The sequence below is a fragment of the Oncorhynchus clarkii genome, chromosome 6 (assembly GCF_045791955.1).
Source record: "Oncorhynchus clarkii lewisi isolate Uvic-CL-2024 chromosome 6, UVic_Ocla_1.0, whole genome shotgun sequence".
Taxonomy (NCBI): Eukaryota; Metazoa; Chordata; class Actinopteri; order Salmoniformes; family Salmonidae; genus Oncorhynchus; species Oncorhynchus clarkii.
Window position 1 is genome coordinate 23456885 of NC_092152.1, and position 116200 is coordinate 23573084.

The window sequence follows — 116200 nt, forward strand, 5'->3', positions numbered from 1 at the left end:
GAAGACCAGGTTCGAAAGCTTGGGGAAGAGCTGAGAGGAGTGAGAGAGCTGTACCAAGCAGAGCAGAATAGAACACGGAACAGCCAAGAAGAGGTTCTACAACTCCATAATCAGGTACTACTGCACACAGAGCTTGATCATCACTGTTGTTCTCCAACAAGATCACTTCAACACAGCTTTGTTATTCAAGCTAGACACAGATGAAATTTCTTACTCACGAGGTTGACAATGTGTCTGATGAGTGTCTCCTATGTCATTCCTCCCCTGTCCTGAAGATGGCGATGCTCTCTGTGGAGATGTGCTCTGTACAGGAGGAGAGTGAGCGTATAAGGGCCATGTCAGAAGCACGAGACCCCAGTGAACAGCTCCAAAGTGCTATACGAGACCGAGATGACGCTATTTCCAAGTAAGACCATAAAACATAGCACATTTTTGGGGCACAACTACATTGTATGTTTATCCTGTATGTAATAGGCTAGCATATAACAACAATGAATGGTTTTACAGTCATCTCCCGAATAAGCAGGCCAATCATAAGCTCTCATTCAGCATAATGAGAGCATAGAAACTAGAGAGGTGTTGTCTGTCTCTAAGCTGTGTGTCTGTCTGCCTAACAGGAAGAAAGCGGTGGAGATGGAGCTGGCCAAGTGTAAGATAGATATCATGTCTCTGAACAGCCAGCTCCTGGATGCCATCCAGCAGAAGCTGAACCTATCACAGCAGCTGGAGGCCTGGCAGGTGGGTCAGAGGTCAGGGATCATGAGGGGGCACACTAGACCACTCATAGTATGAGTTATTTCATTTGAATTTTTGGATTATTTAAAACACAATTCAGCCACACATGTGGATACACTGTATTTAAAATAATGGAGGATAACACAATAAAGTTGAACAACTTATTTCCATTGTAGTCCGCTGACTTATTTCCATTTTAGTCCGCTGACTTATTTCCATTGTTGTCCGCTGACTTATTTCCATTGTTGTCCGCTAACTTATTTCCATGGTTGTCCGCTGACTTATTTCCATGGTTGTCCGCTGACTTATTTCCATGGTTGTCCGCTGACTTATTTCCATGGTTGTCCGCTGACTTATTTCCATTGTTGTCCGCTGACTTATTTCCATTGTAGTCCGCTGACTTATTTCCATTGTTGTCCGCTGACTTATTTCCATTGTTGTCCGCTAACTTATTTCCATGGTTGTCCGCTGATTTATTTCCATGGTTGTCCGCTGATTTATTTCCATTGTTGTCCGCTGACTTATTTCCATTGTTGTCCTCTGGTTGTTACTGAATGGACTGTCAAACTGAATGGACTGTCAAACTGAATAGACTGTCAAACTGATAGATAAAGTAACAGATACCATATGAATGTGTATCTGACAGCTCATATGTGTACGAATGACAAAACGTATGAATGATTACGTTCACACAGCAATTACCATTCTTAATGTGTACTGTGTTTATTCATTAAATACGAGTATACTAGTGGACTGAAATTTACAGTTGTAGGTTTAGGTGAAAATGTGTATATGGTGATCTTTTCCCCACCACATCCTGTCCTCTCCTCTAACTTTCCACTTTCCAAAGCGTGTGTATGTGTTAACATGTACGATACTGTACGTACCCTGAGTTGCCAAATTACACGAGTGTCTGAAGTACTAATTCACTCCTCAATGAGTTTCAATCTTGGGTTTTCATTGAACATACAGCAAACAATTTAGCAAGTTGGGCTAGTAGCTAGCTAACTAAATTGAGGACTCAGTATATGACTTTCCCTTCCCTCCCTCCCTCACCCGTAACTAGCAGCTCTTTCCTCTCTCTTTCCCTGGCTGCAGTTTGCCTCCTCAGGGCTCTTTACTGTGTGGCTCTTGTGGTTTCTGATCTAGTGGCCTTTCTCAGCTTCCGTACCACCCTTTCTCCCCTGTGGTACCCCCCCCTTCTGCATTAGAGGTGAGGTGTGCCATCTCACTCTGGTTCTGTCCTGTGCGACTCTTCCATGCCACGCTGAGCCATTCCATGCCATGGCCTGCTGACTCAACAGAAATGCGCTCACCCATTCTAAGCCATTTGATCACCCAAAAATACCCACTTCCAAAACCACCCACTTCCATGCCAATCTGTCATCCTCCTGCCTCCTGTTTCTCTTCTCTAAAACCCCCTGTTCTCTTTAACATCCCCTCACATTAATTTTACCTATCTATCACTACTGTGCTCACCCTCTCTCTCTCTGCCACTCATTCATTCTGTCTTTCTCTCTCTTAGGATGATATGCACAGTATGATTGATCAACAGCTTATGGAAAAGCACCAGGAGGAGTGGAGGGTGACCCCCTACACCCTCGCTGGGCCCTCTGGGGGTCGCGGGGGCCCCTCCGGCCAGTCCTCCAGACGAGCCAGTCGTCTCTCCGATGGAGACAAGAGGCTCTTTTCCTTCTTCAAAAAGAACTGAGTGCCTCTGGACTGGCCCAAGTGAACACGAGAGAAAAGAACAAGAAAAAGAGATGGAGAAAGAGTAAAGGTAAAGCCAAAGACAAAGGGTAGGCTAAAGAGGTTCAGAGGTCATTTGCACTTTATCTGTCCCATCACGCCCTTCCTTACAGACCCTTGAATGAGTAGCACTGTATGACACCCCCAGAGGCCTTGGCTACAGTCCCATAAACACCCATTGGGCTTACATGAACAGGGTTACATATATTACCTCCAAAGAGGTCAGTTCCCCAGTAGTGCCTCCCAGCATCTTTACCCCACTGCCAAAACTCCAGACTGGGACTGTATGCATACAGTAGGGCTGACTCCTGTGTGCTGTCACAGGCCAAGGAGTCTGGGGAGAGGGTGTTCAATATGGGACTCACCAAGGCCTTGGAGTGGAGGGATTGGGACGGTGGGGCAGGGATCTGGGTACGGGCGAGAAGGAGAAGGACCAGCCTCTGGGTGGGAAGCAGCATTGTTACAGCTAACCCAGACATGTTCTCAGGTTTATTCATGTGTTCAGGGATTTACAAAGAGGCCTTATTCCCAATCAATACAGTCTAATAGGTGGATTTCATTCAGTTGGTATGCACTTCACAATTATGATCATGCCAATGCATTGGTTAATATAGTTAAAGGTAGCTCTAACACAACACACCAAAATCACAGAACTTTTGCATTCACAAAAATAAGACAGAAGTGTAAATGTCCAGATCAAGCCACAGTAAATCATATCACTTGTCTTTATGTATATCGATCATAAGTTTACCTCAGATCATACTTAATACTGACTGAGCAACCACGGCATGACAAAGTGACACTTACATTTACCAAGCACTGAATGTATCGAAACCAGTCAAAGTGAGTATGGGTCTATCTCAGGTCCATGGACATTTCTACACAGGCCTCTTGTCAGTCTCTGACATCTAAATGAACCTCTAGGCAGCTGTCGTTAGTTGCAGCCTCTATCCAGGTGGACTTCTACAGTTAGAATGTCACGTTTAGCATACATTTGACATACAGAAAGTGATAAGAAAACTGTATTTTCAAACATTGTCTGTACAATGGCCATGTATCTTCCTCCTAGCTGACCAAATCCTCACAACTGTTTACATTAGTCTAGGTTGAGAAAGGGGAAGTCAAAACGGTCTCTCAATACGTCTGCAGTGCCTAACTTTGGCAAGTCAAAGGCATCTATATTGTGCTATAGTTAACTGTCAAATGACCATTCATTGTAACACAAAGTAACCTACTCAGTCAGCTACCACCAATCGAGTTCCACAGGAAAACCTATTGACAGGGCCTACAGAGTGCTTTAGTTATAGTATCACAGTAATATAGACAGTCTACTGCCATTCCCATTGCTTCAAAGCTTATGATAGTGGACACTTTATTTCCTAGCTTTTGGGCTTCCATTCAGGCCAGTCAAACAGAATCTGTGACTCCATATTTGTAGAGGGTGTGTAGATACATGTGATGCAGCTGAAGCCTCATGGCGCGAGACTGGCACGGTCCTCTGACCTCTGTGTGTGTATTGGACGTCATATCTCAAGCACCTGAGCAAACCTATGCAGATGTCTTCTCGCCATCTCAATTGGTTAGGTTGTTGATTAGGGTAAACCCAAAGAATGGTTATTTTTAAAGAGTTGAGAGTAGGTTGGGATGAAATCAATAGATTTATAAAGGCATACAATAAAATTGTACTCTTTCTTTTTAGAATGATACTTTGTCCCTATAGTTTTGTTTTGTGTTTTGAGTGTTTACATACAAATGGGGATCTCTGTGGAAAGGGAGAGGAGGGGTGAAGATTGGAGATTCTAAGTTCTTCATGTGACTGTTCAGTTCTGTCCAAGCAATAAGTCATTCTAACTTTCACGCAAATCACAGAATGTTGTCGAAGATAGAGTTATGCTCTTGTATCACGAGTTAGGATTCTGTGAGTCAGTCGACCAATGTTTGGATCAAGTGTTCACCAGCAAGCCTACAAAAACAACGTCATTACCAGTTTGCTTCTAACAGGGGTTCTGGGTAGTACTGACATTTTCTACAAAGTAGGATTTGCTTCCATAGCCTTCACTCCAGCCCACAGTTACACTCTTAGATAAAAGGGTTCCAAAATGGTTCTTCAGCTGTCCCCATAGGAGAACCCTTTTGGTTCCAGGTAAGACCCTTTTGGGTTCCATGTTGAACCATTTTCAGAGGGTTTGACATGGAACCCAACAGGGTTCTACAAAGGGTTCACCTATGGGGACAGCCAATAACCCTTTACGATTCTTGATATAACCTTTTTTTCCTAAGAGTGTAAAGGAACGAGTTCTGCCTATTTGTCTGTAGTCTAAGCAGCTGTGTTGTTGTATTGATCTGAGGGAATGGTTAAGGGGGTCTAACACCAGTAGCCGGTCAGCTTGGAAAGGCACTAACTGGCGACATTATTATATTGGGCAGGAAGCCAACCACACTGCAGCCTCAGAACGGAGTGATAAGAAGTATATTCTGCAGGCCAAGCTAGAGGTTGGTTGAACATGGAAGGAGCATTTACCTATATTACGAACGGGATCAAACAACACTTACCATGACCAGAATGTTAGTTCTCATATCCTTGTCTTCTTCTTGAACTCAGCCTCATGGCCTGTTGGCACCAGGTGTTCCTGGACATGGCCTCTGGTCTACAAGTTTGGCCATTCTGTTCATTCAGGGGGTTGGGGTGGTCGGTTCAAGAGCTCTGGCCTGTAATTTACATCCATGCATTTGTTTATTCAGTTTAATGTTGTGTACTCTTCATGTATATGTTATGTCCAAAATTACTGTCAATTGTATTGTTTCCATTTTCCATTTGAAAACTATTTTTAAAGCCTGTCTCCTGTCCTCAATTTTATTACCCGTTAACCATCCTGATGTTGAAGGAAGAGATGTTCTCATGCGTGTGTGTGTGTGTGTGTGTGTGTGTGTGTGTGTGTGTGTGTGTGTGTGTGTGTGTGTGTGTGTGTGCATGTTTAGGGAAAAGCAGACATTCCATGGTGTGTCATCTGCTTGTCTTTATGGGCCCTGTTCTTTGGAATTTGACTTGGTCTCAGTGTGTGTGTGTCTTTTTACAATCACCAATGGCAAACATTGTTTTGGGTTGCCTGGAACCTTCGAAGTAGGTAATTGACCATGAATTTGGGCAATTTGTGGAAGGTCTTGGAAAACATTATTTTGCATCAGCACCCCCATTTCCCCCCTGACTCACCACTATAGACATAGGGTAACAAACATAGCTTCATGTCAACCTCATTAGTGGACAATCATCAAGAATTACATTTGTGCAATTTATCCTTCATAAATGAATGTGTTACTGAACTTAACCAGGTCTCTCTCTCCTGACACATTCAATATGTTCCTGTAATGGTAAGGGACCATCTTCCCTGCCCCAGTCAATTGAATATGGATAATGCACACTGTCATGACACTGAAAGGGAATATCCCAGAACACAAGTGAACTTAGTATCAATGACATTCAGTTTGAAATGTTAAGTGAGAATGAACAAAAGATAAATAACATAAAGCTAGATGACTTGACACAGGTTACACATGTGTAAGTGTGGATGTACACTACAGTTCAAAAGTTTGGGGTCACTTAGAAATGTCCTTGTTTTTTAAAGAAAAGCTAATTTTTTTGTCCATTAAAATAACATCAAATTGATCAGAAATACAGTGTAGACATTGTTAATGTTGTAAATGACTATTGTAGCTGGAAACGGCTGATTTTAATGGAATATCTACATAGGCGTACAGAGGCCCATCATCAGCAACCATCACTCCTGTGTTCCAACGGCAAGTTGTGTTAGCTAATCCAAGTTTATCATTTTAAAAGGCTAATTGATCATTAGAAAACCCTTTTGCAATTACGTTAGCACAGAAGAAAACTGTTGTCCTGATCCGCAAAACACCAGTCTCAACGTCAATAGTGAAGAGGTGACTATGGGATGCTGGCCTTCTAGGCAGAGTTGCAAAGAAAAAGCCATATCTCAGACTGGCCAATAAAAATAAAAGATTAAGATGGGCGAAAGAACACAGACACTGGACAGAGGAACTCTGCCTAGAAGGCCAACATCTCAGAGTCGCCTCTTCACTGTTGATGTTGAGACTGGTGTTTTGCGACTACTATTTAATGAAGCTGCCAGTTGAGGACTTGTGAGGCGTCTGCTTCTCAAACTAGACACTCTAATGTACTTGTCCTCTTGCTCAGTTGTGCCACCGGGTCCTCCCACTCCTCTTTCTATTCTGGTTTGAACCAGTTTGCGCTGTTCTGTGAAGGCAGTAGTACACAGCGTTGTACGAGATCTTCAGTTTCTTGGCAATTTCTCGCATGGAATAGCCTTCATTTCTCAGAACAAGAATAGACTGATGAGTTTCAGAAGAAAGTTATTTGTTTCTGGCCATTATGAGCCAGTAATTGAACCCACAAATGCTTACGCTCCAGATACTCAACTAGTCTAAAGAAGGCCAGTTTTATTGCTTCTTTAATCTGAACAACAGTTTTCAGCTTTGCTAACATAATTGCAGAAGTGTTTTCTAATGATCGGTTAGCCTTTTAAAATGCTAAACTTGGATTAGCTAACACAACGTGCCATTGGAACACAGGAGTGATGGTTGCTGATAATTGGCCTGTGTACACCTATGTAGATATTCCATTAAAATCAGCCGTTTTCAGCTACAATAGTCATTTACAACATTAACAATGTCTACACTGTATTTCTGATCAATTTGATGTTATTCTAATGGACAAAAACAAGGAAATGTCCAAGTGACCCCAAACTTTTGAACAGTAGTGTATACAGTGGGGCAAAAAATGATTTAGTCAGCCACCAATTGTGAAAGTTCTCCCACTTAAAAAGATGAGAGAGGCCTGTAATTTTCATCATAGGTACACTTCAACTATGACAGAATCCACAGAATGACTAAATCCAGAAAATAACATTGTAGGATTTTTTATGAATTTATTTGCAAATTATGGTGGAAAATAAGTATTTGGTCACCTACAAACAAGCAAGATTTCTGGCTCTCAAAGACCTGTAACTTCTTCTTTAAGAGGCTCCTCTGTCCTCCACTCGTTACCTGTATTAATGGCACCTGTTTGAACTTCTTATCAGTATAAAAGACACCTGCCCACAACCTCAAACAGTCACACTCCAAATTCCACTATGGCCAAGACCAAAGAGCTGTCAAAGGACACCAGAAACAAAATTGTAGACCTGCACCAGGCTGGGAAGACTGAATCTGCAATAGGTAAGCAGCTTGGTTGAAGAAATCAACTGTGGGAGCAATTATTAGGAAATGGAAGACATACAAGACCACTGATAATCTCCCTCGATCTGGGGCTGCACGCAAGATCTCACCCCGTGGGGTCAAAATGATCACAAGATCGGTGAGCAAAAATCCCAGAACCACACGGGGGGACCTAGTGAATGACCTGCAGAGAGCTGGGACCAAAGTAACAAAGCCTACCATCAGTAACACACTACGCCGCCAGGGACTCAAATCCTGCAGTGCCAGACGTGTCCCGCTGCTTAATCCAGTACATGTCCAGGCCCGTCTGAAGTTTGCTAGAGAGCATTTGGATGATCCAGAAGAAGATTGGGAGAATGTCATATGGTCAGATGAAACCAAAATAGAACTTTTTGGTAAAAACTCAACTCGTCGTGTTTGGAGGACAAAGAATGCTGAGTTGCATCCAAAGAACACCATACCTACTGTGAAGCATGGGGGTGGAAACATCATGCTTTGGGGCTGTTTTTCTGCAAAGGGACCAGGACGACTGATCCGTGTAAAGGAAAGAATGAATGGGGCCATGTTTCGTGAGATTTTGAGTGAAAACCTCCTTCCATCAGCAAGGGCATTGAAGATGAAACGTGGCTGGGTCTTTCAGCATGACAATGATCCCAAACACACCGCCCGGGCAACAAAGGAGTGGCTTCGTAAGAAGCATTTCAAGGTCCTGGAGTGGCCTAGCCAGTCTCCAGATCTCAACCCCATAGAAAATCTTTGGAGGGAGTTGAAAGTCCGTGTTGCCCAGCAACAGCCCCAAAACATCACTGCTCTAGAGGAGATCTGCATGGAGGAATGGGCCAAAATACCATCAACAGTGTGTGAAAACCTTGTGAAGACTTACAGAAAACATTTGACCTCTGTCATTGCCAACAAAGGGTATATAACAAAGTATTGAGATAAACTTTTGTTATTGATCAAATACTTATTTTCCACCATAGTTTGCAAATAAATTCATTAAAAATCCTACAATGTGATTTTCTGGATTTTTTTTTTCATTTTGTCTGTCATAGTTGTGGTGTACCTATGGTGAAAATTACAGGCCTCTCTCATCTTTTTTAAGTGGGAGAACTTGCACAATTGGTGGCTGACTAAATACTTTTTTTGCCCCACTGTATGTATTACACATTATGAATATGCATACTCATTCAAATATTGTACATATGACATGACAAACTTAATTTTTACTATATTGATGACACTTTCATAACGAGGTACATAATATTTATGATGAAAGAAATGTGTAAGAGTATGGTTTTATATTCATAGCAAATTACTATTTTTAGTAATGGGGAAAAAATATCCAAATATTGTAAATGAGAAGTGATTTTTCTAGCAATTTTCCAAGGGAAAGTGTACCCAATGAATGTGATTCTATATGTGGAGGCCACTGTGAAAAAATAAAATGGGGACAGAAATAAAGAAACTGTCTTGGTAGTGTTCTTACTTTGGATCCACTCCATATATTGAGAAAAAGCCCTTGCCTTCTATGGACAAAACTCCATTTATCAGGCCACTTACAGTCAAAGTAAATGAATGCTCTACACTGTGAGTTCATATAGTTTCATTGTGGTCAACAACAAAGAAGAAAACAACAGCTTTATAGAAGATATTTAAGTTGCACAATTCCTACATAGTTTTATTAACAAAAAGCAAGAAGACAGAAGCCCAACAAGAATCAAGAGCAAGCTTCAAATAATTGACAAGAGAGATCAGTCATTGTGTCAAATATTTATTATTTTAAAACGTTTATTGATTAAATTCATGAAGGGAACTGAATAGTACATCTCTTTCTCCAGTGTACAGCAAACCACAGCTGATAAGTGTGTTTCAACCATAGCACACAAGGCATGTCAATACATGCACAATTGTGTGTGCGAATGTGTGTATGTTCTGTATATTGAATATAAAACACACAACTATATTTATATACACATAATGAATAGAAGTCTGGAATTTGATCCCATTTCTCCACTGCTTGGCTTGCATCACCCAGAGCTCAGGTTGTGGCACTGTCATGTTCCCCACCTCAATGGTTGTCTGGTTAGGGTCACATAGAGATTTCCCAAACCCACATCATGGCCACCTCAGCCTACACCAGTTACCCTCAAGCAGAGGGAGAGGTATTCAGGGCCCGATGTGTGTAGGAAAGTGCTACGGTCAAGGTTCTCATTGCTCCATTACTAATGCTCCCCCATAGCAGACCCTCAGGAAGGAAACAGTCTCTCACTGCCAGCCTGCCACTCACTCACAGTCAAGCAGAACACTGGATATTAAGACTTTGGTTAAACAGATAACCAGATAGTCACAAGTCCTAGATAGAAACATGACGAAACCACCAGGCATACACGTGTTAATAGTTCAGAACATTTTGCAAGCTCCTTGATAGCTTATGAATACTAAAATGCATGTCAGATACCTTATACATACCCCTTCAAACAGTGTTAAGTGCTGAACACACACATACACACAAGGCTAACCAGTCAGCTATGGATCAGGATCACTGCACCGACTACAATAAACCTCCCATTTCTTGTCAACACCATCCTCTTGGCACAAACCAAATGCACCCTGCACTGATAGATGTTATAATTAAAATGCACCACAAGTGGTGGAAGCTAAGGGAGTTGAATCCATAGCTGTGAGAGGTGCTGATATGAGGTGTTTGGAGCATGGGAGTAGAGGCCAGAGGCTGGAGAGTGGTTAGAGAGTGGTTCCTGGGCTCTCTCCCTGAGGGCTACCTGGGCCCCTACAGACCCTAACCCCAAATTACTACACCCAGTGGGTCTCTATGGCAACAGTCCAATAAGGGGAGACACAGAGTTTCTAACTATTTCATTCACAACATATTGGCAGTATCATTGTTTTAAAAAAGTGGAAGATTTTTTTCTTCTTTTAAAAACAAACTTAGCGCACAATAAGACTGCAGTGAGTGGTGATGGCAGAGCATTGCGTCCCAGCCAGGGCCATGGGAGTGGTTCACTGCTCTGAAAATCTCTCTAGAAACCGGTCGTTGGCTAGAGATTAAGGGGAAGAGGAGAAAAAGCTTGGCAAAAAAAGAGAACCAAAGATAAGATAGAAGTCACCAGTTCTGTCCATTGGATTAGTTGCTAAAGGTTGCCTATCAATCATCATCCTCATGATATTTTCCCATCAAGTCCAAAAACAAACCAGAAGTTCATAATGGGTTGGGATGAGCCATACAGGTGTCTGAAAAGTCAAAATAAAAAATGTACGAAGGTTGTGAACCCCTTCCCCAGTAAAGATGTTTTACTTAGTCCCCCATTCCAACAACAGACCCCACCCCTCACCCCCAAAAAACAAAGAAAATCATCCCCCAAAAAAGTGAGTCCTCCACTTCGGGTGCACAGTTTCACTTGACTCAATGTCCCGTGTGAAGTGGAATGAGAAGGACAAAATAGATACCGATGTAAGAATATATGCATATAGAAATCTGAGCATTATGGCCATCACTTGTCTGCTTGCAGATCCTTCAAGGAGGATCACTGTTAAATAGTGCTCATCTGCTGAATTCCAAATAAAACTTCTGACTTCTAATAAAATCTGTACATTTATTTTTTTTCTTCATGATTTTTGTCCGAAGGGGACTTTTTTCCCATTGTATATTTATTAAATCTATCTGGTCTTAATTTAGATGCTTGGAGTCCCATCCCGTGTGTGTTCTCTGGAGCAGACGCTGCTGGACTTTGTGAGTGGGTTTGAGTTCGCTAGCAGCACTTTTTCTTTCGTTTACTGTTCTTGGTGAGTTTGACCACGTCATTCTGTTGCTGCTGCTGCTGCTTGGCCTGCACCTCCTTCTTGGCTCTCAGCACTAGCTCTGTGATGCAGTTAAACATCTATGGGGAAAACACAAAAACAACATGGTGAACGCCATCAACTACAGTTAAACTTCTGTGGGGAAATCACAAAACAACACAATATGGTAAACAATCAACTACGTTGTTTTGGATGAGAGATTGTTATATATTTCCTCCAATGAAGCAACAACAACCTCACCTTCAAGCCTGTGTTCCATGAACAATTCTACCCACTGAACTTTCCATTACTAATATTACAGGGTCCCTGGCCAATGACTTACCTCTTCCACATTGATGTTCTCTTTTGCACTCGTCTCAAAGAGGTTGATGCTCATCTGCTCTGCAAACTTCTGTGCGTCAGTCGTCTCCACCACCTTTGAGTTGGGATCGTCGTTCTTGTTTCCCACTAAGGCAGAATAGGAATAGAAAGACCTTTTTAGCGTTCTGCTCAACTGCATGTAGGATCCGTTCAAATCTGTTGCATTTTTTCCAGATTCCTCAGTTTCGTTTTCCGGGTTTCAGATTATTTTACGTTTTTCACTCTCAAAATTACACTTTTTTTAATAGTTAAAACAAAATTGTATGTTCTGTGTTCATGTCGATGCAATAATTGATAGACACCGCACACAGACAGGGGCGTTCCTATTCTGTTGCTTCATTATTTTCATGTCTTATGAGAAATTTGTGCAAATTAATAAATGTTCTAATTAGTTAACAGCATTCAATAAAAGTTAAACGATTTTTTTATATTGTTGAATTCCATTTTGATGTCTGGATTCCGCGATTCCGTCCACTGCAAGGATTTCATACGGCCTTAAGCAAGGGTCCCTGCTGCAAAAACACTGCACTGAGTAAAGGTATTTGAAACAGGTGGACTGGACTCACCTAATATTCGACACACGTCATCACAGTTCTGGTTGATTTCATGTAGCCATCGTTTCACATTGACAAAGGATTCGGCACTTGTGACATCATATACCACTATGACCCCATGTGTTCCTCTGTAGTATCTGGAGACAGAGACAGAAAGAGAGAGCAGTGAGCATGTTGACCTCAAGTCCAATAGGGGGAGCCTAACTTAAGAGAACAGAGTCACACTATTACACAAACACACATTGGCAATTTCAATCAATCCCAACTGATGTTAACAAAGCAAAGAGTATGATTGAAGACAAATGAGCCCAGGACTGCAGAAGCTCACAATTAAGATGCAATGCTTCTTTATGATCCAATAGACTTAGATCTTTTCCAATAAATGGCACAATACAGACAATTTATTTCCTTTTGTCATTCCTATAACAGCCAAAATGAACTGAAAGCGTATAACATATACACTGACTCCACATGCTGCTCAGAGTTCAATAATCCATATTAATTATAGTGTTCCTGAAAGGATGAGAGCAAGAAGGAGTCTCTCTGAGGCAGGGTGGGGCAACGGTCAGCAGGAAGCCAGGGATAATGCTCACCACAGTTTTCCTTTGAAGACGAAAGAGTCCAGTGGACTATGACAAAGACTGATGTACAGGTAATTGCCAAAATAAAGGAAACACTTTTTTATTTAACCGTTATTTTACCAGGTAAGTTGACTGAGAACACATTCTCATTTACAGCAACGACCTGGGGAATAGTTACAGGGGAAAGGAGATGGATGAATGAGCCAATTGTAAGCTGGGGATGATTAGGTGGCCATGATGTTTTGAAGCTTCAAGTTTCTCGGCGTACACATCATACAGACAGTGGGGTGAAGAAGGCACTACAGCGCCTCTTCAACCTCAGGAGTCTAAAGAAATTTGGCTTAACACCTAAAACGCTCAAACTTTTACAGATGCACAATTGAGAGCATCCTGTCGGGCTGTATCACCGCCTGGTACTGCAACTGCATAACTCTCCAGAGGGTGGTGCGGTCTGCCCAACGCATTACCAGGGGCAAACTTCCCGCCCTCCTGGACACCTACAGCACCTCTGATGTCACAGGAAAGCCAAAAAGATCAACCACCCGAGCCACTGCTTGTTCACCCCGCTACCATCCAGAAGGCAAGGTCAGTACAGGTGCATCAAAGCAGGGACCGAGAGACTGACAAACAGCTTATATCTCAAGGCCATCAGACTGCTAAACAGCCATCACCAGCACATCAGAGGCGGCTGCCTATAGGCATAGATTAGGAATCACTGGTCACTTTTAGAAATGGATTACTAGCCACTTTAATAATGTTCCGTATCCAGCATTACTCATCCCATACGTATAAACTGTACTCCACACTATTCTACGGTATCTTAGTCACTTTAAAATTGTATCACCCATTTCATATATACAGTTGAAGTCGGTTAGGACATCTACTTTGTGCATGACACAAGTCATTTCTCCAACAATTGTTTAAAGACAGATTATTTCACTTAGTCACAATTCTAGTGGGTCAGAAGTTTACATACACATCATTGGGTTTACTTGATAGCTACCTACACAAATAGCTAGCTAGAACAAAGTGTTAATAAGATAAATTAATTTAAAAAGACTGTGCCTTTAAACAGCTTGGAAAATTCCAGAAAATGATGTCATGACTTTAGAAGCTTCTGATAGGATAATTGACATAATTTGAGTCAATTGGAGGTGTACCTGTAAGGCCTACCTTCAAACTCAGTGCCTCTTTGCTTGACATCATGGAAAAATCAAAAGAAATCAGCCGAGACCTCAGAAAAAAAATTGCAGACCTCCACAAGTCTGGTTCATCTTTGGGAGCAATTTCCAAACGCCTGAAGGTACCACGTTCATCTGTACAAACAATAGTACGCAAGTATAAACACCATGGGACCACGCAGCCATCATACCGCTCAGGAAGAAGACGCTTTCTGTCTCCTAGAGATGAACGTACTTTGGTGCGAAAAGTGCAAATCAATCCCAGAACAGCAGCAAAGGACCTGGAGGAAACAGGTACAAAAGTATCTATATCCACAGTAAAACGAGTCATAGATCAACATAACCTGAAAGGCAGCTCAGCAAGGAAGAAGCCACTGCTCCAAAACCGACAAAAAAAGCCAGACTACAGTTTGCAACTGCACATGGGGACAAAGATCATACTTTTTAGAGAAATGTCCTCTGGTCTGATGAAAGAAAAATAGAATTGTTTGGCCATAATGACCATTATGTTTGGAGGAAAAAGGGTGAGGCTTGCAAGCCGAAGAACACCATCCCAACCGTGAAGCACGGGGGTGGCAGCATCATGTTGTGGGGGTGGCAGCATCATGTTGTGGGGGTGCTTTGCTGCAGGAGGGACTGGTGCACTTCACAAAATAGATGGCATCATGAGGAAAATGATGTGGATATATTGAAGCAACATCTCAAGACATTAAGTTAAAACTTGGTCGCAAATGGGTCTTCCAAATGGACAATGACCCCAAGCATACTTCCAAAGTTGTGGCAAAATGACTTAAGGACAACAAAGTATTGGAGTGGCCATCACAAAGCCCTGACCTCAATCCTATAGAAAATTTGTGGGCAGAACTGAAAAAGCGTGTGCGAGCAAAAAGGCCTACAAACCTGACTCAGTTACACCAGCTCTGTCCGGAGGAATGGGCCAAAATGCACCCAACTTATTGTGGGAAGCTTGTGGAAGGCTACCCGAAACGTTTGACCCAAGTTAAACAATTTAAAGGCAATGCTACCAAATACTAATTGAGTGTATGTAAACTTCTGACCCACTGGGAATGTGATGAAAGAAATAAAAGCTGAAATAAATAATTCTCTCTTCTATTATTCTGACATTTCACATTCTTAAAATAAAGTGGTGATCCTAACTGAACTAAGACAGGGAATTGTTTATTAAGATTAAATGTCAGGAATTGTGAAAAACTGAGTTTAAATGTATTTGGCTAAAGTGTATGTAAACTTCCGACTTCAACTGTATATGTATATATATATGTATATTCTTAATCCATTCCTTACTTAGATTTAAGTGTATTTGGGGTATACGTTGTGAAACTGAGATATTACTGCACTGTCAGAACTAGCAGCACAAGCATTTCGCTCCATCCGCAATAACATCTGCCAAACACGTGTATGTGACCAATAAAATGTCATTTGATTTTAGTTAATTAAGCAATTAACATCCCATCATGTATAAAAATGCCGAGTTGCCCATTATTTTGGCTACCATGGCTAAAAGGTATCTCAGTGACTTTGAAAGAGGGGTCTGAAAGGAGCACAGGGGGTTTAAAGAGTGTGTGTGTCGTCTCACTCACCAGATCTCAACCCAATTGAACACTTATGGGAGATGCTGGAGTGGTGCCTGAAACAGCATCTTTCACCACCATAAGCAACAAAACACCAGATTAAGCAATTTCTTGTGGGAGAATGGCGTCACATCCCTCCAATAGAATTCCGGACATTTAAAATCTATGCCAAGACGCAATGAAGATGTTCTGGCGGGTCGTGTTGGCCCAGCGTCCTATTAAGACACTTTATGCTGGTGTTTCTTTTATTTTGGCAGTTACCTGTATATAGGCTATACAGAGCTGGAAGTAGAGGACAGCCACAGTATTCATGAACAAACAAAAAAAATGTCTGAATAAGTTTGACTAGGACCCAAAATGAGGGTGCATCCCCAATCTGACTGCACAACACACACAAAAAGCACAATAGGCCTTTCAAAGGGGCGGGTGGTGTGTGTGTTTGTGTGAGATATTGTAATGGCCTGACACACACAGCCCAGGAGTAAGGGGGCAGTCAGCGGGGGTGTTCTGCACAGATGAATGGAGAACCACAACACACAGTGGGCGCTGGAGCCAGACTCCAGACCCCCCCCCCCCCCCCCCCCCCCCCCCCACACACGCACACACACACGCTGCTGTCCATAAAGACAAACATATGGCAGCTACTGGACTGTGACTGACGGAAGGACATATGGCAAAATACACCCTGGGTGGGCTGACCATTTACCTTACGGAGGTGGGGTTTCCCACTCCAGCACGCAGGGCTCTGTGAGCCATCTCTATCCTGAAATTCACATAGACCTAATGAGGCACCATGCCACTCTACTTCTCCACAATTAACAATCAGCGAAAACAACCCAGCAGTAGCAGTCTCCACCTCCCTCCTCACACAGCCAGGTTCCCTCAGCTCAGTAGAAAACACACACTGAATCCATGCTGTAGACTTGTAGAGGTTTTCCCATAGGAAAACCAGCAGCTCTGTTTCTAAGAAGAAATTTACAAATTTCCCAGAGGGCTTGGGAAACATGCACAGGTTCAAATGCCTCTCTTTCTCAACACCTTTGTCAGTTCCTCACTGTCGTTATTGTAAATTGAGTGAATGTCCAAAGCAGCAAGGTTTTTACTATCTCCACTCTGTCATAGTAGCAGGTCATCAAAGCCAAACAGTGTCAAAGTATTGTACCGTCCGGCAAAGTCCAAAAGGAGTGAATGTTTTTTTTTTTATATGCTGTCCTATTCATGACAAACTGAGAGCAGTGTGAGTCAGACAGTTGTTAGGTCATTCTCACTAGCTCACAGACCTTTACCCTACCCTCCTGAGTGACGGCATTCTTGTTCAGGAATGCTAACTGCTCATTACTACACATATTTCTCATGACAGAGAGGAGAAAGGCTGGGCACACTCTCTCAGCCACTCCAGCTTAGGAAGCACTCACTTGAGAGAAAATACCTGCCATAGTAAAAAATAAACAAAAAAACAACATGAATTCAGAGAGGAATGTCTTCCAATTCGGTCATTGTTAGTTATTTGTGCCACAATTTTAAAAAGGCAATGACCCTATTCCACTTGGCAAAAAAAGAAATTATCTGGTAGCCAGAGCAATACCTGCGTCCCAAGAAACCCAGGCTCTACACAAGTAATTATCTGTCAAACATGGAGCCGAAATACACAACGGACAGAAAATGAGAAACTTGGACAATGGAGGCAAGCAAAAGAAAATGTAAAAAAATAAGAAAATAAATTGCATTGGCACTAATTTCTGCAATAGAAATAGAAACAAGGTGAAGTAACTCCATGGGGATGACACCCAAGTGAGAGAGCCATTGAGCTCCAACCTTTACCGTCCTATAATTCGGACTAAAAACCACCTGTTACTAAAATTTGTAATTAAGGTCTGTGGGAAATTCCATCAGATTCCAAAAAGAACATGGAAATGATTCTAGTCTTTGAGAAGTACTTGCTCAAACTATCATAAAAGTTGGCCTCGTAAAAAAATACTGCAGCTCTCCATGTGTTTGTGTGTGCGTGTTAGTCATCCCTGCCTGTACTCACGTGGAGGTGATGGTGCGGAAGCGCTCCTGTCCTGCCGTATCCCAGATCTGCAGCTTCACCTTCTCCCCATTGATCTCCACTGTCCGGATCTTGAAGTCTACTCCAATCGTGGTGATGTAGCTACCTGCAAACAACAACAAAAACAACACAAGTTATGAGACCCAGTGTCTGATTTTGCAAGGCAAATACTCACTGTACGTAGTGTGGGTTGGACAGTTGTTCAAATACAACAGAACAAACAATTTATAACCTGATAGATTTACTCTTACCTGAAAATGTGTTGTCTGCAAACCGCAGGAGGAGACTGCTCTTCCCCACCCCTGAAATGAAGAGAAAATGACAGGTTGAGAGTCAGATTAAAAAGGCTTACAACTCAGTAGATTTGATATCTTACCACCCTTTAATTATGACGTTTAGGCTACACAGAGGTTTTCATGAGTAAGCTAATTTGAAGGAAGATGTAGATTTATCTGACTTCGAGTTATGTTTTGTAAACATATGCTTGCCACCAGAGTCATCATATTTTCATAGCTCTGTTTTTCTCTGACCATGAAAGAGCCAGGAGGAATAACAGAGGACGATAACCGTTCGCTGCCTGCACCCGCACGCCCGACTAGCATCACCACCCTGGATGGTTACGACCAAGAATATGTGGACATCTATAAGTACCTAGGTGTCTGGCTAGACTGCAAACTCTCCTTCCAGACTCATATCAAACATCTCCAATCTAAAATCAAATCTAGAGTCGGCTTTCTATTCCGCAACAAAGCCTCCTTCACTCACGCCGCCAAACTTACCCTAGTAAAACTGACTATCCTACCGATCCTCGACTTCGGCGATGTCATCTACAAAATAGCTTCCAATACTCTACTCAGCAAACTGGATGCAGTTTATCACAGTGCCATCCGTTTTGTTACTAAAGCACCTTATACCACCCACCACTGCGACCTGTATGCTCTAGTCGGCTGGTCCTCGCTACATATTCGTCGCCAGACCCACTGGCTCCAGGTCATCTACAAGTCCATGTAAAGTAAAGCTCCGCCTTATCTCAGTTCACTGGTCACCATGGCAACAACCATCCGTAGCACGCGCTCCAGCAGGTGTATCTCATTGACCATCCCTAAAGCCAACACCTCATTTGGCCGCCGTTCCTTCCAGTTCTCTGCTGCCTGTGACTGGAACGAATTGCAAAAATTGCTGAAGTTGGAGACTTATCTCCCTCACCAACTTTAAACATCTGCCATCTGAGCAGCTAACCGATCGCTGCTGCTGTACATAGTCCATCGGTAAATAGCCCACCCAATTTACCTACCTCATCCCCATACTGTTTGTATTTATTTACTTTGCTGCTCTTTTGCACACCAGTATCTCTACCTGTACATGACCATTTGATAATTTATCACTCCAGTGTTAATCTGCTAAATTGTAATTATTTGCCTACCTCCTCATGCCTTTTGCACACAATGTATATACATACGGTAGACTCTTTCTTTTTTCTACTGTGTTATTGACTTGTTTATTGTTTACTCCATGTGTAACTTTGTGTTGTTGTCTGTTCACACTGCTATGCTTTATCTTGGCCAGGTCGCAGTTGTAAATGAGAACTTGTTCTCAACTAGCCTACCTGGTTAAATAAAGTTTAAATAAAATAAAATAAAAAAACACCTAAAACTAGGCTGGTGTGTTCCTGACCTCTGTGGTATATCGTATAGATACACTATATATACACAAACGTTTGTGGACATCCCTTCAAATGAGTGACTTTTTCAGCCACACCCGTTGCTGACAGGTGTATAAAATCAAGCACACCGCCATGCAAACTCCATATTCAAACATTGACAGTCGAATGGCTTTACTGAAGAGCTCAGTTACTTTCAAAGTGGCACCGTCATAGGATGCCACCTCCCCAACAAGTCAGTTCATCAAATTTCGGCCCTGCGAGAGCTGCCCTGGTCAACAGTGAATGCATATAACCGTAAATATCTAGGAGCAACAATGGCTCAGCCGCGAAGTGGTAGGCCACACAAGCTCACAGAACGGGACCGACGGGCACTAAAGCACGTAGCGAATATTGTTTTATATTGTCTGTCCTCAGTGTGCAACAGGAGCTTCATGAAATGGATTTCCATGGCTGAGCAGTCGCACACAAGCCTAAGATCACTATGCGCAATACCAAGCATCGGCTGGAGTGGTGTAAAGCTCCCCGCCATTGGACTCTGGAGCAGTGGAAATGCGTTCTCTGGAGTGATGATTCACGCTTCACCATCTGGCAGTCTGACGGAAGAATCTGGGTTTGGCGGATGACAGGTGACCGCTACCCGCCTGAGTGCCAACTGTAAAGTTCGGTGGAGGAGAAATAATCGTGAGGGGCTGTTTTTCCATGATTCGGGCTAGGCCCCTTAGTTCCAGTGAAGGGAAATCTTAATGCTACAGCATACAATGACATACTAGACAATTCTGTGCTTCCAACTTTGTGGCAACAGTTTGGGGAAGGCCCTTTCCTGTTTCAGCATGACAATGCCCACGTGCACAAAGCGAGGTCCATACAGAAAAAGTTTGTCGAGATCGGTGTGGAAGAACTTGACTGGCCTGGTCAGAGCCCTGACCTCAACTCCATCAAACACCTTTGGGATGAATTGAACGCCGATGGCAAGCCAGACCTAATCACCCAACATCAGTGCTCGACCTCACTAATGCTCAAGGATGAATGGAAGTAATTCCCTGCAGCAATGTTCCAACGTCTAGTGGAAAGCCTTCCCAGAAGAGTGGAGGCTGTTACAGCAGCAAAGGGGGGGACCAACTCAATATTAATGCCCATGATATCTGAATGAGATGTTTGACAAGAAGGTGTCCACATACTTTTGGTCATGTAGTGTATATTAGCACAGTCAGTCAGCCAGGCCTTGACAGCATGCACTCAGACAAATACATGCCATCTAGTCCATGTCTATGTATAAAAGACAGTGACAGCTGAACTCTGCATAACCTTTAGTAGGTTTAAGATCACAATAATATAGAGGTGATGGTTTGCAACAAATTATGCTGGTATAGTTCATAACATCCCATGTTGCAAATTACTTGGTACACCAATCAGATGACACTTTCAGTGAATTCACTAAGAGGCAAAGACAGGCAGCTAGCCAACTGTCAGATGAGGAGTTGGCCAAAATGTCAGAGCTTAACTGTGAGTCCAAGCAGAGGTACTACCAGCTCAGATCAGTTGTTAGCTAAAGGTAATGTGATCATGCCTAGCTGCGGTTGATTGGTCCTGAGTTAAAAGCCCATCAGAAAACAAATCCCTCTGATCATTCACTGAGTCTTGTTCACTTTCACCAGACAGCATTACTTGCAGCTACAAGAAACAGATAGTGTTCTTTCTGTGGGTAACAATACTTACATCTGTCAGGCCACTAACAACCACATCACCATATCATTGCTACCTTTTAATCAGGCTCTGTCATAAGCCAGTGAAATCCATCTTTGTTTTGAGTGATGGACTGGACAGTCCAGTAGTCAGTCTTGTTAACAGTGAATGATATCAATGACTGGGTGAGTAAAGGGTAAACCTGTAGAATCTCTGGTACCTGGCAGGTCCATTACCCATCTCTGGTCTAACTGGTAAAACAGTCGTCAGTGATACCTGTAGGACTATTATCGGTCTGTGAAGGAGTACCTAGCTGTCATATGTGGTCAAGATATAGTCCCATAATGTGTATAGGATGATAAGCAAAAGCACAAGTTACAAAATACAGTATGTCATTCAAAATCATCAATACTGTATTTAAACTAGTTAACAAATGTGAGGCACAGTAGCCTGGGTGACAGTTGGTTTCTGCTTTGTTGTTGTCATGCAAAACTTGACCTCTGTCAGTCCAAATAATAGTTTTCATTGACCAATTAACTGCAGAGGGACCATGAGGTCCAGAAAGGGACCCTTGATCTGAGCTCCTAAACCCTATACGTGTCAGATCGATCTCAGCAACAATTGCATGTGTAAGTGTGACAGGGTAGGGGACAGGACTTGCATTTAGCATTGGTTTACATTTTCTTTGAATCTCATAACAGTGGTGCTAATACTGGTACCAGACTGCAGCTGAGGGGACACAGGCCCCTGTGTGTCTGTGGTACTGCTTTCTTTCCCACTATTGTGATCAGCTAGCTGACAGGGTAGTGCCAGGACCGGGAGTGTCAATGGATCTTTCCCAACAAAGGGATTGTGATTGTGGAGTTGTCAATGTGGATTTATGTTTTCACCTGAATGCAACCATCTTTAAAAAAAAATATGAGTAGGAGGTAGAAAAACAACACGTGGTAGTATTGTTCTTAGCTAATATACCTCATATTCACTGGACTTCTGGCATTTAGTTGGATCATGATATTATGAATGTTTCATTACTGCATCATGTGTCTACTAGGCCCTAACCAGGGAGCATCTAGAAATCATTCAAGCCAAGGTTATTGTAAACAACTCTGCACTTCACATTTTAATATGCAATTACAAACATAACTACTACTGAAAATATATATATATTCTACTACGACACTGACAAGCCACCTAGCTAGTTGACACAGCAGGATAACGGTTGGTTAACAACTTCAATGGAGCCGCTAGCTACTGGGATAAAATAAAAACACTCGCCAGTAAGTGTGTAACGTTAGCTGACTAACGTTAGCTTACTAGCGAACTGTAGTGTAGCTCTAACTAGTAATCTAATAGCACTTTGCTAGCTTTACGAAGTAATGTAAACATTTAGTTACAATGTACACACTTGGAACACCATAATACTTGGGCAGTCAAGTATCCCGCATAAATAACATTCTTAGAATGGATGGAATTCGTCCCAGTATAGACGCTAATACACTATCGTGCAGCGAGCGATATCCGGCCTGATCGGCTGACAGCCTGCGATACACAACCTCCGCCCTAGTCACCGCTCTTTCCCATTGCTCGAAAATATTGGATGTGGACTTTTAAAATGAAGACGTCAACTTAAAACTGAGTCCAAAATCACGTTATGAACCTCGACCTACATTTCTGCGACTCGTCGTGTAAAAACCTCGAAAGGCCCATTTCCCGTCACACATCCCCGGTATCCGCTTACCACTGTCACCGATGATGAGCAGCTTGAAGAGGTAATCGTAGTCCCTGGCCATGCCGGTAGTTGGTGGGTCACCCCGCCTTTTGCTGTTACTTTGGTCTTCCTCTCGACTTGCTGTCTGTACCCTTGGCTTGTAATTCACCAACCCTACCCCCGATATGAATGAGTGTGCCCAATTGCTAGCCCCCGATCCGGCGGTGTCAGCAATCCTCTCCCTCTGCTGCAAATAGCCGGAAACTCTGCTTCCTTCTCTGGTAGTTACTGCACAGTGTTGTGCACCCAACCCTACGCGAACCATGCTCACTGCGCAGACGCACGACAAAGTGGGACCATTAATCCATTTGGGCCCATTGATTCTAGCCACCATGCAGGGAGCCGTTGAAAGTTTGCACCTTTCCATTTGTTCGTAAATAATTATACACCTTTGACCTAGACAGACTGCATTCGGAGCAACACAATTGCTAAAACGCACCACATCCAGTCTCATGTGTATCCAAGTCATAGGCAGCAGTTTTTCACTCTTAACTAAGGGATACTTCTCTGAATTTACAGAGGACATATGACTTACTAGCTTCATTTCCAATTTGTGTAACTTGTGTTGTATACTGGTGAATGCAATTAGATAAATTAATGAGTGACGTTCACAAGGTGGCAAAAAGTCTTGAGTTAATTCAGACTAATTCAAACCATTATCAAATCAAGGTCTTTATTTGATTTATTTTTACAACCGTATAATTGTTTAGAATATCAACTTTATCATAAAGGTAACAGGTTGCGTTCCCCACACACACAAAGCAGAGGTATAAAACCCAGAGGATAAGCAATGGGAGAAATGTAATTGCTGCTTTGTTATACTAGTATCAGTGATGCTCAAAATAAATTCAATAAAATAAGAGGGACATTGAATACACATTTAAAATGTCAAAGGAATTGGCACAAATTACTTTCTTTATGCAGTGAGCTCACTCAGGAAATTTAACTGCACTTAGTGAGATGAAACAAATGTTCTAAATGTATGTTTAGAGCCACTAAAACATCAAAAAATGAAATAATTGTCCAAAGGGGGGGGGATTATGAAGGAAAGTGAGTAAATTCATACCTTTTCCTTGGTCCATGGATAACATGGAGTTAATGGGGATGTATGTGTGTGTGAGGGTTCTCTCCATAGATGTATGCATTTGTGAGACGTGACAGAGTTTTTCTTGATTGCTGTGGAGGTCTTTTCTGAGTACATGAGCAACCGTATGGATTTGTCAAGCTGTGTTCAGTCTTGCCCATCACGTGAGGATGGTGTCGTCAATCTCTTCGTTAGAGTCTGGAAGGCTGGAGATCTTCCTCAGGGAGCGGCGGTGACAGTCAGACAGCAGGTCATTACTTGCGGAGTCAAGGATGGCACTAACGCTCTGAAAGACAAACATAACATTACAGAGTGAGAGATTTTAATATTATTGGATAAGTACACCAGATGCACAATGCACAACTTAAATCCATCAGCCCGAGTATTGTCCTCTTTATAATGAGTATTGAGACTGTGTGGATGTTTATTTGTATGTGTGTGTCACGGACCTGCATGGTCTGCTCTCCCTGGCGGAGTCGGAGCAGGCTGACGATGGTGTGTTCGCTCTGGGCTCTGACGCTGGTGTTCTTGTCCTTGGTATTGTCCAGCAGGCTCTTCACCAGAGGCTTGATGAGGGCGGGCTCCAGGGAGGGCGTGGCCTTGTCCTTAAACACCCACCACAGCACCCGCTCCGACACCAGCCTGATGTCACTGGACTGGTTCTGGAGACACTGCAGGGGAAATTACAGGAGAGAGGTTACTGACAAATACTCAGAGGAGCACTGTCATAGTGGTTCTTATTTCTTACAGATAATACCCATATTCATGCACCCCAAATATTGAACAATATACACACTTTCAGTGCTCGATTGGAAAAACATTTTTTTGCAAATGGGAAAAAAGTGACCTTAAAGAGAAAGTACCCCCCTGCCTCACCTTGACAAACTGTGTGATAATGCGCTGTGATGAGCCACTTGCTCCCTCGGTTCTGAGATGATGTCTCATCAGGTAGCCCATGGCTCTGATCCCACTGGTGGCTATGGGGATCTTGAGGAGACAGGGCACAGTGGTTAGTCAGAGAGGGTAAAGACAAGGGAAGAGAGTGCTTGGAAAGCAAATCCTTCCATGGTCTGGTTGAACAGAATGAGTAAACTAATGGGATCTACCCTGTCTGCAGTGGCATTGGCAAGGATGGTCTCCATCACAGTTGAACTGTACTCCTCCACACACAGCTGCTCGGGCGCAGACTTGACTGCGATGGCCAGGGCCATACTGCGACCATGACGCACCATCCAGTCCACACCTGATATGTCAGCTAGGAGAAGAGAGGGCATTGTTTTAGTACAAACATGAATGTCTTTCCTTACTACTTTACCATTTTGATAGAGTGAGGTAGCCCTTTACACTCATACCCGTATATGATTTTACCATTAATAAGCGCCTAACTTGGAACGTAGTGGCTGTACAGTAACATGCTATAAATTAGGCTTGGGTGATATACCATTTATACTGTATACCGGGGGGTATTTTGAAATACCAACGGTATAATTTTTAATACAGTAAAATGTTGAAAAAATATATATATTATTTTGGGGGGGCTGCGGGGGTGAAACTATAAGAAATCTAAGATGAGTCAAATAATTACATCCATCTCAGGGCTCCAGCATTTGGTTTGCTGACTTGCTAGCTAAGTGGCTAGCTTTTTGGTTACAAGAGAGACATTCCCTCCTGAAACCCTGGGTAGTGTGAGGGAGAGTATGGTGTGACAGTAAATTCCTACCCAGGACGTGCTGAAGCAACACACTTCTCAGCTCCTCTTCAGACAGGAAGGCACACAGCTCTCCTACACACCCTGCTGAGGACATGCGTGTAGCATCCTACACACACACACACACACAGTTAGACCGACATCAGTCTACTTAAAGATGCACCTGGTTTCTAAAATTCGAATAGTTCGCCTAATTTCAGTTTGTGACAAAACAAGCAAAAACACTGAAATATATATTCCTTAACCAAAAATATAGTATTTTCAGCAGTTTGAAGCTGGTGTACAAAACCCAAAGTAAAAGGAGCAAAAATGAAACTTGAGAACGGGAAGAATAAAAAGTGCACATAGAACAGATCTACCGCTTCTTAGACTTGCTTTCAATGAGAATGACAGATCTATAACACACATTTCTATGTGAATTTGGTCAGGTTGCCCAAAAAGTGACTTATTGCAGCTTTAAGGCTTTCATACACATGCTGACAAGGAGGCCAAAAACCACTTTCATAAAGCCACATCCTGCCTAGACTGACGGAAGTCAAGTCTGATCAGAGCTAAAATGTAACATTGCACTCTAAAAGCACTAAAAGATTCTGTCACTGAAACTTGGATCTGAATGTGTCCTTATGCGAGGTTCAGTATTGCAGGTAAAATATATATTTAGCTAGCAAGATAAAACTGATATTGTTTTGCACTCAATTCTAACAATTACCACTAACGGAGACAAAGGGGCGATCAGTAGTCTGCCTTAAAAACATCTGTTGCATTCATACGTGCTGCAGTCAGTGTATCTGCACGAAGACATACCAGACATGGAAGAGGAAGTGAGACACCCCATTCGCGGCTTTGTTTGGTTCAATGAAAGTCAAGGAACTACAGTAAGCTTCAAAAGTATTGGGCCAGTGACACTGTTGTAGTTTTGGCTCTGTATGCCAGCACTTCGGATTTTAAATGATACATTGACTATAAGGTTAATGTGCAGACTGCCAGCTTTAACTTCAAGGTATTTTCATCCATATCGGATGAACCGTTTAGAAATTACAGCACTTTATGTATATAGTCCCCCATTGTAGGGGACCAAAAGTATTTGCACAAATTCACTTATACGTGTATTAAAGTAGTCAAAAGTGTAGTATTTGGTCCCATATTCCTGATGGGAATATGGGACCAATTACATCAAGTTTGTGACTCTACAAACTTGTTGGATGCATTTGCTGTTTGTTTTGGTGGTGTTTCATATTTTGTCCCCAATAGAAATGGTAAATAATGTAGTGTGTCATTTTGGAGTTACTTTTATTATAAATAAGAATAATGTTTGTAAACACTTCTGCATTAGTGCGGATGCTACCATGATGGATAGTCCTGAATGTATTGTGAATAATAATGAGTGAGAAAGTTAGGCATAAATATCACCCCCCCAATGCTAACCTCCCGGTATTGCATGTCTTTGAGGGTATGATATTTGTGCGTATAACTTTCTCACTTTTTATTATTCATGATTCAGTCAGGACTATGCATAATAAATGGTAGTATCCGCATTAACGTAGAAGTGTTTAGAAACATATTAGATTCTTATATACAATAAAAGTGACTCCAAAATGGCACAATACATTATTTACCATTCATTTCTATTGGGCACAAAATAATCTGAAACACAACCAAAACAGCAATGCAGCAAACACGTTTGTAGAGTCACAAGCTTGATGTAATCATTGCATGTTAGGAATATGGGACCAAATACTAAAAATGGTTGACTATAATACACAACTTAATTTGTCACAATACTTTTAGTCCCCTAAAATGGGCAGGGACTATATACAAAAACTGCAGTAATTTCTAAATGGTTAAGCTGATATGGATGAAAATACCCTCAAATTAAAGCCAACAGTCTACACATTAACCAACGTGCTAGAATTGCCAAAGCAAAACAATTGTCACTGTCTGAATACTTCGAGCTCACTGTAACTCGGAACCTAAATCGGCTGCGCGCTTGCGCCATCGTGCATACATTTATTTAGCCCCCCCCCCACACCAAACACGATCACGACAAGCAGGTTAAAATATCAAAACAAATTCTGGCTCAATTACATTGTTTTGGGAACAAGTCGAAAAGCATTAAACATTTATGGCAATTTAGCTAGCTAACTTGCACTTGCTAGCTAATTTGTCCTATTTAGCTAGCTGGCTGTTGCTAGCTAATTTGTCCTATTTAGCTAGCTGGCTGTTGCTAGCTAATTTGTCCTATTTAGCTAGCTGGCTGTTGCTAGCTAATTTGTCCTGGGATATAAACATTGAGTTGTTATCTTACCTGAAATGCACAAGGTCCTCTACTCCGACAATTAATCCACACATAAAACGGTCAACCGAATCATTTCTAGTCATCTCTCCTCCTAGGCTTTTTCTTCTACTGACATTATATTGCGATTGGCAACTTTCATAAATTAGGTGCATTACCACCACTGACCTCATTCGTCTTTCAGTCACCCACGTGGGTATTACCAATGAGGAGATGGCACGTGGGTACCTGCTTCTATAAACCAATGAGGAGATGGGAGAGGCAGGACTTGCTGTGCGATCTGCGTCCCAAATATAACTGATTTCTATTTTAGCCCTTGGCAATGCAGTGTGGGTGCAATGATTGAATAATATAGATTTCAAAATGTATTTTGCGACGCGAGCGGTGTTGTCAGCCTGTAAGTAGACTAGACTCAGCTGCTATTGCATTGGTTGGTGCCTATGGGAGAACCACCCCGTTAAGTAGACCAGAACTGACAACGACCTGAGTGAACCCTCTTTATTTATCCAACATCTTTGTACATACCTCATCATGTCCCAGCATGCTCAGCAATGTCGTGGTAATGTTTTTCCTGATGGCTGGGTCAACCTTTGAACCCGCTCCCTGGATGACAAATCGTAAGGCTTGTAGCATGGTCTCCCTGAAATATGGGAGCAGAACACTAGGATCACAATTTTGATTAATTGAATCTAATCAATCAAAAATAATTTCTTAAATGAGGGGAATCCTATATGGAACTGATCACTACTCTTGATATTGTTTCTCAGTAAGAACACCTGAGGGTTGCTAAATTCCAGAAACATTCCCATAATTTAATGGTTTTGCGTACCTCACTCCGGAGTCCTCAGCGTTGTTGATGGCAGAGAGCTGCTCGGTAAATAGAGGGTCCACCTTGCTGTGGATAGAGACCAGCTGGCCCAGGGCCTCAGCGGCCCTCAGTCTAACCGCCCGGCTGGAGTCCTGCAGAGCCTTTAGGAAGGTGGTCTGGAGCTGGGGCAGGAAGGGCTTCAGGGCTATGCCTACCTGGAGACAGGGGCAGAGCAACATGGTCAAGACCAGAGCCAGACACCAACCATCGTTCCAGCAGGGAGGAAACTACAGGATTGTGTTTAGTAGGTACAAAATGGGAAAACATTTAGAAATGGAAGAGCGAAAATAGTTTATTTATTTAATGTATTAACTCCATTTCCCCCCAAAAAATGTCTCCTCCCATTTTGTGCTTACCGAACACAGCCTTTAACATCAGACTGAATCATCAGCAGACACTGACCTTGGCCAGCAGCAGGGTGAGTGTCTCTAGTAGAGAGGTCTTCACACTCCAGGCAAAGCGGTCTCCCAGGATACGGATGAGCGGTCCAGTAATGTTGACCACAGATGGTCGGAGAGCATCCGGGGATGTCAGCTTGATGACTCCTCCCAGTGCCTTAGCCGCCTCCTCTTTCTGCTCAGGACTGCCTGTCAACACTCCCTCCCTCAGGACTGGCAGGATGCAGGTCACACCCTGGGGAAGAGGGAGAGGAGAAGAAGAATGGGGGGGGGGGGGAGGAAGAGGGAGGACACAGGGTATATTAACATTAGTCAACCTGAGTTGGAGTAACTTGTAGATGTGACTGTAATTGGTGTTTTTCTATCTACACTTACCCCCACATCAGGATGTGTGTCACCATATTGGTGTTTTCTATCTAGACTTACCCCCACACTAGGATGTGTGTCACCAGTGTTTTATATTAATATCAACGGTCATCAAAATTGTTAAAAGGTTTTAAAAAAAATTATAAATTCAACAGTTGGAAAATGGATGAAGATATTCCAAACGTTTTGAATTGTATAATCCCTCATATATTGACTGAATTATAGCACATAAAACATTTTTTTACTGGCACAGACAAATAATGGACTTCCGGTGGACTTCAGGTCATCAATTTCTGTCAAATTTTAAAATAAATAAATAAATAATAATATACACACACACATACACACACAATAAGAAAATGTGTGTATCAGTTCTCTTTTATATATTTTGTGTTAAGATTAAGAAAATTATATGTGCCTCATTTGCATAAATACACCATATGTATTTGCATTTATTAATCAATTAATATAAAGGGGTGGAACAGGCCTGCAACCACCAAACACTTGCTCAGTCTAACCTACCTGCACGGTCTGGACTGCCTCAATTACGTTGTCACGTTCTATTGTATGATTCAAGTGTGTCAATAGCAGGATACCCTCGGATTAAAAATCAACACGCTTGGCTCTAGATTACACCCATGTAAACATACTTTACATTGTTTGCGAGATCAAACATAATATCACTATAATCTGTGTATATTTCCGGAAGTTGCTTTCATTGCAGCGCATCTAATTTGTATTAAATAAAAAAATTCAATTCCACAAAAAAACGAACGCCCATCAAAATAAGTTATTTTTCTTCTCTTTCTTGTGATGTAAGTGTCGAGACAATGCATTAAATCAACAAAAAGACAATGTATTCCATTGAGCCCATTTCAGCCATTACAAGAGTGTGTTTGACAGGTCATTAAACATTTTCGCTGTCATAACATTAACGGTAAAAAAAAAAACTACAGGCACAAAAGTATGAAAGAGTCGTGGGAGGGAAATTAAAGCAATCAATCCAGCGAGATTTAAGTGACAAGTGGACCTTTCCCGCCTCAAACACAGGAAATAGATTGCTGAAAGACAGATCCTCAGGTGGGCGGGTGCATGCATGTTGCTAATGTAAGCTCTAGTGTTAAGGTGTCAGCTTGCTTCAGTCCAGCTGGTAACTAGCCGAATTCGGCTAGGTGAACCGAAGACGTGCGCTTGCATACTCCCTTAAAAAGACCTTCGCTTGAAAAAGGAGAAAAAAGCGTCAATAGTGTGGTTTGTACATTTTGAGACGCAGTATCCAGTAAACGTCCTCAAAATAGTCAGAATTACATCTAAGATGTTTGGTGCAGTATTTCTCAATTAAATAATGTGCATGAAAACGAGTCTCCTCTCCTTGAATGACAACAAAGACTTAATTGAAGAATCCCTACTGTTGACCAATCACCGACGAAAGGGCAGACTTTGGCTTGTCTCAAGGAAAAAAATGTGTGCCAAAACAGCCGAAAACACCTTCACGGAAGCAAAAAAAATCTAATTGTTGCCATAACATACAGTGCATTCAAAAAGTATTCAGACCCCTTGATTTTTTCCACATTTTGTTAAATTGGAACCTTATTCTACAATTGCCCGTCCAGCATCACTACTATGGACGGTTCTGACTTAGAATATGTGGACAATTACAAATACCTAGGTGTCTGGTTAGACTGTAAGCTCTCCTTCCAGACTCACGTTAAGCATCTCCAATTCAAAATTAAATCTAGAATCGGCTTCCTATTTCGCAACAAAGCATCCTTCACTCATGCTTCCAAACATACCCTCGTAAAACTGACCATTCTACCGATCCTCAACAAAATAGCCTCCAACACTCTACTCAACAAATTGGATGCAGTCTATCACAGTGCCATCCGTTGTCACCAAAGCCCCATATACTACCCACCACTGCGACCTGTACACTCTCGTTGGCTGGCCCTCGCTTCATACTCGTAGCCAAACCCACTGGCAACAGGTCATCTACAAGTCTTTGCTATGTAAAGCCCCGCCTTATCTCAGCACACTGATCACCATAGCAGCACCCACCTGTAGCACGAGCTCCAGCAGGTATATCTCACTGGGCACCCCAAAGCCAATTCCCACTTTGGTCGCCTTTCCTTCCAGTTCTCTGCTGCCAATGACTGGAACAAACTGTAAAAATCAGCGAAGCTGGAGACTCATATCTCCCTCACTAGCTTTAAGCACCAGCTGTCAGAGCAGCTCACAGATCACTGCACCTGTACACAGCCCTTTCAACTACCATCATCCCCTTACTGTACTTATTTATCTTGCTCCTTTGTACCCCAGTATCCCTACTTGCACATCTTCTGCACATCAATCACTCCAGTGTTTAATTGGTATATTGTAATAACTTTAACCACCATGGCCTATTTATTGCCACTGTTTATAAACTTTTTCTATTGTATGTTTGTTTATTCCATGTGTAACTCTGTTGTTGCGTGTGTCGAACTGCTGTGCTTTATCTAGGCCAGGTCGCAGTTGTAAATGAGAACTTGTTCACAACCTAGCCTACCTGGTTAAATAAAGAAAATATATAAAAACATTTTTTAAAGGAGCTCTGCCAAAGTGACCATTGGGTTCTTGGTCACCTCCCTGACCAAGGCCATTCTCCCCGATTGCTCAGTTAGGCCGGGCGGCCAGCTCTAGGAAGAGTCTTGGTGGTTCAAAACTTCTTCCTTTTAAGAATGATGGCCACTGTGTTCTTGGGGTCCTTCAATGCTGCATTAATGTTTGGGTACCCTTCCCCAGATTGGTGCCTCGACACAACACTGTCTCAGAGCTCTACGGACAATTCCTTAGACCTCATGGCTTGGTTTTTGCTCTGACATGCACTGTCAACTGTGGGACCTTATATTGACAGGTGTGTGCCTTTCCAAATCACATGCAATCAATTGAATTTATCACATGTGGACTCCAATCAAGTTGTAGAAACATCTCAAGGATGATCAATGGAAACAGGATGCGCCCAAGCTCAATTTCCAGTCTTATAGCAAAGTGTCTGAAGACTTATGTAAATCAGGTATTTCTGTTTCTTTTTTTAATATATTTGCATACATTTCTAAAAACATTTTTTAGCTTTGTCATTATGGGGTATAGTGTGTAGATTGATGAGGAAAATAAATTAATTAATCCATTTTAGAATAAGGCTGTAACACGTTGCGGCTGGGAAGCATGTGGACTCCTTTAGTGAGTTTCCATTAGGAGTGTGATACTAAAGACTTCAACAACCAATGTATCATTCAAGAATGTTGCTTTGTTAGCTGTTAAAGTTCAGTTAGCCAGTGTTATGTAAATGCCAGCTGAAAAGTACCCAGGGGGCTTGGCTCCAAGTTAAAGTAGGTCCGCCAGAGCCATGGCCCAGTGTGACATGGGTGCCGGCTCGTGTAGATGGAAAACAGAAAGGTCTGAGCCTTCTGGGTAAACCACTGGGCTAAATCCTCAGTGGAAATGCGCCATCTTTCTAGAGGAGAGGCTTACCTTCTTGGGCAGACAGAACCCAGGCAGATGCTGACCCTTGACATCTGCTGCCACTGACCGGATGTCTCTGTGCAGGTCATCAATCAGAGCCAGCTGGCTGCCAGCATCCAGTTTCTACAAAAACAAAGAGTTTAACATTACTTTACATAGATGCATACTCTGTCAGTTAACCTTGTGACCTTTGGTTATCTATAAACTCAATGCTGCATAAAGCTCCAAAACACATAACAAATACTGTACGACGTCAGTAAACCCTGACAAACTCATTCCCAGTGCCTGTAATGCTCTTGGTGCCAACTGCTAACCTTGGTGATGGAGTTAATGGCGTCCCAGCTCTGCACCAGGACCTCCGGGTTGGAGTCGTTGAGCAGGCGGATGAGGCCTGACAGCAGGTTGCGGGTGTGGGCGCTGTAGTCCAGGCGAGTGCGGGAGAAGTATCCGTTCAGGATGGTGGCGGCAGCCTGTCTGAGACCAGCGTCAGGTGATCTGGTGGCCTCCAGCAGGTCCTCGATGATGATACGCTGACCAACCTCATCCTCCACAGACAGGATCACTGCCTGGCAGCTGGCCAGCTCCTAGAGGAGGGGTGGGGTGAGAACAGGGGTTATATGAGCCTGGGGACAGAGCCATCATCTAGTGACCACAACAGCCCACTAAGAACCACTGTAATATTATCCCATGATGATGACTAATAGTAGTGCCTGTGCACTTGGAACTGCTTTACAACCATATTGTAATCATGAATGCAGTGGTTACCTGCTGCCCCTCCTCTGTTCCCAGCTTGTCTTTCAGAGAGGAGTAGAGGGCGGGCAGGATGACCCCAAGGTGGCGTGTCAGAGCGTCTCCAGCCACGGCAGATAGGAAGGCCAGCACACGCGTGTTCACTGGAGGAGCAGTTAGCTGTCACGGAAGAGGAGAGGATAGCATTCATACATAGAACTACACTCATACTATAAAAAGACTTAAAAGAACTTTGAGCATCAGGAAGTGTTCTATAAATCCAATAAATTATAATTGAGATGAACCATTGTTAGTAGAGTGTGTAATGTTTGGACAGCTCACCTTGGGCACCAGGTAGGGCAGCACAGAGCGACTCTTTACTGCCATCACCTGTTTCAGACCATCCAGAGCAAACTCCGCAGTCTCCTCATCATCCTGCACACAGAGAAACATTAACCTCACTCTATATTCTGTTCCACGGTGGATCCTCTCTGCCCTCTCCAGAATTTCTTAAGGAGGGACATGAGTGAGTATAACCGAACACAATGTGTGGATACCAGGCCCCCAGTGTCCGGTTTGGAGCGTAAAGTCACAAGCTCTGCTGGTAGACTACTGTGTAGCAACGTAGCAGTGACAAAATGTCCTGGTCTGCCCTAGAAATCCCATGTAAATTTCGATCGCCAGAACGGGCTTTTTTTTTTTTGTTGGCTGTTTAGAGCTCTAAAATGTGTTTATTATGATCAAGTTCGAGCCACACAGTGATTTATTTTAAAGTTAGCTACAAATCAGGGAATTGTATTAAATAGGGATCCATTTGGACAACAACATTTGTTGTTACACAGGACCACGTGCTGACACAGATCAATCACGTGCCAGCAGGCTACGAGGAGGCTCCCAGCTGACTCCGACAGGATGAAAGCTACTACATCGACCAAAGTTACAGCTACTTTCACCATGATCCTTAGTGATTTTTTGGTGCCATTCAATCCCCAATTCAGCAATAAGGCACGCTTCAAAATCAAATAATTCATGCACCATCGGGAGTTTTCCATAGGAATACGTGGAGGACGTCAGTGCTATCACTATCTACAGGTTTTAATGGCTATGGTGGATACAGAGGGTTGTTCAGAGGTGAAGAGGGTTAATGTTGGTGTGTGGGGATGTGTCTCTCACCAGCTGTTTGAGCAGGGCAGGCAGGATGTCATCCAGGGCCTGGTGACCGATGGTGGCGTGGAGTTGCTCAAAGGTCTTGGCTGCAGCCTCTCGAACCTCCTCCAGGGGGTCACACAGAGCCTTCCTCACCGTGGGGACCAGGGACTCAGAGAATATCAGCACCTGGAAACATACACAGTCAGCTTACTGCTCTACCATCACATCACATACCCCTGCTATGTCTAAGACATTTAAAGTTTTCCTTGAAAAATTGATACTCATCTCAAGGTTAAATGCCAGGTTAAATAAAGCATGAATTAAAAGATGAAGGAAAAAGTGGCCAGGTATGTATTGAGGTACTGACCGCATCCCTGCTGGTGGACTTCATGATCTCACTGAGGCCGATGCACACACCCTGCCTCTCATCACTCTTGTCTGAGCGCAGACCCTCCTCCAGGATAGGAATGATCTCTGGGAGGATCTTCTCTCCCAGCTTACGAACCAGGTCTCCAAGTGTCCTCGCAGCGATCTACAACCACAGAGAGAAGCCACATTCAGTAACCCAGGGATCAGAAGCAGGAGAGAACACAGAATGCAAATACACTCAAATTCAGAACACTGAAATGTCTAACAATGTGCAATTAATGAACAGGACCACAGAGAGTTAGACAAAAGGGGATGTGACAAAGTGCAAAAGCTGTGAGAGCAAGGAGGAAACGGATCCATAGAATGTAGACTTATTGAGCAAGGAGGAAACGGCTTCATAGATTGTAGACTTATTGAGCAAGGAGGAAACGGCTTCATAGATTGTAGACTTAATGAGCAAGGAGGAAACGGCTCCATAGATTGTAGACTTAATGAGCAAGGAGGAAACGGCTCCATAGATTGTAGACTTATTGAGCAAGGAGGAAACGGATCCATAGATTGTAGACTTAATGAGCAGTAGCGTTACCGTTCTCTTGTCAGGGCAGTCGGAGGCCAGGAAGCCCAGCAGCAGGGTGAAGAGGGTGGGCAGGATCTCCCGGAGGGTGCGGGGAGTGTTGGACACCACGATCTTCCACACGTGGAGGGAGGCCTGTCGCACCACCAGCTGGGTGTCTGAACGGCCCATGTAGAGGCCAGACAGGACTCGGTTACGCCTCTCTCCACCCAGGGCTCCGATGATTGCCTGGGGGAAAGAAGGAAGAGGGCTCAGCACCAACACCACATACAAACCACTTTATAATCAACCATCTATACAGTACAATCGTGCATATTTGTCAGAATACCTTGTTGGACTGCGCTGTGCCAAAGTTGTCGTCCTCTGAGGCGGTCTCTGTGGTCATCTTCCCTGTGACTCCAGAGATGTGGAACAGTAGGTCTCCCAGCAGCTGCACGGAGCTAAACCTGTGAACCAGAGACAACATGGAGGCTCACTTACATTACTATCACTGCCAGGTAAAACCCTTACATACGGACATAAAATGTATAGTGTGTGTGTGTGTGTGTGTGTGTGTATATATATATATATATATATATATATATATATATATATATATATGCCTGACCTAATCCTCCAGAGGTCATCAAACAGGCCCTGTTCCAGTTCAGGCAGCAGCAGGGCGATGGCCGTCTCAGCGTACATGCTGATGATGCGCTGGCCGGCACGCAGGGCAGTGTCTCTCACATACTCGTTCTCATCTGCCAGAGCCTGTAATACCAAGGAGAGAGGGAGAGACTGGTGAGAGGTGTTCACAACCAGAGAGAGAGAATGGAGAGATGGTAGTGATTGTTGAGTGCTCCCTACCTTGAGGATGCAGGGGATGATGGGGCCAACGTAGGGGGTGAACCTGTCCCCGAAGGTGAGGGGCAGGTAGATAAACATCATGATGTAACCGTCGCGGACGTGGGACGCGATGTCCACCTTGCTGGCCGTCTGCACCACGTCTGGCATCAGCTTGTCCAGCTTCTCCACGCCCAGCCCAGCCATCACTTCAGCCAGACCTTGGGCAGCTCCAGAGCGGTCCACAGAGCTCTGCTCAGATGCCAGGGTCTCCATGAGCCAGGGCATCAGATCATCAAAGCACGACTCACCCATGCCTTTCACCATGGCACCCAGGGCCTTGGCTGACACTGTACGCACCTGAGAGGAGAGGAGGACAGAGAGAGAGAGAGAGTTATCAGTTAACCAAACCCCTTAACGGGTTTGCTGTTGAACTGTTAGGCAGAGGAACATACCTCAGGCACAGGGTCCAGCAGAGAGGCTTTGAGTCCAGGAATGACACTGGGCAGGTATGGGGACAGGTCCTGCAACACAAAGAGACAAACACATTGTGTCAACCATTAGAAACACATACATTATAAACAGAGCATTTTGAGAAGATGAATTGTAGTACAATGCAACTCAATATCCCAGGGCTGCTGCGTACCTTCTGGTCAGTGAGGGAGTACATGTTGCCGATAATCTGAGCGGCCATCTTGCGAGTGTCAGTGGAGCGGTCCTGGAAGGCCCTCTGGACGATGGGCATGATGAGGGCCAGGGAGGGGGCGTCGATGAAGTGGACAAACTTGGTGTCCAGCAGCGTCTGCAGGCAGTTCTGGGTCTTACGGGAGGGGTCAGTGAGGGCGTCCAGCAGGATGGGGGTTATGGCTGAGAGGGGGACAGAAACACTGTTAGTAACTACCCTAAAATAACAATCGGTATCTGTATTCCCCCTAGATGCATTGGTGGGAAAAGTACCAAATTGTCATTCCTGAGTAAAAGTAAAGATACTGTAATAGAAAATTACTCAAGTGAGTCACCCAGTAAAATACTACTTGAGTAAAAGTATTTAGTTTTAAATATGCGTAAGTGTCAAAAGTAAATGTAGTTGCTAAAATATAGTATCAAAATGTATAAATCATTTCAAATTCCTTATATTAAGCAAACCAGACGGCACCATTTTATTGTTTTTAAAATGTACTGATAGCCAGGGGCACTCCAACACTCACACATTTACAAATGAAGCGTGTTTAGTGTGTTTAGTGTGTTTAGTGAGTCCGCCAGATCAGAGGCAGTCGGGATGTTCTCTTGATAAGTGTGTGAATTTGACAATTTTCCTGTCCTGCTAAGCATTCAAAATGTAACGAGTACTTTTGGATGTGAGGGAAAATGTATGGAGTAAAAAGTACATTATTTTCTTAAGGAATGTCATGAAGTAAAAGTTGTCAAAAATATACATAGTGGAGTACAGATATCCAAAAAAAGTAGTACTTTAAAGTATTTTCACTTAATATCTTCCACACAACTGTACATTCTGCTTTAACTGATTTTTTTCACATTTCTATAGCTAAATCTCAGAGTTGTGCATAGCCCTCCTACCCAGGATCTCAGGGTTGCGGATGACAGAGCCGATCTGTCGTAAGGCCTGTTGGCCGGCATTCTGCACTTTGACATGGGAGTCAGTCAGCACCTCGGTCAGCTTGGGCACAATGCTGGGCAGGCAGGAGGACAGCTGCTTAGGGGCACAGTATGCCATGGCACCCAGGAGCTCCACAGAACCTGGAGGAGGAAAGGAGAGTAGAAGGATTAAGAAGAGAGAAAGAGGAGATGAATGGGGAGCAGAGTAGGGGCCAAGGAAGGGAGGACAAGGATGTGGTTACCATCAGGTGATTGCTTAATGGTTCAATCCTATCATTTGGGATAACATGGCACAGCTCTCTAAAAAAAGGCCCATGATGCAGTGGGCGGAACCTCACCTGCTTTGGTCCTCCAGGACTCCTCCTCCAGAGCCACCAGCAGGGAGGGCAGCACCAGCTTCACACCGTGGGCACTCAGGTTCCTCATCACCGCCTTGGCACAGTCATCTGCCGCCTGGGAAAGGGCAAGGACGTTAGATAGAGCGTAATGCACAACAAAACGTGTGAGTGAATGTGAGAATTATTAGGTGGAAAAATAGTGTTGAATGAGAAGTGTGAGAGAAAACCGGAGAGAGAGAGAAAGTAGGTGGGATTAAAATGAGAAGATGGTAATGTTAACTGTACCTCTCGGACGTACTGGTTCCCATCCCCGAAGCAGAGCAGGAGGTGGGGCAGCACGTGGACCACATAGGGCTCAAACAGCTTCCCCAGCATGTTGCACAGCATCTCAAAGGCAAACAGGGCACCTGGAGAAGACAGAGAGAGAGAAGTGTTAAAAATCACAGGCACAGATAGCGGGGAACAAAGTTAACCATAGAGACCAGCCAGGTTAAGCAACTGGCGAGGAGTCACTGACCCTCTCTGCGTCTGAAGTTCTTCTTGTCCTGGATGGCGTCGGTCAGGGTACTCATGATGTCCTGCTGTTTGAGGGCCAGGATTCCCAGGCCTTTGACCAGGCCTGCCAGGCCGTAGGCCGCGCCCTTCCTCTCAGCGTACTTGTCACTTTCCAACAGCAGCTGTAGCAGCTTCCGCACCATCCCCCCAGCATCCTCCCTGATGGCAGGGACCAGAGGGGGCAGGCAGCTAGCCACAGACTCCTGGACCTGAGGGAGGAAAGAAACAAACAAGGAAACGATTACAATAAGCAGGCATTTGATTGTAAAGGTCAATGCATATAGGTTCTGGAAATCAAAATGAAACCTATAGCGAATAATGTGAGGGATTGTTCCAGTACCTGCTGTGAGGGTGTGGAGAGTGCTGTAATGAGCTTGGCCACAATGGGTTTGACCTTGGGGTCACTCTTTTCCAGATGTTTGGCCAGAGAGCCCATTAGGATGACCACACTCTGGCGGACTGAGTCGTAGCTGGCGTCCTGGGGGGCGTCCTTCAGAAACTCCTCGAACACGGGGAGCAGGGAGCTCACATTGTCCTGGAACACAACAACACACTGCTCAGAAAGAAACGGGATATACTGTATTGAGTTGGTAGGAGTCCATTGAGAGAGGAGCAGTTGCATTGGGTGCCAGGAGAAGGGTGTGGTTGTCTAGAGTATATAAAGAGTGTTGGTACCTTTCCGTGTGTGTTGAGGGCGGAGAGGGCAGCATCCAGCATGCAGCGCCGCACCTCAGGGTGACGGTCATTCAGGGCGTCAGGAACAAAGAACAGGAAGAGAGGAGTGACCTGGGGCTCTTCCAGATACTGACACAGCTTGTTCAGAGCCAGGGCGATGCCACACCTGCAGACACCAACATACCCTTAGACACCATGCACAAGGTGGTGCCACTTAAACACAGCAAATTAGAATCTGGAAAGTTATCATCATCACCCAGTGCTATAGACTGGAATAAGAGTTGTATCGACATTGTTGAGTGGCAGAGCGTTCGCTTACCTGGCTTCCCACTGGTCAGGTGGTTGTTCAGAGATGACTCGTCCTAAAGCATCCAAGATAGGAGGAGGTCTCTGGAAAAACACAACAGTTTCACATTAACCATGGTTCTACACTACATGACCAAAAGTATGTGTACACCTGCTCATCCAACATCTCATTCCAAAATCATGGGTATTAATGTGTAGTTGGTCCCCCTTTGCTGCTATAAAAGCCTCCACTCTTAGGAGAAGGCTTTCCACTAGATGTTGGAACATTCAGCGTTCCAATTCAAACCAAAGGTGTTCAATGGTGTTGAGGTCAGGGCTCTGTGCAGGCCAGTCAAGTTCTTCCACACCGATCTCGAAAAAACATTTCTGTATGTACCTCGCTTTGTGCACTGGGGCATTGTCATGTTGAAACAAGAAAGAGCCTTCCCCAAACTATTGCCACAAAGTTGGCACAGAATCATTTATGTCATTGTATGCTGTAGCGTTAAGATTTCCCTTCACTGGAACTAAGGAGCCCAAACCATGACAAACAGTCCCAGACCATTATTCCTCCTCCACAAAACTGTACTTGGCACTATGCATTCGGGCAGGTAGCGTTCTCCTGGCATCCGCCAAACCCAGATTCATCCGTCGGACTGCCAGATGGTAACGCGTGATTCATTACTCCAGACAACGTTTCCCATTGCTCCAGAGTCCAATGGCGGCGAGCTTTACACCACTACAGCCGACGCTTGGCATTGTGTATGGTTAACTTAGGCTGGTGTGCGGCTGCTCAGCCATGGAAATCCATTTCATGAAGCTCCCGACGAACAGTTATTGTGTTGAATTTGCTTCCAGAGGCAGTTTGGAACTCGGTAGTGAGTGTTGCAACCGAGAACAGATGATTTCACGTGCTTCAGCGGTACTGTTCTATGAGCATGTGTGGCCTACCACTTCGTGACTGAGCTGTTTCCACTTCACAATAACAGCACTTACAGTTGGCCAGGGAAACTCTAGCAGGGCAGACATTTTTAGAACAGACTTGTTGAGAAGGTGGCATCCTATGACAGTGCCATGTTGAAAGTCTCAGCTCTTTCATTAAGGTCATTCTACTGACAATGTTTGTCTATGGAGATTGCATGGCTCTGTGCTCAACTTAATACCTGTCAACAACGGGTGTGGCTGAAATAGCCGAATCCACAAATTTGAAAGGGTGTCCACATACTTTTATAGTGTATCTTACAACAACACACCACTCCTGATACCTGACTATTCCTGAGCTGTGATAGGAGGGCCATGGGTGAGGGAGACTCACGTAGAGTTTCTGGTGGTAGAGCTCATTGAGCTGGCCCAGGACAGCGGGGGACTGGTCGCGGTACTCGCTGATGGCACTGGACAGAGCCTCGGCCCCGGCAGTACGCACAGCCTCCTCATGGTGGGTCACATCTCCGATGAGCAGAGAGCACAGCTCAGGGACCAGCTCCAGACACAGAGCCTGCCACAGCCTGGGGGAGAGAAGGGGAGCAGAGAGGTATGGTCAGGGACCAGCTCCAGACACAGAGCCTGCCACAGCCTGGGGGAGAGAAGGGGAGCAGAGAGGTATGGTCAGGGACCAGCTCCAGACACAGAGCCTGCCACAGCCTGGGGGAGAGAAGGGGAGCAGAGAGGTATGGTCAGGGACCAGCTCCAGACACAGAGCCTGCCACAGCCTGGGGGAGAGAAGGGGAGCAGAGAGGTATGGTCAGGGACCAGCTCCAGACACAGAGCCTGCCACAGCCTGGGGGAGAGAAGGGGAGCAGAGAGGTATGGTCAGGGACCAGCTCCAGACACAGAGCCTGCCACAGCCTGGGGGAGAGAAGGGGAGCAGAGTGGTATGGTCAGTCACAGCAGCTACGCTACTTGAGGGGAGACGCAATACTTCTCGAAAGCAAAGTCATTTGAAGACGGGAGCTATATTCAACTAGCTAAGTATTACACAGAGGAGACAATGTTAGATACTCACTTCTCAGCCAGGGTCCTGCCCTCCTCCTCCACATCAAACCTGGACACCCACAGCCTGCGAAGAACACGCAGACCATTGGCATCTGTACTTTCTGTAGGCAGAGCCATCTCCATCTCCAACAGGCCCTGGACAGAAAGAGAGGTGGGACATTAACACACATCCAAAGACCCACACACAGTACACACACACTATTTCCTCACCCTGAGGGCAGCGTCTCTGACAGAGAAGCAGGGGGAGAGCAAAGCCTCCAGCAGGACGTCTATCTCATCCTGCTCAGCCAGAGCACAGCCCTTCTCTCCTCCTCCACTGGCACACACTGCTGTCAGACACTGGGACGCCAGCACCTGAAACACACAATTACAGCTCTACACTCAGACACACTGTATAAACGTATGTGAGAGCTCTACTGGTTAGTATTTGCCTGTAAATGTGGTAGAAGCATGGTGTTGGAGTGTGTACCTGCAGCCTGGGTGCTGCAGTGGAGATGACTCTGGTCAGGAGAAGCAGCATACTGAAACGAGGTAGCAGCTCAGGACCATTCTGAGAGACAAAACAGAGAGACAAGTCATACAAACATAAGCCCCTTGTCCATGATGGCCAGCCATGAATAGAGTGGAGAGTACAGGAAGAGAAAAGTATTATACGTTGGTAGGAGTATTATACGTTGGTAGGAGTATTATACGTTGGTAGGAGTATGCCTCAGACAAAGGGATGTGACAACACACAGACGATAAACGTGATCAACTCTTACCTCATCGATGAGTATGTCTGTGGTGTCAACCTCAGCGCGAAGTTGAGCGTGCACATTGATGACCTGCAGGGCACGGACCTGCATGCTCTCCGTCTCCTCAGTGCTGCCTGAGGAGTCCCTGAGCACGGTGTTGAGCAGGGGGAAACAGAAGGAGAAGGCTGGGGCAGACAGTGGAGCCATGTCTGAAACAACATGATGAGAGCATTAGGCCACCAGCAGGTATAATCTCAATGATGTTGATGTCGTTGATGTGTGTCTGTAGTGTCCGTGTTTCTTCACCAACCTTACCCTCTCTGTGTGTGTGTGTGCTCACCACCAGCCTTGCCCTTTCTCTGTGTGTGTGTGTGCTCACCACCAGCCTTGCCCTCTCTCTGTGTGTGTGTGCTCACCACCAGCCTTGCCCTCTCTCTGTGTGTGTTTGCTCACCACCAGCCTTGCCCTTTCTCTGTGCGTTCACCACCAGCCTTGCCCTCTCTCTGTGTGTGTGTGCTCACCACCAGCCTTGCACTCTCTCTGTGCGTTCACCACCAGCCTTGCCCTTTCTCTGTGTGTGTGTGTGCTCACCACTAGCTTTGCCCTTTCTCTGTGTGTGTGTGCTCACCACCAGCTTTGCCCTTTCTCTGTGTGTGTGTGCTCACCACCAGCCTTGCCCTTTCTCTGTGTGTGTGCGCTCACCACCAGCTTTGCCCTTTCTCTGTGTGTGTGCGCTCACCACCAGCCTTGCCCTCTCTCTGTGCGCTCACCACCAGCCTTGCCCTCTCTCTGTGCGTTCACCACCAGCCTTGCCCTCTCTCTGTGCGTTCACCACCAGCCTTGCCCTCTCTCTGTGCATTCACCACCAGCCTTGCCCTCTCTCTGTGCGCTCACCACCAGCCTTGCCCTCTCTCTGTGCGCTCACCACCAGCCTTGCTCGCTCTCTGTGTGTGTGTGTGTGTGCTCACCACCAGCCTTTCCCTCTCTCTGTGTGCTCACCACCAGCCTTGCTCCGTCTCTGTGTGCTCACCACCAGCCTTGCCCTCTCTCTGTGTGCTCACCACCAGCCTTGCCCTCTCTCTGTGCGTTCACCACCAGCCTTGCCCTTTCTCTGTGTGTGTGTGTGCTCACCACCAGCTTTGCCCTTTCTCTGTGTGTGTGCGGTCACCACCAGCTTTGCCCTTTCTCTGTGTGTGTGTGCTCACCACCAGCCTTGCCCTCCCTCTGTGTGCTCACCACCAGCCTTGCCCTCCCTCTGTGTGCTCACCACCAGCCTTGCCCTCCCTCTGTGTGCTCACCACCAGCCTTGCCCTCCCTCTGTGTGCTCACCACCAGCCTTGCCCTCCCTCTGTGTGCTCACCACCAGCCTTGCCCTCTCTCTGTGTGCTCACCACCAGCCTTGCCCTCTCTCTGTGTGCTCACCACCAGCCTTGCCCTCTCTCTGTGTGCTCACCACCAGCCTTGCCCTCTCTCTGTGTGCTCACCACCAGCCTTGCCCTCTCTCTGTGTGCTCACCACCAGCCTTGCCCTCTCTCTGTGTGCTCACCACCAGCCTTGCCCTCTCTCTGTGTGCTCACCACCAGCCTTGCCCTCTCTCTGTGTGCTCACCACCAGCCTTGCCCTCTCTCTGTGTGCTCACCACCCGCCTTGCCCTCTCTCTGTGTGCTCACCACCCGCCTTGCCCTCTCTCTGTGTGCTCACCACCCGCCTTGCCCTCTCTCTGTGTGCTCACCACCCGCCTGCCCTCTCTCTGTGTGCTCACCACCCGCCTTGCCCTCTCTCTGTGTGCTCACCACCAGCCTTGCCCTCTCTGTGTGTGCTCACTACCCGCCTTACCCTCTCTGCGTGTGCTCACCACCAGCCTTGCCCTCTCTGTGTGTGTGTGTGTGTGCTCACCACCCGCCTTGCCCTCTCTCTGTGTGCTCACCACCAGCCTTGCCCTCTCTGCGTGTGCTCACCACCAGCCTTGCCCTCTCTGTGTGTGTGTGTGTGTGCTCACCACCAGCCTTGCCCTCTCTGTGTGTGTGTGTGTGTATGTTTTCACACCACCAGCCTTGCCCTCCCTGTGTGTGTGTAGGTTCACACCACCAGCCTTGCCCTCCCTGTGTGTGTGTGTGTGTGTATGTTTTCACACCACCAGCCTTGCCCTCTCTGTGTGTGTGTATGTTTTCACACCACCAGCCTTGCCCTCTCTGTGTGTGTGTATGTTTTCACACCACCAGCCTTGCCCTCTCTATGTGTGTGTATGTTTTCACACCACCAGCCTTGCCCTCTCTATGTGTGTGTATGTTTTCACACCACCAGCCTTGCCCTCTCTATGTGTGTGTATGTTTTCACACCACCAGCCTTGCCCTCTCTATGTGTGTGTATGTTTTCACACCACCAGCCTTGCCCTCTCTATGTGTGTGTGTATGTTTTCACACCACCAGCCTTGCCCTCTCTATGTGTGTGTGTATGTTTTCACACCACCAGCCTTGCCCTCTCTATGTGTGTGTGTATGTTTTCACACCACCAGCCTTGCCCTCTCTATGTGTGTGTATGTTTTCACACCACCAGCCTTGCCCTCTCTGTGTGTGTGTGTATGTTTTCACACCACCAGCCTTGCCCTCTCTGTGTGTGTGTGTGTGTGTGTGTGTGTGTGTGTGCTCACCACCAGCCTTGCCCTCTCTATGTGTGTGTATGTTCACACCACCAGCCATGCCCTCTCTGTGTGTGTGTGTGTGTGTGCGCGCTCTCACCACCAGCCTTGCCCTCTCTGTGTGGGACAGTGTGCATGTGCAGCAGCCCGACAGTGCGCTGGGTGGCTGTTTCTAGATCCTCCTGTCCCCAGGCCTCGTCCAGATCACACTCAGGTTTCATCAGGCGCAGTGTCACCCGGCCCACCAGCACAGCTGTGGAGAAGACCATGAGTAGAACATGCAGGAGGTAAGAGGAAGTTTCATCACAGGAAGTAGAACGTTTTTCCCTCCACCTTATCTTTGTTCACTCCCATTTAAAGATCAGAGACAACTGGATAGGTACAAGCAATAACTCCACATAGTTTTCATGTAGGCTAGATGGAGTTTCCATGTTATTTTCTCCTATCTAGTCCTGTCAGATCTGTGAAGGTGTGTGAACAAGGACATATGAGGGAAGTGAGAGGAAAGCTCTACCGAGTGTATTCGTTTATGCTTTGGATAAAAGTGTCTACAAAATGGAATATATTACACCATATATTATATGTACCCAGGTAGTGCAGCTCAGTGGGCATGAGGCAAGCTCCTATGTCGAGGAAGGCCTGCTGCAGGCGTGGGGCGGCCAGGGGGGAGTGGAGGAGGGGAAGTAGGACCTGGAGGACCCCTGGGAGCTGCCAGGAGATCTGGGGAGGCTTCTGGATCAACATTGCCTCCAGCAGACCCACCGCACACTGCAGCTCCATGTCCAACTGACAACCACAACAGTCGATCGATCAAACAACAGGAACATTATGTCAATGTCTAGAGTTTAATGTATGAGAAACTGGATAAGTGTGAAAAATGTCAAAGTGTCTGGCCGTACCCCTTGTAGTCTCTTGCGAATGGAGGACTCTTTCTCCAGCTGGGCTTGCATCATCTCCTTCTGTTTGCTGGTCAGCTGCAACTCGTCTTTGATGCCTTTCTTCTTCTTGATCTCCTAAAACAGACAGAAATCACTGTGTTCATTTCATGATAACTCTACTTTCTTCAATTAATGATGGTTCAATCATAATTCAACTTAGACCTATTATACTGAACAAAAATACAAAACATGTAAAGCGTTGGTCCCATGTTTCATGAGCTGTAATAAATAATCCCAGAAATGTTCCATATGCACAAAAAGTTGATTTCTCTTGAATTTTGTCCACAACTTTGTTTACATCCCTGTTAGTGAGCATTTCTATCTTTGCCAAGATAATCCATCCACTTGACAGGTGTAGCATATCAAGCAGCAGATTAAACAGCATGATCATTACACAGGTGTACCTTGTGTTGGGGACAATATCTCAGCCACTCTAAAATGTGCAGTTGTGTCACAAAACACAATGTCACAGATGTCTCAAGTTGAGGGATTGTGCAATTGACATGCTGTCCGCAGGAATGTCCACCAGTGCTGTTGCCAGAGAATTAGCAGTACATCCAACTGGCCTCACAACCACAGACCACGTCTAGGACCTCCACACCCGGCTTCTTCACCTGCGGGATCGTCAGACCAGCCACACAGACAGCTGATGAAACTGTGGCTTTGCACAACCCAAGAATTTCTGCACAAACTGTCAGAAACCATTTCTGGGAAGCTCATCTGCATGCTCGTTGTCCTCACCTGTTCTGCGTTATAACCGATTTCAGTGGGAAAATTCTCACCTTCGATGACCACTGGTACGCTGGAGAAGTGTGCTCTTCACAGATGAATCCCGGTTTCAACTGTACCGAGCCAATGGCAGACAGCGTGTATTGCATCATGTGGGCGAGCTGTTTGCCAATGTCAACGTTGTGAACAGAGTGCACCATTCTTGGCGGTGGGGTTTTGGTATGAGCAGGGATAAGCTACGGACAATGAACACAACTGCATACTCACCAGACATGTCACTCATTAAGCATGTTTGGGATGCACTGTATAAAACATGTACAGCAATGTGTGCTAGTTCCCGCCAATATCCAACAACTTCGCACAACCACTGAAGAGGAGTGGCACAACATTCCACAATCAACAGCCAGATCAACAAGCGAAGGAGATGTGTCACACTGCAAGACGCAAATGGTGGTCACACCAGATACTGGCTGGTTTTCTGATCCACGCCCCAACCATTTTTTAAGGTATCTATGCCCAACAGATGCATATCTGTATTCCCAGTCATGACAAATCCATAGATAAACCGCCTAATGAATTTATTTCAATTGACTGATTTCTTTATATAAACTGTAACATGTTGCGTTTATATTTTTGTTCAGTTTACATTCTCTGATAAGAGGATCATCAAACAGTACCAATATGCTCCTGCATCTATTAGCCCATACACAGTGCACAGTACTCATACCCCTCGACTTATTTCACTTTGTTGTGTTAGACGGAATTCAAAATGGACTAAAAAAAATTACAATCTCAACCATCTACACATAATACCTCAATGACAAAGTTAAACATGTTTTTAGATATTTGCAAATGTATTGAAAATGAAAGTATTCACAGCCCTGAGTCAATACTTCAACTTTGGCAGAGATTACAGCTGTGAGTGTTTCTAGGTAAGTCCCTACGATCTTTCCACAAGTAGGTTGTGCAACATTTGCCCATTTTTCTTTTCAAAATGTTTCATGCTCTGTCAAATTGATTGTTGGTCATTGCTAGACGACCATGTTCAGGTCTTGCCATAGATTTCCCAAGTAGCTTGAGTGAGTGAATTAGATTTTTTACAGGGACGGTGCACATTAATCAACGTTTCAGTAAAAGTGCCGGTTTTAGCCAGTCGGCTAATTTTCAACCGCAGTCCCTGGGGAGGTTATTAAAAACAATGACAATATAGACAATTATTGAGCAGTGAGCACACGCAGAGCAACAAGTCAAACATTCATTGTCTTCTTGGTAAGCAACTCCAGTGTAGATTTGGCCTTGTGTTTTGGGTTACTGTCCTGCTTAAACATGAATTCATCCCCCAGTGTCTGGTGGAAAGCAGACTGAACCGGGTTTCCTCTAGGATTTTGCCTGTGCTGAGCACCATCCCATTTATTTTTATCCTGAAAAACTCCTCAATCCTTAACAATTACAAGCATATCCATAACATGATGCAGCCACCACTATGCTTGAAAATATGGAGAGTGGTACTCAATGTGTAGAATTGGATTTGCACCAAACATCACACTTTGTATTCAGGACAAAAAGTGAATTGCTTTGCCACATTTTTTGCAGTTTTACATTAGTGCCTTATTGCTGTTTTGCTGTGGTGTAAAGTACTTAAGTAGAAATACTTTAAAGTACTACTTAAGTCATTTTTTTCAGTATCTGTATTTTACTTTATTTATATTTGACAAGTTTCACTTGACTACATTCCTAAAGAAAATAAACATTTTACTCCATACATTTTCCCTGACACCCAAAAGTACATTACATTTTGAATGTCTAGCAGGACGGGAAAATTGTCAAAACCATGCTCTTATCAAGAGAACATCCCTGGTCATCCCTATTGCCTCCGATCTGGCAGACTTAATTTCACCCTTATTTTACCAGGTAAGTTGACTGAGAACACATTCTCATTTACAGCAACGACCTGGGAAAATAGATGAGCCAATTGGAAGCTGGGGATGATTACGTGACCGTGATGGTGAGGGCCAGATTGGGAATTTAGCCAGGACACCAGGGTTAACATCCCTACTCTTACGATACGTGCCATGAGATCTTTCAGTGACCACAGAGTTAGGACACCCATTTAACGTCCCCCTACACAGGGCAATGTCCCCAATCACTGCCCTGGGGCACTGTAACCGCGCCTATTCGAAGGAAAGTGCCAACCCTGCTTAGCTTCAGAAGCACGCCAGCAGTCAGATGCAGGGTGGTATGCTGCTTTGTTTGTAAATTATGTGTTGGCATGTGCCCGTGGCTATCCGTAAATAAACAAAAAAACAAGAAAATGGTGCCATCTGGTTTGCTTAATATAGGCCATTTGAAATTATTCACACTTTTAATATTTAAGTATATTATTACAATTACATTTACTTTTGATACTTAAGTATATTTAAAACTTTTACTCAAGAAATATTTTATTGGGTGACTTTCATTTTCTATTAAGGCATCTTTAACTGAAGTATGACAATTGTTTTGGGGTTTTTTCAACCACTGACGTTTTGGAATATTTTTATTCTGTACAGGATTCACTTTTACTGTCTCAATCAGGTTAGTATTGTGGAGTAACTACAATGTTGTTGATTTATCTTCAGTCCTATCACAGCCATTAAACTCTAACCCAGTGGTCGTCAACCGGTCAATCTTCAAGGCATTCCTAGTCGATCATCAAATATTTCTGTAGAAAGCCAACGAGAGAGGCTTCCTCTAAAAAAATTGTGTTGAGCTGTTGCCGGAAGGTGCACTTGATTCTAAAGTCCTGCACACCCGGCGGACCGGCAAATCTGTGACTAAATCTAGAGCACCTACTGTGCTACCCAATCGGATAGCTCAAATCACTGTGGCTACAAAGCTTCCATGACCCTGGCCACAGCCAAGTTTAATAGGCTACTAGCCTACTACAATCCTACAATGTGATTTTCTGGATTTTTTTTTCTTGTTTTGTCTGTCATAGTTGAAGTGTACCTATGATGAAAATTACAGGCCTCTCATCTTTTTAAGTGGGAGAACTTGCACAATTGGTGGCTGACTAAATACTTTTTGCCCCACTGTATATTGTATTCATTATTATTTTTTAATCCCAGGCCCCTGTCCCTGCAGGAGGCCTTTTTCCTTTTTGGTAGGCCGTCATTGTAAATAAGAATTTGTTCTTAACTGACTTGCCTAGTTAAATAAAAGTTGCATTTAAAAAATTGTAGTGACTGGGTACACCATCCACAGTGTAATTAACTTAACCATGCTCAAAGGGATATTCAATGTTTGCTTTTTTATTTATACCAATATGTTCCCTTCTTTGCGAAGCACTGAAAACCCTCCCTGGCCTTCGTGGTTGAATCTGTGTTTGAAATTCACTGCTCGACTGAGGGACATAATTCCACATTGACATTATGGAGTATTGTGTGTAGGCCAGTGAGAAATGTTTTTTTTGTCTAAATTCAATCCATTTTAAATTCAGGCTGTAACAACAAAATGTGGAAAAAGTCAAGGGGTGTGAATATTTTCTGAAGGCACTGTACAGTAATAAGGTAAGAGGTAGGAGCGCAACAGTTAACAAGCTTCTCTCCATCTAGTTTATCAATCATAGCCCCCCATAGTCTCACCTCTTGCAGCTCTAGCTCTATGATCTGTTCCTTATACGAGTAGGCCTTATTCTCCCTCTTCATGTTGCCCTTCTTTGTGCTCTCCTGCTGGGCACTGCACAGGACACGGGAGGAAGAGAATGAAATGTTGAAACCAGCCTTTGAGTTTAACTAAGAAATCAACATAGCCATGGTCTTTGAAACAATGATAAGCATTCTTGCCCATAGAACAGCTCTTACACTGTATTAGTGTCCTACCTCTGGATGATGCTCTTGTCATACAGCTCTCCCTCAGGGGTGAGCATGATGGCGTACTCCTCCCTGGTGACCTGCCGCAACGCAGGATTGGATAGCCACTGTGTCACATGCACCATCACCCGTGGCAGCAGCTTGATGGGAGAGAGACCGGACAGGGCACCGACCGCATTCCTTATAGCCTGGTGAAACAAGAGGACGACCATCAGTCAGCCAATAAGAGTATATGCCAAGTTGGACCATAGGCTTGTCTCATCCAATCACAGAGAGCAAATGTAGGCCTCAACCATCCCTTGGCTGTGAGTGTAAGTATGTATGTGTATTGTATGTGTACATCTGATATAAGGATGTCAATATGTAAAATATGTTCCGACCTGATTGTCAGCGTTGGCTTGCAACAGCCGTGGCAGAATGTCATCCAGGTTCTTGTCTATGAACTCGTCGGCCTTGATGTTCATGCTGGACAGCAGGTGCGGCCAGAAACCGGGTCGAGCTTCAACTGCATCATCGGAGAGGAGGGGGGGAAATATGTCAGTACTAGTAGTGGGTTTATACTAGGGATGGGCATTTGAAATAATATCATAATTGTTCAGAAATCCAAATCCAAAGCTCTTTGATATTGAATCTTGACCAATCAGAACGACGCAAATGCACATGGCAGAGGTAAACAGGAGACATGCTGCTTTTCTCCAGTAGTTTAGCTAACAGCAACAACGAAAGAGAAGATTTTCACCATGATAGAATTGATTGTTACAAAAAGATTCTGCATATCATTTTAAAACACTTTAAGTGATAATACAAAACTAAAACATTAAATGTTATTAAGAATGTTTTGCATTGATCTGTGTCAGGTGTTGTGGAAATGTTAGGTGAGCGCATGTAACTGCTATTTGAAGTGGGGAAAATAGCATACTGATGTCAAGGCAGCCTGGAGGGTTAAATGTGCAGCAATAGCTCAACACACAGTTATAAAAACAACATTCTAAAGTTAGTTTGTTTATTAAATTAATAATTTAAAATGTTATGGTTTATCCATGTAAAATAATTTAAACAAAGCTTTTTCGATAAAATAGGCCTAAAAATAAATATAGGTATATACATTTTTTTTTATCTCGCTAAATTAACACTCACGTAATCGAATACTAACATCCGTTCAGATATTTGATGAACCTTGCCCATCCCTAGTTCATACAAACTGCAGTGTGAAAGATGCAGCGCAGTAACAAGTAAACGAACAGACCTATGGAGGGATGGTGGGTGACGACCAGGATCTCCATGGCAATCTTGTCTGCCTCGGCTGTGTCGTTCCACTGGCCGGCCACAGAGCACACCACACACAGCGCCTCCAGCAGGACGCGAGGGGGACTGTAGGCCTTTCCCACCTCAGACAACTCCCCTGACTCTGTCTGCAGCACCTCCTGAGGCAACACCTGGGTAAAGACAAAGACACAGAATATAGTCAATGACAAAGGGATAATGTAGACATTCATATTACACTACAAATACAATTAAAATATTTGTACTTAACACCCAAATTTAAAATCAGTCATTACTAGTTTATAGTACCACTGAGGTGAGACCTGCAACTTTTATTTCACCTTTATTTAACCAGGTAGGCTAGTTGAGAACAAGTTCTCATTTGCAACTGCGACCTGAATACAAATCTATAAAAATTCTTAGTGCCTCACAGTCAACTATTTGTACCTTGTGTTTGTTGATGACCACTCTTAGTTCTCCCAGAAGGCCGTGGGCCAGCCCAGAGCCGCCCAGGGAGGAGAGCAGCTTCTTCACGGTCTGCTGTGCCCGCTTCCGCACACGCCAACTACGAGACAGCAGCACCGCCACAGTGGCACGGTGGTACATCCTGACAGGTGAGGAGAGCAGAAAGAGTCAACACTTACAGAGAACTAAACATGGAAATGTGTTACGCAAAATGCTGAAACAAATTCAGAACGACTGAGACAGTAAAACAATCACTCACGGTGATTTGCCGTTGGTGAGTCGGTGGGAGTGGTCCAAGAAGATTCTCTCACACAGCTGTATCACTGTGCACAACGCTGGTGTGAAAGAGATTTAATACTCAATATCGTCCCATATGTTGACACTTGTGCGATTACTGACAGTCCGCATTAGTGTTTTGTGTACTGTTTGTTTATTATGCCTCACCTTCCTCACTGGCCTGGGAGAGGAACTTCTCTGTGGTGAATAAAGGTTTCTTCTCATCCAGGATCAGGGTCCAGAAGACAGCCAACTTGGCCTCTGCAGCAAAGACAAAACACACCATTCTATGTCAGTCTCTAAACTGATGAACAAAGGCACTGTCCCCTACTGGGAACCTCAACCTTTAATAATTATGGGGTGTCATGATCCTAAATTCTCTCACCCGTCTGAGTCTCCAGCAGAGATAGTCGACTCAGGAGAACAGCAGCAGCCACGCCCTCTGAGAGCAGAGCATGCTGGGAGTTCTGGGCCGCAGCCTTCTCCACTGTCTGGAGAAGGAGGGGCACGAGGTCAGACACCTGTCCCAGAGTGTCACCTGGAGAGGAGAGAGAGGGCAGGGCTGTGATTCTGTGCCTCCTGCATTCCGTACAACTGGACCAATACACACAGACAAGTTATTTAATTTCAAAGACAAGCTCACAGACACACAGGCAACAGTTGCCCAGTGCCTGTGACTAACTAACCTTTGAATGCCGCCAGCATGGCCTGCAGGTATGCGTGGCGGACAGGAGAGGTGGAGGTCTTGAGGGTGAAGGCCTTCTTGAACCAGTCCAGCAGAGCCTTGGGGACCTCCACCGTCAGCCGCCCACTCCACTGAGACAGCATAGCCACTGCGTGCACCAAGGTCCCCTCATGGACTGACAGACAGAAACACAACATGAGCACCTCTCGCTCTATGGATGAAGGGAATAAGAAGGAGGAACGAATGAGAGATAGTTCTTACCTTCTTGTTGCAGATAAGGGATGAACAGCACAGCGACTGCAGAGCTGAGAGTTTGGCTAGAGGTGCCCGACACAGCATGATGGCTGCAGCTGCCGATACCTGGACAGAACAAGTCAAAACCAGGGTTAAAAGACAACACCCATCGGTCTGCAAGACTACATACTAAGTGTGGGTTATGAAGGACAGAAGACTAGTGACCACGCTACCTGACAGCACACTCATCTTCTGGCCGAACGCTGTGAGCTTCCCCTCTGACCCTGAAAATACACAGTTATGTTAGTGCAAAAACATACTTTACACTTGGGTGTTGTGCCATGTGTGCTCAAATGTTTCTTAGGTCATAGTAAAGTGAGTTGTCCTTGCCTCCCAGGATGCTGAAGAGGTGTGTTATGACATCCTGTACAGCGCTAGGGTCACTACACTGCTTGGCCAGGTTCTGCATGGCCTGCACTGCCTGCTCCATCAGCTGGGGATTATTGGCCTTCAGCTGACCTGAAACACACATTACAGCCTGGTTACACACACACACACACACACAGAGAGAAACATCCTCAAGCTACATTTCTACATATAAAGGGTTGACTTACTTGCAATGCCTTTTCCAATATCCATGGCATACTGACTGAGGTCAAGAGTCACTGAAGCCAGTAGACAGGAGACGGCTGAAGGAGAGAGGAAATTATATCTTGAAAGGACAAAACTACAATACATAGTAGGTAATATACACAAAAATGTGTTTGATTGAGATATTAGCTACTGTACTGACTCTGCATGGCGTTCTCTGGGCTGCGGAGCATGGCCTTCTGCAGGGCAGGCAGCAGCAGCTCCTTGAACTCAGAGTGGGAGACATGGCGCAGCAACGAACCACTCTTGTCCTGCAGAAGAACACAAAACACATTACAGAGAAGAATTTTTAGCACCAACACCCAAAATATATTTTACAATACACATCAATTGTGGCTATGGGAGGTCTTTAGGTTGTGAACTCCAATCTTTGGGTCTCACTGACAAAAGCAGTTTCAGAGCCAGTCCAGCGCCACTCACCAATAGGTGTTGGTGTGGTCTAGTCTTGCTCATGAGTACTGCCTTCATATACAGGTCCAATATGGCACTCTAAAAACAAAATAAAGGCTTGGTTACAGATATAATTTTTTTAAATTATTATATAGAAATATCTTTAATCTAACTGAATTCAAATAACAGACTCACCTTGTGTTTCTCTACGGTGGCCATGTCTTTGTGAGTTGTGCAGAAGTCCAGACACACCCCCAGCAGAGCCAATGAGCTGGGGTTCTGCTCCAGACTCAACAGGGTGCTTATATACTGATCTGCCAGGCCAGGGTTCTGGAGAAAAACAGCAGAGACAAGCATTTTAAATCATAGCAAATCCAATAGATTGATTTTACACGGGACCATGATGACATGGTCCAAATATTCTTTATTACTGTCTGGCGTTCCTTGAATACCAACCCCACACCTCCCTTACCTTTTTCCATAGGTGGCTCAGGTTCTTCAGGGTTGACTTCAGTGCTGTTGCTTGAGCACCTCCCACCACCTCAGCCAGCAGTAAACTCTGTACCTCCACCTGTCAGAGGAAAGATAGTGAAGCATGGATGGGTGGATGCATAAACAGTAGTAGGGCTTAACAAGTCCGGTAACAACCAAATCCAACATGCCATCACCTGTGTGGAACTAGCTAGACGGCATCTAAATTCATGCCGAAATCATTTCACAGTATGTATGTAAATAGTGATTGCTGGGAGGTGAAAGGCATGGCTTCTATAAGCAGTGTCCAATTCCTTGCTCACTTACCAGTTTCTTCCAGATGGGGCCCACTCTTTTCTCTGGAGCCAAGAACACAGAGCGAACCAACAGGCAGGTCCAGGCCAGCCCGGTGAAGGCAGCCGAGCCTGTGCTCTTACTGACAACACCACAACAAGATGGACAGGGAACACAAATAAGGTATTCAGTATGTGGTGAAATTAGTACAATATTTCACAGAACTCACTGTAAAATGTATACAAAGCATTTAGACTTAGCCCTATTCCTATCCCCATGTCCTACCTGGGTGCTCCATTCTTGCTGATGACGCCACAGTTGAGGAGGCAGTGGAGGAGGCTGGTTGCTAGGATTTCAGGTTGAGACTCGGCCAGTAGGCCAATGACGGAGAGGAGGGCTCGTCGAGATGCAGCATCCCTAGAGAAGACATGTCATTTAACACTCAACACACACTTCCAACAGATCAATAACTGGGGAATACTGAAGAGCAGTAGGCTAAGGACACCTACCTGTATCTGTGTGGAGTGAGACAGAAGAGCTTGCATAGGCCTTTGATGGCTGGCTCTGGTAGCTCTATAAGGACATACACATTGTCAATCACTCACAACAGTTTGCTTTAATCTTGACAATCCAAGACAAAAAATAAACAGAGAGCAGAAAATAAACAAATTATGCTAACTACATGGGCATCTGTCTTCTCACCTTTGCCGCTAATACACTGTTTCAGTTCGCCAAGAATCTCCTTACGCTCGCTTACACTGGCTGTGGTCACTTTCACAGCAAATTTCTTCAGTGTGTCCGAAACCTGGTGCAATACACACAGACATCCAAAATCAAATGAAAGCCACCTGGCAATGTGTGCATCTAGGATAAAGTCAATCATTTGAAACAATAGTGCTGCATATTCAAAAATGTCACACTGATTGAAGATGTAACTTTGTAATTAGTCTTCAATTTATCAAGATGGAAAACATATCTTCTGAGATTTGTATGGCATCATCAGGATGAAAGTGATCAGACCACCCATAACAATTAAAACATTTAATTTAGCACATTTCTGGACACTGAGGCGTGGTCACCAAATACAATATGCCATTCAGAAGACATTCGTGTTTGGCTTCTCATAACTGGCTAACATTAGCTAGCAAACAAGTACTGTATAGTATATGTTCTAACTAAAATTGGCTGTTGCCAACAAAGAACTTCATGAAATGCTTCATTGTAGCTAACTGCTAAATAAATTAGAAACTAGGCTGGGTAAAACCTACTCATCTAGTTGGTGTTGCGATTAATCTCAAAAAACGGATTTGGTCACCACGAGAAAACTGACTAGCTAGTTAGCCACGTATTGCTAGTTAGCTGGCTACTATATTTAAGCTACCTATAGCTAACGTCAGCAATATGTACTAGCCAAGTAACGGTTAGCTAGCTAGCTTAGCCAGCTGGACAATGTTTAAATCATTTATTTTACGGGAAACCCTACAGGCAGCGACAATAAATGAATTATCCCTCATATCATATCTTCCTTATCAGCAGTATGTTGTTGACAAATTCTCGAGGAGGAATCAGCACCATTTTAAACATCAGCGACACAAACCTGCGTGTCAGCTGCCATCTTGCCGGTCTCAAACTAGGGAGAACTTGTAGTCACTTCCGGTTCATGATACGAGCGATCATCACTTCAAGGACAGTAAGTACTGTTTTTTTGTTCGTTTGTTTAATTTTATTATATTATTATGTCATTTTTAAATAAATACAAATATTTAAAATTCCATACAGTTTGAGAGATACAAATTAAAATGTGTTACAAAAATCTATACATCCTTCTTAAAAATTGTAACACAAACATCACAAATACATCACAAATAAGCACAAATACAGAAACACATACAGGGCTTTTACATTCAAAGACATTTGAAAAGCTTAAGAGTATAAATTGATTTCGCCAGGGGCGCAACTTTGGTTTTAGAAGTGGGAGGACATTATTCCCCCCAAGTGAAAGTTGTGCCCCTTGATTTCATTACCTTCTTATTCTTACAGAGCATAGTATTTAATGTCTTGTTCCCAGACAAATTAAACAACTTCTTTGCGCGCTTTGAGGACAATACAGTGCCACCGACACTGACCGCTACCAAAGACTGTGGGCTCTCTTTCTCCATGGCCGGCCCAGACGGCATCCCTAGCAACGTCCTCAGAGCATGTGCAGACCAGCTGGCTGGTGTGTTTACAGACATATTCAATCAATCCCTATCACAGTCTCCCAAGAAAGCTAAGGTAACTGAACTAAACTAAACGACTCATGTGTCATCATGTAGTGCTTTGAGAGGCATGGATCATATCACCTCCACCCTACCTGTTACCCTAGACCCACTCCAATTAGCTTACCGCCAAAATAGGTACAAAGACGATGCAATCGCCATCACACTGCACACTGCCCTATCCGTGTATGTACAATTTATAACATTTTGAACATGAGTTTTTCTGGATTTTTTTGTTGTTATTCTGTCTCTCACTGTTCAAATAAACCTACCGTTAAAATTATAGATGGATCACTTCTTTGTCAGTGAGCAAACGTACAAAATCAGCAAGGGATCAAATACTTTTTTCCCTCACTGTATATATATACTGTATCGTTCACTATCTATTCTTTATTATCTATTGCATCTTAGCCGCTCTGTCACTGCTCATCCATATATTTTATACTTATATATTCACATCCCATTCCTTTACTAGAATTAGGTTTTGGTTTTGTTGTGGAATTTGTTAGATATTAGGTTTTGTTGTGGAATTGTTAGATATTACCTGTTAGTTACTGCTGCACTGTTGATCAAGAAGCATAAGCATTTCGCTACACTCGCAATAGAATCTGCTAACCATGTGTACTTGACCAATAACATTTTATTTGATTTGAATATGGCAAGGTAATTATTTAAATCTACCTTAAAAACATCTATGAGTTATTTTAAAGAGTGTTTCCCTCACTTTGTTTGTGAGCACATATTTGTATGATAAAGTCCATACCTTCGGCTAATTTTTACAACACATAGCAAGTTCCACATACCTTTTTCTATTGCAACAACACTGTCAGGAAAAGCTTCTCTAATCAATGAATTATTGCATTTTTTAATCAATGATTGAGACACTGTTAATTACTATCTTTGAATTTACAAGTGGTGGATCAAACTGACCACAGTTTGTTTCTAAAGGGTTTCTAAAGACCACCATTACTCCACACACAGAGACGCGTACAAAGCTCTCCCTCGCCCACCATTTGGCAAATCTGACCATAATTCTATCCTCCTGATTCCTGCTTACGTGCAAAAATTAAAGCGGGAAGCACTAGTGACTTGGTCTATAAAAAGTGGTCAGTTGAAGCAGATGCTAAACTACAGGACTGTTTTGCTAGCACAGACTGGAATATGTTCTGGGATTCTTCCGATGGCATTGAGGAGTGTGTCTTGGTAATTTCCTGTATTACTAAATGAGGAGAGTTTACAAACCACACACCAGTCAGAGTTATACTTAAACTTAATCTTTAATTATATGAGCTTCACCATAGCCCTTTGACTCTCAGATCAATTCAGTGTCTATAAATGAATTCTGAGAGTGCCTATAAGAGAATACCAAGATCTTTTATAGCCAAGATACACCCCTCTCAACTTACATGACGAACCACAGATCTTAGGAACAGTTCACAAAGAAAGACTTTTACTTGAGAGAGGAGTATCCCATAGCCAGATAGCATTAGCTATAAATTATCGTTCAGTTTGGTCTCTAAGACGAGGTTCTAATCTCGTTTTGGTACTTCATAGTACCAAAACATTACCTCATCCAATGGCATATATCAATTGTCAACTCTAGATACTCCCATCTCAAGTACAATCCACTCATGGACAAGCTCACTGAGGGGAGTGAGCCTCTAGGTCATATACTGTGAAAGATAAGTGCAACATCAGAGGGGTAATACAATGATTCCAGACACTGCCATACTCCTCCCCGCAATGGGAAAAGGAGGGAGTGACGGGCGTACAGACATTGTGGAGCCCTTCACATGGTTTAACAGATACATTCACATATGAAGACAATGTTCAAACTTGACCTCTCCCCTCTCTGGGCCCCAAGTGACTGAGCCCTAGCTGAGAAGGGAAAAGTACAACTGCCAACAGTATAGTCCAAAAGGAGACATTCTAATGACAAGTATCTCACATAAGCATATTATGAAAGTAAATAAAACATCTTATTTATCTATGTTACCCAACTAATTCTGATTCATCCCCAACAAGTACACCACATCAGTCACTGGCTTCATCAATAAGTGCATCGATAACGTCGTCCCCACAGTGACTGTATGTGCATACATTAATCAGAAGCCATGGACTACAGGCAACATTCGCACTGAGCTAAAGGGTAGAGCTGCCGCTGTCAAGAAGCGGGACTCTAATCCGGACGCTTATAAGAAATCCCGCTATGCCCTCCAACGAACCATCAAACAGGCAAAGCGTCAATACAGGACTAAGATCAAATCGTACTACACCGGCTCCAATGCTCGTCGGATGTGGCAGGGCTTGCAAACTATTACAGACTACAAAGGGAAGCACAGCCGAGAGCTGCCCAGTGACACAAGCCTACCAGATGAGCTAAATAACTTATATGCTCGCTTCGAGGCAAGTACCACTGAAACATGCATGAGAGCATCAGCTGTTACGGACGAAGGTGTGATCGCGCTCTCCACAGTCAATGTGAGTAAGACCTTTAAACAAGTCAACATTCACAAGGCCGCAGGGCCAGACAGATTACCAGGACGTGTACTCAGAGCTTGCGCTGACCAACTGTCAAGTGTCTTCACTGACATTTTCAAACTCTCCCTGTCTGAGTCTGTAATACCAGCATGTTTCAAGCAGATCACCATTGTCCCTGTGTCCAAGAACACAAAGGTAACCTGCCTAAATGACTACCGACCCGTAGCACTCACGTGTGTAGCCATGAACTGTTTTGAAAGGCTGGTAATGGCTCACATCAACACCATTATCCCAGAAACCCTAGTCCCACTCCAATTTGCATACGGCCCCAACAGATCCACAAATGATGCAATCTCTATTGCACTCCACACTACTTTTTCCCACCTGGACAAAAGGAACACCTATGTGAGAATGCTATTCATTGACTACAGCTTAGTGTTCAACACCAAAGTGCCCTAAAAGCTCATCACTAAGCTAAGGACCCTGGGACTAAACACCTCCCTCTGCAACTGGATCCTGTACTTCCTGACGGGCCGCCCCCAGGTGGTAAGGGTAGGTAACAACACATCCGCCACGCTGATCCTCAACACGGGGTCCCCTCAGGGGTGCGTGCTCAGTCCCCTCCTGTACCCCCTGTTCACTCATGACTGCCCGGCCGGGCACGACTCCAACGCCACCATTAAGTTTGCTGATGACACAACAGTGATCACCAACAACGATGAGACGGAGGAGGAGGTCAGAGACCTGACTGTGTGGTGCAAGGACAACAACCTCTCCCTCAATGCGATCAAGACAAAGGAGATGATTGTGGACTATAGGAAAAGGAGGACCGAGCACGCACCCATTCTTATTGACGGGGCTGCAGTGGAGCAGGTTGAGAGCTTCAAATTCCTTGGTGTCCACATCAACAACAAACTAACATGGTCCAAGCACACCAAGACAGTCGTGAAGAGAGCACGACAAAATCTATACCCCCTCAGGAGACTGAAAAGATTTGGCATGGGTCCTCAGATCCTCAAAAGGTTTTATAGCTGCAGCATTGAGAGCATCCTGACGGGTTGCATCACCACCTGGTATGGCAAATGCTCAGCCATCTGACCGCAAGGCACTACAGAGGATAGTGCGTACGGCCCAGTACATCACTGGGACCAAGCTTCCTACCATCCAGGACCTTTATACCATATTTCTAGCACGCAATGATTACATTAAGCTTGTGACTCTACAAACTTGTTGAATGCATTTGCTGTTTGTTTTGGTTGTGTTTCAGATTATTTTGTGTCCAATAGAAATTAATGGTAAATAATGTATTGTGTCATTTTAGAATCCCTTTTATTGTAAATAAGAGTATAATTTGTTTCGAAACATTTCTACATTAATGTGGATGCTACCATGGTTATGGGTAGTCCAGAATGAATCATGAATAATGATGAATGAAAAAGCTACAGAAATAAAAATATCATACCCCCAAGACATGCTAACCTCTCACCATCACAATAACATGGGATGTTAGCATTTTGGGGGGGTATGATATTTATGCCTCTGTAACTTTCTCACTCATCATTATTCAAGATTCATTCAGGATTATCTGTAATCATGGTAGCATTCACAATAATGTATGAGTGTTGAGCAATATATTATATTCTTATACCCTCAAATTAAAGCTGACAGTCTGTACTTTAAACTCATAGTCATTGTATAATTTCAAGTCCGAAGTGCTGGAGTACAGAGCCAAAACAAATGTGTCACTGTCCCAGTACTTTTGGAGCGCACTGTATGCTGTATGCACATTAAAATACATGGCAAGCACAAAAAACATCACAAGTCACCCAGAAAAATAGTTACATTCCTTCACAAATAAGTCCCAAATCAATATTTTAAATTGCCCGAATGGCACCAGAACATCAAGATGAAATGTATTTAATCAAAAGCAAAACCTAGGAACCTCAAGTTAACAAATCCTGTAAATGGGTTAGGCAACTCAGGTGTCTATATTTCTATATCAAAGTTAGATAAGACAGAAGTTTGTGAAGAATGGCCTTATTGTCACGTTCTGACCTTAGTTCCTTTATTATGTCTTTGTGTTAGTTTGGTCAGGGTGTGAGTTGGGGTGGGTAGTCTATGTTCTTTCTTCTATGTTGTATTTCTGTGTTTGGCCTGGTATGGTTCTCAATCAGAGGCAGCTGTCGATCATTGTCTCTGATTGAGAATCATACTTAGGTAGCCTGTTTTCCCCATGTTGGTGGTGGGTGATTATTTTCCCTGTCAGTGTTTGCGCCATACGGGGACTGTGTCGGTTTCCATTTATTCTCTTATTCTTTTGTTTTCCGTGTTCAGTTATATTTCATTAAAATTATATTATGGACACTTACCACGCTGCGCATTGGTCCGATCCTTCCTACTCCTCCTCAGAAGAGGAGAACGAAAACCGTTACACTTATAAACCCGTTACACTTATAAACAACTGGCAGAAAACTAAACTACAAGAAGAAATGTTATAATATTATCTATAAAGGCCTTGGGAAACTCTGCCGTTAATCCATCATTGCCCGGGGATTTAAAAAATAATTCATTAAATGTATAGTTATACTTCTTGAATATTCAGTTTCCTCATTTACAGTTACTGGATTAATAATAGACTTAAATAAGATAATTTACATTTGCTGTGAAATATTCCAATTGCAATAGTGTTATTACATTTCCAATAACTCACAATTGAATGTTTCTGTGAGTCATCACAAAGACTCAGTTTTAGTTTGACTTTAAAATAGCAGGTTAGATCCCAATCTGATCAACTTTAGGTTCGAATTCATTGAGATATCAGCAATAAATCTATTCTGGACTGTAGAGTGAAGTTTTTGTTGCTCCAAGATAAATCTTTTACCATAGGTTTTCTATACTTCCATATATCAATAACATTCATACAATTACATAATACAGATGATCTATTACCTGCATCGTGTGCTCTAGGAGGATATATGTCTATGGTCTTGTGTAGAACCATATTAAAGTCTCTGCAGAAGGAAAATTATCAATAGTTTTTCATTTGCATTTCTTGAGCTATAACCAGAAACGTGACAAAGTAAGAAGTTTTCTACAAAAATGTTAATTACTAAAAGGACCCAGTGACTTCTTGTATCGGTCTTGGTTTGGGAACAGTGACCCCTGCACAATAATTTGTACCATTTGAAAACCATAGATCATTGCCCCATTGGTTTAAAAACAATTGCACATCCTCTGAGCATGAATGGCATTCTTGTATGGAAAAGAGAAAAAAAGCATTTATTTTTATTACCACTTTAAAGGCAATATGTATAAATGTAATGCATCCGGTTGGCATTTCAACTCTCTGCCAAATATGGTGGTGAGAGGAAGCTCCGTTATCGGCAGTGGGAGAAGATGGAGCGAGATGGATTTTGGCCGACATTCTGCACATTTTCTCATCGATTAAACATTTAATCTCAAAACAGTTTTCTGTTTCCAAAATAAGAATCTCTTACGAACAGATTGCACTGTTTTGCAGACTTTACCATTTGCCAAAGTTTCAATGTAAATAGTCCGGGGGGCCATTTCATGAATTGTTCTTATAGCTTGTTAAGGAGCTTTTTGGGCCTATACTTGTCGCTCCGGTACCGCTTGCTGTGCGGTAGCAGAGAGAATAGTCTATGACTTAGGTGACTGGAGTCTTTCACAATTTAATAATAACAATGTGATGACAAATGTGATGTGTATGTTATGTTGTAAAACATGTATTTTTTCAGTGAAACACTGAGTTGAAAGAACATTTTTTGTTTGTTCTTTATTATCTAAAGAAAGGATGTCTTGTATGTACATGTACTTACCTTGAGTGCCTGAGGGTGACGCTGTTACTAATTACTACATGTGATCTTTATTGTTATTTGAATTTTTACCCCATTTCTCTCCCCAATTTCATGTCATCTGTACTTTAACCCATGACATCTGTACTTTAACCCATGACATCTGTACTTTAACCCATGACATCTGATGAACGTCATTTTACCCACATCCCTGCCTCCTTTTATATCAAGTTGTTTTTGACAAATTATAATGAAAACGTGTCAGTTTGTCACTTTCACAAGGTTTGAGAAATAACATGTTCAACTACATATATGTATTGTCTCTAATCTAGGTTGTGCCTAAGGAAGAATTTTTAACTTCTCTCATTGGGTGTGTTTGAGTTGTAAGGAGAGAAGTCGGTGAAGATGCATCTGTGACAGCGAGGCTCAGATCAACATGGCAGTGTTGCCATTGTTTCTAAAAGCTTCTCTTAATAATGTATTATGTATCTAACCCCATAATCACACACTCACAAACTGAAATCATAACATAATATTGTGTGTACACATTGTTCAATCAATTAGTGAGAGCGCCTCAAATATCATATTTGTATATACGGTGCATTCGGAAATTATTCAGACCCCTTGACTTTTTCAACATTTTGTTACGTTACAGCTTTATTCTAAAATGGATTAAATTGTTTTTTTCCCGCCATCAATCTACACATAATAACCCACAATGACAAAGTAGAAACACAGGTGGACTCCAATCAAGTTGTGGAAACATCTCAAGGTTGATCAATGGAAACAGGATGCTCCTGAGCTTAATTTGGAGTCTCATAGCAAAGGGTCTGAATAGTTATGTAAATAAGGTATTTCAGTTTTTTATTTTTAAGACATTTGCAAACATGCCTCCAGCCACAGACTGTGCTCTCTGGTTCCATATGGCAAGCAGTAACAACTTCTATCCACAAGCCATAGACAACTAAATAGCTAACATAATGGCTACATGGACTGAGTTGATCCTTGTGTTTAAAAAAAAAAAAAAATCACTCTCACAGGACTCTACACACTCACTCACAATGACACTCCAACACACACATAACATGCACACACACTTCTACACACATACTCACAATTTGTATTCTTTTTTATTTTTTCTTTATTTAACCAGGTAGGCTAGTTGAGAATAAGTTCTAATTTACAACTGCAACCTGGCCAAGATAAAGCAAAGCAGTGCGATACAAACAACAACACAGTTACACATGGAATAAACAAGCGTACAGTCAATAACACAATAGAAAAAAAGAAAGTCTATATACAGTGTGCAAATGGCGTGAGGAAGTAAGGCAATAAATAGGCCATAGTAGCAAAGTAATTACAATTTAGCAAATGAACACTGGAGTGATAGATGAGCAGATGGTGATGTGCAAGTAGAAATCCTGGTGGGCAAAAGAGCAGAAAAGTAAATAAAAACAATAAAAACAACAAACAATCATCATTTGCGCTGCTGCTACTCTGTTTACCATACAGTATCCTGATGCCTAGTCACCTTACCCCTATACATATCTACCTCTATCACTCCAGTATCCCTGCACATTGTAAATATGGTTTACTAACTGACCCTGAATATAGCTTCTTACTTACTCGTTTTCTTATTTTTATTTCTTGTGTGTTTTTGTTCTACCTTGTTGTTTTCAGTGCTACATTGATATTGATTACTGCATTGTGTTTGGCGCTTGCAAGAAAGGCATTTCACTGTACTTGGGCACATGACATTAAATCTTGAAACTAGTTTCAGTCATGTCTTTGATCACGTTTGCGTTGGTCAAACAAAAACACCCTAATGATTGGTTGACAATAGAATATCCCACAATGCAGGTGATCCTGCAGGATGAAGTTGGTGAGGAGCAACTGCAGAAACGTTGGCCTTTGATTACATGATATTTGTAAAGTTCATGCAGTCGACAAGTCGGACAATTTTTATCGCCAGAATACAACACACTCTTTTAAAGGAGGTGATCAGCAATGGTATTGGACTTGACAAAAGTGATCCACTCTAACATGCCATCATTGTAAAGAATTTGTTGTTAACTGAATTGCCTAATTAAATAAGTGTAATTGTTTTTTATTTTTTTATAAAAAATGTGCTCAAAGATGGAAGGCAGGCTGGAGGAGACGAGATGTGTAACCATTCTAGACAATGAGAAGGCAGATACGCGCTTGTGAACAACAGACCATGGAGATAGAGAACTCGTTTTTGTATCTCCATTTTAAAGTAGTATATTTTCTTCTTGTTGACCAAAGTCACCACTTTCATTAACCAGGTTTCCATCCAACTTTTTTATGCTTGTAAAGTACATGTCGGATAAAAAAAAGTCATGACAGGCCAGGTTGTTGATGGGAAACATCTAATTTGTCGGTAAACTTTCCCAATGTTGACAAAACAATATACGCTAGACAAGGTGGGATATTTTTGTGTCAGTAAAATAAATTATGCGAGAAATTTATGTGGAAACGCCATTATGCCCAAATATGTATATAATAACCAACATTTCGAACTAATTTTGGAGTGGTGCGATGATAGGTTGTGTTGTCCTCCCACTATGACCCTTGAAACCATGCAGTTTATTAGGCTATAGATTAAATAAATTATGAGGAATTGCACAGGGTGGTGAAAGTGCACGGTGATTAGCTTGATGCTGCTTTCCAATAAATATCGAGGGTCTTATTCTGGTGACATGATGACCGATGCTTGGCTGCCGTTTGACAAATAAAAATGATCTCGCTCTTATTCACAATAACCTCATCATGTAAGTAGCCTATCCGCACTGCGAGCTGTTGGTTAGAGCACACATGCCAAGACCAGAGTGGGCACATTCGCTATAACTCATGTTGTTTTGGCAAAACCACCCGTAGAGTTGAAAATGCGATCGAAATCAATTTTAAAAAAATGGTAATGTGCACTACGTCATCACGCACAGCCTTTTATTCTGCAACAACTTTATTTGATGGAAACATCTCGAAATGCGCATATTATTTTAATGCGGATTTTAGAATATTTGAATGAAAAGCTGTTGCCAATTTGATAGAAACATATCACTTCATGGTCTTATTTTCGTGGACAGATTTTGGGCGGAGTAAAACCTATCGCTTCGCCTCTTCCTCTCTAGGGTCCCTAGCGAAAACGCACTCCCAACCTACTACGGAAATCACTTCCGGTCGTAGCTGTATCGAAACCGTATTGAAGTGGCATCAAACGAATGTGGCCCGTTTTGACATAACCCCAGCCTACTCTTTTGCCCTTGGTGTGTGGAACGTTTAGAGAAAAGGAAGGATGACAGTAAAAAACAATCAATTGAGATTTACCCTCTACAACAGTATGTGCTGAGTTAACTGGGTTGTGAATTTGTTGCAAAGATGAGTTTCAAAATGTTATTGCAAACCGGGATCCCTGCAACATCAATACCCAAGCCTTACCCCATTGAAGTTGAAATGTAAAATGGTTAACGTCAGAGTTGGGACGTCCCAAAGATTAATGATAGAATGGGCCATCAAAAGATCCACCACCTGTATGATTTCACTCCACCAGACACTCTTTCCATGCCACTTCGATACAGCAACAACCAGAAGTGGCTTTCATAGCAGGTTAGGAGAGCATTTTCACTAACCCTAACCCTTTTCCTAACCTGCTACGAAAAGTCACTTCTGGTCATAGCTGTATCAAAGTGGTGTGAATAGAGTGTTTCTCATGTCAAGGCCAGGGAGAAATTGATTGAGGATAAACAAGCTGCTTCTTGGGCATACTTTTAGTCTGTACGTCATGCTTTCCTCACAACAATATCACTGGCAAAAATGTTTTACCCCACCATTCTTACAAACATAATGCCATCACAGTCTACTCTAGATTTCACCACGGTGGCAATCATCTCTAGAGTGTGCAGAATCCATTCCTAGATAAATAGGCAAAATTGCCTTTTTTTCACCACCAAAGGAAAACTTTATCACAAATACTATACACTTAGGCTATACAACAACAAAAATCTTCCCATGAAATGAGTTGGCTCAGTATTCAGCACTATGACATATCAAATGAAAAGGTGACAAGGGACACAATTTCAATAAAAAACAGTCACTTTGGTTAAATAACTGCCAACTACAATGATTCTGAGTAGACAAATAGTTAAATGATTTAAATAAAACAATGAACAGAGATTTACAAGCTCTGGGTGTAAATCCCTGAACAAGATACAGACCCAATACAATTATGTGATGGATAAGAATACAAGCCCACAAACACAACTGGTGTACAGTAGATCCTGCACAGTGCACACTCTCAGACCAATATCAACACACATTATCCAGTGGACTCACACTGACAGAAATCTGAAGAGATAGTCCAGGACTCCCAGTCTATAAACAGTAGGATTCCTTGCTGGTCTCCCCAGTGTAAAATACATTGCATTGATATATTGGCACAGAAAATAGATAGGCCTATTCCTTGAAAGCATCACTTGGATAGAGTCAAGAGGGTTGTTGAGTTAAATGTTTGCAGCTGCACACAGTATTGTTTGCATAGAATCTGTGTACGTACACAAGGGGCCTTGTGCAGTATTCTATTTATTTTACAAAAAGTGAAACTCAATGCACAGTAACTTCACAGATATTGAAAAATAGAAAAGCATATCTGCTTTGAAATTTCTAAGAGGATTTCTCTTAATGAGTGGTTATTCAAACTATTAACTGACCAGCGCTTTGTATAAAGTATTCTCACAGTAAAATGCAACCGTTTCCTGTATGCAGAATAAATTCAATTGTTTATAGTGGCATACTCTTTTATACTGCATCAGCACTTTCTGAACATAAAGGAAAGTCCAAACCAGTCCAACTAAGGGTTAAGCTCTAAAGGACTGAGTGGGCAGTGGAGAAGGTGACAAAGTAACTACATTATCCATCTCCCCATTTGGCGTTATATGTGACTCCGATTTCCCAAACAGAGGGAGTCAAATATTATATGTTGTAAATTAATCTTTTTCACATACATTTTATAGAAACATTCCAATATACATCAAATCTAAATTGTAACATGTCAGCATTCGTATGTTTGTCAAACACCAAATGCTTGTGTGGAGGTGTCAATGATTGTGTGTCACAAGGCTGTGTGTGTGAAAATGAGTCCACAAGGGTCTGATGACACGACCATGTGCTTCACAAGTACTAAAATAATGACTGACCCACAGCCTATTTCCAGTCAAAGCTACAATGACATCATTATATGCATTTGTTCTCTGTTACTCAGACAGCAAATTAAAGAAATCTCACCGAGGCCTTTGCTTTAGCAGTTGAAAAAAGGCCTCAGCTGATAAAAAAAAACAACTAAATGACAGGTCAACATCTCCCTGATCTAGTAACATGACACATTTCAAATGGTTTTCAAGAGACACTCAACCAGTGAGCAGCAACCTCAAAACACTTCCATATACGTATCCCATTTGTTCTTACAGTGTTCAGTAAGCATTTACTCGGACTACAAAAGCAAAGCAAAACTATTTGGGTTTAAAAATCACACTATTCTGAGCATCACAGAGAGCGCACAGGCAGAGACCTGATCTGATTGTCCATTACACTTCAAGGGCCAAAAAAGAGAATGCTGGAATCTCACACACATACTACCTGAAACACACACACACACTTTCACCATACACACCATCAGTGTACAGACATCCCTCTAAAACAATTCAAACACACACAATCTGATTTGCACACACTACCAGAGCTACACAGACACTTTCTGATACAAGCTTGTGAGCCACACACACTCCCTAACTGAATAGCTTCACAAAGCAGCCCTGGCAGTAGGGCTTGTCGTTCTGATCCTTGAAGGTGCCCTTGTTGAGCTGCTTGAGGCAGAAGGCACAAACAAAGTGCTCCGGGTGGAACTTCCTGCCCATGGCTGTGATGCAGCGGCCGGTGATGGGCTTCTGACAACCCGAGCAGAGGGAGCCTCGCTGCTCGTGGTAGTGCACCTCACAGTAGGGCTGCCCATCATGCTCAAAGAAACTCCCATTCACAAATGGAGTGAAGCACTCCTGCATAACCAGAGAGAGAGAGGAGAGTAATGAGTAAGTACAAGTCAGGACACTTCAACATGAATGCCTTTATATAAAGGGAAATAGGCTGATTACAGACCCTGCAGACAAAGCACTCTGGATGCCAAAGGGAGTTTAGCGCAGAGATGTAGTTCTCCAGAATGGCTCGGGCACAGCCGCCACATTTCGGTGCAAACATGTCAAAGTAGTCCTTCCTACAGTACGCCTTCCCATCCTTCTCATGGAAGCCTTCAGGAGACACATACAGATCATGAGTTCTGCACCTGACTCTAGAAATGGTCATTTCAAGTGAGCTCCAAGAACGGGTAAAACTCACCTTCTGGGCCAAAGAATGATCCACACTGAGCACAGAAGAAGTGTTCAGGATGCCATGTCTTGTCCAACGCGGTCACAACTTTCTGTAAACATAGGAACAGTTACTCTATGCTAGCTGCTATTGCTACACTGGATCTTTGGACTGCCTAAGTTGAAATAATATACACTGAACAAATCAAATCAAGCATGGAATGCAATGCAATGTGCTTTACAGGAAAATTAAATAAACAACAAATCAAATATGAAATATTTACTACACAACAAAACGAGATAAAAAAAGGACGACTAAAATATGTTTCAAGATCTTTAATTAAATATGTCCACAGCTTCGGCCCCCCTCAGGTTCTTTGGCAGGCCATTCCAGAAGCCGGGGGCATAATAACTAAAGGCTGCCTCTCCATGTCTCTTGGTTCTAGGCTTTGGGATAGTTAAAAGGCCAGTGTCAGAGGACCTGAGGGACCTACTAGGTACATAACTTAAAAGCATGTCTGACATGTATTGGGTTGCACAATCGTGGATTGATTTAAAAACCAATAGAATAATCTTAAAATTACTTCTAAAACTCACAGGCAGCCAGTGCAGAGACCTTAAAACCGGTGTAATGTGTGCTCTACGTCTGGCCTTGGTCAGTACCCATGCTGCAGCATTCTGTATGTTTTGCAGTTGACCAATGGCTTTCTTGGGTAGACCAGACAGGAGAGCATTACAGTAGTCAAGCCTGCACTTAATGAAAGCATGGATGAGTCTCTCTGTATCAGTCAGAGAGAAAGAGCCACACCGTGGCAACGTTCCTCAGGTGGTAAAAACTATTTTGGTCACATTCATATTGTGCGATTCAAAATTGAGTTCAGAATCTAAAATAACACCTTGGTTTTTTCCCTTTATTGCCCGTGAATTAAAATGTGGGGCCAGATTCTCTCTGTGCTTTGGCTCTAACAATAAGCACCTCGGTCTTGTCTTGATTTAGCTGGAGGAAGTTGTGAGCCATCCAAGTATTTAAATCACTAATACAGTCTAATCATTTATCCGTGGAGCTGAAACCCTCTGGTGACACAGAAAGGAAAAGTTGTGTATCGTCTGCGTAGCAGTGAAAATCAATGCTGTGCTTTCTGAGAACTCTGCCAGGGGGTAACATATATAAACTGAGCAGTACCGGATCCAAAAATCAAACCTTGTGGAAAAACACAGGTGATATGTATAATCAGAGTTATGTTCACCAAGGGTGACAAACTAAAATAAATGTAAAAAACTCTTGACCCGTTAAATAGGTCCTAAACCAATTTAGAACTGGACCGGAGAGGCCAACCCAACTCTCCAGTCTGTCCAGAAGGACATTATGGTCAACAGTGTCGAATGCAGCACTTCAATCTAAGAGTACAAGGACAGAGAGCTGTTTGGCATCGGTGTTGGCTCGAAGATAATTTACCACTTTAACTAAGGCTGTCTCTGTGCTGTGGTGGGCTCAAAAAACAGATTGGAATTTTTCAAAAATAGAGTTGGTACTTAAAAATAAAAAAAATAGCGGTTTGAAAACCAATTTCTCCAGAATTTTGCTTAAGAATGGAAGGTCGGAGATTGGCTGATAGCTTTTTGGGCGTATGGAAAATGTCTGAGATCTTTGATTTCAGCTCATGAAACATGGGACCAACACTTTACATGTTGCGTTCATATTTTTGTATAGTGTCGTTATTGTTGTAGTATAGGTGTTTACTTACATCCAGTATAGGGCCGTTACAGTAGTGGCAGCGTGGGGAGAACAGGTTGTGGTAGTCCATCTCACAGTAGGGCGCTCCATCACGCTCAAAGAAGTTTCTGGAACCTATCTCCTCCTGACAGTGGGTACACACAAAGTGCTCTGGGTGCCATGTGCGCCCCATGGCAGTAACCACCTGGACAAACCGAGACAGTATATTTAGATTTACCATGTCAACAAAGCTCTGCAATTCAATTGAAATTAACTTGAAGTTAGAGCGAGACCATGATCTTAGAAAGGCCACCAGAGCCTGATCTATGGCCCACCCAAGCCCCTCACCTGTCCCACGATGGGTTTACAACATGCCCCACACACTCCCTTGGCCACAGTCTGCACACCCAGTTTATGGAGGTCAGACTGCAGACTGCCAAGCATGTTGTCCAGCTTGTTGACCTGTGTTGGGGGGCCTCCAGGGCCACCTTTCCCCTGGGCCATGATCTGTCAAAAGATGGAGAGTGAGAGGACGGACACCAGAGCACAGTGCATTCTCTCATAAAAATACATCTGAACAAATAACTAAACTGTGGGTGAACTAAAGGAAACTGAAGCCAGTGAGAAATACAAGGATTTCCACCATATCAGAAATAGAAAGGTAGAGAGATCCCATGCCTGCATTGGAGGAAAAATTGGGTCGTATTCTGTTTGACAGCCAATGGACACCAGGACCTTGGGGGGAGGTGGTGGTGGTGGTGCAGGCTGCACTGGTGGAGGGGGCACTGGGGCTGGAGCAGCAGGTGGAGGGGGCTCTGGCTTGGGGGCAGGGGGCTGCTGTACTGGGACCGGTGGGGGTTGTGCCAGAGGAGGTGGGGGAGGGATGGGTTCATGGGGTGGAGGAAGTTGAGGAGGGGGGCAGGGGGGAGGGGGAGGAGGTAGGGGAGCAGGGGTCTGCTTAACAGCTGGGGGTCTCCTGGGTTCTTCTATAATAGGAGGGTGACGAGGGGCTGGGGGAGACTGGGGTGGGGAAATGACCCTCCTCTGAGGTATAGGTGACTCCGAGGGAATAATGATCTGAGAAGAGACAGACGATCACAGAGGGAGAGAGAAAATTAAAGGTAAAGAACAGAAAGTGAAACTTGAGAAGGTAAAAAAAAAAATTATATCTGGGATGGTGTGATCCTGTTGTGATCGTATCCAGGCCAACCTTGTCCACCTCATTCGCAGCCCCATCGCCACGGAAACGCTGTGGCTTGGACATGACGATTACGCCCTCAGTGAGCCAATCGTCCGGCTGCTTGCGCCGGCGGTCAGCCAATCGGCCAATCCCCAGCTTCCCCTGCAGCTCCTCTATGAGGCGGTCCTGTGAGCTGCTCTTGTTGACGATGATGGGGCCCATCCGCCCCCTCCGGGGGTGACCCTCTCGGTACATGGGGTGCACATTGGGGGTCTCCTTGGTGCGCCTTATCACGGACTTAAGCTAGAAGGAGAATGAGCATCAGGACTCCACTGTGATCCAGTTACAATACCACAGACCAGGTGAGTGGTTCAGTTCAGAGGAAGCACCATTCCAGTTCACTCAAAGCCAAAGGCAGCCATCTCCTCAAGGGTATCTATCAGCGGTGGGTAAAGGCATGTCCAAAGGAATGTGTCAGTGAGCTCAGAGTCACACTCCATGCTGTATTACATGCTCAGTCCCCATCTCACCCCCCACCCATCACACAGTCCCATTTGTTCTCTGACCGTTAAGCAGAACATAGTTGGGCAAGATGAGGGCATCATGCTGACGCAACAAGTGAGGTAGTCATAGGATGCAGTCACAACTCAAATTGTTTGGTTTTAACAAGACATGCCAACAAAGGTCACAGCCAGGCAGTACTGCTGAGCATTCAGTGCTTTTCAAGTCGGTTCGATCATTGAAAAATAATCACGGTTTTGATTATTAACGGACAAGTAGGCGGGGGTGCAATAGATTGTCATTGTAGTTAATTACCAGGTATTCTGTGCTGAACTATGTAGAATATTGGCCTGTTGGAAACTATAACTCCCTACTACATCGCAAAGTTCGGGCGTAATCTGATTTCTCTATAGAAACTGGGCCTCAAGCTCACAAAAAAATGAAAACAAAAACGGTATTCAAACTTAACAGACATTGTTCAATTAGTTGTTAAAAACAAACAAAAAAATAACTGACATTTCGGTTAATTGCTCATCACTACCAGGCAGTCAACAATAAGAGACTGCAGTAGCAGCAAACATCCAGATGTGCACATTGTAAGGACAGTATCTACACACACACAATTTGTCAAACAGATGTTTTGGTATCACACCAAGCCATTCCTGCCATCTCAGAAAGATAGTTTGTATGAATGACATTTAACTCCGTCATTTCTATGTGTGTTTGTGCAGAACAGCACAATGTGGTGTTGAGAGCTGTCCCATACATGTCCAGATGCAGAGACCCTGTCCATGGTGGCAGGCTGCAGCAGAGGTAGGTCCATGGCAGCATCAGGAGTTCCAGGGCAAGAGGAGCCATCCAGGGACTCATCCATCCAGCTGGCCTCAGTCATCGGGGTCATGCTCCCATCTGTATAAGGTCTCTCTGTATAAGGAGTCATACTACCATCCAGTCCATCTTGGAGACACATGTTCAGCTCCACATCAGCCCAGTCCATGAGCTCCCTGTGCCCATCTATGTGTCCACTCATTACTGACCCATCCCGGGTAATTGTCCCCTCACGGGTACTTGCCCCATCCCGGGTACACCCGGTAGTGTCTGGCTGAACCTCAATTCTGTCTAAGGGCATGATGACCTCCTCATGTACCTCCTGCACCACTTCCCTCTTCAGCTGAGGTGCCTCCCCCTTCAGCTGCAGTGTGTCAGTAGGGACTCTATCGTTCTCCATCTTGGTGAAACTCATGGCCAGCAGCTTATCCAGGGCTTCATCCAGAGAGGGCTCAACTGCAGGGACTGGCTCCAGAACTCTCCTGGAGATCTTGGGGCTGGTGAGAGCTGGGGGAGAGGGAGACTTGGGAGAAGCGACCAAAGATGGTGAGGGGGCTTTAGAAGCAGTGAGAGGAGGACTCTTGGTGACAGAAGCATGGAGAGGTGAAGGAGTCTTGGTGACAGAAGCATGGAGAGGTGAAGGAGTCTTGGAGGTAGAGACAGGAACAGGACTAAGACTCTTGGTAGTGGTTGGAGTAGAGAAACATAGATCCATGTCAGTCAGGGGACTGGTGCTCTTGGTAACAGTAGGGGGAGTTGTACCAAGTTCTAGAAATGAACTATGGGATTTTAAGGGGTTATTGTCCAGGGTGACACTGGCTGAGTTCAGTGATGGTTTAGCAGCATTAGGAGGACTTGGGTATGTGCTAAGTGAAGGGTTGGAGTGGTTGAGGGCTACCAGAGACTTCTGACGAGACGACAGGATGGTTGCAGAGCCGTCGATGACAACTTTTGGTTCTGGGTCACTCTCTGCAAATGACAGAGGGCTCTGGGAGGTTACAGTAGCTGGGGGAGGGCTTGATAATGAGGGATGTGGAGGGGACACTGCCCCCCCTGAGTCACCACTTTCCTCCTCTATGTGCAGCTCCCATGCAGGTAGAGAGAAAAGAGGAGAGTCACAGGCAGGTTGAGAGGATGAGAGGGAGGAGGGGGCAGCTGCAGCAAGGGAGGAGCAGGTACGTGGAGGAGGATGGACCTCCAGAATGATGCTGGGGGAGGTTCCTGCCTGATCAAGCTGAAGGTCAGAGTTCATAGAACCCAAGGAGCCGAAGACAGGCTAGAGGACAGGACAGGCAGGAGAGAGGAAAGGGACACCACAAGAAGAGGAAGATATTAAAGAGAAATAATCAGATTAGAAAATAGATATAGAATTAAAAAGGTATCCACTAAAGGATTTTTCATGAGGTAATAAGAGGACAAGCGTAAGACACACACACACACCTTGAAGTCTGAAAGGGAGGCCATGAGCTCATCAAGTTCACGTGTGGCACAGGAAGCTGACATTCTGGCCTGCTGCTGAGAGGAAGAGTCCAACTCATTGTGAAGGACAGAGGGGCTGCAGAATACACAAACAAAACATGATCACACACAATCCAACATTGACCTCCTCATTTTTCATTTCATCCTAATATGTGATCAGATGGAGCACCCAAACACAGGCTACAGTTGATTATTAACATGATCTCATTGCTAGCTAGCTTGTATCCTATAATTCAAGATGATGACAAACTCCTTGTCCATCTGTGATTCTTGAATAGGAGTAACTGCAAATCTGATTACCTGGGAGTGGGTACAGAGCCCTCCAGCTCATCCAGCAGACTCTCCACAGTGGGCCGGCCCTCCTCCACCGCCTGCCTCCCGTTCCGTTTGGTCTTCTCCTGAGACGGAGGGCTCACCATGACGTCAGGGGGACCCCCGTTCTCCTGCACATAGTGGGTTATGCTGCAGGACGGCAGGGGTGGGGCTGTTTCCTCTGTGGGTAGAAAGGACAGTGGGACATGATATCATCACAGTATTATGCAGTAAACACATACTGCAAAGACAAGAGAGAAGTTCCGCTTAGGTAGCATAAACACCAAAACCTAGTGAAAAATGATGTAGGATGTGTTTAGCTGTCTGTGTACCTGTGGTGGGGAAGGAGGGAGAGTTCTGCTGGACAGCGTTGAGCTCCAGGAGCAGCCTGTCCAGCTCTGACAGGTTACTGCCCAGAGCTGAGCTCATTGCAGCCGCAGACTGGTCAGCAGACTTCTGTTTGTTGGGGAAACTGACAGAGGCAGAGAGACAATGCTTTGTCAATTGTGTTTGAGTATAAAAACAGTGACAGACGGTATAGTAGCCTCCCAGTGGGGGTGCCTTCCTAAAGATCTGTTCCTATGGCCCTCCTGCCTACCTGTACACGTGGTCCTCTTCAATGTGGGACAGGGGCGGGCTGCTACTGTCCCTGGACCATAAGCTCTTCGGAGCTGAACCCAAGGACTGAAGAGGAGGACATTCACTAAGTTTAGACGTGAAAAGCCATTTAATGAATGAGATGTCTGAGTCGTGGTTCTGAGGTACAGTATGACTGACCTGTTGGGAGGAGTGGTGGGAGTCCAGGGAGTCTGTCACAGAGCCATTCAGAGCCTCAGCCGAGGGAGGGGGTGGCACCGGGGGAGGGACTGACACATCCTGGTAGGAGTTCCCTCCAGTGGGGAAGGAGTAGGGGGTCTCCTCAGACAGGAACACAGGATGCTTGGAGATGTGGGACGTCGTGGATTCCAGGTCCGCCAACAAAGCGTCTGAGAAGGAGAGAGATACCTCCATTGTTACACAGCATACACTCAGTCAAACATTACAGAAAGAAATACACAAACCAAGGCTGCCTCTGTATCATTACATCAATACAAAATGTGTTTGTTTTTTTAAGATTGAGGGTGGATATTTGTTTCCCCTCTTTCTGGAGCAAATCATTCATAGAAGACCAAGATGCAACACAACTTATATGCTTAGCATCAATGTGAATGTGACAGATTTCGTTATTTTGCCTCCATTAGACTGAAAATAATTCAAAGCGCCCAGAATCTGGGCCTCTCCAGCTGGAGTCTACTGAGCGGCAGGTGTCTGTCTGTAAACTAACAATGCCTACGCGTACCGGTCAGCCTCTCACTCCAAAAAAAAGCCTGCTCCCAAGGACCCCCTCCACCAGGAGCCAAGTTTAGGCCCTGTCATCATCACAGCTCGACACAGACACAAAGCCCCAGTGTCATTTCTAAACCCACCAGTCTGGTTAACATCTCCCCTGAAACCCCCACCTTCCTCGCTCCATCAATCTTTCCATCAGGCTCTAATATATTGCTGCTTTCAGTAAGTACCTGGCTATCCGTCTTTGCTTGTCCATCGTTCCTTCCGTCCGATTGTCTTCCTAACAGAAAAACACCTTTCTTAACCTGTTGCCCTTTTCAAAAGGCTTTGTGTGAGTGTGGACATCAGACAGACTCAGAAAGACAGACATCATATACATCTCCTCCAGGGCTATCCTGTGTACAGCATTAGTGTCCCCTGGAACACCAGAACAAAACAGACCCTTACATCACATACTCCATCCATCCTCAGTCAGTCAAGCATAGCCTGTTCAAATGTTCTTGTTCATACTGGATGGTGTCAAAGGGAATCCTTGTCGTCAACTCCATATAACAGAACCAAGTCAATTCAAAAGCCAATTTACATAAATCAGCTTCAAACCAAGAGAACATTAAAATAGGCTAAACTAAATGATATGATAAATGGACAGTCCATAAGATGCCAACATTACTACAACTTTATGAGGTGAACAACAAATAGACAAATCATTTTTTACAGACCACAGTCCAAAAGTCCCTCTTCAGTCACACACAAAATCCTCTTTGCAAGAAGAAAAACAAAAGCAAAAAAAACAGACAAGAAATTAAGATGAAATAAAGTTCACAGAATATTCAAGCTTTTCTGGGTAAAATGCCCCCTTACTATCCTCCTGATATGCCACCTGACAGATCCAGTACCCAGAAGTGTGTGCAACGGCTTATGCAGCCAGAGAGGGACAGAGATAGACAGAGAGGACTAGCTAGTGTCCTGTCTGTTGAGGGTGTGGTTTGGAGGCAGGGGGACAGAGACACACTGGATATTAACCCCAACAATATTTTATTTATTTAACTTGGCAAGTCAGTTTAAGAACAAATTCTTATTTACAATGACTGCCTACCCGGGCAAACCTGGACGACGCTGGGCCAATTGTGCGACGCCCTCCCTCCCGCCCTCCCTCCCGCCCTCCCACTTACCCTCCAACTCACCCCAGGGATACATTTCTCACTCATAATAATCAAGTCTGTGTCTACTTCTGTAAACAGTCAAATATTTTGCTCTATTTTCAAAAAGAATTCCCAGAAAGATTTTTAAAAATTGCCATCAACTAGACGTCAACGACATCTCTATCGTTCATCCTTAACAACTTTATTTGAATAGGACTGTTACAATTGTTCTGTGGGAACAGAGCTTTCAGTTTAACAAATTCACTACCACAGAGCTTTCAGTTGAACCTATTCACTACCACAGTACTTCCCCCACTGTTCATTCAAACCACAGAGACCCCAACCAGTAGCTAGGTGTTTACGTCATATAGTTAAACCACATGGGTGCTAAATCTATTTAAAGCTGTAAGTTCAGCAAGTAAGTCTGCTCAAAATAAGCTGCACCTGGTGCTGACATGCTGAACAAGGACTTAAAGTTGACGTCATCACCCTTACAATAAAGCCCATGAAAAAAAAATATTATAATAAAAATGTCTTTTTTTTTTTTTAAATAATATTTTTTTAAATCACTGGCCATCTCCCTATCCGGTCATTCACTTGGGAATTGATATCTTACACATTATGGTGTGGTTTCCCAATAACAGTTCATACTAAAACAATACAAATCACACATGGCTAACCAGGTATGATATAGAGTACATAGAAGAGCTTCATGACCTTACTCCTGGCAGCGGGGAAAAGTTCCTCAGTATCTGTTACCAGACTGGGATCTCTATTCTCTGCCTAGTACCACTAGACTACCCCCCCCCCGTTGCTACTACATCTGTGACACTGGCCAACCCCTGTGGTACTGATCAGTCAGAGATCTTAGTCCACATCTGATGAAGTGTTTCAAGCAACGTATTGTCAAGGGTATAGCTAGCTCAATGACATACATCGAAAGCTGGTACCCACTACCCACCTTCATTGTAAAGGAATTGTTTGTTAACAAACTAAAGAACAATGAGTAGAGGATATTTAAAATCATAGCTAGAGGTCAGCCGCAATACACTTGCCTGTAGTGCTTTAGGCCAGGGCTACACTGACATTCGGCTTTACTGGAGTGTGAAAGTGGAAATGCCACTGGAATAAATGTGTGTTGATTGTCCCTCCTGTGGGAGGCAGCAATGAGTCTGACACCGATTAACTGTAAAATGGTCTGTGGCCTGAGTTGGTCTGGGGGGAGTTAGTGGCATTAAGAATGCAAAGAAGTACTGTAAGGGGTGGGGGTAAAGGTTATGAGATGGGTAAAATCCAATCATTTTTCAGAGGAAATCCTGACTACTTTTGAAAAAAAATAGTATTTATACAACTGTTCATTTCTATGGGAAACATTTATTCTGCCATTTGGGGATTCTAAGCAGGGCTAAATGCCAGAGAGATCAGTTCATCAGACTTTGTTTATTGCAGCTTCTATGACCTAAATAGATTTGCAATACATTCCTGTCCTGCCTTTTCATTGAAAGCATCTTAACATAAAGTCAATATTCAAACATAGGCCAACAGCCTTGTGTTGTGTGCATTCTTTGGGTGGTGGGTACGTGTAGATTCTTGCCTCTGTCCATAGCCCCCCTCCTCCTAACTGTACCAAAGCCCTGCAGTCTTTATCTGATAGGCGGGAAGGTACATGGTGAATTCCACACATTCCACTGTCCGGCTCCGAGAGAGAAAGCAGCCAGGGAAACAGAGAGGAGGGTGACAGAGGAGCGGCATGAGGTGGAGGCCAAGAATGGAAGAGAGGGATGATTTGGTTTACCCAGGGACTCTAAATATCAGTAATATGTTATCTACATGAAATTAACAAATATTAAGATAAAAACACAGAATACAATGTTTTGTAATACAGGCTATAATTGGCAAGACAGAAACCACCAGTCAATCAGTTGCACTACGACTAGGTTCCAGATGAGGGAAAAAAAAGAAAAACCTGGCTGCTTAGTTTAAAAACTACTATACTCTATAATTTAGATAACAGGGCCAGATCAGAAAAGTACCACATACTTTAAATTGCAGGAGAAGAGAGATGTCAATTTTTATTACCCATGGCAGGCCCAGAGTGCCATGCTTCCCAGGTTAACAGGCAAGCTAATCTTTCCCACATCTTTAACACATTGGATACAGTGATAGGCCACCAGGGTCCACGACTCACCTGTTTATAGCTGGGGGCAGAACTGGCCACAGTCCCACGTAGAAAGTAACACTATCCGGCCTTCCCAACATTATATTTATATCAATCAGGAGAGACAGGGGCCAGAGAGGGGTGGAGAGAAATACCACAGAGGAGAATAGCAGATAGGGAAGGGGGAGAAATACCACAGAGGAGAATAGCAGATAGGGAAGGGGGAGAGGGAGTATACAGCACAGAGAGAGAAGGGTGAACAGGGAGTGTAAAGACAAACGGAAGGGAGTACAGACACAGTGAGAGAGAGGGAGTGGTGTGGTGTCTCAGAGAAAGACAGAAAGATCTTGAAGCAAGATGGGGTCAACGGCTTCAAAATAATCCCCACCAAAAATACCCGCCCAAGCAACCCCATATCTGAAAGATGACACTCCCCTGAAGAGAGCGCTGGACAAAAATAAAAGCACTTCCCCACAGGCCAGTAAATCAGATGACAGGGGAAAGTCTAAAAGACCATTTTGACACACAGTCATGCTTAGACATCGAGAACAAACTCGCACCAATAGATTAGTGAGAGAGCCAGCGGCTACCATGAGCTTGTGTGTGTTGGAGGGGGTGTGAAAACCTCAAGGATAGACGGTCTTGTTTCTCTTCCCCAAGTTCAGCTTGTGCAACACTGAATCAAACCAACCAACCTCCAAAAACAGCCAGCCATCTTCCATGCTCTGTGGCCCGGTGGAATCCTCCACACTGAGCTCTTTGAACAACATGCCCTGGGGAGTCCCAGCCTGAGTAATGTGGGAAGAATCCAGCAGGAACTCAGAGTCCTGCTCCATTACACTTACACTGGGGGGGGGGGGGAAGAGGGCGACTAACTTTTATTGGTCAAAATGGTCCATAACAGCAGTGGCAGAGCATTAATTTCCTGGCCCTGAACGCAGATTCTGCTCATTGTTTTCGCTTATGTTTCCTCAGGATGTGAGGCAGGGTTCATTGCCTAAGCAATGAGGTCAGTCATGCAGATCCCCCTCCCCCAGACTCAGAACAGGATGGGTGTGGAAGGAGCACAGAAAGAGCTGGACTGGACTGATTTACAGACAGGACCCTCACATTAGTTCAGAAGGCAGGCCCACACAAACATACAGTAGTGGTAGGCATACAGGGAGAAACCCTACAGGTCCCTGGGGGTGATGACTAGTCTGGTAACACTGGCACACTGCTGACTTACTGAAATACAGAAACTCACCAACTGCCAAAGTTGTAAGGACAGCTATGTTGTCTAAGTTACAGAGTGTGGTTGGAAAATATCGTAAACATTTAGGACCACTAGTGTTGGGCAGTATCCAGATTTTCATTCCATTTCTGTACCATACCGGGGTATATGGTATTACCAAATGTGCACACAAGGGGCGCTATAAATAATATGTTTTTTGGGGGATGCACAAAACAATTTAGGCACCAGGGATGTTGATCCAGGAGAGGATTGAATGTCTCGGTTGTAACCAAGAAGCTTGATATCTAGCCACTTAGCTAGGAAACCAAATGCATAGCTGGAGCCCTGAGCTAGATATAATTTGACACATCTTATATTTCTTATAGTTATACTTAAAAGCAGTGGCATAGCCCTGTAGCCCCCTCCCAAAAAATATCTTTATATATATTTTAAACAGTATTTTGAAATAGACATTTTAAACCGTATACCGAGGTATCGCCCAAGCCTAATAGACATTAAACCGTATACCGAGGTATCGCCCAAGCCTAAGGACCATACCATTTAATGTGCACCCAGTCCTCTCTTGAACAAGGGAATATGGCAATGTTTCTACAAGGTAATCAACGAATACAGTCCACATCTCCTCAAAAGAGGATACAGGACCCTGAACAGCTTCTACCCAAAAGCTAAATCGTTAACCAAATGGCTACATGGACTATCTGCCGGGACCCTTTTTGGACTAACTATGACTCATCACATATGCTGATGCTACTTTTTAATCCTCTGTCACTTTAATCCTAGTTATATGTACATATTTACCTCAATCACCTCATACCCCTGCACAGCGACTCAGTACTGGTATCCCTTGTATATAGCCAGGTTATTGTTACTCATTGTGCATCTATTATTAAGCATTTTACTTTTCTATTATTTATCTTTCTGTAACGGCCGTTGCTGGTGGAAAAAGGTGAGGACCAAGGTGCAGCGTGGTATGTGTCCATATTTATTAAAATGAATACGGAAATAACAAAAATACCAATGAGAAATGACCGAAAACCGTTCTGGCTGGTGCAGACACAACAGAAAACAATCACCCATGAAACACAATAGAAAACAGGCTCCCTAAATATGGTTCTCAATCAGGGACAACGATTGACAGCCGCCTCTGATTGAGAACCATACCAGGCCAAACACAGAAATAGCAAATCATAGAAAAACTAACATAGACAACCCACCCAACTCACGCCCTGACCATACAAAAAAAAAGACATAACAAAAGAAACAAGGTCAGAACGTGACACTTTCTTTCTTTCATTCTGCATTGTTAAGGGCCCGTAAGTAAGCATTTCACTGTTAGTCCACACCGGTTGTTCACGAAGCATGTAAAAAATAAAAAGTGATTACTGTTCAGACTGCAACGTTGCCTCTCCTATAATGCTGTCCTCTCAACCAGCTGCCCACCTACACACCACGCACCACTCTTATCTTAATGGCTGGTCATGACATAAACTAAGGCTGCTTCAACCCACAGGGACAGCCCGTCTGTGTGTTTCCCAAGCATGGAGAGTCAATCATACAGGCTCCTGAGGAATTCACACAGAGAGGAGAGTGGGGACACGCCACACTAACACGCCAGTAAGACAGGCCATCTGACACTGACTGTCACATGTGGGTAAAGACGCACATCTGGGAGAAAGCTCAGCTGCACTGCGGCCACATCAGTAATGGTTCTGGGCCTTGTTCTGGACCTGGCTACCACCTGATCGGAGCTGCGTGAGACACGTCTGAGTCTCTGGAACGTTCACATGCCTTGTCTAACCTAGGGTTGCTCACACGGTACAACAGAATCCCCCCTGCTTTTTGGGAGGGCAGGAAATGGGGACATCTCTGGTACACTGGGCCAAGTAGAAAGAGGAGAGGATGATTGGGTTACGCAGCTCTACGTCATCAGAGGAATCCCTGCAGAGACCAGGGAATAGGGTTTTACTAGGACACAGTAGGACTGACTGAGGGTACCGGTTTGTGAAGAGCCCTTTCTTTACAGGGCCAGTGTGGAACAGTGGTGGGAGTTGGTGAGCCGTAACCCAGTAAGTATTTGGCCTTGATGTTAAGACATTCCACAGCAGCCTCTCCCCCTACCTCAGGCCTGGATTCCCCCGACTTAAGTGAGACAGCAGGCTCCCTCTCAGTTAACAATCAGTCCTTTCACTGGCTCAGAGCAGCTTTACCATCTAATGAGCCATGGAGGTATTCTCAGATCAGGCTAAGCACAAAAGATGTCTCCTCGTCCCTCCACTTAAACAAGTAAAAAAAACATCTCACTGACATGCTATTTTGGGTCATTCATACAGAACAGTGCCCATCAGCCAGCATGATCAGCCAGATGCTTGGTCCCTAAAATGCACTGAAACATGTAACCATGGAATATGATCTATGTGTACAAGTATGAACGGTGCAGGTTCGCGTACAGTAGGCTCTGCTATTAGAGGTATGCCGGGTTCCAGGCGTTTGTGTAAATATCTCTAGTGCAAATCTGTATCTGAGAAAGTCCTCTAGTCGTTTGAAGACCCATATTGCAGCAGGTCTGTAGGATACTCTAATGTCTGAGTATGTACTCTAAACATGACTACCCAGCTAACAAACATTCCCAGAACTTTAAAGAACGTTCCCTTAAGTCTCAATAGGTCATTAACTAACGTTATCATAGGAATGTTCCCGTGATGTCCTAGGAATGTTTCCAAGAGACCATCACCTTAAATGTTAAATAGAACGTCATTACCTTGTTCTCAGAACTTAAGATGTTAACTGTTCTAGACATGTTTCATGGGAGCGTTGAAAGAATATTCATGTCTCCAGTTCTGATGGTTAGGAGAATATTCCATCAACGTCCCACCCAACATAGTTGCCATGTTATCAGAAAATAACTTGTCTAGAATCTTAATATTTTAAGTGGAAACGTGGCAAGAACATTTGCGCCAAATCTCATCTTGTTACTGTTGCCCAGCCAATCAAGGCCCTGATTGGTGAACCACTGATAGAGCTCTGTCTGTTGGCAAGATTAGGGACACACACACACACACCTTTTAACATAGTGTTCTCAGCTTCCATATTTGCCGCACATGATTTAATTGTGCATGTTCATTTATACATTATATTATTCAGCATATCCTCACTCGGGAGTTGAACTCACAACCTCTTGGTTTACGATACGGTAATCTTCCTGCTACACCACCATGTCTGTGTCAGGTATCAGCTGATATGACTCTTCTCTCATCATTGATTTGATTTAAATGATTTCATCAATTTAAGAGCTTTCGGTTTAGGGGTCTAATGTTGTTGGGGCATTTGACCCCGTTTTAATCTTACTCCTGAATCAGTATGATAAACTATTTTGACATTTTTCCACATTAAATGTCAAGAAGATGGAAAGTTGCGCAGCGAAATAGAATGAATAAATACTGATAATTTATGAGGTAGTGGAAAGGTGGTCAATTTGTGCTCAAGGTGTAATCCTACAGATTCTCAGCTTTCAATGAGAAACTGATTTTAATTAGATACTTTTGGTCATGTAGTGTACGTAGACACCTGCTTGTCAAACATCTCATTACAAAAACATGGGCATTAATATGGAGTGGTCCCCCTTTGCTTTGCTGCTTTAACAGCCTCCACTCTTCTGGGAAGGCTTTCCACTAGACGTTGGAACATTGTTCTGGGGACTTGCTTCCATTCAGCCACAAGAGCGTTAGTGAGGTCGGGCACCAATGTTGGGCGATTAGGCCTGGCTCGCAGTCGGCGTTCTAATTCATCCCAAAGGAGTTTGATGGGGTTGAGGTCAGGGCTCTGTGCAGGCCAGTCAAGTTCTTCTACGCCAATCTAGTGAAATAATTTCTGTATGGACCTCACTTTGTGCACCGGGGCATTGTCATGCTGAAACAGGAAAGGGCCTTCCCCAAACTGTTGCCACAATGTTGGAAGCACAGAATCGTCTAGAAGGTCAATGTGTTAAGGATTTCCCTTCACTGGCACTAAAGGGCCTAGCCCAAACCATGAAAACAGCCCCAGACCATTATTCCTCTTCCACCAAGCTTGTGTGCCCTACCACTTCGCAGCTGAGCCATTGTTACTCCTAGACACTTCCACTTCACAATACAGCATTTACAATTGACCAGGGCAACTCTAGCAGGGCAGAAATTTGACAAACTGACTTGTTGGAAAGGTGGCCACCTATGACCGTGCCACGTTGAAGAAGTCACTGAGTCATTAAGGCCATTCTACTGCCAATGTTGGTCTATGGAGATTGCATGGCAGTGTGCTCGATTGTATACACCTGTCAGCAACGGGTGTCGCTGAAATAGCCAAATCCACTAATTTTAAGGGGTGTCAACACACATTTGTATATAAAGTGTAAGATAGGGGTGTTGTCAAATAATGACATGAACATATTTGATAAGAATGTGAAGGTAGTGTGACTCCCCTTGCGGATCTCAAACCCAGGCCACCAGCACTTATGATGAACGCCATAACCACTGGGATATCCTTGGGACATGTGCTTGCTTAAAAGGCCAGTATAGTTAGGACCTGTCCAGAAGCAAACCCTAACTCTTTCTCTGTAGGCACTTGTGAAACAACTAGATAGGTGTAAACAGGAGTAATATTAAAAACAGGGTTATATGGCCCACAAACATTAGACAACTATACAAAAAGCCCTAAAATTAATGAAATAAGGAAATCAAATCAATGAGAGAATAGTCAGATTAACTGATAACTGCAGTGGCAAACCGTGATTATCTGACCTAGGCTTTAGTTGTGGAAAAAATGACAATACATCAGATCAAATTTAGAAAAAGAACAGAAACAGAGCATCACTTAATGCACCCGACATTATATTGTGTAGTTTGAACCATTGCAGACTCTAGTGCAGGAGACGCAATGCTTTTTGATGAAAGTCAAAAAGCAGCCGTGCTTTGGGCTGCAGCACACAAGGCCAGCACACGGACACAACAATTATTTTCTGTCCTCAGATACAGAGAGCTGTGATACCCGGTGTGCAGATGAAGAGGTCCCAATAGAATAAGGGTACATCCTCGTATACCATGGACTGTATGTGTAACAAGGATAGCAAAAAACAGTTGAAGTTGGAAGTTTACATACACTTAGGTTGGAGTCATTTAAAACTCGTTTTTCAACCACTCCACAAATTTCTTGTTAACAAATTATAGTTTTGGCAAGTTGTTTAGGACATCTACTTTGTGCATGACAAGTAATTTTTCCAACAATTGTTTACAGACAGATTGTTTCACTGTATCACAATTCCAGTGGGTCAGAAGTTTACATACACTAAGTTGACCGTGCCTTCAAACAGCTTGGAAAATGCCAGAAAATGACGTCATGGCTTTAGAAGCTTCTGATAGGATAATTGACATCATTTGAGTCAACTGGAGGTGTACCTGTGGATGTATTTCAAGGCCTACCTTCAAACTCAGTGCCTCTTTGCTTGACATCATGGGAAAATCAAAAGAAATCAGCCAAGACCTCAGAAAAAAATGTGTAGACCTCCACAAGTCTGGTTCATCCTTGGGAGCAATTTCAAAACGCCTGAAGGTACCATGTTCATCTGTATAAACAATAGTATGCAAGTATAAACACCATGGAACCACGCAGCCATCATACCGCTCAGGAAGGAGACGCTTTCTGTCTCCTAGAGATGAACGTACTTTGGTGCGAAAAGTGCAAATCAATCCCAGAACAGCAGCAAAGGACCTGGAGGAAACAGGTACAAAAGTATCTATATCCACAGTAAAACGAGTCCTATGTCGACATCAGCAAGGAAGAAGCCACTACTCCAAAACCTCAAAAAAAAGCCAGACTACAGTTTGCAACTACACATGGGGACAAAGATCGTACTTTTTGGAGAAATGTCCTCTGGTCTGATAAAACAACTTCAGGAACTTCAGGAAACAGCAGAGGGAACACCCCCCTATCCACATCGATGGAACAGTAGTGGAGAGGGTAGTAAGTTAAGTTCCTCGGCGTACACATCACAGACAAACTGAATTGGTCCACCCACACAGACAGCATCGTGAAGAAGGCGCAGCAGCGCCTCTTCAACCTCAGGAGGCTGAAGAAATCCAGCTTGTCACCAAAAGCACTCACAAACTTCTACAGATGCACAATCGAGAGCATCCTGTCGGGCTGTATCACCGCCTGGTACGGCAACTGCTCCGCCCACAACCGTAAGGCTCTCCAGAGGGTAGTGAGGTCTGCACAACGCATCACCGGGGGCAAACTACCTGCCCTCCAGGACACCTACACCACCCGATGTCACAGGAAGGCCATAAAGATCATCAAGGACAACAACCACCCGAGCCACTGCCTGTTCACCCCGCTATCATCCAGAAGGCGAGGTCAGTACAGGTGCATCAAAGCTGGGACCGAGAGACTGAAAAACAGCTTCTATCTCAAGGCCATCAGACTGTTAAACAGCCACCACTAACATTGAGTGGTTGCTGCCAACACACTGACTCAACTCCAGCCTCTTTAATAATGGGAATTGATGGGAAATGTAAAATATCTCACAAGCCACTTTAAACAATGCTACCTAATATAATGTTTACATACCCTACATTATTCATCTCATATGTATACGTATATACTGTACTCTATATCATCTACTGCATCTTTATGTAATACATGTATCACTAGCCACTTTAACTATGCCACTTTGTTTACATACGCATCTCATATGTATATACTGCACTCAATACCATCTACTGTATCTTGCCTATGCCGCTCTGTACCGTCACTCATTCATATCTTTATGTTCATATTCTTTATCCCCTTACACTTGTGTCTATAAGGTAGTAGTTTTGGAATTGTTAGCTAGATTACTTGTTGGTTATTACTGCATTGTCGGAACTAGAAGCACAAGCATTTCGCTACACTCGCATTAACATCTGCTAACCATGTGTATGTGACAAATAAAATTTGATTTGGATCTGTTTGGCGATAATGACCATTGTTATGTTTGGAGGAAAAAGGGGGAGAACACCATCCCTACCGTGAAGCACGGCATTCTGCAGCGATACACCAACCCAATACAACTGTGTGATCACGCACTATGGAGTAACTTCTTTGAAGTGAAGTGTTGAAACTTGTTAAATTGTTAACTATTATTCAAGACGAACTAGTATCATACACCCCTACCTACATGTACAAGTCAGTTCTCCCACACATTTTATTTGACATTTATTTACATAGGCAAGTCAGTTAAGTCTTATTTTCAATGACAGCCTAGGAACAGTGCCTTGTTCAGGGTCAGAATGACAGATTTGTACCTTGTCAGCTTGGGGATTTGAACTTGCAACCTTTCAGTTACTAGTCCAATGGTCTAACCACTAGGCTACCCTGCCGCTAGACTGCTATCCTGTATATAGCCTCGTTATTGTTATTTTAATGTGCTACTTATTTTTTGCTGTTGTGTATTTGGTAACTATTTATTGAACTGCATTGTTGGTTAAGGGCTTGTAAGTAGGCATTTCACGGTCTACACCTGTTGTATTCGGGGCATGTGACAAATAAAGTTAGATTGGATTTGTCAATGTTGATACAAATCACATATCCCAAATCCTGCAATAAAGAGGGGAAGGGAATCTGTCTCTAATTTGTCTGTTTCGGTGTTGTATTCTCAAATGAACAGTGCATTTTTGTTCAGTCATAAGCTCTTTTGACACGACGACAAGGTGAAGGTGCTCTTTACTCAAATGGCACAACAGAATCATACAGATGGTCCACAGCATACAGTGCATTCACTAAGTATTCAGACCTTCTCCACATTGTTACGTTACAGCCTTATTCTAAAATCGATTACATTTTTTTTTTATCCTTAATTTGCACACAATACCCCATAATGACAAAACAAAAACAGGTTTTTAAAACTTAAATACATGTACATAAGTATTCAAAACCTTTGCTATGAGACTCGAATTGAGCTCAGGTACATCCTGTTATCCACTGATACTTAGAGTCCATTTGTGGTAAATTCAATTGATTGGACATGTTTTGGAAAGGCACACACCTGTTTATTTTAGGTCCCACAGTTGACAGTGCATGTCAGAGCAAAAACCAAGCCATGAGGTCGAAGGAATTGTCTGTAGCGCTCTGAGACAGGATTGTGTCGAGGCACAGATCTGGGTAAGGGTACCAAAAAAAACATCTGCCACATTGAAGGTCCCCAAGAACACAATGGCCTTATTCAATCTTACATGGAAGAAGTTTGGAACCACCAAGACTCTTCCTAGAGCTGGCCACACAACCAAACTGAGCAATCAGGGGAGAAGGGCCTTGGTCAGGGAGGTGATCAAGAAACCGATGGTCACTCTGACAGAGTTCCTCTGTGGCGATGGGAGAACCTTCCAGAACAAGAACTTTCACAAAGGACAATCTGTGCAGGACTCCATCAAATCAGGCCTTTATGGTAGTGGCCAGATGGAAGCCACTCCTCAGTAAAAGGCACATGACAGCCAGCTACAAGTTTGAGACTCCTTTAGGGGCCTTTTGGCAGACCATGAGAAACAAGACTCTCTGGTCTGATGAAACCAAGATTGAACTCTTTGGCCTGAATGCCAAGCGTCACATCTGGAGGAAACCTGGCACTATCCCTATGGTGAAGCATGGTGGTGGCAGCATTATACTGTGGGGAAGTTTTTCAGCGGCAGGGACTGGAAGACAAGTTAGCATCCAGGGAAAGATGAACGGAGCAAAGTACAGAGAGATCCTTGATGAAAACCTGCTCCAGAGTGCTCAGGACGTCAGACTAGGGTGAAGGTTCACCTTCCAACAGGACAATGACCCTAAGCAAACAGCCAAGACAACGCAGGAGTGGCTTCGGGACAAGTCTCCGAATGTCCTTGAGTGGCCCAGCCAGAGCCCGGACTTGAACCCGATCGAATATCTCTGGAGAGACCTGAAAATAGCTGTGCAGCGGCACTCCCCAACCAACATGACAGAGCTTGAGAGGATCTTCAGAGAAGAATGGGGAAAAACTCCACAAATACAGGTGTGTTAAGCTTGAAGTGTCATACCCAAGAAGATTGGGGCAGCAGGTAGCCTAGTGGTTAGAGCGTTGGACTAGTAACCAAAAGGTTGTAAGATCAAATCCCGAGCTGACAAGGTACAAATCTGTCATTCTGCCCCTGAACAGGCAGTTAACCCACTGTTCCTAGGCAGTCATAGAAAATAAGAATTTGTTCTTAACTGACTTGCCTAGTTAAATAAAGTTTAAATCAAAGAACTGAGGCTGTAATTGCTGCTTCAACTGAGTAAAATGTCATTTTTTGCTTTGTCATTATGGGGTATGTGTGTAGATTGATGGGGGGGGGGGACAATTTAATAAATTTTCGAATAAAGTTTAACATAACAAAATGTGTAAAAAGTCAAGTGGTCGGAATACTCTCCGAATGCACTGCATCTTGTATTACTGAAGGATGCCTCCTTTCATATCTGGAAAAGGACAAGATGGAAAAGGACTGCTGCTGCAGTTTCTCCTTTGTCCTTTTCCAGATCATCTTCACAGTGGGAATCCAGTCGACATGGGTGTCTTGACAGAGATCAGCTGGTGAACCTACTGTAGTACATAAACAAATTAAAAGCATACCTGATGTTAGAATAACACTTATTTCGGTTACCTATACCAACCTTAATTGTTTTGTTGTGTTTAACTCATTTAGGTGTTTAAGTCACATAAAGATTAAATCTATTGGGCTGGAACAACCAATAATCAACACAGCGTCCTCTCCCATTGAGACCTTTGTCCTATGCTGTAATGTCCATACATTTGATCTCCTCTTATGAATAAAGTTCAACAAATCATCAAATCAAATTGTTACATGCCCGAATACAACAGGTGTAGACAATGCAGTTCAATAAATAAAGTTCAGAAAATATTTACTAAAGACACAAAAAAAGCAAAAAAATGTAATTTGATCAATTGTTCAGCAGTCTTGGGGGTAGAAGCTGTTAAGGAGCCTTTTTGGTCCTAGACTTGGCGCTCCAGTACTGCTTGCCGTGCAGTAGCAGAGAGAAATGTTTAGGCCTTCCTCTGACACCTCCTATTATATAGGTCTTGGATGTCAGGAAGCTTGGCCCCAGTGATGTACTGGTCCGTATGCACTGGTCCGTATGCACTACCCTCTGTAGTGCCTTACGGTCTGATGTTGAGCAATTGGCAAACCCGGCCGCGATGCAACCAGCTCTCGATGGTGCAGCTGTAGAAATTTGAGGATCTGAGGACCCATGCCAAATCTTTTTAGTCTCCTGAGGGGGAAAAGGTGTTGTCATGCCCTCTTCACATCTGTCTTGGTGTGTTTGGACCATCATAGTTCGTTGGTGATTTGGACACCAAGGAACTAGAAATAAGCATTTTCTGGTTTGTATATGGCTTTATACAGCTCGTTGAGTGCAGTCTTAGTGCCATCGTCAATTTGTGGTGGTGTTGAGACAGCTACGAATAATATAAATGAGAACCATCTTAGTAGATGGTGTAGTCTACAGCATATCATGAGGTATTCTACCTCAGGCGAGCAATACCTCAAGACTTTAATATTAGACATTGCGCACTAGCAGTTATTGACAAATAGACACACACACACCCGCCCCTCGTATTATCAGACGTAGCTGCTCTGTCCTGCCGATTCATGGAGAAGCCAGCTCTATATTATCGGTGTCGTCATTCAGCCATGTCTAGGTGAAACATAAGATATTACAATTTTTAATGTCCAGTTGGTAGGATAGTCTTAAATTGTAGATCGTCCAGTTTGTTTTCCAATGATTGCACGTTGGCCAATAATACGGAGGGTAGTGGTCGTTTAACCTACTCGTCGGCAAATTCTTACAAGGCACTCCGCCCTTCCCCCCCTTTTTCCTCTTTCTTCACATTGATGATGGGGATTTGGGCCCTGTCTTGACAAAGCAGTATATCCTTTGCATCAGACTCATTAAATAATCTTTGTCCAGTTCAAGGTGAGTAATAGTTGTTCTAATGTCCAGCAGCTCTTTTCAGTTAAAAGAGACATGTACAAAACGAGTTACAAACAATGTGAAAAAACAAACAAAATAGCAGTTGGTTATTATCAAATGAATATAGTAACCACACATTTTTGGGATAATGTCCTCCAGGCTATATGGACATCATATTGTACAATTTTAGTCTTTCCTTTTCATGGTCATGGCTAGAAAGGATCCAACTTTTTTCAAATTAACATCATATTCTAGATTACATGGTTGCATTCAAGACAAGGTATTTTTTTATTGATTGTTGTCAGTAGAGTAGGCCTAGGCTACCGTCGTATTATAAAAGATTTGGCTAATGTCTCCAGTCAAAGTGTAGTACAGCTGCTTCAAATGCCATATTTTTCCCATGCCAAGTAAAGAAATGTCTGATATAGCCTATAAGCCTGTGCCACTATGCACATATTAATAGTCTAAATTATCACTATCCAATCTAATCTAAACATTAGGAATACTAGTTTTATGTTAGTCTGTAAATGCTAATAATAGAAGCATGTAGTTATGTTATAAAATGTGCCTTTTTATGGCGAAAAAAAAAATGCTTCCACAAAACTTGACTCACTCGACACATGCCAATAGCTCGACTACAAGCTATCTAGCTAGCAAATATTGTCTAACACCTGCACGTTGGCCAATAATACGGAGGGTAGTGGTCGTTTAACCTACTCGTCGGCAAATTCTTACAAGGCACTCCACCCCCCCCCCCCTTGTCAACACCTTGTTAGCATAACAGCTAAACTAAACACGAAATCGGACTTGATTTACCAGTGATGAAATTATCATAGCAGACAGCTGTCTGGGTTCAGGTCTTGATGGGCAAAAAGTTTTTTTTTATTTTCTGACAGTTCTTGAGTCATCTCATTGATGCCATCAATGGTGTTTCATGATTGCAGGGAATCTGTAAACATGTTTTTTCCTCCGTTGCCTTTCCTGCCTTGTTAGAGCAGCTAAACAATCAACATAAAATCACCAGGGTGATGAATCTATTAGTTTTAGGCACTGTTATCATGCAGTTTGGGGATGCAACTCGGCTGTTGTCGGAATAATTAATGCAAGTCTTCCAACATGACCAGCAGGTGTCGTATGTCAACTGCAAACCCGATATTGTCTCAAATCTAGGTTGTGCCTTTAGATCTAGAGAAAACTAAGGAAGAATTTCACTTCTCAAACCCCTGGCGTAGTCTGCTTGGTCTGTTTCGCAAACGTTCCCGGAAGTCTGGCTATGTTCTACCTCTGGGTTTAGAAACTCTGGCCTAGACACCTCACTTTTTTTCCATGTAATTTTTTTTATGGCTGCCCATTGCAAGTCAAAATGTGATTGGTTCATTCCACTGTCACTCCAAAATTCTGCACTAATAGCTGAACGGCACAGGCCTTCTGTCCATCTTCTGAAGGCCTAGCCAATGGCTGGCTGAGCTAGCTAGACTTTTCTACCCAGACACCACCAAAAGAAAATCCAGATTGAAGAGAAAAACCTATCCAGTTTGAACCCTTTCCTTTCCAACACAACCCAAAGCGATGAAATCAGGAGATTATTAAAAATTATTGAAAATATAAAAAAGAAATTAAAACAATTAAAAATATATATATAGTACCAGTCAAAAGTTGACACACCTACTCATTCAAGGGTTTTTCTTTATTTGGACTATTTTCTAATAGCAAAAACATCAAAACTATGAAATAACATATATAGAATAATGTAGTAACCAAAAAAAGTCTTAAACAAATCAAAATACAGTGCCTTGCGAAAGTATTCGGCCCCCTTGAACTTTGCGACCTTTTGCCACATTTCAGGCTTCAAACATAAAGATATAAAACTGTATTTTTTTGTGAAGAATCAACAACAAGTGGGACACAATCATGAAGTGGAACGACATTTATTGGATATTTCAAACTTTTTTAACAAATCAAAAACTGAAAAATTGGGCGTGCAAAATTATTCAGCCCCTTTACTTTCAGTGCAGCAAACTCTCTCCAGAAGTTCAGTGAGGATCTCTGAATGATCCAATGTTGACCTAAATGACTAATGATGATAAATACAATCCACCTGTGTGTAATCAAGTCTCCGTATAAATGCACCTGCACTGTGATAGTCTCAGAGGTCCGTTAAAAGCGCAGAGAGCATCGTGAAGAACAAGGAACACACCAGGCAGGTCCGAGATACTGTTGTGAAGAAGTTTAAAGCCGGATTTGGATACAAAAATATTTCCCAAGCTTTAAACATCCCAAGGAGCACTGTGCAAGCGACAATATTGAAATGGAAGGAGTATCAGACCACTGCAAATCTACCAAGACCTGGCCGTCCCTCTAAACTTTCAGCTCATACAAGGAGAAGACTGATCAGAGATGCAGCCAAGAGGCCCATGATCACTCTGGATGAACTGCAGAGATCTACAGCTGAGGTGGGAGACTCTGTCCATAGGACAACAATCAGTCGTATATTGCACAAATCTGGCCTTTATGGAAGAGTGGCAAGAAAGCCATTTCTTAAAAATATCCATAAAAAGTGTCGTTTAAAGTTTGCCACAAGCCACCTGGGAGACACACCAAACATGTGGAAGAAGGTGCTCTGGTCAGATGAAACCAAAATTGAACTTTTTTGGCAACAATGCAAAACGTTATGTTTGGCGTAAAAGCAACACAGCTGAACATACCATCCCCACTGTCAAACATGGTGGTGGCAGCATCATGGTTTGGGCCTGCTTTTCTTCAGCAGGGACAGGGAAGATGGTTAAAATTGACGGGAAGATGGATGGAGCCAAATACAGGACCATTCTGGAAGAAAACCTGATGGAGTCTGCAAAAGACCTGAGACTGGGACGGAGATTTGTCTTCCAACAAGACAATGATCCAAAACATAAAGCAAAATCTACAATGGAATGGTTCAAAAATAAACATATCCAGGTGTTAGAATGGCCAAGTCAAAGTCCAGACCTGAATCCAATCGAGAATCTGTGGAAAGAACTGAAAACTGCTGTTCACAAATGCTCTCCATCCAACCTCACTGAGCTCGAGCTGTTTTGCAAGGAGGAATGGGAAAAAATTTCAGTCTCTCGATGTGCAAAACTGATAGAGACATACCCCAAGCGACTTACAGCTGTAATCGCAGCAAAAGGTGGCGCTACAAAGTATTAACTTAAGGGGGCTGAATAATTTTGCACGCCCAATTTGTCAGTTTTTGATTTGTTAAAAAAGTTTTAAATATCCAATAAATGTCGTTCCACTTCATGATTGTGTCCCACTTGTTGTTGATTCTTCACAAAAAAATACAGTTTTATATCTTTATGTTTAAAGCCTGAAATGTGGCAAAAGGTCGCAAAGTTCAAGGGGGCCGAATACTTTCGCAAGGCACTGTATATTTCAGATTTGAGTTTCTTCAAAGAAGCCACCCTTTGCCTTGATGAGAGCCTGGCCAAGCCCATCAAGGATCTGATTGGTGAACCACTGATCCATTCACAGCTCTATTTTTGTTGGTAAAGTTTGGGGGACACATGCACAATGCTTTTAAGTGTTTTCGACTTACATATTTGACATACATGATTACAGTGTACATGTTAATTTATATTGTTCTTCTTGCTACTGCACTTGAAGAAACATTCAAAGTTCTTGACTGACCTTCATGTCTTAAAGTAATGATGGACTGTCATTTCTCTTTCCTTATTTGAGCTGTTATTGCCATAATATTGACTTGGTCTTTTACCAAATAGGGCTATATTCTGTATACCACCCCTACCTTGTAACAACACAACTGATTGGCTCAAACACATTAAGAGCGAAAGAAATTCCACAAATTAACATTTAACAAGGCACACCTGTTAATTTAAATGCATTCCAGGTGAACGGGAACATCTGGCGACTGATACACAGGAATGTTCTTGCAACATTCCTATCAAACGTGTCTAGTACATTATTATCTTGTATTCTGAGAACATGGCCATGTATGTTTGGTGTAATATTCCCCTAACCCTCAGAAAACTACATCAATGAGAACATTGTAACCACATTCTAGAGAAGTTCTGTTTGACATTAAGGGAATTTTCACCTAACACCAAAATATGTTGAAAAGGGTGCTCAGAAGGTTTTTGCTAACATAAATAAAATTAATTTAATTAACGGAAAACTGGACACAGAGGAACATTACAAAAATGATCTCCCTGGAATGGTTAGCTGGGTAGCCTTGGACAGGGGTTGGACATGAGACCCAGCCTAGGACAGTTTCAGCCTTGGACATGAGACCCATATATAAAACAGAAGACACTCAGCCTGCTATCAGCACAGAACTACCACTAGAAATAAAGTCAGTCAGAGACAACCAAATACAGGTAGGGATCCAACCACTATATAATAAGTAAATATTTAGTTTCACTCATATGCCATGAATGTTGCCATTAAAAGTTAGTAAATCTAATTTGAGCAGGGTGCCTGTGGAGAAGGCACAACCATATTTGCCATACAATAAGTGACAATGGGCTTGATTAAAATTCAAGCGGCAGACATACACTATTTATGACATTTCACATGTTTTTCTTATATTGAGATTGTGTCGCCATTTGGAACGTTTGGATAACACTGAACATAAAAGGCTATAACGTTACAAACTTGCTCCGTGTTACTTTGGCCAACTTCAAGCATCTGTACCAACTGCATTGAGACCGAGTTGTAGTAAAAAAATAAAATAAAAAAATAATAATAATAATAATACAAAAATACGCCCATAACTCTTACGCCTACGATGGTAAAGTCAATCAATATGGGTGGAATCTCGTTTTTATACAAACAATGTTGACACCATCAGACGAACTTTTGCTAAAATGTTAGCATAAATTCTTAGTTTTTTAAAATTTATTTTTTAAAGCTGACGAGATTACTTGTTATTATTCAGTTCGAATGCGGGAAATCCGACATGAAAAGATAAACAATGTTTAATTCGAAGCTTTTGTACGTAGTTTAAACTTTAAACCAACTCTCCCTGTTGGCTTCAGATATTTACAAAAAATCCCAGGCCGTCGATTATCCCAAGACCTTGAAATCTCCGGCGCCTCGAAATACATTGTTTTCTCTCCACCCATACTTGCCGCTATACTAAATAGAAAAAAGGCTGAGATTAGAAAGGGACATGGTTTGAACTTACCTAAATCGTCCATACTTCCAGAATTGGCTTCACCAGTTAAAATATTTTTCGATGTCCGTGATACCTCTCAAAATCTCAATTAGTTTACTCACTGTGCTGAAGTTGGTTGGGAAGTACAATACATGACCGCACAGCGACGAGCACGCGCATCTATATACGCCGACATGAAGAGACCCCGGGTTGTTTAAATAACTTTGATAAAGGGCGGCCTCTAGCGAGTGAACTAAATTTATACAAAGTACAATACTACTAAATATCAGACAGGCTCGTACTTAAACCTCAGTGGACAGGCTGCCTAAAATAAACATTGTTATATGAAAACAGTGTAACCGCGATTGATGAAGAAACATTTTTACACAATTTACAGCAGCTACATCTACCTATATGTTTTATTAGTTACAAGCCAGCGTAGGTCAATTCCACCTCAATTACGAAAATGATTTTCATACCTAAAAAAAATGTTTCAGCTTGGGCATTTTTCCAATTTGTGAAAAATGTAATTGATAAGAGAATTATGTTCTCCAGGTACATCACCCAATTTAATTATATTACTCTCAGTCTGCAAACCAGAATTTGTAAGATCCTGGTCGAATGAAACAGATGGAGGCCCAGCTAAATAGTCAAAAATGTTTATTCACGGGAACGTTCTAAAGTCAAGAATACAAAACAATTCATTTTATACTGACTTCTCAAGCCCACACATTCACACAGCCATACTCACACACATGTCCTGCTACGCACACAGTCTGTCTCATTACCCAGCCGACAGATGGGCAAAGAGACAGAGACCTTGTCCTTGTCCTACCAGTTCTCTCCCAAGTCTCTAGTCAGGTCGGCACCAAGCTCAGACAGTCTGTGTTTATAATACCATAAAGACATATTGTTTTACCCTAATTCTGACTAGGACCACACATTTCTTGATTATGATTTTATACATGCTAATCAATTCCTTACAATTATATGTTTCAGGGCGGAATATTCTAATCATTCAATTAACGGACAATTCTCACCTATCAGTAATCCTAATGTGTAAGTACCTGTAAGAATTCTCTTGAGGAATTGTTCATACTAAAATCAGAAGAGGCCATGCAAATGTAGAATAGCTTTATTATACAGATACCACACAAAATACTTGTATTTCAATCATCAGCTGTCAGAGGTTACATAATTAACTGACCATACAGCCACATGTGAATTGAATTTAGATTCCAGCAACTGCAAGAGGACCTTTTTAATCATTATCACTTCCCCATTGTTCAGTGGCTGAAAAGGGGAAATGCTGGCTATTCTTTTGTTAGACGTCTCTTCTTCAATTCCAAGCGAAAACTTAAAAACAACTCCACATCTGGTTTTGAGGCATCTTCGGTTACTCATTTCAAGGTGTAACTTCACAGAAACAGTGGAGGTGTTCCTGAGACGTTCTGCCTATACGCCTCTCAGAAGTCCACAGCCTTGAGTTTCCTGTGCCTGGGTCAGTGGCTGCTGAGCGTGAGAGGATCTTCCTGTGGAGGTGGTGGTGCTTGCCGATTCCTAGTCTAGGCAGGTCACGGTTCAGGCCCTCCAGCAGAACACAGGACTTACACAGTGCCTGGCTGTAGATGTAGCCACAGGACTGTTTAAGGACCGTTTAAACTAGGCTACACATCTGAAATAAGATAGATAAAATAAGCCTGATCAATAACAAATACATTTGTCTTATATATTACCTGCACATATCTTATCAACCTTCAGCATCCTGGCTCCCCTGTCCAGCGCCTGTCTTCGGGAACACTCTACAGAAAGAGCAATTGTTCTGCAGTCCGATCTGCTTCACTATGGCATCCATGGTCCAGCCATACAGCTCCTCATAGGACACAATCTTCAGAGGTAGTTCATACTACTGCTGGTTCTCTTCAGTCCCCAAGGAGTCATCACGATTACCTGTCATACCCTCGTCCACTGAGAGCAGCATTAGTTTCAGGCCATAGTTATAGCGCTCATTTAAGACCTTCATGAGGTGTGCCTCTTCCACCAATCCATTTGTTGTTTATGGACAGAAAAGAGCAGAAGCTCTGAGCTGTCCGATCAGGTCCATTGTTTACTGAGGTGGCCAGCACAGTGGAATCCTTCCCGCCAGAGGCACCAATGCCCACAGTCTCTCCATCTTTGAAGAGCTGCGCTGATATTATTGTCTGATGCACCTCCTCAAAGGCCCAGGAATGGGCCGTCTTTGGACGTTTCAGCACTGCACTCTTCTCAGCACAGCTGCTACAAATGACTGGCATCTTGACTGTGGAGGACAGGAGAGTTTGCTATATGAAGGCAATAGCATAAATGATTATCCTCTTACAAGGTTGAAATATTCACCTGTGTTATAAGAGTTAAGTATAGGATGTCAAACAGACTACTACTAGCCAGCTAAGGGTTCTGCATATAGACTGAAGGTTCTGAAGAATACTGGACAACCTATGCAAATAACATCTAGCTAACAACAATGTCAGTTTAGGTTATCTAGCTAGCTAGAAAATATATACTTTGATGAGCGGCTTGACAGCTAGTTAGCTAAAGATGCTAGCTTGCACTTACTTAACCGCTGCTGAAAACTCAAATTGAAAGTCTCGCCTCTAGCCGTGCTCGATCCTTGAGCTCGTGTTTTTATGCCATGTCTAAACTTGTTTTTTTAAATGTCGCGTTAAAAACTAATGGAAACTGGGAACTCGTAAATCTTCGACTTCTGTGGGTTCAAAACAACTGGGAACTAAAAAAAAAAACTGGGAAAAAACTATTTGAACGGTCACTTAAGTCATGAGTTGACCTCGGTCCCAGTTTTTTTTGAAAGCGGCTTAATATCTTACCAATGCAATGTGATCTTCGTAATCGTCACCTTCTTCTTCTTCTTCTTCTTCTTCGGAGTTTAACGGCGGCTGGCATCCAATATGTTGCGTTACCGCCCCCAACTGGACTATAATATTTTTTTATTTTTTTATTTCACCTTTATTTAACCAGGCAGTCAAGTTGAGAACAAGTTCTCATTTACAATTGCGACCTGGCCAAGATAAAGCAAAGCAGTTCGACACATACAACGACACAGAGTTACACATGGAGTAAAACAAACATACAGTCAATAATACAGTATAAACAAGTCTATATACGATGTGAGCAAATGAGGTGAGATAAGGGAGGTAAAGGCAACAATATAGCAAGTAAAACACTGGAATGGTAGATTTGCAGTGGAAGAATGTGCAAAGTAGAAATAAAAATAATGGGGTGCAAAGGAGCAAAATAAATAAATAAAATGTAAAAAATACAGTAGGGAAAGAGGTAGTTGTTTGAGCTAAATTATAGGTGGGCTATGCACAGGTGCAGTAATCTATATAGTCATATAATATAAATCCTGTATACTTTGTGATACAAAATGAAAATGAACCCTACACTTCTGGAGGCTGTTGAGGGGAGGACGGCTAATAATAATGGCTGTTTGATGTATTTGATACCATTCCACTGATTCCGCTCCAGCCATTACCACGAGCCCATCCTCACCAATTAAGGTGCCACCAACCTCCTGTGCACTACACCCAACACTCATTAAAAACCCACTATTCCTGCACCATGCCAACGGCCAGGGAGGACGGGACAACACCACTCAATACACTCTGTAACGCTTCTGAAGTAAAATTTCGTATCCCCAAATACTTCTCTGCAGCTACCAACATGTCTTTTCTGGGATTTACGTTCCATTTCTGCTGTACTGTTGATAACCGTTGCTATGAATGCCAAGAAGACAACCTTACTGGAGCATATATCACTTGCTGGCATATCCCTCCATGTTGACACAGATTTACTACTGGATCCCGCACCCTTAACCCATCCTCCTCTACTTTCTTCACTGCCTCTGCACTACTCTGACTCTAACCACCTCAGCCTGCCTCTCTCGCACTGGACACTTCCGATCCCCAGCAACATGGGCACCCCTACAGTTGACACACAACTTTATCCACCGAATCTACACAATCTATCCTATGCCGCCCTGCAGACTTCCCACATCTTGAAATCTCCGTTCTACAAACTGCTGCGACATGACCATAAACATTGCACCTGAAACAGCCCAGTGGATTCGGCACAAAAGCTCTAACAAGCTATATCGTAACATGACTTTGTCGGGTAAAACCTCTGACTCAAAACTCAAAAGAACTGACAGTGACTCCTCTGTTTCACCACACTCACCACCAGGATTGCGTCGCACCAAACGGTGGTCATCACAAACACCAATAATTTTCAACTTCAATTGCTCCATCTCCATACTACCCCAGAAATCACTCCTTTCAATGATGCCCTTTTCCTAATAGCAAAGCAAGAAACAGTGTGCAAAGCTATCATCAAGGCAAAGGGTGGTTACTTAAAGTATATATATAAAATATATTTGGATTTATTTAACACTTTTTTGGTTACTACATGATTCCATATGTTATTTCATAGTTTATGTATTCACTATTATTCTACATTGTAGAAAATAGTAAAAATAAAGAAAAACCCTTGAATGACTAGGTGTTCCAAAATGTTTGACCGGTAGTGTATTTAATACAATTAAAATTACTCATCATCCAATCACTCTGCCATCTACATATTTAGGTCTGAAACACGTTAGATGCTGTTGTCGCTCAGTAATTGAAAGGGTAACTGTCTGTTCAGATAAACAATACAGAAGGAAATGTGTATTGGTGAAAACACAGTTGAGTCACATGACCACTTGAAAGATAAGCAACAAGGATTTATTATTTTACTTTAAAGGATTGTGCTACTGAAACAATGGCAATAGGCATCAAAATGCAATTTTGAGTAGGTGATGGAGAGAGGGGTATGGGAAGGAGCAGGATTGTAGGGGTCAGGGCTTGGTGCAGGAAAGAGTCATATAAGCTTAGTTGGCGCCAGCGACAGGGTGAAAAGCTCCCCTCTGGTGCCACTGCATGTCTCGGATGCGCCTGACGGACTGGATCTGAGGGAACTGGGCACCAAACTCAGCACAGTCCTTGTATTCCCCCTTCTCAAACAGGTACTGATAGCCTCTGTAGCCAGGATACTGGTACCCCACCCAACTTGGTACACAACCAGTAAAGGTGTGAGAGTCAGGGAATGGGAGAGAAACAAATGAGAAAAGTATTTAGAGAAGAAAGCCATGGAGATAAGGCAATATGATATGGTAATGTTGGGGCAGATATTGCTGTAACAGAATTTATTCTGTTGGCGGACAGACTCACGTGCCACTCTGAACTCTGACAGAGGTGACCTTCTCTTGGTATCCATGTGAGTGGAAGCTGGGGACATCATCATCTATGATCTCGATCTTCTTCCCCGCGAAACTGGGGTTTTCATAAAGGACAATCTTGTGCTCCTGGCTGTCCTGTGAGGAGAATAGAAAACACACCATAAGAAACAGTCACAGAGAATCTTCAAAAAGGCTGAACAAAATGGCTCATTTGTGTTGTAGTAGAAAAGGTGTGCTGCGTTACCACTTTAATGGGGCGGAATGCAAAGATGTTGTCGCTACGTCTGCTGTTGGTCCAGGAATCCCAGCGAGGATACTCCCCCTTCTCAAACACATACTGTTCCCCTTTACAGTTAGCCTGCTCGTAACCCACCCATCTGAGGAAGCACAGACGAGTCAAGGTAAGGAGGGCATAAGGTGGTTGAGGGGGGAAGTGAAGGATGACAAAAACCAGATGGAAAGTGTATGAACATACTGTGCCTTGTGCACAATGCAGTGACTATATTTGTGTTACACACACCACTATCTAACTGCTATTGTTTTGGTCTCTATCTTTCTCTTTTGTTTAACTCTCACCCTCTGTCTCACGCGTACTCCCTCTCTTTCCCTCTCTCTATCCTACTATCTCTGAGCCACACTCACGGTCCACACAGCACCAGTATGGAGCCCACTTTCTCCACGCCTGCTTCCTGGAGGTCGTTACAGGGACCAGTCAGCTCATGGCAACGCCCCTGGAAGTTCTCCTGTTCATAGATGATCAACTGTGGAAGACAAGGAGAGACAACATGGATGTTTAGGTCTCCTTGCTATGCTCGGCCTGATGGCATCTTAAGTAGTAGTACAGGGAAATTATGTAGAATAATGTGTAACTTTTGCCTCGAACAATCCCACAGTGTCTCATTGTCTTTGATCCACTGTTCTCCACCATTATCTATTCCTCTGGCTTTCCCTCCTCTACCTTGCCCTGCCCTCCTCTGCCCTGCCCTTCCTCTACTCTGCCCTGCCATCCCTCCTCTGTCCTGCCCTGCCCTTCCTCTGTCCTGCCCTCCTCTGCCCTGCCCTTCCTCTGCCCTGCCCTCCTCTGTCCTGCCCTTCCTCTGCCATGCCTTCCTCTCCTCTGCCCTGCCCTTCCTCTACTCTGCCCTGCCATCCCTCCTCTGTCCTGCCCTGCCCTTCCTCTGTCCTGCCCTCCTCTGCCCTGCCCTTCCTCTGTCCTGCCCTCCTCTGCCCTGCCCTTCCTCTACTCTGCCCTGCCATCCCTCCTCTGTCCTGTCCTGCCCTGCCCTTCCTCTGCCATGCCTTCCTCTGCCCTGCCCTCCTCTACCCTGCCCTTCCTCTGCCCTGCCCTCCTCTGTCCTGCCCTTCCTCTGCCATGCCTTCCTCTGCTCTGCCCTGCCCTTCATCTACTCTGCCCTGCCATCCCTCCTCTGTCCTGCCCTGCCCTTCCTCTGTCCTGCCCTCCTCTGCCCTGCCCTTCCTCTGCTCTGCCCTGCCCTTCCTCTGCTCTGCCCTGCCCTCCTCTGCCCTGCCCTTCCTCTACTCTGCCCTGCCATCCCTCCTCTGTCCTGCCCTGCCCTTCCTCTGTCCTGCCCTCCTCTGCCCTGCCCTTCCTCTGTCCTGCCGTCCTCTGCCCTGCCCTCCTCTACCCTGCCCTTCCTCTGTCCTGCCCTCCTCTGTCCTGCCCTTCCTCTGCCATGCCTTCCTCTGCTCTGCCCTGCCATTCCCCTGCTCTGCCCTGCCATTCCTCTACCCTGCCCTGCCCTCCTTTGTCCTGCCCTGCCCTTCCTCTGTCCTGCCCTGCCCTTCCTCTGTCCTGTCCTGCCCTGCCCTTCCTCTGTCCTGCCCTCCTCTGCCCTGCCCTCCTCTGCCCTGCCCTTCCTCTGCCCTGCCTTCCTCTGCTCTGCCCTGCCATTCCTCTGCCCTGCCCTGCCCTCATCTGCCCTGCCCTCCTCTACCCTGCCCTCATCTGCCCTGTCCTCATCTGCCCTGCCCTCCTCTGCCCTGCCCTCATCTGCCCTGCCCTCTTCTGCCCTGCCCTCCTCTACCCTGCCCTCCTCTGCCCTGCCCTTCCTCTGCCCTGCCCTTCCTCTGCCCCCCCCTACCCCTCCCCCTCTCCCCCTCTCCCCCATCTCCCCCTCTCCCCCTCACCTTGAAAGCACTGGTGCCTGGCTGCTGCTGCTTGGATGCAGGGTTCTGGTGGTCTGTGGCCATAGTGAACAGGATGATGAAGCTGTACAGAGATAAAGGAGAAATTATGGAGCGCATAACATATATTTTTAGGGTCCAGTAGACTCATTGAAAATGTTTATATTCCAATGGGTAGTTTACAGTTTGATAGGATATTGGAAAAAGTAATGAAACAATAGTGCCAGAAAATCTGCTGTTAAATTCTGCACAAAACTGATTCTCTCATGTATGTAAACAAAAGTCCCCACCCCTTTCCCTCCTTAAAAAATATTTGAGTAAAATGTGAAATTGACAGCAGTTCTCATATTAATCTATTTGTTGTAAGTTAAATAGTTTAATGTATGGTGAATGACAAAGAAGTATATTACCCCAACATGTTAAATAAATTAACTTCAAAGTGATGTTTGATTTTAAAGAAGTAGACAAAGTTGGATAAAAATAGTAATAAAATAAAATAATGTGGAGAGCGACGGTTGTGAATCTCTTACCAGTACCTGTCTGTGCCAGTGTGTTTGGGATGGCATGCTGGGCTCAATATATACGGCGCGCTCAGGGGTGGAAACTCTGCCAACACTCCTCTGTGTCCAAGCCACCATCCAGATCAGCATGCAATAGGCTGAGCAGACCGGACTGTGGGGTCACTGCTCTGCCTGGCCCCCCTTCTCACTCCCCCTCAAAGTTATTTCATTACTTGTCAATTTCATCCAGCCGGTCATTGTTCGATATCCACATGATTCAGCACAACCTGTGCCAAGAGTCCCACACTTACAATGAGAGCTGCCTGTATGCCTGGACCACCAGAGTGGGAGAGAGATAGGATGATAGAGAGGAGGGAGAGTGCCAAATTGATAGAAAGGGACTGATTTAACTCACAAAATCTAGTATATTTCTGTTTACTCTTACATAGGAATAATGGTAAACATAGTATTCAATTGGGTCGTTATTGGCAATGCTTTCTATTGGAGAGCATTTATTGTAAGTGCATGCAAGGTATAATTTAACAGTTTTCCTATCATTGCCACATATGGAAGCTTACACATCCAGAGGTCATCTCTACTAAGCTGACAAAGATGTTGACATGCCAAGCTAACTTCCTGCTGCTGGCAGAAGAAGAGCAGAGTTGCACACCAATATGAGCTGTCAACAAGAGAGCTTAGCGTTTCACTCATTGGATGCATTAACTGGAGTAGATCATTCTGTAAATTGGTAGAAGTAAATATAGTTGGATGGAGTAATTATAGTTGGTTGGAGTTAGAGGTGATGAACGTGGCACAGTAGTTAGATGGAGCAGGGGTAGGCCCGTGGTTGGAGGAATTAGAGATAGGCCTAGTGCACAGATAGAAGAACATGTGCTGTGAATAGAATCAAATGCATTGCATTGCACTGGATAAAGGTGGCTTAGGGTTAAGATTTTCGTGGTTGTATTGGAATGGGGAAATTAATAGAGCACAATGAGATATGTGGTTGAAATGTAGTTTATTAAATTGGAAAAGTACATTGGCACTCAAAGCTATATACACAACCCTTAGCCTGTATGGGCTGAATCCAAGATGGAGATCCTATGACATTGACCACCTACTTAAATCATTGCCCCATTTCAATCTTCAACCTAGAATAACATTTGCATGGCAAGAAGACAAAAGTAGACTAACCTTATGCAGGAAAATATGATGACACTCTTATTCATTACAAAACAGGTAGCTAAATATAATAACAAGATGTAATAATTTGTCATTAGTGAGAAGAGCGAAAAAATGTATTTGTTTTATCTTTACACTCTAAAATAATAAAAAAATGGGCATCTATTTCCAAAAAGGAACACTGTTTATAACATACAGTAGAATTGAACAGGTTAACAGATGGATGAAGTGTAATGAAGTGTGTAGGCTATCACTGTAAATTGGCCTACTGTAGCCTAGTTTTCTTATTTTTTTCCTGAGTAGACATTGTTTCATAATTCTCAGGCAGTGTAGTAGCCTATATTTAGGTAAATGCAAAACATTATTGAATTCAAACGATCTGCTTACAGGTCCACAACAATTTGCAATTGTTTTTGTCTTTCAGAAACTTCAGATGTGCTACAACAAATGTCAGTGCAAAAGAAAACATTCTGCCAAAATGATTTATACTTTTTAAAATGTATTATTATGAACAAAAAAACAAATACAAAACCAAAAAGATACAAAGAAAAGTACCTAAACCTAACAGACAAGGGGTATTACATATTGCCAATTTGTCAAAACGTTTTATGGTGCATATTGATTTCTGTTTTTACATCTTAAATAATGTGATGAGGGGTTTGTTCTCTGCCCACTTCATTTTATGGACAAAAAAAATTCTGCCAACATCTCTGAAAACATTTGGTCAAGTACGCCATTGCTTTGTCCTTTAGATAGGCCTACTGAATTGGCCTAATTCCAATACTTTAAAAGAAAACAGAAAATAAGGGTGTCATTGTCACCATAAAAGGTGAATGATGGGCGTTTTTCAGGTGGAGTTATAATCTCATACACCATTTCTGAAAAGTTTGCACATGTACAAAAATATTGAGATTTATAAACTTGGCATAGGCCATACATGTCATACAACTCTGCGTGCGTGGAAAAGCAAATTGTTGTTCAGTATTTCGTTTATTTTTAGATTATTGGGTTTGCATGTCCTGCTTTGGTATATAGCTTTTCATAATACCCCAATTGGCACAAAATATCTATATTGGACAAAAATATATACACAACATGCAACAAATTCAAAGATTTTACTGAGTTACAGTTCATATAAGGAAATCAGTCAATTTAAATACATTCATTAGGCCCTAATCTATGGATTTCACCTAACTGGGCAGGGGTGCAGTCATGGATGGGCCTGGGAGGGCATAGGCCCACCCACTTGGCAGCAAGGCCCATCCACTGGGGAACCAGGCCCAGCCAATCAGAATGAGTTCTTCCCCACAAAAAGGCTTTATTACAGAATTAGTTCCCCCCCATGTAACGATCATGCTGTTTAATCAGCTTCGTGATATGCCACACCTGTCAGGTGGATGCATTATCTTGGTAAAGAAGAAATTATCACTAACAGGGATATAAACACATTTCTGCAAAAAAAAGTTTGAGAAATAAGCTTTTGGTGCATATGGTCCATATCTGTGATTTTTTATTTCAGCTCACGCAACATGGGACCAACACTTTACATGTTGCGTTTATATTTTTGTTCAGTGTACTTTCCAGCTTACAATACACTAGCAGATGTGTGTACTCATGGTCTAAAGTTAGCTGCGAGGTGAGCACATTCTCATATCAAGTTGCATTTTTTTAAATGCCAACTTTTGCATGACAAATGTCACCCACACTCATTGGGGTGTAGTTTGTATGTACAGTTGAAGTTGGAAGTTTACATACACTTAGGTTGGAGTCATTAAAACTTGTTTTTCAACCACTCCACAAATTTCTTGTTAACAAACTATAGTTTTGGCAAGTCGGTTAGGACATCTACTTTGTGCATGACACAAGTCATTTTTCCAACAATTGTTTACAGACATATTATTTCACGTTTAATTCACAGTATTACAATTTCAGTGGGTCAGAACTTTACATACACTAAGTTGACTGTGCCTTTAAACAGCTTGGAAAATTTCAGAAAATGATGTCATGGCTTTAGAAGCTTCTGATAGGATAATTGACATAATTTGAGTCAATTGGAGGTGTACCTGTGGATGTATTTCAAGGCCTACCTTCAAACTCAGTGCCTCTTTGCTTGACATTATGGGAAAATCAGAAGAAATCAGCCAAGACCTGATAATTTTTTTTGTAGACCTCCACATGTCTGGTCCATCCTTGGGAGCAATTTCAAAACGCCTGAAGGTACCACGTTCATCTGTAGACACAATAGTATGCAAGTATAAACACCATGGGACAACGCAGCCGTCATACCGCTCAGGAAGGAGACGCGTTCTGTCTCCTAGAGATTAACGTACTTTGGTGCGAAAGGTGCAAATCAATCCCAGAACAACAGTAAAGGACCTTGTGAAGATGCTGGAGGAAACAGGTACAAAAGTATTTATATCCACAGTAAAACGAGTCCTACATCGACATAACCTGAAAGGCCGCTCAGCAAGGAAGAAGCCACTGCTCCAAAACCAACATAAAAAAGACAGACTACAGTTTGCAACTGCACATGGGGACAAAGATAATACTTTTTGTAGAAATGTCCTCTGGTCTGATAAATCAAAAATAGAACTGTTTGGCCAAAATGACCATTGTTATGTTTGGAGGAAAAAGGGGGAGGCTTGCAAGCCGAAGAACACTATCCCAAACGTGAAGCACGGGGATGGCAGCATCATTATGTGGGGGTGCTTTGCTGCAGGAGGGACTGGTGCACTTCACAAAATAGATGGCATCATGAGGCTGGAAAAGTATGTGGATATATTGAAGCAACATCTCAAGACATCAGTCAGGAAGTTAAAGTTTGGTCACAAATGGGTCTTCCAAATGGACAATGACCTCAAGCATACTTCCAAAGTTGTGGCAAAATGGCTTAAGGACAACAAAGTCGAGGTATTGGAGTGGCCATCACAAAGCCCTGACCTCAATCATATAGAAAATTTGTGGGCAGAACTGAAAAAGAGTGTGCGAGCAAGGAGGCCTACAAACCTGACTCAATTACACCAGCTCTGTCAGGAGGAATGGGCCAAAATGCACCCAACTTATTGTGGAAAGCTTGTGGAAGGCTACCCGAAACGTTTGACCCAAGTTAAACTATTTAAAGGCAATGCTACCAAATACTAATTGAGTGTCTGTAAACTTCTGACCCACTGGGAATGTGATGAAAGAAATAAAAGCTGAAATAAATCATTCTCTCTGATATTATTCTGACATTTCACATTCTTACAGTGAAGTGGTGATCCTAACTGACCTAAGACAGGGGATTTTTACTAGGATTAAATGTCAGAAATTGTGAAAAACTGAGTTTAAATGTATTTGGATGAGGTGTATGTAAACTTACGACTTCAACTGTATGCACTGTTTATAAATGAGGACACTGGTGTGCTTGATCTGCTTTGCAAGCATTCCCGGAAGTCTTGCGATGTTGGCCTATGGGTTTCGAAACTCTGCATGTTTTTTTTATAGATATTTTTATTATTTAACCAGGTAGGCCAGTTGAGAACAAGTTCTCATTTACAACTGCGACCTGGCCAAGATAAAGCAAAGCAGTGCGACAAAAACAAGAACACAGAGTTACACTAAAAAAAACGTACAGTCAATAACACAACATTTAAATCTATGTACAGTGTGTGCAAATGTAGAAGAATAGGGGGAGGTAAGGCAATAAATAGGCTATGGAGGTGAAATAATAACAATTTATCATTAACACTGGAGTGATGGATGTGCAGATGATGATGTGCAAGTAGAGATACTGGGGTGCAAAAGAGCAAGAGAATAAGTAACAATATGGGGATGAGGTAGTTCGGGTGTGCTATTTACAGATTGGCTGTGTACAGGTACAGTGATCGGTAAGCTGCTCTGACAGCTGATGCTTAAAGTTAGAGAGGGAGATATAAGACCCCAGCTTCAGTGATTTTTGAAATTTGTTCCAGTCATTGGCAGCAGAGAACTGGAAGGAAAGGCGGCCAAAGTAAGTTTTGGCTTTGGGGGTGACCAGTGAAATATACCTGCTGGAGCGTGTGCTACGGGTGGGTGTTGCTATGGTGACCAGTGAGCTGAGATAACGCAGGGCTTTACCTAGCAAAGACTTATAGATGACCTGGAACCAGTGGGTTTGGAGGAGAATATGAAGCGAGGGCCAGCCAACGAGAGCATACAGGTCGCAGTGGTGGGTAGTATATGGGGCTTTGATGATGAAACGGATGGCACTGTGATAGACTGCATCCAATTTGCTGAGTAGAGTGTTGGAGGCTATTTTGTAAATGACATCGCCAAAGTCAAGGATCGGTAGGATAGTCAGTTTTATGAGGGTATGTTTGGCAGCATGAGTGAAGGATGATTTGTTGCGAAATAGGAAGCCGATTCTAGATTTAATTTTGGATTGGAGATGATTAATGTGAGTCTGGAAGGAGAGTTTATGGTCTAACCAGACACCTAGGTATTTGTAGTTGTCCACATATTCTAAGTCAGAACCATCCAGAGTAGTGATGCTAGTCGGGCAGGAGGGTGCGGGCAGCAATCGGTTGAAGAGTATGCACTTGGTTTTACTTGCATTTAAAGCAGTTGGGTGCCTCGGAAGGAGTGTTGTACGGCATTGAAGCTCGTTTAGAGGTTTGTTAGCACAGTGTCCAAAGAAGGGCCAGATGTATACAGAATGGTGTCGTCTGCGTAGAGGTGGATCAGAGAATCATCAGCAGCAAGAGCCACATCATTGATATATACAGAGAAAAGAGTCAGCCCGAGAATTGAACCCTGTGGCACCCCCATAGAGACTGTAACAGGTCCGGACAACATGCCCTCCGATTTGACACACTGAACTCTACCTGAGAAGTAATTGGTGAACCAGGCGAGGCAGTCATTTGAGAAGCCAAGGCTATTGAGTCTCCCGAAGAGAATGCGGTGATTGACAGAGTCGAAAGCCTTGGCCAGGTCGATGAAGACGGCTCCACAGTACTGTCTTTTATCGATGGTGGTTATGATATCGTTTAGGACCTTGGAAACCGGATTGCATAGCGGGAGAAGGTATGGTGGGATTCGAAATGGTCGGTGATCTGTTTGTTAACTTGTCTTTCAAAGATTTTAGAAAGGCAGGGCAGGATGCATATAGGTCTATAACAGTTTGGGTCTAGAGTTTCTCCCTGTTTGAAGAAGGGGGATGACCGCGGCATCTTTCCAATCTTTAGGAATCTCAGACGATACGAAAAAGAGGTTGAATAGGGGTTGCAACAATTTCGTCAGATAATTTTAGAAAGAGAGGGTCCCGATTGTCCAGCCCAGCTGATTTGTAGGGATCCAGATTTTGCAGCTCGACTTGTTTGGACACAGACCTGGATAGTATGACAGAACTCTAAAGGCTATCTCTGCAGTAGATTACAACTCTGCCCCCTTTGGCAGTTCTATCTTGTCGGAAAATGTTATAGTTAGGGATGGAAATTTCAGGATTTTTGGTGGCCCTCCTAAGCCAGGATTCAGACACGGCTAGGAAATCCGGGTTGGTGGAGTGTGCTAAAGCAGTGAATAAAACAAACTTAGTGAGGAGGCTTCTAATGTTAACATTCATGAAACCAAGGCTTTTACGGTTACAGAAGTCAACAAATGAGAGCGCCTGGGTGATGGGAGTGGAGCTAGGGACTTCAGTGCCTGGGTTAACCTCCACATTACCAGAGGAACAGAGGAGGAGTAGGATAAGGGTACGGCTAAAGGGTAAAAGAACTGGTCGTCTAGTGTGTTTGGAACAGAGAGTAAAAGGAGCAGATTTATGGGCGTGGAAGAATAGACTCAAGGCATAATGTACAGACAAGGGTATGGTAGGATGTGAATACAGTGGAGGTATTACAGTGTATTGGTTACATGTATCGGTTACCAAAGTACAATGCATTCGGAAAGTATTGAGATCCCTTGATTTTTAAAAATGTTGTTACTTTACAGCTTTATTCTAAAACTAATTAAATCGTTTTTTTCCCTCATCAATCTACAAACAATACCTCATAATGACAAAGCAAAAACAGGTTCACAGCGATTACAGCCTTGAGTCTTCTTGGGCATGACTTTTCAAGCTTGGCACACCTGTATTTGGGGAGTTTCTCCCATTCTTCTCTGCAGATTCTCTCAAGCTCTGTCAGGTTGGATGGGGAGCGTCGCTGCACAATTATTTTCAGGTCTCTGCAGAGATGTTTGATTGGGTTCAAGTCCTGGCTGGGCCACTCAAGGACATTCAAGGCTGTGTGCTTAAGGTCTTTCTCCTGTTGGAAGGTGAACCTTTGCCCCAGTCTGAGGTCCTGAGCTCTCTGGAGCAGGTTTTCATCAAGGATCTCTGTGTACTTTGCTCCGTTCATATTTCCCTCGATCCTGACTAATCTCCCAGTCCCTGCCGATGAAAACATCCCCACAGCAGGATGCTGCCACCACCATGCTTCACCATAGGGATGGTGCCAGGTTTTCTCCAGACGTAACGCTTGGCATTCAGGCCAAAGAGTTCAATCTTGGTTTCATCAGACCAGAGAATCTTGTTTCTCATGTACTGAGAGTCCTTTAGGTGCCTTTTGGAAAACTGTCATGTGCCTTTTACTGAGGAGTGGCTTCCATCTGGCCACTCTACCATAAAGGCCTGATTGGTGGAGTGCTGCAGAGATGGTTGTCCTTCTGAAAGGTTCTCCCATTTCCACAGAGAAACTCTGGAGCTCTGTCAGAGTGACTATCGGATGCACTGTATACTGTATACAGTTAGCACAGTCCCACAATATTATTGTTGTTGTGTGTAGGCCTAATCTAGGCCCAGGATTCAATCAGATCAGTGTTCACCAGTGGTAACTAAAAATAGCATAGTTTATCATTGCTTTGGTTTAGGTGGTGACAGAGGTATAACTGCGTTGGAGCTTTCCAATCCACAAGCGGCTCCTGGCGTTATACCTATGCAGACATTGCCATTGAAAGCACAGAAATCGCATTAGTAAAAATGCTGAGGAGCATACAGGATAATATTTCTATAAAGCCAACACTTTCTCGTTCTGGGAAGGGTGTAGTTTAGTGAATGACAACAAGAGCACCCACCCACCAATTTGGCAGCTCCAATGCAGTTACACATCCAACACACAAAAGCAATGAAAATATTTGCGATTGTCGTATACCGCTGAATAATCTGAACTAATCCTGGCCCTACTCTATCATAACACATTTCATACAGACATAACTATTATGATATTTAATTGAACCTAAACATTTCACCATGATGGCCATCAATACTCTCACAATACATGTTTATTTTTTTCTCCACTGCATCAGTCGAATCTCAGAGAGCAGAAGAACACATCGATGCAGGCTTCACCTGACCAAGCTTCACCTGACCAAGCTTCAGAGAATGAGAAGACTGACCCAACTAAGGCACTGAGGTCTCCCCTCTATCAACATATAAGTGTAAAACTCCCTGATAAGTGTTTGACCATGATAGGACCCTTGTTAGGACCCTTGGGGCGGCAGGTAGCCTGGTGGTTAGAGCGGTGAGCCAGTAACCAAAAGGTTGCTGGATCGAATCCCTGAGTTGACAAGGTAAAAATCTGTCGTTCTGCCTCTGAGCAAGACAGTTAACCCACTTTTTCCCGGTAGGCTGTCATTGTAAATAAGATTTTGTTCTTAACTGACTTGCCTAGTTAAATAAAGTTTAATTTAAAAAAAAATGTCTGATTGATAGTAGATTTGTGGTTCTTAACCATTAAAATATGATATTAGGATGATAATAATAGTATATGAAGTAGAATAACTTTTGTCGATTACTTTCGTACAATCCCAGCCTCCAAGTATTTACCCCTTCTGTTTCCATCTTTGAGGTGCGTTGAAAAAAGATTGGAACTTGAGACATTATTCTTGGTGTGATTCAATTAAATGTATTCTCGTTTTTTTGACATAGGCTATTTATCTTTTTTTATTAAGAGCATTTCACAACACAATTTCAAGACAGTGATGACCAGCTGAGGAAATGTGGAGATAAGATGTAAATGAGATGATGTGACATCAGCATGTCCAGAGAGACGTTTACCAAAGCTTTCTTCTAACATACCCTGTGTTGTTCATGCCAGAATTCCCCTGTCAACTGTCAGTAAGACTTAAACAGTATATCCCTCTATGACTTCAACCAAAGCTGTGGAAAACTAATGTAGAAATAAGACTTGAAGAGGCATTGATGTCGAAACTAATCTACGAGTCAGATTTGTAACTAA

General features: G+C 43.5%; 5 protein-coding genes across 7 annotated transcripts in view; 1 reads left to right on the forward strand and 4 right to left on the reverse strand.

Moving 5' to 3' along the window:
• The window catches only part of LOC139411979 (BICD family-like cargo adapter 1), a 19235-nt gene extending 16740 nt beyond the window's left edge, over positions 1–2495 (forward strand). Inside the window, exons 7-10 of the mRNA XM_071158747.1 lie at positions 1–114; positions 276–406; positions 618–738; positions 2261–2495. The exon at positions 1–114 is cut by the window's left edge and continues 30 nt beyond it. Of these exons, the coding sequence (XP_071014848.1) occupies positions 1–114; positions 276–406; positions 618–738; positions 2261–2446 (552 nt within the window). The 3' untranslated portion in view covers positions 2447–2495. The remainder of the gene's footprint in view (positions 115–275; positions 407–617; positions 739–2260) is intronic.
• A 6721-nt stretch (positions 2496–9216) lies between these two features.
• On the reverse strand, positions 9217–23252 carry LOC139410816 (ras-related protein Rab-35-like). Its single transcript, XM_071156351.1, has 6 exons — positions 22953–23252; positions 18120–18170; positions 17851–17974; positions 12477–12601; positions 11873–11997; positions 9217–11630 (listed from the first exon to the last, which is right to left on the reverse strand). Exons 1-6 carry the CDS (start codon positions 23245–23247, stop codon positions 11502–11504), a joined length of 849 nt encoding a protein of 282 aa, XP_071012452.1. The 5' UTR covers positions 23248–23252; the 3' UTR covers positions 9217–11501.
• Positions 23253–23628: 376 nt separating this feature from the next.
• LOC139410817 (stalled ribosome sensor GCN1-like) lies at positions 23629–57566 on the reverse strand. The gene is made up of 57 exons (XM_071156352.1): positions 57519–57566; positions 56624–56726; positions 56431–56494; positions 56207–56338; positions 55955–56063; positions 55629–55727; positions 55352–55486; positions 55187–55255; positions 54909–55017; positions 54730–54804; positions 54506–54634; positions 54349–54399; positions 54143–54241; positions 53883–54056; positions 53582–53734; positions 53365–53457; positions 53180–53255; positions 52903–53062; positions 52439–52628; positions 51573–51697; positions 51202–51380; positions 50965–51058; positions 46574–46687; positions 46262–46460; positions 45775–45927; positions 43064–43245; positions 42772–42852; positions 42513–42656; positions 42313–42437; positions 41626–41815; positions 40345–40415; positions 40026–40191; positions 39691–39885; positions 39313–39559; positions 39081–39202; positions 38796–38910; positions 38419–38598; positions 37487–37707; positions 37296–37364; positions 36865–37200; positions 36626–36768; positions 36347–36464; positions 36031–36246; positions 35443–35607; positions 35100–35261; positions 34269–34361; positions 33963–34106; positions 33512–33781; positions 33207–33320; positions 29338–29568; positions 28897–29090; positions 28593–28707; positions 25787–25883; positions 25173–25321; positions 24943–25053; positions 24516–24737; positions 23629–24352 (listed from the first exon to the last, which is right to left on the reverse strand). Exons 1-57 carry the CDS (start codon positions 57534–57536, stop codon positions 24227–24229), a joined length of 8016 nt encoding a protein of 2671 aa, XP_071012453.1. The 5' UTR covers positions 57537–57566; the 3' UTR covers positions 23629–24226.
• An 8026-nt stretch (positions 57567–65592) lies between these two features.
• Positions 65593–99060, reverse strand: LOC139410818 (paxillin-like). Of its 3 annotated transcripts, XM_071156354.1 has the most exons (15): positions 98901–99039; positions 77641–77849; positions 77462–77547; positions 77196–77335; positions 76852–77044; positions 76513–76627; positions 75709–76348; positions 75011–75675; positions 73774–74046; positions 73242–73640; positions 72912–73070; positions 72595–72768; positions 70881–70962; positions 70644–70792; positions 65593–70543 (listed from the first exon to the last, which is right to left on the reverse strand). In XM_071156354.1, the coding sequence occupies exons 1-15, from the start codon at positions 98911–98913 to the stop codon at positions 70277–70279; spliced, it is 3564 nt and encodes a 1187-aa protein (XP_071012455.1). In that variant the 5' UTR covers positions 98914–99039; the 3' UTR covers positions 65593–70276. The 3 variants fall into 3 exon arrangements, with proteins under 3 accessions (XP_071012455.1, XP_071012454.1, XP_071012457.1); XM_071156353.1 differs by having other exon boundaries at positions 75011–76348; XM_071156356.1 differs by lacking the exons at positions 73242–73640; positions 73774–74046; positions 75011–75675; positions 75709–76348 and having other exon boundaries at positions 98901–99060.
• A 4566-nt stretch (positions 99061–103626) lies between these two features.
• LOC139411980 (beta-crystallin B2-like) lies at positions 103627–106841 on the reverse strand. Its single transcript, XM_071158748.1, has 6 exons — positions 106818–106841; positions 106291–106372; positions 104785–104903; positions 104387–104519; positions 104135–104277; positions 103627–103972 (listed from the first exon to the last, which is right to left on the reverse strand). Exons 2-6 carry the CDS (start codon positions 106351–106353, stop codon positions 103795–103797), a joined length of 636 nt encoding a protein of 211 aa, XP_071014849.1. The 5' UTR covers positions 106354–106372; positions 106818–106841; the 3' UTR covers positions 103627–103794.
• Positions 106842–116200: the final 9359 nt, after the last annotated feature.

Bases quoted from the DNA above. Each gene is read 5' to 3' on its own strand.
- LOC139410816 (XM_071156351.1), bottom strand. From the start codon at position 23,247: ATGGTTCGCGTAGGGTTGGGTGCACAACACTGTGCAGTAACTACCAGA. The intron at 11,998-12,476 runs GTGAGTCCAGTC...ATTCTGCCTTAG, and splicing joins TGACGTGTGTCGAATATTAG to TGGGAAACAAGAACGACGAT. The intron at 11,631-11,872 runs GTAAGTCATTGG...TTTTCCCCATAG, and splicing joins AGAACATCAATGTGGAAGAG to ATGTTTAACTGCATCACAGA.
- LOC139410817 (XM_071156352.1), bottom strand. The intron at 56,064-56,206 runs GTAGGACATGGG...TGGTGTTGTCAG, and splicing joins AGCAAGAATGGAGCACCCAG to TAAGAGCACAGGCTCGGCTG. The intron at 55,728-55,954 runs GTAAGTGAGCAA...TTCCTCTGACAG, and splicing joins GCCCCATCTGGAAGAAACTG to GTGGAGGTACAGAGTTTACT.
- LOC139410818 (XM_071156353.1), bottom strand. The intron at 76,349-76,512 runs GTGTGTGTGTGT...CCTGTCCTCTAG, and splicing joins CCTCCCTTTCAGACTTCAAG to CCTGTCTTCGGCTCCTTGGG. The intron at 73,071-73,241 runs GCATGGGATCTC...ATCTTTTGACAG, and splicing joins CAATTTTTCCTCCAATGCAG to ATCATGGCCCAGGGGAAAGG.
- LOC139411980 (XM_071158748.1), bottom strand. From the start codon at position 106,353: ATGGCCACAGACCACCAGAACCCTGCATCCAAGCAGCAGCAGCCAGGC. The intron at 104,520-104,784 runs GTGAGTGTGGCT...GTGCTTCCTCAG, and splicing joins ATACTGGTGCTGTGTGGACC to ATGGGTGGGTTACGAGCAGG. The intron at 103,973-104,134 runs GTGAGTCTGTCC...TTGTGTACCAAG, and splicing joins GTCAGAGTTCAGAGTGGCAC to TTGGGTGGGGTACCAGTATC.